The 140860-nt window shown below is 47.2% G+C and overlaps 5 protein-coding genes, 1 long non-coding RNA gene and 3 other non-coding genes across 12 annotated transcripts; 3 read left to right on the plus strand and 6 right to left on the minus strand.

Moving 5' to 3' along the window:
- Positions 1-1356: 1356 nt before the first annotated feature.
- On the plus strand, positions 1357-14504 carry PHKG1 (phosphorylase kinase catalytic subunit gamma 1). Of its 2 annotated transcripts, XM_012449123.3 has the most exons (10): positions 1357-1541; positions 4874-4990; positions 6918-7096; positions 7621-7675; positions 11448-11513; positions 11719-11882; positions 12558-12648; positions 12738-12891; positions 13004-13129; positions 13469-14504. In XM_012449123.3, the coding sequence occupies exons 2-10, from the start codon at positions 4908-4910 to the stop codon at positions 13712-13714; spliced, it is 1164 nt and encodes a 387-aa protein (XP_012304546.1). In that variant the 5' UTR covers positions 1357-1541; positions 4874-4907; the 3' UTR covers positions 13715-14504. The 2 variants fall into 2 exon arrangements, with proteins under 2 accessions (XP_012304546.1, XP_012304545.1); XM_012449122.3 differs by lacking the exons at positions 1357-1541; positions 4874-4990 and adding an exon at positions 4997-5198.
- Positions 14012-34569, minus strand: SUMF2 (sulfatase modifying factor 2). 2 transcript variants are annotated; one of them, XM_064375602.1, is made up of 10 exons: positions 34456-34569; positions 32070-32226; positions 20227-20341; positions 19162-19206; positions 18654-18804; positions 17950-18005; positions 16503-16587; positions 16196-16340; positions 15683-15800; positions 14012-15178 (listed from the first exon to the last, which is right to left on the minus strand). In XM_064375602.1, exons 1-10 carry the CDS (start codon positions 34517-34519, stop codon positions 14861-14863), a joined length of 1254 nt encoding a protein of 417 aa, XP_064231672.1. In that variant the 5' UTR covers positions 34520-34569; the 3' UTR covers positions 14012-14860. The 2 variants fall into 2 exon arrangements, with proteins under 2 accessions (XP_064231672.1, XP_012304547.2); XM_012449124.3 differs by lacking the exon at positions 15683-15800 and having other exon boundaries at positions 34456-34565.
- Positions 34570-34876: 307 nt separating this feature from the next.
- On the minus strand, positions 34877-48454 carry CCT6A (chaperonin containing TCP1 subunit 6A). Its single transcript, XM_012449117.3, has 14 exons — positions 48227-48454; positions 47748-47811; positions 44511-44645; positions 43528-43701; positions 42925-43028; positions 41760-41870; positions 40721-40880; positions 40542-40624; positions 39256-39352; positions 38530-38677; positions 37982-38115; positions 37077-37179; positions 36145-36217; positions 34877-35881 (listed from the first exon to the last, which is right to left on the minus strand). Exons 1-14 carry the CDS (start codon positions 48361-48363, stop codon positions 35809-35811), a joined length of 1596 nt encoding a protein of 531 aa, XP_012304540.2. The 5' UTR covers positions 48364-48454; the 3' UTR covers positions 34877-35808.
- Positions 38342-38476, minus strand: LOC135274684 (small nucleolar RNA SNORA15). The gene has a single exon (XR_010342467.1). It is a non-coding gene; the product is annotated as a small nucleolar RNA SNORA15 (small nucleolar RNA).
- On the minus strand, positions 43823-43956 carry LOC135274685 (small nucleolar RNA SNORA22). Its single transcript, XR_010342468.1, has one exon. It is a non-coding gene; the product is annotated as a small nucleolar RNA SNORA22 (small nucleolar RNA).
- A 2101-nt stretch (positions 48455-50555) lies between the features above and the next one.
- On the plus strand, positions 50556-50662 carry LOC135274740 (U6 spliceosomal RNA). The gene has a single exon (XR_010342504.1). It is a non-coding gene; the product is annotated as a U6 spliceosomal RNA (small nuclear RNA).
- A 10279-nt stretch (positions 50663-60941) lies between these two features.
- PSPH (phosphoserine phosphatase) lies at positions 60942-88968 on the plus strand. The gene is made up of 6 exons (XM_012449121.2): positions 60942-61111; positions 74108-74266; positions 75585-75719; positions 77949-78094; positions 81112-81260; positions 88539-88968. The coding sequence occupies exons 2-6, from the start codon at positions 74127-74129 to the stop codon at positions 88644-88646; spliced, it is 678 nt and encodes a 225-aa protein (XP_012304544.1). The 5' UTR covers positions 60942-61111; positions 74108-74126; the 3' UTR covers positions 88647-88968.
- LOC135274630 (uncharacterized) lies at positions 73832-94063 on the minus strand. Its single transcript, XR_010342424.1, has 4 exons — positions 89777-94063; positions 76299-76445; positions 74460-74570; positions 73832-74236 (listed from the first exon to the last, which is right to left on the minus strand). It is a non-coding gene; the product is annotated as an uncharacterized LOC135274630 (long non-coding RNA).
- Positions 94064-99850: 5787 nt separating this feature from the next.
- Positions 99851-138606, minus strand: NIPSNAP2 (nipsnap homolog 2). Of its 2 annotated transcripts, none has more exons than XM_064375604.1 (10): positions 138557-138606; positions 125479-125618; positions 125348-125393; positions 121897-121991; positions 121193-121263; positions 119657-119797; positions 118286-118317; positions 105540-105634; positions 102934-103017; positions 99851-101006 (listed from the first exon to the last, which is right to left on the minus strand). In XM_064375604.1, the coding sequence occupies exons 1-10, from the start codon at positions 138589-138591 to the stop codon at positions 100942-100944; spliced, it is 804 nt and encodes a 267-aa protein (XP_064231674.1). In that variant the 5' UTR covers positions 138592-138606; the 3' UTR covers positions 99851-100941. The 2 variants fall into 2 exon arrangements, with proteins under 2 accessions (XP_064231674.1, XP_064231673.1); XM_064375603.1 differs by lacking the exon at positions 138557-138606 and adding an exon at positions 138091-138207.
- Positions 138607-140860: the final 2254 nt, after the last annotated feature.

A 140860-nucleotide genomic window follows, 5' to 3' on the forward strand; every position in this document is an offset into this window, starting at 1 on the left:
CGAGGCGGGCGGATCATCTGAGGTCAGGAATTCAAGACCAGCCTGGCCAACATGGCAAAACCCTGTATCTAATAAAAAAACAAAAATTAGGTGGGTGTGGTGGCAGGCGCCTGTAATCCCAGCTACTAGGGAGGCTGAGGCAGGAGAATCACTTGAACCTGGGCATTGCACTCCAACCTGGGCAACAGAGCGAGACCCCGTTACAAAAAAATAATAAAATAGAATACATAAATATCTTTTTAAAACCCACACATCATGGGCCGGGCGCAGTGGCTCACACCTGTAATCCTAGCACTTTGGGAGGCCGAGGTGGGTGGATCACCTGAGGCCAGAAGTTCAAGACCAGCCTGGCCATCACGGTGAAACCCCATCTTAAAAAAAAAAAACCTCACACATCTGATGTAAGATTAAAGGAAGGTTTTTTAGATGAAATTATGGAGGTTAGATGAGAGGTAGATTCCTGAAGGGGAAGATCTCTTAATTTTTTTTTTATTTTGAGATGGAGTCTCTCTCTGTCACCCAGGCTGAAGTGCAATGCCCAGGTACAAGCTATTCTCCTGCCTCAGCCTCCCGAGTAGCTGGGATTACAGGCGCCCACTACCATGCCTGGCTAAAATTTTTAAGTATTTTTAGTACAGACAGGGTTTCACTGTGTTTGTCAGGCTGGTTTCGAACTCGTGACCTGATGATTCACCCACCTCGGCATCCCAAAATGCTGGAACTACAGACGTAAGCCAGCGTGCCCAGCCTTTTATTTATTTATTTTGAGACAGTCTCTGTTGCCCAGCATGGAGTGCAGTGGAATAATCATAGCTCACTGAAGCCTCAACCTCCCAGGCACAGCCATATCTGGCTAATTTTTAAATTTTTTGTAGAGCCAGGGTCTCACTTTGTTGCCCAGGCTGGTGTCAAACTCCTGGACTTAAACAGTCCTCCTGCCTCAGTCTCCCAAAGCACTGGGACTACAGGCATGAGCCACTGCGCCCGGCCTTCCTAACCTGTACGGGTCTGCATTATGTAGGGTAATCATGCACACCGTCCCTAAATGTCCCTTTGGCAGCCAGGGCAGTCAGCTGCTGCAGTCGTGCGCTGAGAAATCCTCCAGGGCCCTGCTCTCAGCAGACACGGAAATCGAAATCACTTCCAGAGGAGCAAGTGCATTCCCCACAAGGCTGGCTTTATGTTCTCTGGGCCTGGAAACCAAGGGAGCTCCAGAGGGAAAATTGATCACTGCATGCTGTGGGCCTGGTCTCAGGCCACCCGAGCTTCCCTCACCCTCCACCAGAGGTCCCCCCAGTGAGACTCAGCCCCACTCCCTGTCCCTGCAGAGCCTTGGCCTGCCTCCCGGGTTTGCAGTTGTGATTTATTTTTGGTACGTCAGCCTCCGGTCATCAAAGAGCAAAACCCAAAACAGCAGCACGATATCTTCCAAGTGTCTGCTCAGGACACGGCTTCAGCCCTCGGTGGTCCCCTCTCCCCAGGGGCCCTGAGGCCTTTGGGATTCTTGTCAAGCTCCTTCAAGAGCCTGCAAGGACTTAACGGTGAGTAGCTAGGCCGGTGATGGACAAAGGTCAGGTGACAGGGGCAGGGAGCGGAGAGGTCTGGGGATGAAGATAGAAAGCCCCACATCTGTTCCATCCATTTCTCCTTTCTGAAGGCAGACAGACCCAGGAGAGTGGCAGCATTGACCCCTGAAACCCCCATCTGGGGGACTTTCCTACAGAAAAAAGGTCCCTGGGGCCGATCTGGTTTTTGGACTTTCAGAGTTCAGGGGAGGGAAGTTATATACCAAAAAGAACCAAGCCAGCCGGGTGTGGGAGGGCGAGGCGGGATGGTCACTTAGTCAGGAGCTCAAGACCAGCCTGGCCAACATGGTGAAACCCCGCCTCTACTAAAAATACAAAAATTAGCTGGGTATGGTGACTCGTGCCTGTAGTCCCAGCTATGCAGGAGGCTGAGGCAGGAGAATGACTTGAACCTGGGAGGTGGAGGCTGCAGTGAGCTGAGATCTCACCACTGCACTCCAGCCTGGGTGACGGAGTGAGATTCTGTTTAAAAAAAAAAAAGGCCTGGGCCACCTACTCCCATGTGGGGACCCTGTCCACAGGGGTCTTGGGAAAGGTGTGAGGGGTGAGTGGGGCAGTAGAGAGGCACAAAATTGGCCCCAGTCAGAGCTGGGGGATGGGGCAAGATAAGCAGTTCCTCAGCCCCTCAAGAACAGCGAGTGCAGACACAGCTTGGCCAAGCAGGCTGTGCTGGCCTAGGCTGGCATCTCACAGGGGGCCAATGGACTTTCTGCTCATGGAGGCTTGGGGAGGAGGAGAGAGCTGGCACTACCCAGCTTTGGGAGGTAATGAGGCACAGATGCCCACTGTGAGGACTCAGACTTGCCAGCAAATGGGCTTGTTTTTATGGGAAACAGACACTCCCGGGCTCCATCGGGTTGCTGATAGGGCAGGCAGAGAAGGCCTGTGTGTGAGGCAGCCCAGATGCCTGGCACTGGGAGAGGGGACTTGTTATTCTAAACCTTCCTCTGGTAACCAGGCACCCAGTGGTGGGGCCACCAGGATTCCTGGAACAGCCCGCCCAATCCTGGAGGCAGCCAGAGCTGCTGCTTGGCTGGTCAGCAAATTGGCTCCTTTGAGAGGCCAGGCCTCCTTAGGCCCAGAAGCAGTGGGGGAAAGGGGACTGGAGGTAGCTTTGGCCCTGCTGAGCGGCAGGTTGGGCCTGTTTTCTACCTGCCCTTTTCCCTGTTGGTAGATGATTCTCCACATTCCTCAAATCCTGCATCTGATTTTGTTTTGTTTTTTTTTTGAGTCTCACTCTCTCACCCAGGCTGGAGTGCAGTGGTGCAATCTCAGTTCACTGCAACCTCCACCTCCTGGGTTCGAGCGATCCTCCTGCCTCAGCTTCCCACGTAGCTAGGACCACAGGTCCAAGAGCCATCATGCCTGACTAATTTTTCTACTTTTTGTTGAGATGGAGTTTCTCTTTGTAGCCCAGGCTGGTCTCGAACTCCTGACCTCAAGTGATCTGCCCACCTCAGCCTCCCAAAGTGCTGGGATGACAGGTGTGAGCCACCATGCCAGGCCCAAATCCTACATCTGAAGCAGGAGTTGAGTTCCCTGGTAGGAGCTTCCATGTTCCTGAAGCAAGGTGGGGTAGCTCAGTGCCTCTGTGTCCAAGCCGGAGTGTCCTGGCTCTGTACTGGCTCCACACCGCAGCAGGACCACTCAGGGCTCACTGTCCATTGTTAGGTAGGACACGGGGCATTCTGCTGGCAGGACCCTGAGCCAAAGGGTACCTGCCCAACCATTGACTCACATTCAAAAAATAGCACCAGCTGGACACCTGCACTGGACACGGGGAGCAGAGATGGCTAGGACATCCTAGAGATGACCATCTAGGTGACACACACTGACAAGTGACACCAGAGGCAGGGACCATGACGGACCCACCCAGCTCTCCATCCCTTAGAGCACCCGGCATGGTGGTTGGCAAAGAGTGGGTGTTAGCATCTGCAGAATGAAGATGGAATGAAGGAGTGATTATGATAAAGTCCCAGTTATGGACAGAATACATGAGAATGGGCCGGGTGCAGTGGTTCATGCCTGTAATCCCAGCACTTTGGGAAGCCAAGGTGGGCGGATCATTTGAGATCAGGAGTTTGAGACCAGCCTGGTCAACATGGTGAAACCCAGTCTCTACGAAAAATACAAAAATTAGCCAGGCATGGTTGTGCGTGCCTGTAGGCTGAGGCAGGAGAATTGCTTGAACGCGGGAGGCAGAGGTTGCAGTGAGCCGAGATCACTCCAGCCTGGAAATTGTGGCCAGGTGTAGTGGTGGCTCACACCTATAATCCCAGCTTTTTAGGAGGCTGAGGCGGGAAGACTGCTTGACGCCAGGAGTTTGAGACCAGCCTGGGCAACATAGGGAGACCCTGTCTCTACAAAAATCTTAAATATTAGGGCCGGGCATGGTGACTCACATCTGTAATCCCAACACTTTGGGAAACCGAGGCGGGCAGATCACCTGCGGTCAGGAGTTCAAGACCAGCCTGGTCAACAAGGTGAAACCCTGTCTCTACTAAAAATATAAAAAATTAGCCGGGTGTGGTGGCAGGTGCCTGTAATTCCAGCTACTGGGGAGGCTGACACAGGAGAGTCACTTGAACCTGGGAGACGGAGGTTGCAATGAGCCGAGATCACACCACTGCACTCCAGCCTGGGTGATTGATAGAGCAAGACTCTGTCTCTGGGGAAAAAAAAAAACTTAAATATTAGCTGCGTGTGTGCTGCACAACTTTAGTCCCAATTACTCAGGAGGCTAGGGTGAGGGGATCACTTGAGCCCAGGAGGTTGAGGCTGCAGTGAGCTATGATCCTGCCACTGCACTCCAGCCTGGGTAACAGAGACCCCATCTCTACAAAGAAGTTTGTTTGTTTGAGTTGGAGTCTCATTGTGTCGCCCAGGCTGGAGTGCAATGGTACAATCTCGGCTCACTGCAATCTCCGCCTCCCAGGTTCAAGCGATTCTCCTGCCTCAGCCTCCTGAGTAGCTGGGACTACAACCATGTGCCACCATGCCCAGCTAATCTTTGTATTTCTAGCAGAGACGGGGTTTCATCATGTTGGCCAGGCTGGTCTCGAACTCCTGGCCTCAAGTGCTCTGTCTGCCTCAGCCTCCTAAAGTGCTGAGATTACAGGCGTGAGCCACCGCACCCGACCTCAATTCACAAACATTTATTTGGAATATTCACTATAGGCCAGTCTGGTGCCAGGAGATGTAAGGATGAGTGAGAAACAGTTCCAGGCCCCAAGGAGAATGCCCCCTGGGTCAGGAGGGCTGACAGCTTCTTTCTGCTCCCCTCTCAGAGTCGCCCAGAGTCCCCCCACTGAGCATCTGAGCATGACCCGGGACGAGGCACTGCCAGACTCTCATTCTGCACAGGACTTCTATGAGAATTATGAGCCCAAAGAGATACTGGGCAGGTAAGGCCCACGCTTTCTCTATGAAGCGCTGTCCTAAACTCCAGCAGGCCCTGCGGGCTACAGCCACCTCTGCTCCACCACGAGGACTGGCCCCACTTGCATCCCCAAAGTGCTGTCCGCTTGGAGAAACCCTTGGTTTGGGGTCCTGCCCTCCTGAAGCCAGGACAGATGAGAGAAACCTCTCCCAGCAAAAAGTTCCCAGGGGCAGGTACAGTGGCTGACGCCTGTAATCCCAGCATTTTTGGAGGCTGAGGTGGGAGGATTGCTTGAGGCCAGGAGTTCAAGGTCAGCCTAGGCAACATAGCAAAACCCCATATCTTTTTTTTTTTTTTTAGACAAGGTCTTGCCCTGTCGTCCATGTTTAAAGTACAGTGGTATGATCTTGGCTGACTATAGTCTCTGCCTCCTAGGCTCAAGTGATCCTCCCACCTCCGCCTCCCTAGTAGCTGGGACCAGGTGTGTGCCACCATGTCTGGCTAACCATCTCTATTTAAAAAAAAAAAAAAAAAAACCCAGCCAGGGACAGTGGCTCATGCCTGTAATCCCAGCACTTTGGGAGGCCAAGGCAGGAGGATTGCTTGCATCCAGGAATTCAAGATCAGCCTGGGCAACATAGTGAGACCTCGTCTTTACAAAAAATCAAAAATTAGCCAGATATGGTGATGTGCACCTTTAGACCAGCTACTCGAGAGGCACAGGTGGGAGGACTGCTTGAGCCCTGGGGAGTTGAGGCTGCAGTGAGCCATGATCATGTCATTGCACTCAGCCTGTGCAACAGAGCGAGACCCTATCACACACACACACAAAGTTCTTAGGTGTTGTTAACAAGCACATCTAAACCCAGCTTTGACTAGAGTCAGGAATCAGGAATAGAGGGAAGATTATAGCGCTAAGAGTATAGGGCTTCTTTCTATATGTTGAGCAAGAGCACTGAACTAGGGCCGGACACAGTGGCTCACACTTGTAATCCCAGCACTTTGGGAGGCCAAGGTGGGCAGATCACCTGAGGTCAGGAGTTTGAGACCAGCCTGGACAACATGGTGAAACACCATCTCTACTAAAAATACAAAAATTAGCTGTGTATGATGGTGGGCACCTGTAGTCCCAGCTACTCGGGAGGCTGAGACAGGAGAATCACTTGAACTCAGGAGGTGGAGTTGCAGTGAGCCAGGATCGTGCCACTGCACTCCAGCCTGGGCGACAGAGCAAGACTCTCTCTCAAAAAAACAGAGCAGCCAGACACGGTGGTTCATCCCTGTAATCACAGCACTTTGGGAGGCCAAGGCAGGCAGATCACCCAAGGTTGGGAGTTTGAGACCAGACTGACAAACATGGTGAAACCCCATCTCTACTAAAAATACAAAAAAAAAAATATCAGCCGGGCGTAGTCGAGGGCACCTGTAATCCCAGCTACTCAGGAGGCTAAGGCAGGAGAATATCACTTGAACCTGGGAGGCGGAGGTTACAGTGAGCCAAGATCGCACCATTGCACTCCAGCCTCGGTGACACAGTGAGACACCATCTAAGAAAAAAAAAGGGGGGGGCCAGGTGTGGTGGCTCATGGCTGTAATCTCAGCTACTTGGAAGGCTGAGATAGATAATTTCTTGAACCCAGGGAAGTGGAGGTTGCAGTGAGCGAGATCGCACCACTTCACTCCAGCCTGGGCAACAAAGCAAGATTCTATCTCAAAAAAAAAAAAAAAAGCACTGAACTAGGAGTCAAATGGCCTGAGAGTAGGCTTGTTACGCATCAGCTCTGGGCAAATCACCGTCAGTGCCTGTATTTATTCATCCACCATCCCCAAAAGCTCAGAGGAAGTTGGGGGAAGTGTAAATCCATTGACAAGGGCAGGACATCTCGGCTGCGGCCTCAAATCTCCGGTGGGGTGAGGGGCCCCCCGAGGCCATCTGTCCTCTGCACTCCCAGGGGCATTAGCAGTGTGGTCAGGCGCTGCATCCACAAGCCCACGAGCCAGGAGTATGCTGTGAAGGTCATCGACGTCACCGGTGGAGGCAGCTTCAGCCCTGAGGAGGTGCGGGAGCTGCGAGAAGCCACGCTGAAGGAGGTGGACATCCTGCGGAAGGTCTCAGGGCACCCCAACATCAGTGAGTGATGGCCCCAAGCCACACAGCGGGGGTGCCCCCCTGTGATTCTGCCCTGACAGCCCAAGCCAGGGAGTGTGGCCCCACCGTACAGCCAGCTAGAACCACCCAGGCTCAAGGCTCCCAGTTGCACCCTCACTGCTGTGACAAAAGGGGTCCCAGGCAGGGATGGATGCAGGTGGGGGCAAGGGAGTTTAATGTCCCTGGGCTGAATTAGCCAGGCGTGGTGGTGCACACCTGTAATCCCAGCCACTTGGGAGGCTCAGGCAGGAGCATCACTTGAGCCCAGGAGTTTGAGGCTGCAGTGAGCTATGATTGCACCATTACACTCCAGCCTGGGTGAGGCCGTCTCTAAAAATAATAACAATGATAATAAAGTCCGTGGGCCTGCCCACACCCCGGTTGGCATCCTTTGAGCACCCTCCTGATTCCTGTCAGCTTCTGAAGTCAGCCCACAGCAGGCTTGGCCCCTCCCCCGTGCCTGGGCTCCCCTGCTACCTGAGACGAGCTAGCCATTTCCATTTCAGTACAGCTGAAGGACACTTATGAGACCAACACTTTCTTCTTCCTGGTGTTTGACCTGTAAGTACCCAGTCCCGGAGCCAACCACACCTGGGAGAACCTCCGACTGTTGTCCCCTCCCCCACCCCAGGGCTGCCTGGAGACCACAGCCAGTCCCCAAGCTGAGGATGCCAAATACATCAAGGTGTTTAGACAGATCAGCCCCTGGGGTGGGGCTTCTGGGTTTGAAAACGGGCTCACCACTTGTGGGCTGGATCATTTCTTTAAATCTTCGTTTTCTCATAATAATTATGGGAGTGATAACAGCACAGTGACTGGCATAGTGTGAATGCTAATAATTATTAGCTACAGGCCGGGCACAGTGGCTTATGCCTGTAATCCCAGCCTCCCACTGTGGGAGGCCGAGGCAGGCAGAACACCAAAGGTCAGGAGTTCGAGACCAGCCTGGCCAACATGGTGAAACCCTGTCTCTACTAAAAATACAAAAATTAGCCGGGCATGGTGGCACACACCTGTAATCCCAGCTACTTGAGACTGAGGCAGGAGACTCGCTTGAATGCAGGAGGCAGAGGTTGCAGTGAGCTGATATCGCACTGCTGCACTCCAGCCTGGGCGACAGAGTAAGACTCCGTCACACACACACACAAATAGTTATTATTAGCTACAGTGACAATGATGATGGTGGGTCACTGGTATTTATTATTCTAGGCATGGGGGATTCAGCAATGAACAACACAGACAGGGTCCCTGAGGTATAGTTATGCAAATGTACAGAAGTTCTGCAGTTTTACTTCCTGAAGTTTCAGTTACCTGTGGTCAACTGTGGTCCAAAATAGATGCATACAGTACACTACAAAACATGACAGAAAGACCACATTCACATAACTTTTATTATAGATTTGTGTGTGTATATATATGTGTGTCTGTGTCTATATATGTGTGTGTATATATGTGTATGTGTGTATATGTGTGCATTCCAGCCTGGGCAGCAAGAGCAAAACTCCATCTCAAGAAAACAAAAAAAAGCAATCCTCCCACCTCAGCCTCCCAAAAGTGCTGGGATTACAGTCATGAGCCACCGTGCCTGGCACAGTGTATTGATATAATTGTTCTATTTTATTATTGGTTGTTAATCTCTTACTATGCCTAATTTATAAACTTCATCTTAGGCATGTACATATAGGAAAAACAGTATGTATAGGCTTCAGCACTACCCATGGTTTTAGGCTCCACTAGGGGTTTCGGAACATATCCCCTGCAGATAGAGGGACAACTGTAGACATATATAAAGTAGAACAAGGGGTTAGTGAGAGACAGGGGCTTCTTAGACTGAGTGGTCAGGAAAGGGTGTCCAGGAAGTGACTCAAGCAGAGGGTGGCAGGATGCAAGGTCCGTCAGCACCGAAGACCAGATCCTGCAGGCACTGAGTGCGAGGGTGACAGGGTCTGATGTACTTTTTTTTTTTTTTTTAAGAGTTTTCCTCAGTCACCCAGGCTGGAGTGCAGTGGAGCAATCTTGGCTCACTGCAACCTCCATCTCACGGGTTAAAGCAATTCTCCTGCCTCAGCCTCCCAAGTAGCTGGGATTACAGGCGCCTGCCACCATGCCCAGCAAATTTTTTTGTGTGTAATTTTTTAGTACAGATGGGATTTCACCACATTGGGCAGGCTGGTCTGGAACTCCTGACCTCAAGTAATCCACCCACCTTGGCCTCCCAAAGTGTTAGGATTACAGGCATGAGCCACTGTGCCTGGCCTGACTTACTTTTGAAAAGCTCTCACTGGCTATCCAGGGATGGCTGTAATGAGGTGGGACTGGAAAGAGGGAGGCCAGCAGCATCAGGGAGAGAGGCAGGTGGCAGAGGTTGCACCTGGGGTGTGGTCAGATCAATATCATCATCATCATCATCGTCACCACCATCACCATGCCCCGACCTCTACATCAACATGATTAGTAAGACGAGCCCCTTATCACTAAGCATCAAATTCCAACAACACAAAGTGTTCTGTGAAATGTGGATTCAAGGCTTATTATTGGCCAGGCACGGTGGCTCACACCTGTAATCTCAGCACTTTGGGAGGCCGAGGTGGGAGGACTGCTTGAGGCCAGGAGTTTGAGACCAGCCTGAGCAACAAAGTGAGACCCCACTTCTACAAAAAAATTTATTTTTTTTAGTAGAGACGGGGTTTCACCATGTTGGCTAGGATGGTCTCGATCTCCTGACCTTGTGATCCACCCACCTCAGCCTCCCAAAGTGCTGGGATTACAGGCCTGAGTCACCGTGCCTGGCATACAAAAAATTTTAAAATTAGGGCCAGGCGTGGGGTTCATGTCTGTAGTCCCAGTACTTTGGGAGGCTGCAGTGGGCCAGGAATAGGAGACCAGCCTGGGCAACATGGCATAACCCTATCTCTACAAAAAATACAAAAATTAGTCCAGCATGGTGGCAGATATCTGTAATCCCAGCTACTCAGGAGGTCGAGGCACAAGAATGGCTTGAACTTGGGAAGCAGAGGATGCAGGTGGCTGAGATCATGCCACTGCACTCCAGCCTGGGCAGGAGGGAGACTTTCTCCAACCCCTCTAGACTCACCCGCTGCAGCTGTCTCAACTCTGCTCTATGGCACTGTCCTGTACAGCCCTTGGGGGCAGCTCAAATGTCTTTAACCTTTGAAGAAGTTGCTGGGGGAAGCTATTTTTAATGCTGCCCTGAGGAGCCCTCCAGCATATAACCAGATTGTTCAAGCAGAGACATCTTTCTAGATCACCCCAGGAGGTAAGAATATTGAACTGCAGTTCTTAATCCCATAATTGGCAAACTCTGTTACTGCAACTCTCGCACAGCTGATTCTTCCCATCTGTTTCCTGGGGGAAATCGGGATACTCAGCCAGGCGCGGTGGCTCTCGCTTGTAATCCCAGCACTTTGGGAGGCTGCCTGAGGTCAGGAGTTCGAGACTAGCCTGGAAACATGGAGAAACCCTGTCTCTACTAAAAATACAAAAAGTAGCCAGGTGTGGTGGGGGGGCGCCTGTAATCCCAGCTACTCAGGAGGCTGGGGCAGGACAATTGCTCAAATCTTGGAGGCGGAGGTTGCAGTGAGCCCAGATCATGCCATTGCACTCCAGCCTGGGCCACAAGAGCAAAAACTCCGTCTTGGGAAAAAAAAAAAAAAATCTGGATACTCACGTCCTTCTCATCTGGATCTGAGGTCCTGAGCCAGTGGTTCAGGGTCCCCTCTTTCAGCCTCCAGCCATGATTTAGGCCCCGATACATTCCAGTCCACGGTATCCCTTCCACAGATGGGAGGACCCTGACACTGATATAGTGGAGATGGGACAGAAATGGTGCTTGAGCTGGGACTCCCCGATTGTCCACCAGCTTCAGGGCCCAGGGTGGGGTACTGTTCACAGGGCCACCAGCTTGGGGCCCATTGCTTCCCTGGTTGCTTCCAGCCATCCTGGCCTGAAACCAGGGCAATGGGAACCTGGGAGAGGACTTACCTGGGAAATGCCTAGCCCATGAAATGGTGGGATTTTTATTCCAGGGGAAAAATTAAGTTACGGGAGAAACCCAGGTCACCTCTATTCCTCGGACGGTTGATGAGAGCCTGAGGCCCGGATGTGGGCCACCTCTCCAGCCTCCTTCGCTTTTCTCCCAGTTCTTCCCAAACCACTTCTCTCCTCGCTTCCCCAGCTCCTCCCCAGACTGTGGTTCTCCACGGGGAGTGGCCCACTTAGCTTGTAGAGGTGCCAGGTGGAAGGCAGCGCTCTGGGAGCAGGGGAAGGAGGCTCGTGGTCTTGGGGCCAATCCAATTACCAACCGTTTCCACAGAATGAAGAGAGGGGAGCTCTTTGACTACCTCACTGAGAAGGTCACCTTGAGTGAGAAGGAAACCAGGTGAGGGTCCCTTTGCCCTTCTGTCTGCTCCCCGCACTTGGCCTAGGGCCACGGGCACTGGGGTGTCAGGGGAGGCAGGGCGTGCGCGTCTGGGCTGGGCATGTGTGCCGCTCCCTTGCAGTGTGGCTGAAATGTGAGCTGTGTCTCCCTGCCTGTCGCCTGACCCTGCACAGGGGAAGAGTGACAAGTGTGTGCCCCACCCTAGAAAGATCATGCGAGCTCTGCTGGAGGTGATCTGCACCTTGCACAAACTCAACATTGTGCACCGGGACCTGAAGCCTGAGAACATCCTCTTGGATGACAACATGAACATCAAGCTCACAGACTTTGGCTTTTCTTGCCAGCTGGAGCCCGGAGAGAGGCTCCGAGGTCCGGTAACATGACCTTGGCCCACATCTTAGCCTCAGGCTCTCATCAACCCTCCGTGGAATAGAGGTGACCTGGGTTTCTCCCCTAACTTAATTGTTCCTCAGAATAAAAATCCCACCATTTCATGGGCTAGGCATTTCCCAGGTAAGTCCTCTCCCAGGCTCCCACTGCCCTAGTTTCAGACCAGGATGGCTGGAAGCAACCAGGGAAGCAATGGGCCCTGAGCTGGTAGCCCTGTGAACAGTACCCCACCCTGCCCTGGGCCCTGAAGCTGGTGAACACTGGGGGAGTCCCAGCCCAAGTGCCATTTCTGTTTCATCTCCGTTGTCACTTTGGACTTTCTCTTTTTTTTATTTTTGAGACGTGGGGCAATCTCGGCTCAATGCAACCTCTGCCTCCTGGGTTCAAGCTTCCTGAGTAGCTGAAACTGCCACAGCCTCCTGAGTAGCTGAAACTACAGGCACGTGCCACCACGCCCAGCTAATTTTTATATTTTTAGCAGAGGTGGGGTATCGCCATGTTGGCCAGGCTGGTCTCGAACTCCTGGCCTCAGGTCACCCACCTGCCTCGGCCTTCCAAAGTGCTAGGATTACAGACACGAAGTCACTGCACCCAGCCTGGACTTCCTATTCTGAGCGCCCTGCTGACCTGTCTTGATGGTGACTGTTCCTGCAGAGGTCTGTGGGACCCCCAGTTACCTGGCCCCTGAGATCATTGAGTGCTCCATGAATGACGACCATCCAGGCTACGGGAAGGAGGTGGACATGTGAGTGCGCTGGGGGAAAGGAGCACCCGGCTGGGCTGGGCCGGTGCCCCTGGCGCTGGGTAAGTGGCCCTAAGCCCTCACACATCCAGGTGGAGCACTGGAGTTATCATGTACACGCTGCTGGCCGGCTCCCCGCCCTTCTGGCACCGGAAGCAGATGCTGATGCTGAGGATGATCATGAGTGGCAACTACCAGTTTGGCTCACCCGAGTGGGATGATTACTCAGACACCGTGAAGGACCTGGTGAGAGGCCAGGCCTACAGTGCCAGGCGCCCCGTCTGAGGAGGCCCTGCATCTCCTGACATGCTGAGAGGACCTGCCTTGACATTCCGGTTCCCCTCTCGTCCCCTCCCAGGTCTCCCGCTTCCTGGTGGTGCAGCCCCAGAGCCGCTGCACAGCAGAAGAAGCCTTGGCACACCCCTTCTTCCAGCAGTACGTGGTGGAGGAAGTGCGGCACTTCAGCCCCCGGGGGAAGTTCAAGGTACGAAGCATCCCGACCCAGCCCCCGTGGCAGTTGCTGCCAGCACCCCAAGTCCAAACCTCTAAGCTCTCTCCTCTCCCAGGTGTCCTTACACCCCAAGGGTTTCCAGAGCACTTGCCCCTCCCCTCCTAGCCACCCTGTGACGGCTCCAGCTCCACTGCCAGCTTCAGAGATGATGGGTGTCAGCCCACTCCATCCCTGCAGATGCCAGTGAGGAGGAAGTGGGGGACACTAGGAGGGGCGCCAAGAAGCCACTCAAGGCTTCGTGGCAAACGAGCCCAGGGCGTCCCTGTGCTGGCTGGCGGGGGCTACAGCCCTGTTTCTCCGCCCGGCTGGCAGGTGATCGCTCTGACCGTGCTGGCTTCAGTGCGCATCTACTACCAGTACCGCCGCATGAAGCCCGTGACCCGGGAGATCGTCATCCGAGACCCCTACGCCCTCCGGCCTCTGCGCCGGCTCATTGACGCCTACGCCTTCCGAATCTACGGCCACTGGGTGAAGAAGGGGCAGCAGCAGAACCGAGCTGCCCTCTTCGAGAACACACCTAAGGCAGTGCTCCTCTCCCTGGCTGAGGAGGACTACTGAGGGGCTGGCCAGTCAGGGAGGGCGAGGGGGCAGGTGGGGAGGGGAAGCCAGGGAAATAAGAGTCAAAGGGGTGAGACGCACGCAGGCCTCTGCAGAAGGAGCACTTGGCCCTCACCAGAAACCCCTGGAGTTGAGGCCATGATCCCCTCTCAAAGGCTGTGCACAAAGGAAGCAGCTGTTCCCACCACACAGCAATACTTGCAGGCTGGGCCAGGCCCTGGGTGGGCAGAGATGACATGTGGCCTGAGAACCAGGAGCCCCCTGCTCCTCCACTTCCTAGATGAGCCACCATCTCAGTTTCTGTTTAGGGGATGCCCAGAGTTACTGATACTCGGGCCCTCTTTCCTTAGGGTCCTAGGGTGAGGATCAAAGACACAGAAACGAGGTTGTATTGACCCCGTGACATCTAGTGACAGCGCGGGAGCAGGCTACTCTCCAGGAACATGTTTTTGGAGGCATATGGAGAAGGGGATCCAGGCGCGGTGGCTTACACCTGTAATCCCAGCACTTTGGGAGGTCAAGGTGGGAGGACTGCTTGAGGCCAGGAGTTCAAGACAAACCTGGGCAACATAGTGAGATCCCATTACTATAAAAATTCAAAAAATTAGCCAGGCATGGTGGTGCACACTTGTAGTCCCAGCTACTTGGGAAGCTGAGGTGGGAGAATTGCTTGAGCCCAGGAGTTGAAGGCTGCAGTGAGCCGTGATCACCACTGTCCTCTAGTGTGGGCAACAAAGCAAGACCCTGTCTCAGAAAAATAAAAATAAAAAACAACAGAATGGGAAGCTTCTGCTATTTGTATTCCTGGAGTATTATTTGCTTTGCTTCACCTGGTACCTCATTTGGTTCTCCCAGGCCTGTGCTTTAAATAGCCACATGCCTGCCTGTTACACACTAGAAACTAGTTTCCTTCAGATGGACATGAAATGACAGATGAGGCCATGAAAAAAGCACTCTCCTTCCACAGCAATTGGCCAGGAAAACAAACAGAACCACGAAAATCCTGCCTTGAGGAAACAATGTCAGCTTCCTGAATCATCCAGGGAGAAAGTGGGAGAGAATGGATTTAAAATGTCTAACAAATGGCCTTCAGAGCCTTCTGTTCAACTGTTTGCCTGTTTGCCCCTGTGTCGATAATACTTGGCTTCAAAGAGAGCTCCCAGCCACCATCAACACATTAGGCCCCTCCTCCAAGACACAGCAGGCTGAATCCCCTCCTGCCCTGGTGAGATGCCTGCCACAGAGGGATGGGAGACAGGAAAGGGGAAGTTTCTTCCTGAGGCTGAAGCTCCTGAGCCTGGACCTGGGCTGTGTTTGCAACACAGCCAGGGAATGACAGTGACCCTGAAGGGCTTTTCTCCTTGTCACCGCCCGGCTGCTCACAGCTCCCCTGGTGGCCGGCCTGTGTCTGCTGCACAGCGGAAGCCCAGGTTGTCTGAGGCTGAATCTGGAGTATTGCCCATCCTGCCAGCAGAGAAGGGGAGAGAGGAGGGACATGTCCTGAGAAAGAGGCCTGGGGGCTTACCCATCTTGTCTGCCTCACCCACAGGGCCGGCTGTGGTCGGGGGTTCTGAGGGCTGGGGAGGGCATGGTCTGGAAATAAGCCTATTTTGAGGGCAGGTCCTGAGCTCGGACCAGTCCTGGGAGAAAGGGGGAAAGAAGGGGCTTTGCGACAAAAGAAGGGGCCTTGCAGGAGTGAGGGAAGGGACAGTGGCCCAGAGAGACAGCACTGGAGGGCAGAAAAGACAGTGACTACCTTCTACTGTTAGCAGCCGAGAACAATTTGGTAGAGAAAACCCGTCCTCAAGCGATGAGGAGATCGTGGCCGGGTGCAGTGGCTCATGCCTGCAATCCCAGCACTCTGGGAGGCCAAGGCGGGCTGACTGCTTGAGTCCAGGAGTTAGAGACAAACCTAGGCAGCATGGCAAACCTATCCCTACAAAAACCAGCTGGGCGTAGTGGTGCTGCCTGTCGTCCCAGAGACTTGAGGACCTGAGGTGGGAGAAACGCCAGAGCCTGGCAGTTTGAGGCTGCAGTGAGCCGAGACTGAACCACCGCTCTCCAGCATGGACAACAGAGCAAGACTTCGTCTCAAAAACAAAAACTGATTTTTTGTGTGCCCACCAGTTTGAAGAGTGAGTAACTCCAGGACCAGCAGCAATGACCTACTGATGTGGTCATTCCACTCCCCTCCCTTTGCCCACATAGCTGTGAGGACAAGAGGAGAAACCCCATAATTAAGATGCCACACACAGTCTCCCTGGGTACTGAGAGCTGGCAGAAAAGTCACAAGCTGTCCTGGGCCCCTTTGCTTTTCATGGCAAGTGCTGCTGGCTTTCTTTTCTGACCCACAACCGGGCGCGGGCTCAGGGAGGTGCTGGGACTGGCTCATTACACACAGACGGTTGTGGTGTGAAGGTGGGGGCATTCCAGACCGGGATCCAGACTACGCCGCGCGTTCCCTGGGACCAAGCCCCTTACCTGGTGGTGACCCGGGCCCGGTGATTGGCAGAGCCGTCAGCTGTGTCGATCCAGGATGCCCCCCGAAGGACGCGCATGTCCTGCTCAGCGGCCTGGTATGCAGATGCTGTCCACTCCCACACATTGCCCAGGAGGTCATAGAGCCCTGCGGCCCCACCAGTGGGTCAGGCCAGGCTGTGACCCGTGGACCACCCCATCTACCCTCTGAGGTCCTGGGGGCCAACTGGGGGAAGGGAGGTGCTTCCCTCTGCCTCCTCTCTCAGCAGCCAGTTTGAGAGCACAGCCGCCAGCCCAGGAGAGCTCTTACCGTAGTTGTTCTGGGCAGGGAAAGCATTCACTGGGGAGACTCCATGGAAGCCGTCCTCAGCTTTGTCCCCTTTGGGGAATTTTCCCTGATGGGAGAAAGGAAGGGTAAAGGATTTACCTCCTGCCTATCTAGAGGAAAACCATTCGAGGAAGGGGAAGGGCACAGGGCGGTGACCTAAGGTTTCTATACGGAGCTCCTAGTCCCGTCACCTCACACCTCCACAGTAGGCTCCCTGCTGGATTAGGAAGAGTGTTTACGCTGTGCCCACAGGGCTCCAGGTCAAGCCCAGTCTACACCTGTCCTCTCCACTCTCAGCAACTTCCTGCCCTCTGTGGAACCCGGCGTGCCACACAGCCTCCAGAAGACAGGTTTCTCCCAGCCTCCTCCGCACCTGCCCCCTCAACCCTACCCGAGCACTGCAGCCTACTCCTGCAAGCCTTCCCTAGACAGTGCTTTTCGCTTGCTTATTTTATTTGTACTTATTTATTTATTTATTTATTGAGGTAAGGTCTCATTCTGTCGCTCAGGCTGGAGTGCAGTGGAAGTGTGATTATAGCTCACTGCAACCTCTGCCTCCTGGGTTCAAGTGATTCTCCTGCCCAAGTCCCAAGCAGCTGGTATTACAGGTGCATGTTACCATGGCCAACTAATTTTTTATTATTTACTGATTTACTTACTTATTTTTTTGAGATAGAGTTCTGCTCTTTTTGCCCAGACTGGAGTGCAGTGGATTGATCTCAGCTGACCGCAACCTCTGTCTCCCGGGTTCAAGTGATTCTCCTGCCTCCGTGTCCCGAGTAGCTGGGACTGCAGGCATGTGCCACCATGCCCAGCTGATTTTGTATTTTTAGTAGAGATGGGGTTTCTCCATGTTGGTCAGGCTGGTCTTAAACTTCTGACCTCAGGTGATCCACCTGCCTCGGCCTCCTAAAGTGCTGGGATTACAGGTGTGAGCCACCACGCCTGGCCACCATAAGTACTTTCTATTAAAAATTTGTAGGACCGTGTATGGTGGCTCACGCCTGTAATCCCAGCAGTTTGGGTGGCTGAGGCAGGCAGATCACCTCAGGAGCTTAAGACCAGCCTGGTCAACATGGCAAACCCCCATCTCTACTAAAAATAGAAAAAAAAAAAGCCGGCCGTGGTGGGAGGCGCCTGTAATCCCAACTACTCAGGAGACTGAGGCAGGAAAATCGCTTAAACCACGGAGGTGGAGGTTGCAGTGAGCCGAGATCACACAACTGCACTCCAGCCTGAGTGACAGAGAGACTCTTGTCTCAAAAAAAGAAAGAAAGAAAAAGAAACTAAGTACTTATGCCCCGGTGCCTTTTGCTTTACCAGCTGTGAGTCATTAGTTCCAGCAGAACCCGAGCCCTCCGGATGCCGAGGCCTAACCTGGCCTGCAGGTCTCAGTGGTGCGTGGTGAAAGGAGGAACGCAGGTCTTACCTGCCACAGGTTGGTGCGGTTTGGCTGGAACCGGTTCCCCCATGGGTAAACCTGACCTGCCAGGAGAGCAAGGAGGCAGAAGAGGAGGGGGAAGTGAAGAATTAGGGAAGGAAAAAAAAACAGAGTGAGAGAACCAAAAGGAAGTTAGAGGGTTTTGAGAAAAAAGAGTGAAAGGACCTGCTTTTAATTCCCCACGCCCATCCTCTGCACTCACTGTACTGCACTGGGGGGCCCTGGCCTCCTCACGTGCTCCAGGGCAATGCAATCCTAAGCATGGTTCTAGGACCTGAGTCGGTTTACAAGTGTGAGCCACAGCACCTGGCCCAGTTATTAATTTTTTTTTTTGAGACGTAGTCTTGCTCTGCCACCCAGGCTGGAGTGCAGTGGCACAATCTCGGCTCACTGCAACCTCCACCTCCTGGGTTCAAGCGATTCTTCCGCCTCAGCCTCCCGAGTAGCTGGGACCACAGGTGCGTGCTACCATGCCTGGCTAATTTTAGTATTTTTAGTAGAGACGGGGTTTCACCATGTTGGCCAGGATGGTCTCAATCTCTTGACCTCGTGATCCACCCACCTTAGCCTCCCAAAGTGCTGGGATTACAGGCATGAGCCACCTCGCCCAGCCCCTTCCCACCCTTTAAAGCCCCCAATGCAAGGCAGGACAGGGAGAAGAATAAAGAAAAATCGCCTCATCATCTGGATACCCTTCAAGCCCCCTCGGGCAGCAAACTCCCACTCTTCCTCGGTGGGCAGCCGTTTTCCCCGCCAAGCACAGTAGGCACGGGCGTCATTCCAGCTCACGTGTAACACTGGGTGCTCCAGTCTCTCTCGGATGCCAGAGCCAGGACCTGCAGGCTGACAGCCAGGACGAAGTGAGACAGGCTTCCGGAGTGCATTAAGTACCAGGCAGGCTAGGTTTAGGGTGCTTGCATTCAGCTTTTACCAGCAGATGGAGTAGGGGAGCTGGAAGAGAGCCGGGCGAGTGAGGAGCATCCGGAGCCAGAAAAGAGAGACTACAGGAGACAGAAGGGAGAAATGGACGGGTAACAGGAAACAGGATTTGGGCAGGGAAACAGGACTGCCGAGCGATTTCCTGATATTCCCTGTCGTCCTTTGAAACTCAGTGTTCCTAGATGTACAAGATAGGAAGCTGGGCCTGGAGAATAAGAGTAAAGCAGGGGCAGGAAATGAGGTAGTGGAATCAGCCCTTACCTGCCTCCAAAATGCCTTTTCAACAGGAAGCCACCAGAGTACAGGCTGCAAAAAAAGAGACCGACTGCAGGATGCTCCGCCCAGCAAGGGCACCTTCCCAACCGAGCCACAGGACATAGAACAGACGTCAGGCTGAGACTCAGGTGCTCTAAGTCAGGTTGTGGCTGGAATTTTTTTTTTTTTTTGAGACAATGTCTTGCTCTGTCACTCAAGCTACAGTGCAGTGGCACCATCACAGCTCATTGCAGTCTCAACCTCCTGAGTAGCTGGGACTACAGGTGTATAAGACCATGCCCAGCTAATTTTCTTATTTTTTTGTAGATATGGGGTCTCACTATGTCGCCCAAGCTGGTCTTGAATTCCTGGGCTTAAGTGATTGTCCCACCTCAGCCTCCCGAAGTGCTAAGATGACAGGCGTTAGCCGCCATGCCCAGCTGAGACTGGAATCTTTACAGAGTCCCATCTTACCAACCACCCTTACTGGAGGTTGGCTTGCCAAGGTGACCTCTTTTTTTTTATTTTTTGAGACAGATCTCTTTTTTTTGTTGCCCAGGCTGGAGTGCAGCCGTGCGATCTCCGCTCACTGCAACCTCAGTCTCCCAGGTTCAAGCGGTTCTCTTGCCTTAGCCTCCCGAGTAGCTGGGATTATAGATGTGCATCACCACACCTGGCTAATTTTTGTATTTTTAGTAGAGATGGCGTTTTGTCATCTTGCCCAGGCTAGTCTCGAACTCCTGACCTTAGGTGATGCACCCACCTCAGCCTCCCAAAGTGCTGGGATTATAGGCATGAGCCACCGCGCCTGGCCCCTCAAGGTGATCTCTTGATTCAGGAAGTATCTTGAATCCTATCCTGACTTGGACCTTTAGGCAAGAGCTAACTTGGCTTCAGGGTTAACTTCCTGGGAGTGGGTACTGATCTGACATTCCAGGGTAGGTTTCTCTTGCTTTCCCTCTGCCTCCAGCTCTCAGGTCTGATTCTCCACTGTGTCCTAGGTGACCTCCCACAGGATTCTCTGTCTAGGTCCCACCCCTAGACTTCAGCTCTAAGTCCAGATTTTCTCACCTTCATTGGCCGGGTTGCTTTGTTTCTCAGCTCGTTGGAGACAAAGTCCTCAAAGACAAAGCTCCATCCAAACATCTCAGCCTCTGTCCGATACTTTTTCTCCCTGATAAAATCCCTGCAAAGACACAGTTCAGCTCGTTCAGCTTGTGAGGTTCTGTGCCTGCCCTACCCTCTCCTGCTCCACGAAACCTCAGACAACCTTGTCCTGTAGGTTACGCACCACAGTGTTCATGATTGTCAAAGAATTAACCTGAAGACTGAGCGATTCTCTTTTAAATTAGGATGCAACAAATTCACATACAGTAAAATTCACTCTCTTCAGTGTTTAGTTCTGTGAGGTTTATTTATTGTTTTTTACTTTATTTATCTTTTTGATACAGAGTCTTACTCTGTTGCCCAGGCTGGAGTGCCAGTGGCGCAATCTCGGCTAACTGCAACCTCTGCCTCCTAGGTTTAAGTGATTCTCCTGCCTCTGCCTCTCGAGTAGCTGGGATTTCAGGCACATAACACCACATGCAGCTAATTTTTGTATTTTTTGTAGAGACAGGGTTTCACAATGTTGGCCAGGCTGGTTTCAAACTCCTAAACTCAGGTAATTCACCCACCTTGGCCTCCCAAAGTGTTGGGATTACAGGTGTGAGGCACAACACCTGGCCAAATTTTTTTTTTTTTAGACAAGAGTTTTACTCTGTTGCTCAGATTGGACTGCAGTGGTGTGATCTCAGCTCACTGCAACCTCCACCTCCTGGGTTCAAGGGATTCTCCTGTCTCAGATTCCCCAGCAGCTGGGATTAGAGGCACACTACCACGCCCAGCTAATTTTTGTATTTCTAGTAGAGATGGGGTTTCACCATGTTGGCCAGGCTGGTCTCGATCTCCTGACCTCATGATCCGCCCTCCTTGACCTCCCAAAGTGCTGGGATTATAGGCGTGAGCCACTGTGCCTGGCCCCAAATAACTTCTTACTTATTTTAGTTATTTATTTTTTTAAGACCAGGTCTCACTCTGCTACCCAGGCTGGAATGCAGTAGCTCAATCATGGGTCACTGTAGCCTCAACCTCTTGGGTTCAAGCAATTTTCATACCTCAGCCTCCTGATTTATTTTAATTATTTGTATTCTGAGACTGGGTCTCACTCTGTCACCCAGGCTGGAGTAAAGTGGTGCAATCACAGCACACTGCAGCCTTGACTTCCTGGGCTCAAGTGATCTTCCCTCCTCAGCCTCCCAAGTAGCTGTGACTACAGGTGCATGCCACCATGCCCAGCTAATTTTGTAGCGATGGGGGTTCATCATGCTGACCAGGCTAGTCTAAAAATCCTGAGCTCGAGTGATCTGCCCACCTCAGGCTCCCAAAGTGTTGGGATTACAGGCATGAGCCACTGCGCCCAGCAGCTCTGTGAGTTTGACAAAGGATATAGTCACTATCATAAAATTAAGATACAGAGATGGAGGGATCCAAGATGGCCGATTAGGAGCAGCTCTGGATTGCAGCTCCCAATGAGAGCGTGGAGGGTGAGTGGACGTCGTATTTCCAGACGGATTTTTATTGCCCACAGACCAGGAGATTCCCGGGTGGAGGAGCACCATGGGTCGCCAGTGTGGCTGTTTTGGCTGGCGCAGCGGGTCTCCACACAAAACTCACACGTGCTGTTTCAGCTGGTGACTGGAGTGCCTGGGAGACAGAGTTGCCCATTCAACTGATAAAAAGGGGACTGAGGCTGGTCCGAAGGCAGTGAGTTATCTCGATTGTTCACAGTCACAGATCGAACTCCTTGTTCTACTGTTTCCCTCCTTCTCACTACTGCACTTGACTAGTCTTAAAAAAAAAAAAAGGGACCGAAACAGGGAGCGAGGCCAGGAGATTCCCAGGCGAAAAAGCGCCACAAATCTCCAGCGCGACTGTTTCAGCCAGTGCAGTGGGTCTCCGCACAGTAAACCACACAGATCCGGGCCCCTTTTCAACAGGCAACTGGAATGCCTGGGAGACAGTCACCCGTTCAACTGACAAAAAGGGCACTGAAACAGGGAACCAGGCCAGGAAATTCCCGGGCGGAAAAGTGCCACGAGTCTCCAGTGGCTGTTTCAGTTGGCGCAGCGGGTCTCCGTACAAGAAATCACACAAATCTGGCGCCATTTCAACTGGTGACTGGAATGCAAACTCCTGGGAGACAGAGTGGCCTCTTCAACTAAAAAAAAAAGGGGTCTGAGGCAGGGAGCCAGGTGATCAGGCTTGGCCGGTCCCACCCCCACAAAAACCAGCAATCTGAAACGCTCTGGATTGAGAGTTTCACAGCAAGCATGGCTGAACCTGAGACAGTCCAGCTCTGTGGGGGGACGGGTGTCTGCCATTACCGAGGCAGTCCAACACTGCCGAGGCGGCCTGCCATTGCCGAGGCAGTCCGCCATTACAGAGAGCGTCCGCCATTACAGAGGTGGGCTGCCATTGCCGAGGCAGTTCTAACTATACCCCTATAAACAGGACTGCAGGGAAGTTCACATGGCAGCTGGGTGGAGCCCATAGCACCTCAGCAAAGCCTCTGAAGGCAGACTGTGACTAGGCTGCCTCCTCGCTGGGCAGGGCAGTCCTGAAAAAAGGCAGCAGCACTACAGAAACTTATAAATAAAGCCCTAACTCCCTGGGACAGAGCACCTGGGGGAAAAAAAGGCATTTATGAGTTCTGATGCAGCAGACTTAAACGTACCTGTCCAAAAGCTCTAAATGAACAGAGCTCACAGCTCAGCACTTGAGCTCCTATAAAGGACAGACTGTCTCCTCAAGCACCTCCCTGACCCCATATATCCAAAGAGTCACCTTATAAAGGAGAACTCAGACTGACATCTGGAGGGTATCCTTCTGGAACAAAGATAACAGAAGAAGAAACTGGCAGCAACCCTTACTGTTCTGCAGCTGCTGCAGGTGATCCCCAGGCAAACAGGGCCTGGAGTGGACCTCAGCAGTCCTACAGCAGAGGGACCTGACTGTTAAAAGGAAAACTAAGAAACAGAAAGAAATAACTTTATCATCAACAAACTGGACATCCACTCAGAGATCCCATCTGAAAGTCAACTACAAAGACCACAGGTAAATAAACCCACAAACATGGGAAGAAACCAGCGCAAAAAGGATGAAAACACCCAAAACCAGAATGCCTCTCCTCCTACAAGGGATCACAACTCCTCACCAGCAAGGGATCAAGGCTGGATGGAGAATGAGTCTGATGAACTGACAGAAACAGGCTTCAGAAGGTGGGTAATAACAAACTTCTCTGAGCTAAAAGAACATGTTCTAACCCAATGCAAAGAAACTAAGAACCTTGAAAAAAGATTTGACGAAATGCTAACAAGAATAAACAGCTTAGAGAGGAATATAAATGAATTGATGAAGATGAAAAACACAACACGAGAACTTCGCAAAGCATACACAAGTTTAAATAGCTGAACTGACCAAGCAGAAGAAAGGATATCAGAGGTCGAAGATCAACTCAATGAAATAAAATGAGAAGGCCAGATTAGAGAAAAAAGAGTAAAAAGAAATGAACAAAGCCTCCAAAAAATATGGGACTATGTGAAAAGACCTAATCTACGTTTGATAGGTGTACCTGAATGTGATGGAGAAAATGAATCCAAGCGGGAAAACACTCTTCAGAATATTATACAGGAAAACTTGCCCAATCTAGCAAGGCAGGCCAATATTCAAGTCCAGAAAATACAGAAAACACCACAAAGATATTCCTCAAGAAGAGCAACCCCAAGGCACATAATCATCAGATTCACCAGGGTTGAAATGAAGGAGAAAAAGCTAAGGGCAGCCAGAGAGAAAGGTCGGACTACCCACAAAGGGAAGCCCATCAGACTCACAGCAGATCTCTCAGCAGAAACCCTACAAGCCAGAAAAGAGTGGGGACCAATATTCAACATCCTTAAAGAAAAGAACTTTCAACCCAGAATTTCATATCCAGCCAAACTAAGCTTCGTAAGTGAAGGAAAAATAAAATCCTTTATGAACTAGCAATTACTCAGAGATTTCATCACCACCAGGCCTGCTTTACAAGAGCTCCTGAAAGGAGCACCTAAACACAGAAAGAACAACCAGTACCAGCCACTCCAAAAACATACCAAATGGTAAAGAGCATCAACACAATGAAGAAACTGCATCAACTAACAGGCTAAACAGCCAGCTAGCATCAAAATGGCAGGATCAAATTCACACATAAGAATATTAACCCTAAATGTAAATGGGCTAAACGCCCCAATCAAAAGGCACAGACTGGCAAACTGGATAAAAAGCCAAAACCCATAGGTGTGCTGTATCCAGGAAACCCATCTCACATGCAAGGATACACACAGGCTCAAAATAAAGGGATCGAGGAAGATTTACCAAGCAAATGGAAAGCAAAAAAAAAAAAAGCAGGAGTTGCAATCCTAGTCTTTGATAAAATGGACTTTAAAGCAACAAAGATCAAAGGAGACCAAGAAGGACATTACATAATGGTAAAAGGATCAATGCAACAAGAAGAGCTAACGATCCTAAATCTATACGCACCCAATACAGGAGCACCCAGATACATAAAGCAAGTTCTTAATGACTTACAAAGAGACTTAGACTGCTACACAATAGTAGTGGGAGACTTTAACACTCCACTGTCAATATTACACAGATCAACGAGACAGAAAATTAACGAGGATATCCAGTACTTGAACTCAGACCTGGACCAAGCAAACCTAATAGACATTTACAGAACTCTCCACCCCAAATCCACAGAATATACATTCTTCTCAGCATCACATAACACCTACTCTAAAAATGACCACACAATAGCAAGTAAATCACTCCTCAGCAAATGCAAAAGAACAGAAATCATAACAAACAGTCTCTCAGACCACAGTGCAATCAAGTTAGAACTCAGAATTGAGAAACTAACTCAGAATTGCACAACGTCATGGAAACTGAACAATTGGCTCTTGAATGTTGACTGGATAAACAATGAAATGAATTCAGATATAAAGATATTCTTCGCAACCCACGAGAACGAGGACACAACATACCAGAATCTCTGGGACACATGTAAAGCAGTGTCTAGAGGAAAATATATAGCAATAAATGCCCACAAGAGAAGCGAGGAAAGATCTAAAATCAACACCCTATCATCAAAATTGAAAGAGCTAGCTGGACGTGGTGGCTCAAGCCTGTAATCCCAGCACTTTGGGAGGCTGAGGCGGGTGGATCACGAGGTCAAGAGATCGAGACCATCCTGGTCAACATGGGGAAACCCCGTCTCTACTAAAAATACAAAAAAAATTAGCTGGGCATAGTGGCGCATGCCTGTAATCCCAGCTACTCAGGAGGCTGAGGCAGGAGAATTGCCTGAACCCGGGAGGTGGAGGTTGCGGTGAGCCGAGATTGCGCCATTGCACTCCAGCCTGGGTAACAAGAGCGAAACTCTGTCTCAAAAAAAAAAAAAGAAAGAGCTAGAAGAGCAAGATCAAAAAAACTCAAAATCTAGCAGAAGACAGGAAATAAATATTAGAGCAGAACTGAAGGAGATAGAGACACAAAAAACCTTTCAAAAAAATCAGTAAATCCAGGAGCTGGTTTCTTGAAAAGATCAACAAAATAGACAGACCACTAGCCAGATTAATAAAAAAGAAAAGAGAGAAGAATCAAATAGATACAATAAAAAACAATAAAGGGGATATCACCACAGATTCCACAGAAATACAAACCACCATCAGAGATTACTATAAACAACTCTACGCACATAAACCAGTAAACCTGGAAGAAATAGATAATTTCCTGGACACTTGCATCCTCCCAAGCCTAAACCAGGAAGAAGTCAAAACCCTGAATAGACCAATAACAAGGGCTGAAGTTGAGGCAGCAATTAATAGCCTACCACCCAAAAAAAGCCCAGGTTCAGATGGTTTCAGAGCCGAATTCTACCAGACATACAAAGAGGAGCTGGTACCACTCCTTCTGAAACTATTCCAGATAATCCAAAAAGAAGGAATCCTTCCCAAATCATTTATGAGACCAACATCATCCTGATACCAAAACCCAGCAGAGACCCAGCAAGAAAAGAAAACTTCAGGCCAATATCCATGATGAACACAGATGCAAAAATCTTCATTAAATACAGGCAAACCGATTGCAACAGCACATCAAAAAGCTTATCCATCACGATCAAGTAGGCTTCATTCCGGGGATGCAAGGCTGGTTCAACATACCAAGTCTATAAAAGTAATCCACCACATAAACAGAACCAAAGACAAAAAACACATGATCATCTCAATAGATGCAGAGAAGGCTTTTGATAAAATTCAACAGTTCTTTATGCTAAAAACTCTCAATAAACTAGGTATTGACAGAACGTATCTCAAAATAATAAAAGTTATTTATGACAAACCCATAGCCAATATCATACTGAATGGGCAAAAAATGGAAGCAATCCCTTTGAAATCTGGCACTAGACAAGGATGGCCTCTCTCACCACTCCTATTCAATATAATATTGGAAATTCTAGCCAGAGCAATCAGGCAAGAATAAGAAATAAAGGGTATTCAATTAGGAAAGGAGGAAGTCAAATTGTCTCTATTTGCTGATGACATGATTGTATATTTAGTTAAGGTTGATGACCATTGGGTGGGTTTATTAACAGTCTGGCAACTTTTCCATAGGGCTTTAATATAAAAAAAAAAAAAGAAAAAATGAAAATAAAGATTAAAAAAAAGATTGTAGGCCGGGCGCGGTGGCTCACGCCTGTAATCCCAGCACTTTGGGAGGCCGAGGCGGGTGGATCACGAGGTCAGGAGATCGAGACCATCCTGGTCAACATGGTGAAACCCCATCTCTACTAAAAATACAAAAATTAGCTGGACATGGTGGCGCACGCCTGTGATCCCAGCTACTCGGGAGGCTGAGGCAGGAGAATTGCCTGAACCCAGGAGGCGGAGGTTGCGGTGAGCCGAGATTGCGCCATTGCACTCCAGCCTGGGTAACAAGAGCGAAAACTCCGTCTCAAAAAAAAAAAAGATTGTATATTGAGAAGATCCCATCGTATCAGCCCAACATCTCCTGAAACTGATAAGCAACTTTAGCAAAGTCTCAGTATACAAAATCAATGTGCAAAAATCACAAGCATTCCTATACACCAATAACAGACTTAAAGAGAGCCAGATAAAGAACGAAGTGCCATTAACAAGTGCTACAAAGAGAATAAAATACCTAGGAATACAACTAACAAAGAATGTAAAGAACCTCTTCAAGGAGAACTACAAACCACTGCTCAATGAAATAAGAGAGGACACAAACAGATAGAGAAACATTCCATGCTCATGGTTAGGAAGAATTAAAATTATGAAAATGGCCATACTGCCCAAAGTAATTTACAGATTCAACGCTATCCCCATGAAGCTACCAATGACCTTCTTCACAGAACTGGAAAAAAACCACTTTAAACTTCATATGGAACCAAAAGAGAGCCTGCATAGCCAAGTCAATTCTAAGCAAAAAGAACAAAGCTGGAGGCATCACCCTACCTGACTTCAAACCATAGTATAAGGCTACAGTAATCAAAACAGCATGGTACTGGTACCAAAACAGAGATATAGACCAATGGAACAGAACAGAGGCCTCAGAGGCAATGCCACACATCTACAACTATCAGATCTTTGACAAACCTGACAAAAACAAGCAATTGGGAAAGGATTCCCTGTTAAATAAATGGTGTTGGGAAAACTGGCTCGCAGTGTGCAGAAAGCAGAAACTAGACCCCTTCCTGACACCTTACACTAAAATTAACTCCAGATGGATTAAAGACTTAAACATAAGACCTAACACCATAAAAACCCTAGAAGAAAATCTAGGCAAAACCATTCAGGACATAGGCATAGGCAAGGACTTCATGACTAAAACACCAAAAGCATTGGCAACAAAAGCCAAAATAGACAAATGGGACCTAATCAAACTCCACAGCTTCTGCATAGCCAAAGAAATAGTCATTAGAGTGAATCAGCAACCAACAGAATGGGAAAAAATTTTTGCAATCTACCCATCTGATGAAGGGCTGATATCCAGAGTCTACAAAGAACTAAAACAGATTTACAAGAAAAAAAACAAACAAGCCCATTCAAAAGTGGGCGAAGGATAGGAACAGACACGTTACAAAAGAAGACATATGAGACCAACAAGCATAGGAAAAAATGGCCGGGCGCAGTGGCTTACACCTGGAATCCCAGCACTTTGGGAGGCCGAGGTAGGCACATCACCTAAGGTCAGAAGTTCAAGACCAGCCTGGCCAACACGGTGAAATCCCATCTCTACTAAAAATACAAAAAGTAGCTGGGCATTGTGGCGTGCACCTGTAATCTCAGCTATTCAGGAGGCTGAAGCAGGAGAACTGCTGGAACCCAGGAGGCAGAGGTTACAGTGAGCCAAGTTCATGCCACTGCACTCCAGCCTGGGTGACAGAGCAAGACTCCATCTCAAAAAACAAACAAAAATATGAAAAAATTCTCATCATCACTGGTCATTAGAGAAATGCAAATCAAGACTATATTGAGATACCATTTCATGCCAGTTAGAACGGCGATCATTAAAAAATCTAGAGACAACAGATGCTGGAGAGGATATGGAGAAATAGGAACACTTTTACACTGTTGGTAGGAGTGTAAATTAGTTCAACCATTGTGGAAGACTGTGGCGATTCCTCAAGGACCTAGAAATAGAAATTCCATTTGACCCACCAATCCCATTACTGGGTATATATCCAAAGGATTATAAATCGTTCTACTATAAGGACACATGCACACGAATGTTCATTGCAGCACTGTTTACAATAGCAAAGACCTGGAACCAACCCAAACGCCCATCGATGATAGACTGGACAGGGAAAATGTGGCACATATACACCATGGAATACTATGCAGCCATAAAAAACGATCAGTTCATGTCCTTTGTAGGGACATGGATGAATCTGGAAACCATCATTCTCAGCAAGCCAACACAAGAACAGAAAATCAAACACTGCATGTTCTCACTCATAGGAGGGTGATGAACAATGAGAACACATGGACACAGGGAGGGGAGCATCACACACTGGGGTCTGTTGCGGGGGAAATACGGGAGGGACAGCTGGGGGTGGGGAGTTGGGGAGGGATAACATGGGGACAAATGCCAGATATAGGTGATGGGGAGGAAGGCAGCAAACCACACTGTCATGTATGTATCTATGCAACAATCTTGCATGTTCTTCACATGTACCCCCAAACCAAAAATGCAATAAAATATATATTTTAAAAAAATAATAAAAATTTTTAAAAAATATTAAAAAGATACAGAACAGTTCCATCAGTCACCTCTAAAAAAATTTCCCTGCAACTCAGCAACCATTGGCCAGGTTTTCTTGTCCTTATAGTTTTGCCTTTCCCAAAACACCATATAACTTGAATCAAACAGTATATAGCCTTCCGGATCAGGGCTGGGGCTTCCTTCACTTAGCAAAATGCCTCTGAGATTCATCCATGTTGCTGCCATTAGTAGTCTGTCCCTTTTTATTGATAACTAGTATGTTATTGTATGGACATGCCGTATTTTGTTTATACACTTAGCAGCTGAAGGTCATGTGAGGTATCTCCTGTTTTTGGAGATCATGAATAAAGCCACTGAGCAGGAGATTTAAGGGTAGGGAATGGGTCTCTTTTCTGAAAGGTCTCTAGCACATATCTTTTTTTTCTTTTTCTGGAAAAAGGATGTCTCTCTGTTGCCCAGGCTGGAGTGCGGTGGTGCAGGTGAGGCTCACTAAAGCCTCAACCTTTCACACTACAGGCTCAGCCTCTCTACTAGCTGGAACTACAAATGAGTGCTGCCAGGAAGGGCTAATTTATTTTCATTTTTAGTAGAGATGGTATCTGTGTTGCCCAGGATAGTCTCGAACTCCTGGGATCAAGCGATCCTCCCACCTCAGCCTCCCAAATTGTTGGGATTACAGGCGTGAGTCACTGCACCCAGCCCTTCATCACATATCTAATCTCACAACAATCATCAGAGGTAGATGTAACAGGTGTTACTGTTATTAACTCCATTTAATAGATGAAAAACACTGAACCAAACAGAAGTGAAAAATTGGGTGTTTAAAATGGATTTTCAAGGCCAGGCGTGGTGGCTCACACCAATAATCCCAACACTTTGGGAGGCCAAGGCAGAAGGATCACTTGAGTCCAGGAGTTCAAGACCAGCCTGGGCAACAGGGCAAAACCTTGTCTCTACCAAAAATACAAAACAAAATAAGCTGGGCGTGGTAATGCACACCTGTAGCCCAGCTACTCAGGAGGCTGAGATGGGAGGATGATTTGAGCCCAGGAGGCAGAGGCTGCAGTGAGCTGAGATTGTACCACTGAACTTCAGCCTGGGGGACACAGCAAGAACCTGTCTCAAATAATAATAATAATAATAATAAAATGAGGCTGGGTGCAGTGGCTCATGCCTGTAATCCCAGCACTTGGGAGGCTGAGGGAGGCGGATCACCTGAGGTCAGGAGTTCAAGACCAGCCTAACCAAGATGGAGAAACCCTGTCTCTACCAAAAATACAAAATTAGCCAGGCATGGTGGCACATGCCTGTAATCCTAGCTACACGGGAGGCTGAGGCAGGAGAATCACTTGAATCCGGGAGGTGGAGGCTGCAGTGAGCAGAGATCACGTCATTGCACTCCAGCCTGGGTGACACAGCGAGACTCCATCTCAGAAATAAATAAATTAGTAATAAAATGAATTTTCATATAGTTTGGTATGGTTTAGTAAGTTTCAGCAGGCAGACTGTCAGGGTAAGATGGACTGTTTTTTATATACATATATCCATACATATATAAAAATATGTGTATTTAAGCTGGGTGCAGTGGCTCATGCCTGTAATCCCAGCACTTTGGGAGGCTGAGGTGTGTGGATCACCTGAGGTCAGAAGCTTGAGACCAGCCTGGCCAACATGGTGAAACCCCACCTCTATTAAAACAAAATGTGTATTTATATACTTTACTTATATATTTATTTATTTTAGCAGAGACAGGGTCTCCCTATGTTGCCAGACTAGTCTCAGACTCCTGAGCTCAAGCAATCCTCCCACCTCAGCCTCCCAAAGTGCTCACATTGCAGGTGTGAGCCACCACACCTGGTCTCATAAGGGGAATTAAAGGAACTCTCTACTATGATGTCCCTTTTCCCAATCCCTTTCCCCATGTAGAAGAGGGTTCTGTTGAGTGACTGGCATTTGCTTATATTCTCAGTGCTATGCCCAGTGTAATGGAAAATGCACTGGCTCAAGAGCCCAGGGATTTCCGTTCCAGGCCAAGCTCATCCACTAACTGAGAGTCAGTCAAACCTCTCTGGATTTCAGATTCTTCATCTGAATAATGTAGATAACACTTATCCCATAGTACACGGCAAAGATGATCCATGACAGTGAACAAGTTAGTTTCCCTTCAGATATTAAGAATGAGGGCCAGGCACAGTGGCTCATGCCTGTAATCCCAGCACTTTGAGAGGCCAAGGTGTGCAGATCACAAGGTCAGGACCAGCCTGGCTAAGAGACGAGCCTGGCTAATATGGTGAAACCCCATCTCTACTAAAAACACAAAAATGAGCCAGGTGTGGTGGCAAGCGCCTGTAATCCCAGCTACTCAGGATGCTGAGGCAGGATAATTGCTTAAACCCAGGAGGCAGAGGTTGCAGTGAGCCAAGATTTCGCCACTGCACTCTAGCCTGGGCGACAGAGCAAGACTCCAACTCAAAAAAAAAAAAAAAATGAATTAGAGAGGACCTTCGTTCCTTCTTGAAGAACACCTGATGTACCTGAACTCTTTGTTGGTGACAGGAAATATGTCAATGGCAAAGGGTTTCACTGTCACCTCCCGCACAGGCCCTTCACCATCTCTGCTGTCTGGAGAATTTGTCCCCATCAGGAATCTCCCACCTGGCAGTTGGACCATGCTAGTAGCCTGTCCATTTCCTGCAGAGAAAAAAGAGAGTTATTAGTAATACATGCACACATACAAAACAAGTGGTAATACTTGGATCGAATGCAATACTCATGATAGTATAACAAAACAAAACAAAAAAAGAAAACATGGAGGCCTAAAAAATCTAGCTTTAAATTCCTTTTGTGTTTTGTTTGTTTGGCTTCACATTCTTGTTCTGCCACTTAATTTGCTGGGAAATCTTAGGCAAATTACTTAATCTGAGATTCAATTTTTTTTTTTTTTTTGTGACAGGACCTCGCTCTGTCACCCAGGCTGGAGTTCACTGGTGCAATCTTGGCTCACTGCAACCTCTGCCCCTGCGGGCTGAAGCAATCTTCCCACCTCAGCCTCCCGAGTAGCTGGGACCACAAGTGTACACCACCATGCCTGGCTAATTTTTGTACTTTTTGTAGAGATGGGGTTTTGTTATGTTGCCCAGGCTGGTCTCAAACTCCTGAGCTCAAGTGATCCTTCCACCTCAGCCTCCCAAAGTGCTGGGATTACAGGTGTGAGCCACCACACCCAGCTGAGATTCAATTTCATCTGAAAAATGGGGATATCTATGTATGACTGTACTTCGTATGCAAAATGGGGATAATATCTCACTAATTCTTAGGTAGTAGCTCTATCAATTAAAATGACACAGAACTAGGTGCAGTGGCTCAGAGACAGGGTACAGAGGCTAAGGCAGGAAGACTGCTTGAGCCCAGGAGTTCGAGGTTGCAGTGAGCTTATGGTTGTGTCACTGCACTCCAGCCTGGGTGACAGAGCAAGACCCGGTCTCAAAAAATAAAAAATACTGGGAGGTCAAAGTGGGCAGATCACAAGGTCAAAAGATAGAGACCATCCTAGGTAACACAGTGAAACCTCGCCTCTACTAAAAATACAAAAAATTAGCCAGCCGTGGTGGCACCCACCTGCAGTCACAGCTACTTGGGAGGCTGAGGCATGAGGCAGGAGAATCGCTTGAACCTGGGAGACAGAGGTGGCAGTAAGCTGAGATTGCGCCACTGCACTCCACCCTGGGCGACAGAGTGAGACTCCGTCTCAAAAAAAAAAATTAAAAAATTAAAAGATAAAACTAAAATAGCATGGGTGAAATGTTGCGCACATGGTAGATTTTCACTTACCTCTTTCTTCCTCTACACAAGCCCTTGCCCCAGCTAGGCGAATTTAGACACTCCACCCTAAAATACATCTAGCACTTTCTACCCATCCTTCTGCTCATGCTGTTTCTCTGCCTCTTCCTCTCCACTTACTGAACTCTTATCAGTTCTTAGTGATTCTCACCACTATATGCTCCAGAAAGGAAACATATAATACATATATTTTTGCCAGTATATCTCTGGCCCCTCTAATCTTTGGCTCTCTTATTTTGACACACAGTGATTTAATCATTTTCAGTTTCTTCAACAAATATATTGCAAAGGGAAAAAAAGGAGCATCCTGGCGTGGTGGCTCACGCCTGTAATCCCTACACTTGGAGAAGCTGAGGCAGGAGACTGCTTGAGGCTGCAGTGAGCTATGATGGCACCACTGCACTCCAGCCTGGGCAACAGGGCGAGACCTTGTCCCCCGCCCCACCAAAAATAAATAAATAAATAAAAGGAGCAAGCAGGGAAATCTTAGATTGAATCAGAATTAAGAAACAACAAACAACATACAATCGCAATGTATGAGCTTTATTTTGACCGTAATTTAGCCAGCAAACGTTAAAACCCGTTTATGAGATAGATAATAGATGAATTTGAACAGACTGGATATATCATTAAGGAGCACTGCCAATTTTTTACGTGAGAAACGGTAATTATTTTTTCGTGACTTATTTTGAGTATCCGAGCTGAATGTTCAGAATAAAATGGGATAACGTCTGGACCCACTTTCAAATGGCTCCAAGAGAAGGGGAGAGTTCGACTCCGCAGGAGTAGGACTGGCCACAAACTGGCAGCTATTTAAGCTGGCCTACGAGTACGTGGGGTCGGGGTCGTTCCTCACTATTTTCTCCTTTTTTCCCTTTTCTAGGTAGAAAGGTCTCAGAGCAAGAAGTTTGAAAGCACAAGGCGGTGTGGCACCGGGCGCATCAAGAGCGGCCTACCCAGCCGGCGGCTGCGGACGCATCTCGGAAGCGAGCAGAAGGGCCTCGGGCTCTCTCCCCCAGGGCGCAGCGCTCCCTCCCCTTCCCAGCGCCCCCGGTACGGACGGACGGACGGCTCACTGACCTAGCCTGAGCCACGCGCTCACCAGGAGTGACAGCAGGAACACCAGCTGCGACGAACAACCCATGTTGGCATGAGGACTGGCGCGGTGCCGTACGCCGCGCACACCCACGGCCCCGCTGCGCATGCGCCCGTAGTCGCCGCGTACGTACGTATGCACGCACCACGTCGGTCGCCGCCCCCTACGCACGTATGCGCGCGGTTCCATCGCCCGCCCAGCACCCGACAGTTTAGCAGCGTGAATCCGACGGCCGCAAGGCGAGGACTGGCCACATCACCTGCAGGGCCGCCCAGGAAATGAAGAAAAAACGCACTGAGGGTCCCTGCCATCCCAGAAGCCGCTTCACTACTTTTTTGAACCTTTGGACGGTTTACATATTCCCTTTGAGATTGCTTTTGTGCGTCACACCATTGCAAGACCACAAAGGTTTCAACTTAACATTTATTGCACACTCACTGCAGGCCACTGCGGAGCCCTCAAAATACACAACCTAGTAACACAACTTCACCTTCAAGGACTGCAGAGGCAGACCGACTATATAAACAATCTCGTAGAAACGTAGTAATTTGGGTGAGAAAAATATGACGCTAGAGGTTTGGGGATGAGTATTTTGCATAAGCAAAATTTCAGAAGTTTGAAAATACAGCCTGCAAATCTCAAATTTCACCAATAACCGTAGCCCATAGTCACCATGCCTTCCACTATTTTTTTGCCTCTGCCTCTTCTGTTTTTGCCCCTTCACACTTGCAGCTCTCTCAACTCCCTTGCCTCTAGTTTACTCCTCTTCCCATTTCCTACAACTTAACTTGGTGGGGGGAGCATTTTAGCAAAGCCATTTCAAAAGCATGAAAAGTCCATCTGATTCAAAGAATTTACTCAGAAATTTATACTAACAGGGAGGCTTTCAAAATTTTAAATTACTTAAGCGTTATTTATATTAGCATAAAAATCTTAAAACCAAATGCTAATACCAATAGTGTACTGTTGGGTAATTTAACATACATCCACATGAAATTATTAAACCATTAAAATTTGTTTTTCAACGAATATTTAATAACAAGGTAGGCAACATATGCTTACTAACATGGAATTTTATGTCACTGCTGCTAAAGCAAAACATCCTGTTCACTGGGTGAAAGACCTGCTTTATGTGTGTACACTTCAGTGCAATTAAAAAAAAATACTGTAATTATAATTTCAAAGCTTCTGAATTTCAGCAGATGCCAGTGTTCTCTTTTTTCATACAGGAAAATTCCTTTGAAAATCATTTGAAGCTTGGACAAAAATTCCACAGCTGTATTCCGCAGGATCACTTTGCAGAGTCTTCAAGATCCAGATACAGAGGAAGCTTCAACTCAACCTTTCAGAGAAGACATTCCAGCTCGCATGATCTCATCAACCAAGAGAATGTTGGTGGCAATCACAGTGCTGAAAGGGTGACAAAAATTAGATGGCTTAGATGATTAGAAGCCCTAATTTGACTCAACTTCCCACTTCCAACTAAGCTGCACACATTACATCCAATTAAATTTCCCCCTTCCCTCTACACAACACAGCTCTGGCTAGTTTAGTTTCCAAACTTCCAGCTGATTACACTATTCGTGGAGGAAAAGAACAACTAAACAGAATACACCAAATGAAAAGCGTATGATGATTCTCCAACAGTTTAGTTTTCATTTTCCCAAACTTACCAGGAGTGAAGAAGCTGTTTCTTTACACAATAGTTATCCCATACGCCTACTTCTGCTGCTACCATTGGCTCACCTAAAAGGCAACCAAATCTTAGATCAGTCAGTAAGAACCAACAACATTGTGTGCAGCTTTGCTTATCACTGATGACTCATTTCCTCCAGTATTAACTATGAGAATTCAAACCTTCTCTGTTAGCCTAATTTTCTACTCTAAATCATGACCCCTATTCACAGTATTTGATGAGCATCTGACTTCTACTTAAAAGACCTGAACACCCCTCTCTTCTTCTGGATACATTTCTGTTTACCTATACTAAAGTAGAGTACTTCAACTATAATCTAACTAAAATGGACTATCATTTCCCTCATTCCAGAAACCTTTTCTATTAAATAATGTTGACAACAGGTCTTGCACATACTGCACGGATGTACCCGTTACCTGTCTCCTACTGTGTACTTGTATAATATGTGTTGTTTTGTTATAGGGACTTAAGATTAGGGCTGTCACCATTTCATTAGATTTCTAGATCCCCTTTTCTGGCATTATTTGCTATTTTTAGCTGTTTTTCATCCATGAATATAATCACCATATCTATTATCATAGTACTTGATTAAAGACTGAGTAAGGCAATACAGTATGAAAATCCTTCAACATTAATCTGAACCATCTACCACCATTCAACATCTCCAACAAAACTGTATCCCAAAAATATTCATGTCTACTCTATTCCCTTAATTATAGTAACTAGTCGTTCCATTTTTTATTAATATCCTAGTTTATCCCATTTTAGAGAACCCAGAGTTCCCTAATAGTACTGTTGTCAAATTGCAAAGCAAAAGATTTTTTTTTGGTCTCATTTTTAATCTTTCCTGGCTTCAACTCACATGTATTATATCTAGTTTTCCCTCTACAAGCAGTTGCATTCTCTTACCTGTGTTGAGGTCCACACCCACAAGCTGACCTGACTCTGAATGTTCTGCTTGAATTTTAACTAATGTTTCCTGAAGGTCAAAACCAGAGTTCTGAGCAAGAACCTAAAGTAAAGAAATTTAATTCTTGAGAAAACAGGAACTAAGAATTGATAGTAAAAAAAAAAAAAAAGAGAGATAAAGAAAACTCAACCAGGCGTGGTGGCTCGTAATCGTAATCGCAGCAGTTTGGGAGGCTGAAGCAGGTAGATCACCTGAGGTCAGGAGTTCGAGATCAGCCTGGCCAACAAGATGAAACCCCATCTCTACTAAAAATACAAAAAAAAAAAATTAGCCAGGTGTGGTGGCAGGCACCTGTAATCCCAGCTACTCAGGAGGCTGAGGTTGCAGTGAGCTGAGATCACACCACTGCACTCCAGCCTGGGCAACAAGAGTGAAACTCCGTTTCAAAAAAAAAAAGAAAAGAAAAGATAATCTCATTGCATGAAGACAGAACATTTATTTGTGTTTCCTTCAGGGAATAACCAGACACAAGTTGCTATCAACTCTTACCTACCCCAAACCCAGCAGCAATACACCAGCCATAAACTGTATCTCAAAATTAGTATATAATAGAAAACAATGTTACCAGTTTAAAACAAAAACAAAAAGCAACTCTGTACTCAAGTATAACCCCTAATATTGTAAATATTAAACTACAGGTTATATCTCGGATCTGAAAAGTCAGATATTCAGGCCTCCCAGAGAAACAAAATACATTTGGATGATGAGGAATACCTGTTCTAGAGTAAGGAAGAAAACTGATCAAACTTGCTTATCTAAAATCCACATTATGAATAAAGCCTACATTGTCAAAAAGCTTTGATCAGTTGTATATTTGAAGACTAACTGTTAAAAGTGTGCACACCTTGGGAATAATGAGCAATGCATCAGCAAATGCTTGGACGCCAAGCTGTGCCCTGCCCTTTACACTGGGCTTGTATTTCATCAGGGCTTCTGCCATTGCCACTTCCACGGCACCAGCACCTGGAACCACACAGCCTGTTGGATGGGGGAAAAAGAAAAATGCTAAGAAAACTGTAGAATTAATTATAAATAACCACATGAAAGCCATTATTTCTTACAAATTCACTATGACCACATCAGTTAAAGTACTGCATTTGAAAGTCACAATACAAGCCACTAATATATCAAAATAGAATGGTTCCACCAGAATGGCTTCACTAGCTGCTGGCAGCTCTTTCAACAGATTGGTATTAGTTCATTTATTTGTATTCACCTTTAATAATGATATGCCATCAAAAACCTTAGCATACCATCTGACATTCTCAAGGGAAGACTGCTTTTGCATGGTGTCTGGCTGTGTAAACTACTGATAAAAGAACACAGTATTCAGCCATGCCTTTCAGACCAGCAAAACAATGTAATACAATTGAAATATAGGGAGGATCTTACCATCATCGATAGCATTTTTGACAGCCCTCAAGCCATCCCTTACTGCATCTTTGATCTGAGTGAGTGTGTGCTTATTTGGTCCTTTGATCAATAATGTGACAGAACGAGGGTTGTTACATTTCTCAATAAAGGTGAATTTCTCTTCTCCCTATGGGTAGAAGAAATATGATTTTCAAAAACAGGATTTGTGCCATTACAGAGAATGACAAGTAGCATATTAATAAGGAACAAACTTGATCACATTAAAACAAATTAATCTCTTTTTGCAAAATCACATATGTGATTTTCCCCACCAATGACTTCCCATTACTACACATAAACCTTCAAAATGTATATAAACAAAAAACTTATCCTGAATTTCAATTAATTTTTCTGCTAAAAACTTCATGAACCAGGCATAGTGGCTCATGCCTATAATCTCAGCACTTTGGGAGGCTGAAGGTGAAGACCAGCCTGGGCAACACAGTATGACCTTGTTTCTACGAAAATTATTAAAAAAAAAATTAGCCAGGCATTGTAGCACACATCTGTGGTCCCATTTGCTCAGGAGCCTGAGGTGGGAGGATGGAAGACCACTTGAGCCCAGGAAGATAAGGCTGCAGTGACCTGTGATCACTCCACTGCACTCCAGTCCAAGTAGGAAGGAGACCCCACCTCAAATAAACAAAACAAAAATAATTCATGAGCTAAAAACTTATATTACCTTCAAGAAGAAACCACACTTACCAATGTATACTCATATACAAGGCCTGCATGTCCCAAGCAGTCAGGACTTAGGTCGTCAAAAGAATTCAGGGCTATCCCACCACAAGCAAGAGTCAACCTAAAATAGCATTTTTAAAAAGATGTTACCAGTGAAATTCAAAGAGAAGACCAGCAATTTTTAGAAAGAAATTTTTCAGAATTACACACAAAATTACATTTTAAAATGTACTGTAACCTAAGCCTTTCCATTTGCCATCAACCAGCTGAAAACTAGCCTTTTCTCTTAAACCTCCATTTAAACCACTCTCCCCAAGTCAGCAAATGAAATCAAAAGGTGGACAAGAGCTCCTTATTAGCCGGGCATGGTGGCTCATGCCTGTAATCCCAACACTTTGGGAGGTTGAGGTGGATCACTTGAGGCCAGGAGTTTGAGACCAGCCTAGCCAACATGGAAAAACCCCATCTCTACTGAAAAAACAAAACAAGGCCAGGTGTGGTGCCTCACACCTGTAATATCAGCACTTTGGGAGGCCAAGATAGGTGGATCACGAGGGCAGGAGTTTGAGACCAGCCTGACTAACATGGTGAAACCTCGTCTCTACTAAAAATACAATAATTAGCTGGATGTGGTGGTGTGCACCTGTAATCCCAGCTACTCGAGAGGATGAGGCAGGAGAACTGCATGAACCCGGGAGATGGAGGCTGCAGGGAACAGAGATCATGCCATTGCACTCCCGCCTGGGCAACAGAGCGAGACTCCGTCTCAAAAAAATAAATAAATAAAAATTCAGCAAGCATGGTGGCAGACACAAGTAATCCTAGTGACTTGCGAGGCTGAGGCATGAGAATCCTATGAACCCAGGAAGCCGAAGTTGCAATGAACCAAGATCATGCCACTGCACAACAGAGCAAGACTGTCTCAAAAAATAATAAATTTTTTTAGAAGTTTTTTATTGTGGTGAGCTGTTTGGGAGAAAGTATACCGAATTCAGAGACAAAAAGTAAAATAATAATAATATTTACAAGGGACAAGGGGGAGGGAGAAATTGTAACTTTTTTTTTTTTTTATCAGCAACTGCATCTGCAGGAAGTGACTATTTAATGGGTTTACAGTTTCAGTTTGTGATAATGAAAAAGTCCTACAGATGGGTAGTGCTGACGAGTGCACAATAATGTGAATATAGTTAATGCCAAGTAATTGTACAGTTGAAAAACATGAAAATAAAGTATAAGGAAAAAGAAATAATCCCAAATCACTTGCAAAATGAGTAAAAGTCAAATTATTCAGATAAATCTGCTACCCATACCTCTCCATATTTCTCCTTTTAGCTCTGCGCAGAGCGACTATGCCTTCTTTTGAAAGAGCATCTAAGGAAAAGGGGTCAATTCCCTATAACAAAAATAAATATTAGTTTCAGCATCTTTCACCTTAAAAGTAAAAAGGATGACATATACCACACTTAATACACTGGATTTTCATTCTCACCTTTTGATTAATAACAACAAATCCTTTATCTGAATCACCACAGACTTTCCTTTTCAGTTCTATTATTTTTTTAATTCTATCTTCGATGAATTTTCTTTCAGCTTTTACAAGTTTTTCTCTCTCTTCTGCACTCTTGTAAAAAAAGCCAGAATTCACTTCTCTATTAAGAAAAAAAAAAACAGTTACAGAAAACAGGGAAACTTTTGAGAAAAAAGTAGTTTCTGAAACTGGATTAGTCCTAAGATTTAACAAACAGTTCACTGAGCTCCAATCCTGCCCCTTGTTACAGCTTCAGAGGCTGTTTTCTGTAACTTTCACAAACCAATTTGAGGATTGTTGTCCTTACAGTGGGAAATGAAGTTTCACAAGAAAAGTAATTCACTTAAGCCAGGCGCCGTAGCTCACAGCACTTTGGGAGGCTGAGGTGGGCGGATCACCTGAGGTTGGGAGTTTGAGACCAGCCTGACCAACATAGAGAAACCAAGTCTCTACTAAAAATACAAAAGCAGCTAGGTGTGGTGGCGCATGCCTGTAATCCCAGACACTTGGGAGGCTGAGGCAGGAGAATCACTTGAACCTGGGAGGTGAAGGTTGCGGTGAGCCAAGATCATGCCATCGCACTCCAGCCTGGGCAAAAAGAGCGCAACTCCGCTCAAAAAAAAAAAATAGGCCGGGCGCGGTGGCTCAAGCCTGTAATCCCAGCACTTTGGGAGGCCGAGGCGGGTGGATCACGAGGTCAAGAGATCGAGACCATCCTGGTCAACACGGTGAAACCCCATCTCTACTAAAAATACAAAAAATTAGCTGGGCGTGGTGGCGCGCGCCTGTAATCCCAGCTACTCAAGAGGCTGAGGCAGGAGAATTGCCTGAACCCAGGAGGCGGAGGTTGCAGTGAGCCGAGATCGCGCCATTGCACTCCAGCCTGGGTAACGAGAGCAAAACTCCATCTCAAAAAAAATAAAAAATAAAAATAAAATAAAAGTAACTCACTTAAAATACGAAGTTCCTCCATTTCATTGTTAAGGGGCTATAAACTTACGTTTTTTCATATTCTAATGACACATTACATGTGAGGATGTATGCATCTTCCACCCTTTTCTTCATATCAGGATGCCGTGCTCCGTGGTCCAAAACAAGCCCTCTGATTAAGCTGTTCAAACATACACAAAATTATGGTTATGGATTTCCAGACAGTGTATAACATGTTAAACACTGAACTGAGAAAGTATTAATAATTTTCATGCGTTCAGCTTTATTTCTTGAATTACTTGAAGATCGTATGCTGTATAGAAAAGTCTACAGAGATAGTCTCAATAGAAGCTGTCAAACTGTGATGATGATGACTGATGATGTTCACTTTTCAGAATCATTCTAACCATAAATACAACATTCACCTTATTTCAGGAGAAAATATTGCTAAAAGTACGAACAATATTCACCTAGCAATTTATCCAACTTATATCTTCAGATAAATATATATTTTATATCCAAAGACATTAAAAAATTTGCCAACAATATATATTGTACAAAGCACCCCTAAAATTTTTTTTTTTGTTTTTTTGAGATGAAGTCTAGCTCTGTCACCCAGGCCACAGTGCAGCGGCACAATCTTGGCTCACTGCAAACTCTACCTCCCAGGTTCAAGCGATTCTCCTGCCTCCGCCTCCCAAGTAGTTGGGATTACAGGCACCCACCACCACGCCCCAGCTAATTTTCATAATTTTAGTAGAGATGGGGTTTCACTGTGTTGGCCAGGTTGGTCTCAAACTCCTGACCTTGTGATCTGCCTGCCTCGGCCCCTCAAAGTGCTGGGATTACAAGCATGAGCCACCACACCCAGCCAGCACCCCTAAATTTCTAAACACACTTTATTAGTATTTTTTTTTTTTTGAGATGGAGTTTCACTCTTATCACGCTGGCTGGAGTGCAATGGTGTAGTCTCAGTTCACTGCAACCTCTACCTCCCAGTTTCAAGCCATTCTCCTGCCTCAGCCACTCGAGTAGCTGGGATTACAGGCATCTGCCACCATGCCCAGCTAATTTTTGTAATTTTAGCAGAGACGGGGATTCCCCATGTTGGCCAGACTGGTCTTTTAACTCCTGGCCTCAGGTGATCTGCCAGCTTCAGCCTCCCAGAGCGCTGAGATTACAGGTGTGAGCCACCACACCCGACCATTAGTATTTCATAGTATTCTACTACCTACCTTGTATCAGTTTCAGATTTATGTTTCATCTCCATGATCTCAATCATGAAGAGATCAACAGGCTCATCTTGTTTTTTAATGGCCAAAATGGAGTCCACTACAGCCTACAATAGGAGGAGCATAACCATTAAGTACATTCAATGTGCAGCAGTAGAAACATGTTGCTTTTCAGAAGGCTAAAGTAGACAGTTTCTTCATTTTACAGTCTCTACACTGATTTAAGTCTTTTTCTATGAGCAGATAGAATACATTATATGTAAACAACTGAAGTCATTTACATTTCTGAAATCTCAATCTGTAATTCCCAAAGAATCATTAACATTCCTGTTTTATTAAAAATACTGGTAACTGGAAGCTTTCTAATAACAAAATCTCCACTTTATAAACCTTTTAATGAAAGCTCCAGTTTTACTTTTATAGTTTGGTATATTATTATTTGAATTTCCTCATTTTAGTTTTTTGAGACACAGATTAGGTATCATTGCCACAAAAATGAACCCACAAAACACCTTATAATTGAATTGGTAAGTATATTCATGCTTCTATTATCAGAGATTGTCTATAGGTGAACTATAACAGACACAGACAAAATTTCATACATACCTCTGTTAAGACATCTGCAAGTTCGGCATGAACTTTAGTACGAAGAGATGTTCTGGCCACATCTATAAGTGTTTCCCTGTCCATCTCTTTGCTTACTTTGACTTCTTCCAAAAACTGAAGGGCCTTTTCCTTTGCAGCTTCAAATCCTTCAGTAATTATTCTGGGATGAAGGCCCTATAATAAACATATAACAACACTTATATCTTCAATTAGATGCAACTATAGTTCACGATAAAGTTCAGATAATTTTTGAAGGGATACTCTGGATCACCATACCTTTGAACACGAGGTTCTATCATGTGCTGGCTTTCTGAATACATTTAAAAGGATAAATATTCCTTTCAATGCAGAGGAGAAGAACAGGCAATGCTCTAGCACAGGGTCAAAGCCAAGGGAACTATAAAGCACACTTGGGTGTTCACTGTGCAAACCACCCGAAACATGTCAAAACTGACACTGCGTCCCCAGCCACAGACGGCAGCATTACTCTACCTTTTCCATAAGTAATCTCGAACTAATTCACGTCATTTACTAATAAAAATACAGACTCTCTGCTCTCTTTTTCCAGGGAATTCTGACAGTAGATTCATACTCACTGAGGTTTGTTTTAACCTTGCAACTAGTCAGGGCTAAAAAAGTGGAATTTATCCAAATGTAAGCTTTTGGTTGGCTTTTTCATAACAAATAAATATGCATAGTCCTAAACATCCCACTTTTAGATCTCAATTATTAATTTACATTAAAGAAAGAAACAAATCACATAGGCAATGCAACTTGATTACAAAATTATTTTCAGGCCAAGAAAGGTTCCATAACCTGTCTAAGGTCGCATTTGTTTTAGACCAAGACAAAGGCCCAGATTTAAGTCCCCTAATTCTACTGTATGGCCTCAGCTACTATTAACAGCACATCAATTTGTATACATAAGTATCAGACACTTTCTATATACAATAAAATAATATAGAAACAAGAGTTGTGCATACTTCAGAAATGTAGAGATCCGCCTGTTTCAGCAGCTCTCCAATGATTAGGACATTGGAAGTCGTACCATCACCAGTTATATCATCTTGGGCTGTTGCTACCTTTGCTATTAAGGAAGCTGTTGGGTGCTGAATTTGCTGAAAGTAGAAAAAGAATGAATCACTTAAAACAATATGAAGCCGTCTAAATATACCACAAACAAAATGCATGAAGGGCCTCTTTAAGTATAATCTACATGAAAAAGCTACCCAAGCGTTTGGCTACAAATTACTTCAATTCAAAACTCACAATTGGCCGGGCGCGGTGGCTCACGCCTGTAATCCCAGCACTTTGGGAGACCAAGGCGGGTGGATCACGAGGTCAAGAGATCGAGACCATCCTGGTCAACATAGTGAAACCCCGTCTCTACTAATACAAAAAATTAGCTGGGCACGGTGGTGTGTGCCTGTAATCCCAGCTACTCAGGAGGCTGAGGCAGGAGAATTGCCTGAACCCAGGAGGCGGAGGTTGCGGTGAGCCGAGATCGCGCCATTGCACTCCAGCCTGGGTATCAAGAGCGAAACTCCGTCTCAAAAAAAAAAAAAAAAAAAAAAAAAAACTCACAATTAGTTATCATGCACATGCAGTTATGATGACTGAAACATTTTCATGTGTAATTTATTTCCCAGATTATTTCTACTTTACAGATGAGGAAGCTTGAGGCTCAGTAAAAGTTTACTCAAGATGACAGAGCTAACAGTTAACAGTAACACATTTTACATCCTTGCCTCTTCATGGCAAGTGCAGGGCTCTGGTGAGAATAAACCAAGTACCTCTAAAAATAAAAGCTCAGCAGCCTCCACTATTACTCTGTAATGACCAACTAATTTATTTTTCTTTTTTTTTTTTTTTTTGTTCTTTGTGACTAACGAATTTAAAAGGAAAGGTTAGTTGTAGTAGCTCACACCTGTAATCCCAGCACTTTGGGAGGCCAAGACAGATGGATCCCTTGAACTCAGGAATTGAAAACCAGCCTGGGTTACATGGCAAAACCCTGTTTCTTTAAAAAAAAAAAAAAAAAAAAAAAGCCAAAAAAACAGTATTCAGAGGTAAATGGCCTATCTGCAACTTACTTTCAAATGATTCAGGGGAAAAATAGAAAATAAATGGAGCAACATGTAAACAACTGGTCAACCTAGGTAAAGGGCACACACATTATAATTACTATTTTTGTAAGTTTGTCATTTTTTCAAAGAAAACTGAAAAACAGATTTCTGGAGACTGGAGAGAAGTGTCGTGGGAGGGGAATTCTGAGGTGACAGCAACAATTTATTTCTTAGCTACAGTGGTGGTTGCCTGTGTCCATTTTATAATTATTTCTTTTTTGTTTCTGAGAAGGACTTTTGCTCCTGTCGCCCAGGCTGGAGTGCAATGGTGTGCTCTTGGCTCACTGCAACTTCCGCCTCCCAGGTCCCAGCGATTCTCCTGCCTCAGCCTCCTGAGCAGCTGGGATTACAGGTGTGCGCCGCCACGCCCCAGCTAATTTTGTATTTTTAGCAGAGACGGCGTTTCTCCACATTGGTCAGGCTGGTCTTGAACTCCTGACCTCAGGTGATCCAGCTGCCTCGGCCTCCCAAAGTAGAATTACAGGCATGAGCCACCACGCTCAGCCTATAATTACTTGAATTGTGAATGTTCAATGTGCTTCTCTCTACTTATGCTGTATTTCTCACACTAAAACCCAAATTTAATATACATATATATATTTTTTGGAGGCAGTCTCACTGTCATTCTGTCACCTAGGCTGGAGTGCAGTGGCACAATCTCGACAGGATTTTGCCACGTAGTCCAGGCTGCTTTTGAATTTCTGAGTTCAAGGAATCTACCTGCCTTGGCCTCCCAAAGTGCTGGAATTACAGGAATGAGTTACCACACCTGACCTTTCCTTTTAAATTATTTGGTCACTGCAGAGTAACAGTGGAGGCTGCTGAGCTTTCATTTTAGGAGGTACCCAGTTGTAAAATCTGGGTAAAAAATGAAAAACAAACAAAAAAACAGAAACTACACCTCCTAGGTCAGCAAACCCTATCTGGATATTGGTGACATGGTATACTACTAGAAAAACCTTAAATATTACTCTGAACTCAAATCAGCAAGAAATAATTTCCTTTTCTTGGATTTGAATTGCTAAGTTCTGGGAATTTAGGGAAGAGTAAAATGCATACTCCCCTCAATAATCCATATTCTCCATCCCTAAGACTTTTAAAATGTTAAATCGAAGAGACAGATTTCTCTCCCTTCCAAAGTTGGAGATGGAGATGTAAAAGAGAAATTGGTGTTTTCATAAGAGAAAAAACGGCCAGGCATAGTGGCTCACACCTGGTAACCCCAGCACTCTGGGAGGCTGAGGCAGGTAGATCACCTGAAGTCAGGAGTTCAAGACCAGCCAGGCCAACATGGCAAAACCCTGTCTCTACTAAAAATACAAAAATGAGGCCGGGAGCGGTGGCTCAGGCCTGTAATCGCAGCACTTTGGGAGGCCAAGGCGGGCAGATAACAAGGTTACAAGTTCGAGACAAGCCTGGCCAACATGGTGAAACTTCATATCTACTAAAAATACAAAAATGTAGCTGGGCGTAGTGGCATGCGCCTGTAATCCCAAATACTCTGGAGGCTGAGGCAGGAGAATCGCTTGAACCCAGGAGTTGGAGGTTGTGGTGAAGGGAGATCACGCCATTGCACTCCAGCCCTGGGCGACAGAGCAAGACTCCGTCTCAAAAAATAAAAAATAAAAAAACAAAAATTAGCTAGGCATGCTGACACGAGCCTGTAATCCCAGCTACGTAGGAGGCTGAGACAAGAGGCTTGAACCCTTGAGGCGAACATTGCAGTGAGCCGAGATTGTGCCACTCCACTATATCTGGGCGACAGAGTGAGACTCCACCTTAAAAAAACGAAAAGAAAAACCACCCTTATGCATTTTGCCCATGTGATTGTGTCAACACCACTCTTAATTTTTCAAATTTTCTTATAATTAACTTGAACATACAATGACAGTCCTTTTACTCAGACTGTAAATGGCAAAAAAGTAGAGATTCAAATACAGGGCTGTCCGACTCCAGGCACTGTCAGCACTACTACTGATTACATGCCACTTCTGAATGTTCTCCTACCTTGAAAACGGACATTGCAAATCTTTCTACAAAGCAAACACTGTACGGAAAATCAAGACCTTTTTGACCTAGCAGAGCACCCCTCACCATTTCGTGAAGCAGCACGTTGCCGTCTTTAGTAAGCTTGATGTCTCCAGCGCCAGAAACGAGCCTGTTTAACGGGAAGAAATGAAACAGACAGACTTTTTCAACAAAAACTAAATTTAAAAGTCCCATTAGAAAACAGGCTTTTCCCAGATGTTAGGGAGCCGGGGATAGGGGGCTAGTTATCTCCCGCAGGCAGGAGGACAGTAGTGCCCACCCTGTCCCAGCAGAGATTGTGCCGAGTCCTCAGAGTGCCTGGAAGCCCGAGGGAGGGGAACGCCGCGCACTAGAGCCGCTTTGTTCTCCACGGAGACGACATCGACGCAGGGAGAAATGCCGGGACGGTGGGGCTTAGCAGGGAACAGGACCGACCAGGGAGGACGCACGAAAGGATGGCTGCGGAGCCCCGAGGCGGCGGGCTCCAGTTTGCGGTCCCGGGGCCGCACGGTGCCCGCTCGGCCCTCCCGCCCGCCGCGCCTTACATCTTCATGGTGCCCTTGGGCCCCAGGTTGGTCCTCAGCACGTCCTGCAGACCCCGCGCCGCGCTGATGTTGACCGCCAGCGCCGCCTGTGCTCGGGCCACCTCGGCCTTGGGGTTGAGGGTCTTCACCGCCGCCATACCTACTCCAGTGGAGGAAAAGTAAGCGACACGGCGAGCGGAAAGCTCAGAGCCGGCGCGGCGTGGCCGGGAGGCACTATCCGGGCCTTCTGGAAAAGTCGGCGCGCCCGGCCCGCCCCCAGCGTGCCCGCGCGCCGCCGCCGTTGGGCCGCGGGTCGTCCGGCGCCCGCTCATTGGTCCGTGGCTGCACAGCGGTTGAGGTCCCACCCCTCGCGCCGCAGTCCTGACGTCATTGCGCACGGGAGGAGCCCGGCAGTCCATGTTCCTGGGTTCCGGCGTCTCGCGGTTAAGTGGGGCCCAGCTTTGCGAACCCGGGAGCTCGGGACGCACGCTGGGCTTGTGCTCTGCTGGGGGCAGGGCGTAGGGTGGGACTCTTCCCGCCCCTACTCGCGCGGTCTGCCCCTCAGTCTCCTTCCCTTGCTGTTTCATTGGAGCTTTCTGGACCGTGCGCTTGACGGTGCCCTAGGTGCCATGGGGACACACAGACGGGATTGATAAGCACCATCCCCCGGGATCATGCGGCGCTGTAAGGCCCAGCGAAGATGACGATAGAAAGGTGGAAAGTGCTGGATGCCTTTAGAAAGCTGCACAACTGGTGCGATGGGTGTTGAGACCTCAGAACCTGTCCATCCGTTAGGGCTCAGGATGCTACTGAGATGCTGGCCCCTCATGGCAGATTTGAAAACACCCTTGTAGGGTCATGGTGTCCAGCCTTTGAGAGGTCTCGCTTTTCTTTTTTCTTTTCTTTTTTTTTTTTTGAGACGGAGTTTTGCTCTCGTTACCCAGGCTGGAGTGCAATGGTGCGATCTCGGCTCACCGCAACCTCCGCCTCCTGGGTTCAGGCAATTCTCCTGCCTCAGCCTCCTGAGTAGCTGGGATTACAGGCATGCGCCACCATGCCCAGCTAATTTTTTGTATTAGTAGAGACGGGGTTTCACCATGTTGACCAGTATGGTCTCGATCTCTTGACCTCGTGATCCACCCGCCTCTGCCTCCCAAAGTGCTGGGATTACAGGCTTGAGCCACCGCGCCCGGCCGAGGCCTCCCTTTTAAGGTAAATATCCAAAGAGCTCCACAGTTGTTCCCAGCATCCACTGTCCCGCCAAATACCAGGGATTCAGTAACACGTGATGTGTCATTTTTGTAAACACAGGGTCTCACTATGTTGCCCAGGGTGGTCTCAAACTCCTGAGCTCAAGTGATACTCCTTAGCTTCATTTATCTTCCCACCTCGGTCTCCCAAAATACTGGGATTACAGGCGTAAACCACCCCGGCCGGTATTTTATTTTTATTTTTATTTACGTATTTATTATTTTGAGATGGAGTCTTGCTCTGTCGCCAGGCTGGAGTGCAGTGGCGCGATCTTGGCTCACTGCAACCTCTGCCTCCCGGGTTTAAGCGATTCTCCTGCTTCCCAAGTAGCTGGGGCTACAGGCACACACCACCACACTCAGTTATTTTTTGTATTTTTAGTAGAGACAGGGTTTTACCGTGTTGGCCAGGATGGGCTCCATCTCTTGAACTCGTGATCCGCCCACCTCTGCCTCCCAAAGTGCTGGGATTACAGGCGTGAGCCACCGCTCCCGGCCTGTATTTTATTTTTAATAGATAATGGAAATTGTTCTGAATTCAAAAGGCACCAAAGGGGATGTGGTGAAAATTATATCTTCCTCCTGCCTCTAGTTCAACACTAGAGACAAGCACAGTTACTTCTGGATACTACGAATTTTCAGAATGCTTTCTGAATTTATAAACTTACGTATGAATATAATCATTTCCCCACACAAAGCACAATTCATAATGCACACTGTAGGGTGTGTTATACTTTTAAGTGTCTTGGAGATTGTGGCATAGCAAGACTAATGGGAAGTCCTTATTAATAGGTACGTGATGTTCTTTGGGGCCAGGGCGCAGTGGCTCACGTCTATAATCCCAGCACTTTGGGAGGCCGGGGCAGGCGGATCATTTGTGCCCTGGAGTTCGAGACTAGCCTGGGCAACATAACCAGACTCCATCTATACAAAGAATACAAAAATTAGCCAGGTGTGGTGGTCCGCACCTATGGTCCCAGCTACTCGGGAGACAGGTGGGAGGATGGCTGGAATCCTGCAGTCAGCTGTGATCTTGCCACTGCACCCCAGCCCGGGTGACAGAGCCGACCCCATCTCAAAAACAAAACAAAAAAACAACTGTGCTTGCTTCGGCAGCACATATACTAAAATTGGAACGATACAGAGAAGATTAGCATGGCCCCTGCGCAAGGATGACACGCAAATTCATGAAGCGTTCCATATTTTTTAGTGTCATAGTCTTAAGATTTGTTTTCTAAAGTTGATACTGTGGGTTATTTTTGTGAACAGCCTGATGTTTGGGACCATTTTTCTTCAAAATAAACAAGTCCTTATTAAACCAGGAATTTGGAGAAAGAAAAAAAACCACAACTGTCTGGTCACCTACTGACTGATGTTTAAGTTAAGTTGTTCCCAATTTGTTTTTTGGGCTGCAATGAGTATCTGGGTATATAATGCTTTTAGGTGGGTTTGTGTATGTGAGAATCACAAAAACATCTATATATGTGACTAGTAGCACTGCACAATAGAAGACTAGTTATTAGTTCCACAGGCATTAAATGGTATGCATGCAGATTTATTATAACTGCTGTTTAAAATGTTATGAGGAGGCCAGGCATGGTGGCACACGCTTGTAATCCCAGCACTTTGGGAGGCTGAGGTGGGTGGATCCCTTGAGGTCAGGAGTTCAAGACCATCCTGGCCAACATGGTGAAACCGTCTGTGTAAAAATACAAAAATTAGCCTGGCATGGTGGTGCACATCTGTGATCCAAGCTATTCGAGAGGCTGAGGCATGAGAATTGCTTGAACTCTGTAGACAGAGGTTGCATTGAGCCAAGATTGTGTCACTGCACTCCAGCCTGGGCAACAGAGTGAGACTCCTTAGGGAAAAAAAAAAAAGGCTGCGCACAGTGGTTCACACTTGTAATCCCAGCACTTTGGGAAGCCAAGGAGGGTGGATCATCTGAGGTCAGGAGTTGGAGACCAGCCTGGCCAATGTGGTGAAACCCTGTCTCTACTAAAAATACAAAAACTAAAGGGGCATGGTGGTGGGCACCTGTAATCCCAGCTACTCGGCAGGCTGAGGCGGGAGAATCACTGGAACTCAGGAGGCGGAGGTTTCAGTGAGCCGAGATCGCACCATTGCACTCCAGCCTAGGGGACAAGAGCAAGATTCTGTCTCCAAAAAAAAAAAAATGGTGATGGAAGCATATTAAATACATAAATAGGTGTTCTTGATAAGGGGAAAAAACATTTTAAATAGCATGTATAATAAGTTCTCACTTTTGAAACATTCCCCGTGGGTCTATACAAAAAAGGACAGAGAATATGCATCAAAAAAATTATGTTTTTGAGACAATGTCTTGTTCTGTTGCCCAGGCTGGAGGGCACTGGCACGATCTCAGCTCAACACAACCTCTGCCTTCTGGGCTCAAGTGATCCTCCTACCTCAGCCTCCCAAGTAGCCGGGACCACAGGTGTACACCACCATGCCAGCTAACTTTTGTATTTTTTTTCCCCCAGGCTGGTCTTGAGCTCCTGGGCTCAAGTGATCTGCCCGCCTCAGCCTCTCAAAGGCTGGGATTACAGGTGTGAGCCACTGTACCTAGGCTACATTAAAATACATTAACACAAACTATATTTTAAAAGGTTAGAATATTCTCATTTTTGCAAACTTCCCCAAATGTATATATTATAAAAGGAGAGTGAAGAAATATATACGTGAGCTAGGCACGGTGGCTCACACCTGTAATCCCAGCACTTTGGGAGGCTGAGGCGGGCAGAACACAAAGTCAGGAGTTCAAGACCAGCCTGACCAACATGGTGTACCCCTTCTACTAAAAATATAAAAATTACCTGTGCATGCTGGCTCGCACCTGTAATCCCAGCTACTCGGGAGGCTGAAGCAGGAGAATTGCTTGAACCAGGAGGTGAAGGTTGAAGTGAGCCGAGATCGTGCCATTGCACTCCAGCCTGGGTGACAGAGTGAGACTCCATCTCAAAAAAGAAATATGTACATGAAAATATCAAAAACGATGTCTGGTGTCTCATTTTATTAAAGATTTATGAAATCTTCCCAAATATATATTCGTCAATAAAGGACAGAAAGATATACATCAAAATGTTTTAACAGGGACTGTCTCTGGGTAATTTTTCATTTTCCTTTGTTTTTAAATTTTTCGTTTTAATCACGTGTGTATGGCTGGGTGCAGTGACTGATGGCTGTAATCCCAGCACTTTGGGAGCCTGAGTCAGGCGGATGACTTGAGGTCAGGAGTTCGAGACCAGCCTGACCAACATAGTGAAAGCCCGTCTCTATTAAAAATAAAAAATTAGCTGGACATGGTGGCAGGCACCTGTATTCCCCACTACTCAGGAGGCTGAGCCAGGAGAATCACTTAAACCCGGGAGGCAAAGGTTGCAGTAAGCCGAGATCACACCACTGACCTCCAACCTGGGAGGTTGCAGTGAGCTGAGATTGCGCCACTGCACTCCAGCCTGGGCGACAGGCGAGACTCTTTCTCAAAACAAACAAAACAAAACAATATAAAGTATAAAAATGAGAAAGCAGGGATTCTCCTGCCTCAGCCTCTCAAGTAGCTGGGGCTACAGGCACCCACCACTACACCCGGCTAATTTTTGTATTTTTAGTAAATACGGGGTTTCACCATATTGGCCAGGCTGCTCTCAAACTCCTGACCTTGTGATCGGCCCGACTCGGCTTCCCAAAGTGCTGGGATTACAGGCATGAGCCACCGCGCCTGGCCTATTTTTGCTCTTTTTAGCTTCATCTTCACGTCTGTGATGGTTATTTTACCTAATTATTGGAGACGGCGTCTCAATATATTTCCTAGGCTGGATTTGAACTCCTGGGCTCCAGTGATCCTCCTGCCTCAGCCTCCTGAGTAGTTGGCATTACAGGCAAGTGTCACCATGTCCAGCACGAATAGTTATGTTTTTCCCTTCTACTTCCTTTTGTTTTTTTTTCGTTTTTTGAGAAAGGGTCCCACTCTGTCGCCCAAGCTGGAGTGCAGTGGCACGAACATGTCTCACTGCAACCTCAACCTCCTGGGCTCAAGCTATCCTCCTGCCTCAGCCTCCCGTGTAGCTGGGACCACAGGCACTCCCCAACATGCCTGTCTAATTTTTTGATGTTTCATAGAGACAGGGTTTCACTTTGTTGCCTACACTGGTCTCGAACTCCTGGCCTCAAGCAATCCTGCTTTGGCCTCCCAAAGTGCTGAGATTACAAGCATGAGTGAGTCACTGTGCCTGGCCCCTTCATGGAAAGAAATCATGAACTTTTTCTCTCATTTTTTTTTTTTTTTTTGAGACAGAGTCTTGCTTTGTCACCCAGGCTGGAGTGCAGTGGTGGGATCTCATCTCACTGCAAACCCTGCCTCCTGGGTTCAAGCAGTTCTCCTGCCTCAGCCTCCCAAGTAGCTGAGATTACAGGTGCGCACCACCACACCTGGCTAATTTTATTTTTTTTTTGAGATGGAGTCTTGCTCTGTTGCCCAAGCTGGAGTGCAATGGCACGATCTTGGCTCACTGCAACCTCTGCCTCCCCAGTTCCGGTAATTCTACTGCCTCAGCCTCCTGAGTAGCTGGGATTACAGGTGTGCACCACCATGCCCAGCTAATTTTTGTATTTTTAGTAGAGACAGGGTCTTACCATGTTGATCAGGCTGTTCTCGACCTCCTAACCTCGTGATCTGCCCGCCTCAGCCTCCCAAAGTGCTGGGATTATAGGCGTGAGCCACCATGCCCAGTCCAGATCTTTTTTTTTTTTTTTTTTTTTAGACAGAGTGTCACTCTGTCACCCACACTGGAGTGCAGTGGCATAATCTCGGCTGACTGCAATCTCTGCCTCCCGGTTCAAGCAGTTCTCCTGCCTCAGCTTCACGAGTAGCTGGGATTACAGGCATGCACCACCACGCCCGACTAATTTTTGTAGTTTTAGTGATCCGCCCGCTTTGGCCTCCAAAAGTGCTGACATTACAGGCATGAGCCACTGTGCCCCGCGCGCTGACAAGTTTCTGATGTTTCTCCATGTGCAAATTTTCCCTTCTTACAAGGACACCAGTCAGGGCTCACTCTAAAGACCTCATGTTAACATAATCACATCTTTAAAGACCTTGTCTCCAGCCGGGTGTGGTGGCTCATGCCTGTAATCCCAGCACTTTGGGAGGCCGAGGCGGGCAAAGCACATGGTCAGTGTGGTGAAACCTCATCTGTACTAAAAAATATAAAAATTAGCTGGGTGGGGTGGTGCGCACCTATAATCCCCGCTACTCAGGAGGCTGAGGCAGGAGAATTGCTTGAATCCGGCAGACAGAGGTTGCAGTGAGCTGAGATTGCCCCATTGCACTTCAGCCCGGGTGACAGAGCGACATTCCGTCTCAAAAAAACGGAAAAAAAACCTTGTCTCCAAATATAGCCAAAGATAGTCACATTCTGAGGTACTAGGGAGTTAAGACTTCAACATATGGATTTTGGGGGAACACAGTTCAGCCCATAACAAAGATATCCCTTTCTTTAATCCATTATCGAATGAACTGTATTTTCCTGGACCGATCATTTGCAAGGAAGGGTCTTCTCTGAAGGAAAGGCAAGAAGGACCAGGGTAGTTTTCCAAGTTTCTCAGTGCAAGCGAAGGTTTTCGGCTGCCACAGTCAGACTGTGTCATTCAGTGTGGCTCTTTGTGGCTTTTGTGTAGCTCTGCCTCCTTTGCTGTGTTCTATTTTTTGTTTTATTTTTATTCTTGTTATTGTTTCTTTGCACTGCTGTAAACTATTCCTGTAGGGCTTCTCCTCCCAGCCCAGTCCCACCAATATCACTGCACCTAGGGTGCACAGCCACTGCATTTCTGGTTAGTTCTTCATCTACTTTCTTTTTTTTTTTTTTGAGACAGAGTCTCACTCTTATCGCCCAGGCTGGAGTGCAGTGGCGCGATCTCAGCTCATTGCAACCTCCACCTCCGGGTTCAGACGATTCTTGTGCCTCATTGATTCTCATACCTCAAATCCCAAGTAGCTGGGATCACAAGCGTGAGCCACCGTGCTTGGATTTTTTTGTAGAGATGGGGTTCGGCCATGCCACCCAGGCCAGTCTCGAATTCCTGGACTCAAGCAATCTGCCTGCCTTGGCCTCCCAAAGTGCTGGGATTACAGACGTGAGTGGCTCACTCTCTCTCTCTCTCTCTCTCTCTCTCTGTCTCTCTCTCTCTCTCTTTCTCTGTTTCTTTCTTTTAACAGATAGATTCTTGGCCGGCCACAGTGGCTCACACCTATAATCCCAGCACCTTGGGAGGCCGAGGTGGGCGGATCATGAGGTCAAGAGCTCCAGACCATCCTAGCCAACGTGGTGAAACCCCATCTCTACTAAAAATAAAAAAATTAGCTGGGTGTGGTGGTGCACGTAGTCCCAGCTACTGGGGAGGCTGAGGCAGGAGAATCGCTTGAACCTGGGAGGTGGAGGTTGCAGTGAGCCGAGATCGCGCCACTGCACTCTAGCCTGCCAACACAGCAAGACTTTGTCTAAAAAAAAAAAGAGAGATCGAGAGAGAAATAGAGTCTTGCTATGATGACGAGGCTAGTGTTGAATTCCTGGGCTCAAGCAATCCTCTCACCTTGGCCTCCCAAAGTGTTTGGATCATAGGCATGAACCACCATGCTGGCCAAAATAGATTGTTTGACATACACCTTAACTTGAATTCAGCTGGAAAGCTGATTCTTTTCCCATGTCCTCCCTAGGAGAGCAAGCTGGGTTTCAGGACCTTAACTCTGCGCATGAGATGCTCAGTCCAGGGGGAGATGCCCTTCACCCCTTGGGCTGCAAGGGTGTCAACTCCCTTTCTGCTTGATTGAGACTCACCCTTAGTTCTTTTTATCCCTGCTCTGCTCTGCTTGTTTCAAACAACACATTTTCGCACTGTGGCACGAGCGGCTCATCTTCAGAGTATGTTTTTGCTGGTGTTTTCTGGGATCTCCATCTGCCTCTTCCTGTGTAACTTCTGTAGCCCTCGTGCAGGTCTTGGAGTCTCTAGTGACTTTTTGTCTTCTAGTTTGGCTGAATATGGGATTTCTGCCTCATTCTCCCCCATCATATCTCCCTATCGCTTTGCATAATTTCTAGGAGGAGAAAGGAGAAGATTCGATCAAATATGCTGCAGTTTTTTTTTGTTTGTTGTTTTTTTTTTTTTTTCAGATGGAGTCTAGCTCTGTTGCCCAGGCTGGAGTGGAGTGGCATGATCTCTGCTCACTGCAATGTCCACCTCCCAGGTTCGATTGATTCTCCTGTCTTAGCCTCCTGTGTAGCTGGGACTACAGGTGCATGTCACCATGCCCGGCTATTTTTTGTATTTTTAGTGGAGATGGGGTTTCACTGTGTTGTTCAGGCTGGTCTCGAACTCCTGACCTCAGGTGATACACCCACCTCGGCCTCCCAAAGGGCTGGGATTATAGGCGTGAGCCACCGCGCCCGGCCATATTTTTTGTATTTTTAGTTGAGATGGGGTTCTGCCATGTTGGTCAGGCTGGTCTCGAACTCCTGACCTCAGGTGATACACCCACCTCGGCCTCCCAAAGGGCTGGGATTACAGGCATGAGCCACAGAGCCCTGCCCTGCAGTTCTTATACTGTAATCATACCACTTTGTAATATACATCTTGCCCACCTTTTCCATTATAAGGATAGCCGTAGGCTGGGTGTCGTGGCTCATGCTTGTAGTCCCAGCGCTTGAACCAGGAAGGCGGAGATTGCAGTGAGCTGAGATGGCACCGCTGCACTCCAGCCTGCACAATGACAGAGCCAGACCCTGTCTAATAAATAAATAAATAAAGTTTCCTCTTTTATATGGATATATAGACATATAGACATATACCACACCTGTATGTAGACATACATAGAGATTTCTTTGTTCAAAAATGGGGGCTCTAATTATATATATGTTCTGCAACTTCTTTTATTCATGTGACATATCATGGTCATATTTCTATGACATGACTTATTTTGAATGCCAATGTTTATATTAAATCACATTTCAAACTGTGTTCACTGTGTTCGTTTAAGACATTTATGCTTTTTTTTTTTTTGAGACGGAGTCTCGCTCTGTTGCCCATGCTGCAGTGCTGTGGCATGGTCTCAGCTCACTGCAACCTCCGCCTCCCGGGTTCAAACAATTCTACTGCCTCAGCATCTTGAGTAGCTGGGATTACAGGCACGTGCCACCACACCTGGCTAACTTTTTGAATTTTTAATAGAGATGGGGTTTCACCATATTGGCCAGGCTGGTGTCAAACTTGTGACCTCATGATCCGCCCACCTTGGCCTCCCAAAGTGCTGAGATTATAGGCGTGAGCAACCGCACCCAGACCATTTATGCTATTTTCTTTTTAAATAAGGGCCGGGGTCTCGATGTGTTGCCCAGGCTGGAGTGCAGTGGCTATTCACAGGCGAGATCCCACTGCTGATCAGCACAGGAGTTTTGACCTGCTCCGTTTCCGACCTGGGCTGGTTCACCCCTCCTTAGGCAACCTGGTGGTCCCCCGCTCCCGGGAGGTCACCATATTGATGCTGAATTTAGCGCAGACACCCGATTGGCATAGCACACTACAGCACAGAACTCCTGGGCTCAAGCGATCCTCCAGCCTCAGCCTCCAGAGTAGCTGGGACTACAGGCACACGCCACTGTGCCTAGCTATGCTATTTTAATGTATTGGTATTTAATGTATTGATATGAAATATTACATGTGTTAGCAAATATTTTATACACAGATACAAAAAGCATCTGTATACCTACTATCCTTGAACTCCTGGGCTCAAATGATCCTCCTGCCTCAGCCTCCCGAGTAGCTGGGACTACAGGTATGCACCACCACACCCAGCCAGATTTTAGTAAATATAAATATTTTATCCGAAATCTATTTAATATTAAACATTTATGAAATACGAATGAGTTAACTCTTCTAGCCATCCACATTTACTTACCTGAGTTCCTTTTACCCTTGAAATACATTCTCAGTTACCACTTACACTTAGATTCAAACATTTGGTGTTTAGCATTTTGTTTCCTGTATTATGCTATAAACAAAAAACAAAACAAAAAACTACTGCAGGCCAGGTTCAGTGGCTCACACCTGTAATCCCAGCACTTTGGGCGGCTGAGATGGGTGGATCACTTGAAGTCAGGAGTTCGGGACCAGCCTGGCCAAACATGGTGAAACCCCGTCTCTACTAAAAACACAATAATTAGCCTGGCGTGGTGGTGAACGTCCGTAATCCCAGCTACTTGGGAGGCTGAGACAGGAGAATTGCTTGAACCTGAGAGGCAGAGGTTGCAAGATTGTGCCACTATACTCTAGCCTGGGTGACAGAGAGCAAGAGAAAAATATATACAAGTTATTGATTTGACTTATTTCAGACCACTGTTAGGCAATTCCCCATGAATTCTATAATTTTTCTATCTCATTATTTCAAAATATCAGAATGAATCCCTGAATTCTTTATCAGAACCACCTCCCATAGACCTGGCAGATGTTACACTGGATGTCCCTAGAAACCTGCAACCATTTTCTTACTAATAAAATCTGGAAATTTTATTTATTTAGTTAGTTCTATAATAAAGACAGGGTCTTGCTTGTTGCCCAGGCTGGCCTCAGATTCCTGGACTCAGGTGATTCTCCTGCCTTGATCTCCCAAAGTGCTGGGATTACAGGCGTGAGCACGGTGCTTGGCCTCACAATCTGGAAATATTGAATTTAGGGCACATCCAATCCAAGAGCATCAGGCCTCTTGTTACTGGATAGAGTTGTGTTTTGTAGCCGGCGCACCAGGTAATTCCAGTGTTTGGGGGAAACACCCCTTATTTGTTGTAGTTAACATACAAGGAGCTGGGCAAGTGACACATTGAAGAATTTTTTTTTCTTTTTTTTTTTTTGAGATGAAGTCTTGCTCTGTGGCCTGGGCTGGAGTGCAGTGGCGTGATCTCAGCTCACTGCAACCTCCATCTCCTAGGTTCAAGTGACTCTCCTGCCTCAAGCTCCTGAGAAGCTGGGATGACAGGTGCATGCCTCCATGCCTGGCCAATTTTTGTATTTTTAGTAGAGCTATTTCATCATGTTGGTTTGTATTTTTAGTAGAGACATTTAGTAGAGACATTTCACCATGTTGGTCAGACTGGTCTCGAACTCTTGACCTCAGGTGATTCTGCCTCTGCCTCCCAAAATGCTTGGGGTTACAGGTGTGAACTACCATGCCTGACCAGAGATTTTTTTTTTTTTTTTTTGAGTCAGTCTTACACTGTCACCTGGGCTGGAGTGCAATGGTGCAATCGATGCTCACTGCAACCTCCACTGCCCAGGTTCAAGCGATTCTCCTGCCTCAGCCTCATGAGTATCTGGAATTACAGGCGCCCGCCACTATGCCTGGCTAATTTTTTGCATTTTTTAGTAGAAACAGGGTTTCACTATGTTGGCCAGGCTCGTTTCGAACTCCTGACCTCGTGATCTGCCCGCCAAGTCCTCCCAAAGTGCTGGGATGACAGGTCTGAGCCACTGCTCCCGGTATCAGAAATTGTTGTGTTTTTTTTTGAGAGGGAGTCTCACTCTGTTGCCCAGGCTGGAGTGTAGTGGTGCAATCCCGGCTCACTACAACCTCCTCCTTCCAGGTTCTAGCGATTCTCCTGCCTCAGCCTCCCAAGTAGCTGGGACTACAGGCACGCACCACCACGCCCCGCTAATTTTTGTATTTTTGGTAGAGACGGAGTTTTGCCATGTTAGCCAGGCTGGTCTGGAACTCTCGACCTCAGGTGATCCGCCGTTCCTTAACCTCCCAAAGGGCTGGGATTACAGGCTTGAGCCACCTCTCCCGGCCAGAAATTTTTTTAAAAGAAAGAAATAGGCCGGTCGCGGTGGCTCACACCCGTAATCCCAACACTTTGGGAGGCCGAGGACGGAGGATAGGTTGAGCCCAGGAGTTCGAGCCCCCTCATCTCTATTTAAAAACATAAACAAAAATTTAAAATAAAATAAAAACAAGGTGCAAAGACTCCTTTTGTTACTCATGGTTGAATTTTAATTAAGAATATAAGTAGTCTTTGAAGTTCTTTTGGGACCTACACTGCCACAAGCTCATAATGCCAAACATGGAATTCAAGAGGCCCCCTCAAGGGGATTTCATTAATTGCAAAATCAGTGCAGGGGATCTCTTGCTTCCCTCACCTACCCTCATCCAAGTGGTGGCGGCGGCAGCGCGGAGCGGCTTCTGAAGGTCCGGGAGCTCTTTTGTTCCTGTTTAGCAAAGCGAAGGTGCCACAGGCCTCGGCTTTGCGGGAAAGCACGCTCGGCCCCAAGCACCTCTCGGTCTGCAGGCACTGAGCCCCCGGACGAGGAGGGGCGGGCTCGGGGAGCCCCTCCCCTGGGGCGGGGTCGAGGCGTCCTCCCAGCCGTGCGCTGCAGAACCGAGATCTGCTGTCTCCAGTTTGCAAAAGCACTTGCAGAACTGACTGGAAGCCGCCCCGCTTATCAGCGGATCTCTGGAGAGCGTTCGGTGGAGGCCCTGCCGGCCTGCACAGCTCACCTCCCTGGGAGCCGTTTGCTGAGCGTTGGAGCCGGCGCTGGGCCCCTGCAGCCGGAAGGTTGCAGCCGCCGGAGCCCCGGAGGCCCAGGACGCAGGGTGAGTCCCGGCATGTGCCTTCCCTGCGCCCAACTCTCTGATTTCGCCGACTTTCTTTTTCCTCTTCCAGGCTTCCTCTCTGAGTTTACATTTATTTTTCTTAATCGCGCAGGCAGATCGTTTCCTACAATCTCCAGGCTTTCTTTTATTGATTTATTTTTTGGGTAGCTTCGCTTGTCTAATCTCACAGCAGCTGCCTGTTGCCAAACAGCATGAATGAGTGATGCAATCCTGCACAGGAGCACCCTCAGTGCAAGACTGGGGCAATCCCCCAAACTCAGACGGAGTCGAAGTTTCCCACTCTGTCGTCTTCTTTCCCATTTAGAATTAGAATTTTAAAATAATACTTACCAGGTACATTGTTACACCGATACAGCTTCAAGTTGAGAATTAAGTAAATCATGCTTTCATTCATTAAGTGTATTTACTATATTTTCGTTTCTTTTGTTTGTATGTATGTTTGTTTCTGAGACTGTCTCGCTCTGTCGCCCAGGCTGGACTGCAGTGGCGCGATCTGGGCTCATTGCAACCTCTGGGCACTGAGTTCAACGGATTCTCCTGCCTCAGCCTTCCAAGTAGCTGGCGCTACTACGCCAAGCTAATTTTTGTATTTTTAGTAGAGACAGGGTTTCACCATGTTAGTTAGCCAGGCTGGTCTCAAACTCCTGGCCTCAAGCAATCCACCCGCCTCAGCCTCCCAAAGTGCTGGGATTACAGGTATTACCCACGTGCCTGGCCACTATATTTTCTTTGTGTGTAATTTGCATATCATCTCTTTTTAAATATTTGATGACAGATCTTGGAGTGAGGATCAGGGTGGAAAATAATAAAATCCAAGATTGCTGTGTTACAGTATCAGGGAGGTTTTCAATATCATGACCATAATCCTGTCACTTTCATGTCAGTGAAACAAAGTCAGGACTTTTAACATTTTTCAGATGATTTAATATATGCCTGATACCTACCTTTCTTCTTTTCTTCTTTTTTTTTTTAAAGATAGGGTTTCACCATATTGGTCAGGCTGGCCTCAAACTCCTGACCTCAGGTGATCCGCCCACCTCAGCCTCCCAAAGTGCTGGGATTACAGGCGTGAGCCACCGCGCCCAGCTCTTCTTTTTTTTTTAAGAGACAGGGTCTCACTTGGTCACCCAGGCTGGAGTGCGGTGGTGTAATCATAGCTCATTGCAGTCCCAAACTCCTGAGCTCAAGTAATCCTCCTGCCTCAGACTTGTAGCCTGGGACTACAAGTATGCACCACCATGCCATTTATTTTATTTTTTGTAGAGATGGCTTTGGCATCTCATTATGTTGCCCAGGCTGGTCTTGAACTTCTGGGCTCAAGCAATCCTCCCGCCTCGGCCTCCCAAAGTGCTGGGATTACAAGTGTGAGCCCCCATGCCCGGCCTTTTTTTATTTTATATTTTAGAAAATACTTGGACTAGAAGTAGGGTGAAAGGCATCCTCAAGGTTGCCTAGACCAGCCTCCCATCAGAGACTTTTTTTTTAAGCCAGTGTTTTACTGATATACAATTCAATGCAATAAAATGTACTCTTTAACCAATTTGGCCAACATGGTGAAACTCGTCTCTGCTAAAAATACAAAAATTAGCCAGACATGGTGGTGCATACCTGTAATGCCAGCTACTCAGGAGGCTGAGGCAGGAAAATTGCTTGAACCCAGGAGATGGAGGTTGCAGTGAGCTGAGATCGTGCCACTGCACTCCAGCCTGGGCGACAGAGTGAGACTCCGTCTCAACAAAAAAAATAAAAATTAGGGCTGGGCATGGTGGCTCACGCCTGTAATCCAGGCACTTTGGAGGCCAAGGCAGGCGGATCACCTGAGGTAGGGAGTTCAAGACCAGCCTGACCAACATGGTGAAACCCCATCTTGTAAAAATAAATAAATAAATAAATAAATAAAATGCACTCTTTAAGTGCACATTCTGATGAGTTTTGACAAATTTATTCATACTTGGAATCATCACCACAGTAACATTTTCATCCCCATAAAAGTTTCCTATGGCCTGTTTCCAGTCAGCCCCCTGTCCTAGCCCTTAGCCCTACTTACCTGATCTTTGTCATTATAGCATTTGTGTTTTCTAGTGTTTCATAAAACTGAAATCATACAGCACGTGCTCATGTGTCTGGCTCCTTTCCATCCGTATAATTTTTTTTTTTTTTTTTTTGAGATGTAGTTTCACTCTTGTTGCCCAGGCTGGAGTGCAGTGGCACAATCTTGGCTCACTGCAACCTCTGTCTCCCCAGTTCAAGAGATTGTCCTGCCTCAGCCTCCCGAGTAGGTGGGATTACAGGCATGCACCACCACACCTGGCTAATTTTGTATTTTTAGTAGAGACCGGGTGTGGGAAGTAGAAAAGTTCCTTTTTATAAAGTTTCCTTTCTTGTTAAAGAATAAGTGTGGTAATAACTTTGTTAAGCCCTATCCTCTGTAGCTGTTAGACATGCCATGCTTACGGGCACATAGTACATTCTATGTCCTTGTACTTTAACCAAGCTATCTGTGCTGGACGTGCTCACAGGAGGTCCCAGCTCGCCACTGCTTTTACCTGTTTAGAAAAGTTTTAAGTTGTTAGCCAATCGGGTTTTAGTTTAGATTGTGAGGTCTGGCTCCAGCCAACGGAGATCAGACACAGCCATAAGGACGACCCCAAATGCGTAAGGGATAAATTTGTGTGTTTTCCTTTGTTCATTGTACTCTCATGGCAGGATGGCTAGCGAGAGTGCCCTTCCTGCAGTCCAGGAAGTAAAAATTGTGTTGTTGAAAGATCCCTTGTCTCAGTGCTAATTTTTCTCTGTGGCACCGAGCATCTATTTCCAACACAGGGTTTCACCATGTTGGTCAGGCTGGTCACTCCTGGCCTCAGGTGATCTGCCTGCCTTGGCCTCCCAAAGTGCTGGTATTACAGGTGTAAGCCACCACTCCTGGCCTTCCATTGGTATAATTTTTTAAATATTTACCCATGTTGTAGCATGTATCAGTAATTCATTTCTTTTTATTACTGAGTAGTGTTCCATTGTAGGGATATACCACAATTTGTTTAGCTATTTATCTGTTGATGAACATTTGGTTTTTTTCTAGTGTTGGGCAGTCACAAATAAAGCTCCTATGGATATGTTTTCATTTCTCTTGGATAAAACTTCAAGATTGGGATTGCTGGGTCTTTTTTTTTTTTTTTTGAAACGGAATTTCACTCTTGTTGCCCAGCTTGGAGTGCAATGGCATGATCTCAGCTCACTGCAACCTCCACCTCCCAGGTTCAAGTGATTCTTTTCCCCCAGCCTCCCTAGTAGCTGGCATTACAGGCATGTGCCACCATGCCCAGCTAATTTTGGTTAGGCTGGTTTCGAACCATCTAACCATGGTCCATGGTTGGTCAGGCTGATTTCGAGCTCCTGACGTCACCATGTTGGACAGGCTGGTTTCGAACTCCTGACTCAGGTGATCTGCCCTCCTTGGCCTCCCAAAGTGCTGGGATGACAGGCATGAGCCACTACACCCGGCTTTGCTGGATCTTACGGCAAGTATATATTTAACTTTATAAGAAACTGCAGGCCCAGTATGGTGGCTCACAGCTATCATCTCAACACTTTGGGAGGCCGATGTGGGAGGATCCCTTGAGGCAATGACTTCAAGATCAACCTGGGCAACATAGCAAGACCTCATTTCTACAAAAAATAAAAAGTTAGCCGGGTGCGGTGGCTCACGCCTGTAATCCCAGCACTTTGGGAGGCCAAGGTGGGCAGATCATGAGATTAGGAGTTCAAGACCAGCCTGACCAACATGGTGAAACCGGCTCTACTAAAAATACAAAAATTAGCTAGGCATGGTGGCGGGCACCTGTAATCCCAGCTACTCAGAAGACTGAAGCAGGAGAATCGCTTGAACCTGAGAGGCGGAGGTTGCATTGAGTGGAGATCATGCCACTGCACTCCAGCTTGGCGACAGAGCAAGACTGTGTCGCAAAAAAAAAAAAAAAAAAAAAAAAAAGGTTAGCTGGGCATCGTGGTATGCATCCATAGTCCCCGCTACTCAGGTGGCTGAGGCAGGAAGATTGCTTAAGCCAAGGAGTTTTAGGCTGCAGTGAGCTATGATTGCACTACTGCACTCTAGCCTGGGAGACAGAGCAAGACACTGTCTCAGACACACACACACACACACACACCACAGAGCTGTTGTGTTTGCTCCCTTGTAATTGGGCAGCACATCCTTTCTCTGATTCATCTTGGAATGCTGTTGTCTCTGTCCCCTCGTTTTATTTATTTTTAATTTTTTAATTTTTTTGAGATGGAATCTCGCTCTGTCACCCAGGCTGGAGTGCAGAAGTGTGATCCCAGTTCACTGCAAACGCCGCCTGAGGGGTTCAAGCAATTCTCCTGCTTCAGCCTCTGGAGTAGCTGGGACTACAGGCATGTGCCACCACACCCAGCTAATTTTTTTCTTTTTTGAGTCAGAGTCTCCCTCTGTTGCCCAGGCTAGAGTGCAATGGCGTGATCTCGGCTCACTGCAACCTCTGCCTCCTGGGTTCAAGTGATTCTCCTGCCTCAGCCTCCCAAATAGCTGAGATTACAGGCACCCACCACTACCACCTGGCTAATTTTTGTATTTTTAGTAGAGATGGGCTTTTACCATGTTGGCCAGGCTGGTCTCGAACTCCTGACCTCAAGTGATCCGCCCACCTTGGCCTCCCAAAGTGCTGGGATTACAGGCGTGAGCCACCGCGCCCGGCCTAAGCATACATGATTTTCTGTCAGACTTGAACCTTGCAGAATTGAAGCCACAGAAAAGAGTATGTTGACTCTGCAGCGCTTGAAGTGTGTAGGAGTAAAGCATTTCCTAGAGGAGGCATTGTTAGGACATTTTGCCTCTAACCCGTTTTTGTGTCAGTCCTACCAGGAGAGAGAGTGAAGCCAGACAGTCTCCATCTCCCCTGTTTTCTGTCTGGACTTCAGTGTTCACTGCCTCATTCTCTCTTTCTAGGCTCAGGCTCTTGCAGAATCCACAGGTCTTTCTTGAAGAAATCTGTAGTCAGAACTCTGGGCTGCATTTTTATCGAGGGAAGGAACAGGAAGAGTGTTGTCTCCTAGAAATCTAGCACTGGAGAAATGTGAGCCCGATTTGTCCTTTTTTGGTTTAGTTTTGGTTTGTTGCTGTCATTATAATGTTTTTACCGCACTGGACTGTTATATGTTTGTCTACCTGCTAGCAGTTGACTCTTTTTTTTTTTTTTGGAGACAGTCTTGCTCTGTCAGCTAGGCTGGGGTGCAGTGCTGAGATCTTGCCTCACTGCAACCACCACCTCCTGGGTTCAAGCGATTCTCCTTTCTCAGCCTCCTGAGTAGCTGGGATTACAGGCGCATGCTTGTAACCACACTTGGCCAATTTTTATATTTTTAGTAGAGACAGGGTTTCACCATGTTGGCCAGGCTGGTCTTGAACTCCCAACCTCAGGTAATCCACCCGTCTCAGCCTCCCAAAGTGTTGGGATTACAGGCGTGAGCTACCGCGCCTGGCCAGCAGTTTAATCCTCACCTGAATTTAAAAAATCGTTGTCAACTATGTGGCATGCAGAAGATGTCAGCTTCCCAGAATAGCTGGTTACAGTCTGTATCATTTCAACTGTTATTTTAGCTTCAAGGAGCATATGTCCAGGTTTGTTACATGGGTATATCACATGATGCTGAGGTTTGGGGCACGACTGATCCCATCACCCAGGGAATGAGCACAGTACACAGTAGGTATTCTCAGTCCTTGCCCTCCTTCCCCGACCTTCTTGTAGTAGTCTTCAGTATCTGTGTGTCTGTGTGTGTGTGTGTGTGTGTGTGTGTGTGTGTTTTAGACGGAGTCTCACTCTGTCACCCAGGCTGGAGTGTAGTGGCGTGATCTCAGCTCACTGCAATCTCCACCTCCTGGGTTCAAGTGATTGTCCTGCCTCAACCTCCTGAGTAGTTGGGACTACAGGGTATGCCACCACACCCGGCTAATTTTTGTATTTTTAGTAGAGACGGGGTTTCACCATGTTGGCCAGGCTGGTCTTGAACTTCTGATCTTAGGTGATTCACCCGCTTCGGCCTCCCTGAGTGCTGGGATTACAGGTGTGAGCCACTGCGCCTGGCCATCAGTGTGTGTTTTTCCCGTCTTTGTACCACGTGTACTCAGTGTTTAGCTCCCACTCATAAGTGAGAACATGCGGTATTTGGTTTTCTGTTCCTGCGCTAATTCACTTAGCACAGCTGCATCCAAGTTGCAGCAAAGGATGTGATTTCAGTTTTTTTTTTATGGCTGTGCTGGCTTTTTTTTTTTTTCAATCATAAAACATAGCATAAGTCCAGGTGTGGTGGCTCACACTTGTAATCCTGGCACTTTGGGAGGCCAAGATGGGCAGATCACCTTAGGTCAGGAGTACAAGACCAGCCTGGCCAACATGGAGAAACCCTGTCTCTACTAAAAATACAAAAATTAGGCTGGGCACAGTGGCTTATGCCTGTAATCTTAGCCACTTTGGCAGGCTGAGGTGGGTTGATCACGAGGTCAGGAGTTTGAGACCAGCCTGGCCAAGATGGTAAAACCCCGTCTCTATTAAAATTAGCCAGGTGTGGTGGTGAGCATCTGTAATCCCAGCTACTTGGGAGGCTGAGGCAGGAGAATCGCTTGAACTGGGGAGGCAGAGGTTGCAGTGAGTCGAGATCATGCCACTGCACTCTAGCCTGGGTGACAGAGCAAGACTCCGTCTCAAAAAAAAAAAAAAATTAGCTGAGCATGATGGTGCACGCTTGTGATCTTAGCTACCTGGAAGGCTCTGGCACGAGAATCGCTTGAACCCAGGAGGCAGAGATTGCACTGAGCCAAGATCGTACAACTGTACTCCAGCCTGGGTGACAGAGCAAGACTCCATCTCAAAAAATAGATAAAATAAAATATAGTGTAAGTGGATGGGGTGGGGACCCTGGCCCTTATTACAGAGAGCTTCTTTGACTCTCTGATTCAGAACCTTTTCAGAATCTACTGTGTACTCTTCCAATGCCTGGGGGCCTGAACAAATTTATCCCTACTACCAAAGCAAGTAAGCTTGGTTCTCACAACTCTGCGTGACCTTCACAACCTCTGTACTAGCTTTTATTTTTTCTCACACAGGTGAAGATAAGAGGTCAGTCCTAATAAAAGGTGAAAGAAGTAAGGTGATCTTAGGAGCCTCTTGAAAAAAGAAACAGAGATTGAGAAGTTGGGAAAGCATTTGTTTGGGCAAGGAAGTTATTTCCACTTATCCAAAATCAGGCCTCCAAAGCCTGGCCCTGCAGGAAAACTTGCTTTTGTACTTTGGAACTAGGGGTGAGAAGGCCTTGTCAGCAGTGGCTTTTTTTTTTTCTTTTTTTTTTTTTAAATCTGTTGGCCCTTTGCTTGCCCCCAGGTAAACCAGCTGGGGCCGGCCAGGCAGTTCTGAGGCCTGGTGCGGTGGCTCACACCTGTAATCCCAGGACTTTGGGAGGCCAAGGCAGGCGGATCACGAGATCAGGAGATCGAGACCTTCCTGGCTAACATGGTGAAACCCCGTCTCTACTAAAATACAAAAAAAATTAGCCGTGCATGGTGGTGTGCGTCTGTAGTCCCAGCTACTCAGGAGACTGAGGCAGAGGAAGAGCTTGAATCCAGGTGGTGGAGGTTGCAATAAGCCGAGATTGCACCACTGCACTCCAGCTTAGCGACAGAGCAAGATTCCATCAAAAAAAAAAAAAAAAAAGTTCTGTTCTGAGCTGTGTTCAGGATGGGGCTGGGGAGCTGCTGTGTCTCAGAATTTGAGAACAGTCCTTCCTGCTGCGATGTCTTCTACCCCTGGTCCTGCCCTCTGCCTCCCTGTTAGAACCAAATGTGAAAAATCCAGAGGCCATACTCCAGCAACGATTTTTCTGTGTGTGGAATTCTAATGTACACAATTTACTTGGAAGCAACTGAACTTACTCAGCAGATTTTTTTCCTCTGTAGCTATGAGAATTTTAATTATGCATGGATTGTAAGTCACTCCTAGTAGAGACAATGAAAAGAGGAGGAAATTGGCCGGGCGTAGTGGCTCACACCTGTCATCCCAGCACTTTGGGAGGCCGAGGCAGGTGGATCACTTGAGGTCAGGAGTTTGAGACCAGCCTGGCCAACATGGTGAAACCCTGTCTCTACTAAAAATACCAAAAAAAAATTAGCCAAGCATGGTGGCAGGCGCCTGTAATCCCAGCTACTCAGGAGGCAGGAGAATCGCTTGAACCCAGGAGGAGAAGGTTGCAGTGAGCTGAGATCACATCACTGCACTGTAGCCTCAGCGACAGAGTAAGACCCAATCTCAAAACTAAAAATAAAAATAAAAAAGGAGGAAATTGGCTGGGTGCGGCGGCTCGTGTCTATAATTCCAGCAGTTTGGGAGGCCGAGGTGGGCAGATCACAGGGTTAGGAGTTCAAGACCAGCCTGGCCAACATAGCAAAGCCTTGACTCTACTAAAAATACAAAAATTAGCTGAGCGTGGTGGCGGGCACCTGTACTCCCAGCTACTCGGGAGGCTGAGGCAGAATCGCTTGAGCCTGGGAGGAGGAGGCTGCAGTGTGCTGAGATCTCGTCACTGCACTCCAACCTGGGCAACAGAGCAAGACTCCACCTCAAAAATAAAAAAAGGAGGAAATCAGAAGTGTACAAGGAGGTACAGCATTTTGCAGAGCAGTCTGAGAAGAGTCTGTCAAGCTGGGAGTGAGTTGACAGTCTTGTAACCAAAAGGGTGAAGGCTATCTCCCCTGGCCTGACCATTTCATGGGCAGAGTTAAGGTCCTAAAATCCAGCTCACTCTCCTAGGGAGGGTGTGTCAATGTGAAGTATGTCTCTAACATTCTATTTTGGCTCATGCTTATAATCCCAGCACTTTGGGAGACTGAGATGGGAGGATCGTTTGAGGCCAGGAATTTGAGACCAGCCTGGGTAACATAGCGAGACCTTATCTTACAATAATAATAATAATAACTTAGCTGGGTGTGGTGGGTGCCTGTAGTCCCAGCTACTCAGGAGGCTGAGACAGGAGGATCGCTTGAACCTGGGAGGTGGAAGTTGCAGTGAGCCAAGATTGTGCTAATGCAGTCCAGCCTGGGTGACAGGCTTCTCAAAAAAAAAAAAAAAAAGATTTATTAATAGACACTGAAGGCTGGGCTCAGTGGCTCACACCTGTCATCCCAGTACTTTGGGAGGCCAAGGTAGGTGGATTGCCTGAGGTCAGAAGTTCAAGATCAGTCTGACCAACATGGTGAAACCCCATCTCTACTAAAAATACAAAAAAATTTAGCTGGGCGTGGTGGCACGTGCCTGTAATCCCAGCTACTTGGGAGGCTGAGGCAGGGGAATTGCTTGAACCAGGGAAGTGGAGGTTGCAGTGAACCAAGATTGCGCACTGCACTCCAGCCTGGGCAACAGAGTGAGACTCTGTCTCAAAAAAAAAAAAAAAAAAAAAGACACTGAAAATTGCATTTTATTTTTATTATTATTATTACTTTTGAGACAGGATCTCACTGTCACCCAGGCTGGAGTGCAGTGTCATGGTCATACCTGCCTGTACTCGAGCAATCCTTCTGCCTCAGCCTCCTGAGCAGCTAGGTCTGTAGGCATGTGCCACCACACCTGGCTAATTTTAAAAGTACTTTTTAGAGATGAGGTCTTGGCATGTTGCTGAGGTTGGTGTCAAACTCCTGGCTTCAAGTAATCCTCCCTCCTCAGGCTCCCAGAGTGCTAGGATTACAGGCGTGGGTTACTGCAGCCAGCCTGAAATTTGCATTTTATTAATTTTTACATGTCAAAAAAATTCTTCTATTGATTTTTTTTTCAACTGTTTAAAATGTAAAAATCAGCCGTGCATGGTGGCTCACACCTGTAGTCTCAGCTACTCAAGAGACCAAGATGGAAGGATCACTTGAGCCGAGGAGTTTGAGGCTACAGTGAGCTGTGATGGCACCACTGCACTCCAGCCTGGGTGCCAGAATGGGATCCTGTCTCAAAACAAATAAAGTAAAATAAAATGTGAAAATCACTCTTACTTGTGAGCCATACAAAACCAGGCGACAGGCTGGATTTGGCCTACAGGTTGTAGCTTGCCAACCCCTGACTTAAAAGACTTTTTTTCCAGGTCAACTTTGTTTTTGTTGTTTGTTTCTTTGTCGTTGCTGTTTTGTTTTGTTTTGTTGTTTTGTTTTGTTTTTGAGATGGAGTCTCACTCTGTCACCAGGCTGGAGTGCAGTGGCACAATCTTAGCTCACTGCAACCTCCGCCTCCTGGGTTCGAGTGACTCTCCTGCCTCAGCCTCCCGAGTTGCTGGGATTATAGGTGCCTGCCACCACGCCCAGCTAGTTTTTATGTTTTTAGTAGAGACGGGGTTTCACCATGTTGGTCAGGATGGTCACAATCCTGTAATCTGCCCACCTCCACCTCCCAAAGCGCTGGGATTACAGGCGTGAGCCGCCAAGCCTGGCCTGGTGTTTTTTGCTGTTGTTGTTGTTTCGGTTTTTTGGGTGTTTTTTTTTGAGACAGAGTTTCAATCTTGTTGCCCAGGCTGGAGTGCAATGGCGCGATCTTGGCTCACCTCAACCTCCGCCTCCTGGGTTCACGCAATTCTCCTGCCTCAGCCTCCCAAGTAGCTGGGACTACAGGCACGCGCCACCACACCCAGCTAATTTTTTGTATTTTAGTAGAGACGGGGTTTCTCCGTGTTGGTCAGGCTGGTTTTGGTCAGGCATGCACCACTATGCTCGGCCTCCCAAAGTGCTGGGATTACAGGCATGAGCCACCGTGCTCAGCCTTTTTCCTTTTCTTTTTGTAGACAGAGTTTTGCTTTTGTTGCCCAAGCTGGAGTGCAATGGCATGATCTCGGCTCACTGCAACTTCCACTTCCCGACTTCAAGCGATTCTCCTGCCTCAGCCTCCCAAGTAGCTGGGACTACAGGTGCCTGCCACTCTGCCTGGCTAAGTTTTGTATTTTTAGTAGAGACAGGGGTTTTGCCATGTTGGCCAGGCTGGTCTTGAACTCCTGGCCTCAAGTGACCTGCCCGCCTCAGCCTCCCAGAGTGCTGGGATTACAGGCGTGAGCCACCGTGCCTGGCCTCTCCCTGGACTTTAATTAAACCATGTCTTCAACTACCACCTTTATATTGGCATATGTTTAGCCCTTATATTTAGCTCTGACCTTTCTTCTGAGGCTTTAAAGCCTTTTCTGTACCTGGAAGTTAAAGTTTAAACTTCTGAGTGTGGCCCTAGGCCCCTCTTAGTCTGGACTCCCGATGCACTGCCAGGCCTCTGTGCCAAGCCCTGGGGTATCTTCTGGTAGGTTATGTGCTGCTTCCGCCTCCTTGTCTTCGCTCCCGCTCCTCCCTCTGCATCACGAACCTCTCTCCTTGTCGCCACCTCCCCCCGCTCCTCCCAGCACACGCCAAATCGATGCCCTGCCCTTCGACAACCCCCTTAGAGGGCCATTTACCTGTCAGAGTCAGCTCAAATACCTATACTTCCTTGAAGCCTTCTTTCTTTTCTTTTCTTTTTAGTTAGAGTCATTCAAGGTCTTGCTCTGTCACCCAGGCTGGAGTGCAGTGGCACAATCTTGGCTCACTGCAGCCTCCACCTCCTGAATTCAAGCAATTCTCCTGCCTCAGCCTCCTGAGTAGCTGGGACTAATGGCATGCACCGCCAGGCCCAGCTAATTTTTTCTATTATTATTTTTAGTAGAGATTCGGTCTCTCTCTGTTGCCCAGGCTGGTCTCAAACTCCTGGCCTCAAGCAATCCTCCTGCCTTAGCCTCCCAAAGTGCTGGGATTACAGTCACGAGCCACTGCGCCCAGCCTGAAGCCCTGTTTCACAGACAAGGCTAAACGTTTTTCCTGTGTGCCTTCTGCACATCTCCACTTCAAACCTTGCTTCCTTGCTACAGTTATTAGGTGAAAAATAATTGAATATTGGTTCAACATCAATGTTATATATACATATATATATGTGTGTGTGTGTGTGTTTTGAGATGCAGTCTTGCTCTGCCGCCCAGGCCGGAGTGCAGTGGGGTGATCTTGGCTCACTGCAGCCTGTGCCTCCTGGGTTCCAGCGATTCTCCAGCCTCAGCCTCTCAAGTAACTGGGATTACAGGCACCCGGCCTCAACATGAAATATATTTATTTATTTATTTATTTATTTATTTTTTGAGACGGAGTTTCACTCATTACCCAGGCTGGAGTGCAATGGCGCGATCTCGGCTCACCGCAACCTCCGCCTCCTGGGTTCAGGCAATTCTCTTGCCTCAGCCTCCTGAGTAGCTGGGATTACAGGCACGCGCCACCATGCCCAGCTAATTTTTTGTATTTTTTGAGACGGGGTTTCACCATGTTGACCAGGATGGTCTCGATCTCTTGACCTCGTGATCCGCCTGCCTCGGCCTCCCAAAGTGCTGGGATTACAGGCCTGAGCCACCGCGCCCGGCCCAACATCAAATATATTTAAAAGTTGGTACTAGCCAGGCGCGATGTCTCATGCCTCTAATCCCAACACTTTGGGAGGCTAAGGTGGATAGATTACCTGGGGTCAGGAGTTCAAGACCAGCCTGGCCAACATGGTGAAATCCCATCTCTACTAAAAATTTTTTTTAAATGAGCTGGGCATGGTGGCAGGTGCCTATAATCCCAGCTACTCAGGAGACGGAGGCACGAGAATCACTTGGACCCGGGAGGTGGACGTTGCAGTAAACCAAGATCGTACCACTGCCCTCCAGCCTGGGCAACAGAGTAAGACTGCATCTAAAAAAGAAAAAGAAAAAAGAAATTGGTGTAGTGTGGGAAGTTAAAAAAAAAAAGGAAAGAAAAAAAGAAAAATGAATGAATCCATGAGTACACTCTTATATGGGCTACACTGGCTTAGGACAGCAAGATGGGCTCTTTTCATAATTTCATTTAATGTCTTTAAATACATTTATCTTTTTTTCTTGTAGGAGGAAAATTCTTCCAAGGATGGTCTCCCACTCAGAGCTGAGGAAGCTTTTCTACTCAGCAGATGCAGTGTGTTTTGATGTCGACAGCACGGTCATCAGAGAAGAAGGAATTGATGAGCTGGCCAAAATCTGTGGCGTTGAGGACAAGGTGTCAGAAATGTAGGGACAGCATTTCTTCACTTTATAAAATGACAGAGACTGTCTAAAGAGTGGTTCTTTTGCATGAAGTGTTAGACCCTGGCTATGGAACGTGAGCACTAGGCGTTTTCTTTCGTCCCTTAGCGATTTTCATATAGTCATTCGTTTATATAAATATTTATGGTAAACAATTATGAATAAGACACGTTCCTACCTTGATCAGGAGGCTGACAACAGTCACTAACCAAAGAAGATGGCCTGTGGGGCGAGGCCCAAGTGTCCAGCGGATTCGTGTCACAGTTGGAAGAGTGGCCTCAGCAGTTCCCTGGAAAGGTTTACCGTCTCTTGGTGGACCCTGGGTCAGAGCCCCTTACTCCCTCTGCCCTCCCACCCTGCAGCTGGGCACCTGCTTCGTAGCCCCAGACCCCCAGTCATGCACCATGTCATTTTCTTTTTTTTTTCTCTTGAGACAGAGTCTTGCTCTGTCACCCAGGCTGGAGTGCAGTGGCACGATCTCAGCTCACTGCAACCGCTGCCTCCTGGATTCAAACAATTCTCCTGTCTCAGCCTCCTGAGTAGCTGGGACTACAGGCGTGCACTACCACGCCTGGCTAATTTTTGTACTTTTAGTAGAGACAGGGTTTCACCATGTTGGCCAGTCTGGTCTTGAATTCCTGACCTCATGATCCCCCTGCCTTGGCCTCCCACAGTGCTAAGATTACAAGCGGGAGCCACCGCGCCCAACCACCATTTCATTTTTAACTGCCTTTCATGCAAGAACATTTAGCCTTTGGTTTCTTTCTTGATTTATGACAGCTCACGGCTTTCAAGAAAATTACCTATGGATAGGCTGTGTGGTTTTTGTTTTGTTTTAGACGGAGTTCACTCTGTCATCCAGGCTGGGTTGCAGTGGCACGATCTCAGCTCCCTGCAACCTCCACCTCCCAGGTTCAAGCAATTCTCCTACCTCAGGCTCTTGAGTAGCTGGGATTACAGGCATGCACCACCATGCCCAACTAATATTTGCATTTTTAAGTAGAGATGGGGTTTTGCCACGTTGGCCAGGCTGGTCTCGAACTCCTGGCTTCAGGTGATCTGCCCGCCTCAGCTTCCCCAAGTGCTGGGATTATAGGTATGAGTCACTGCATCCGGCCTGTTATTGTTATTTTCAAGCAAACCTTCAAAAGTTTATTCCAAGGCCTTGCTCTCGTGACAGCAAAGGATATCTGTGGCACGTGGGGCTCTTGGTAGCATCTTGTTGTGCAGACCTGGGCAGTTAGGCGTGTCAACCTTGAGGAAGGCAGACCTGGCTGGCCTGACTGTTGGGTCTCCCTCCTAGGACGCGGCGAGCCATGGGCGGGGCAGTGCCTTTCAAAGATGCTCTCACGGAGCGCTTAGCCCTCATCCAGCCCTCCAGGGAGCAGGTGCAGAGACTCATAGCAGAGCAACCCCCACACCTGACCCCAGGCATAAGGTAAGAGGAGCCCTGGCTCCAGGTGTATTTCAGCATCAGTGTGGGGGGACATCCTCCCGAGGGCATCTGACTGTCGCTTTAGAGTTCCGTCTGGGTGTGTTATTTTCATTTTTATTATTTTTGTTTATTTTTAATTATTTATTTATAGATTACTCAGTCTCGGGTATGTTATTTTATTTAATTATTTCAGACAAAATCTTGCTCTGCTGCCCAGGCTGGAGTGCAGTGGTGTGACCTCAGCTCACTGCAACTTCTGCCTCCCAGGTTCACACAATTCTCCTGCCTCAGCCTCCCAAGTAGCTGGGATTACAGGCACCTACCACCACACCCTGCTAATTTTTGTATTTTTAGTAGAGACGGGTTTTACCATGTTGGCTAGGCTGGTCTTGAACTCTTGACCTCAAGTGATCCACCTGCCTCGGCCTCCAAAAGTACTGGGATTATAGGTGTGAGCCACCGCGCCTGGCCTATTATTTTTTTTTTAGAGTCAGAGTCTCATTCTTTGCCCAGGTTGGAGTACAGTGGTATAATGATGGCTCACTGCAGCCCCAAACGCCTGGGGTCAAGTGGCCCTCCTACCTTTGAGAGATGGGGTCTTGCTTTGTCACCCAGGCTGGAGTGCAGTGGCATGAACACAGCTCGCCGCAGCATCAACCTTCTAGGCTCAAGGGATCCTCCTGCCTCAGCTTCCTAAGTAGCTGGGACTACAGACATAGGCCACCATGCCTAATTAAAAAAAAAAAACGTATAGAGACAGCGTCTTACTGTGTTGCCCAGGCTGGTCTTGAATTTGTGGGCTCAAGTGATCAATTTTCTCACCTCAGCCTTCCAAAGTATTGACACTTTTTTTGGGGGGTAGGTGGAGTCTCACTCTGACACCCTGGCTGGAGTGCAGTGGCGAGATCTCAGCTCACTTCCAAGTAGCTGGGATTACAGGAGCCCACAACGACACCTGGCTAATTTTGTATTTTTAGTAGAGACGGGGTTTCTCCACATTGGTCAGGCTGGTCTCGAACTCCCAACCTCAGGTGATCCACTCACCTTGGCATCCCAAAGTTCTGGGATTACAGGCATGAGCCACCGTGCCCAGCCAAGTATTGAAATTATAGGTTTGAGCCACTATATCCAGCCTTTAAAATTTTTTTTGCAGAGATGAAGTCTTTTTTTTTTTTTTTTTTTGAGACAGAGTTTCACTCTTGTTACCCAGGCTGGAGTGCAATGGCGCGATCTCGGCTCACCGCAACCTCCGCCTCCTGGGTTCAGGCAACTCTCCTGTTTCAGCCTCCTAAGTAGCTGGGATTACAGGCACGTGCCACCATGCCCAGCTAATTTCTTGTATTTTTAGTAGACACGGGGTTTCACCATGTTGACCGGGATGGTCTCGATCTCTTGACCTCGTGATCCACCCGCCTTGGCCTCCCAAAGTGCTGGGATTACAGGCACGAGCCACCGCGCCTGGCCCCTTTTTTTTATTTATTTGAAACAGAGTCTTGCTCTGTCGTCCAGGCTGAACTGCAATGGCGCGATCTTGGCTCACTGAAACCTCTGCCTCCCGGGTTCAAGCAATTCTCCTGCCTCAGCCTCCCGAGTAGCTGGGATTACAGGCATGCACCACCACACCCAACTAATTTTTTTTGTATTTTTAGTAGAGACAGGGTTTCACCGTGTTAGCCAGGATGGTCTCGAACTCCTGACCTCGTGATCTGCCCACCTCAGCCTCCCAAAGTGCTGAGATTACAGGCGTGAGCCACTGTGGCCGGCCGAGATGAAGTCTTGCTGTTTTGCCTAGGTTGTTCTCAAGCTCCTGGCCTCAAGTGACTTTCTACCTTGGCCTCCCAAAGTGCTGGAATTAAAGGTGTGGCCATGTGGTCCTTCTGGCTCTTACACGTGGTCTTGTCTGTCGGGTTGTCTGGTTCTGTCCGTTTCTGCGTTTCCTCTTTCTCCTGGAAAAACCTAAGCTTTCCCTGTTTGTCTTCATGTTGTGTTTTTCTGGGTCCATGGGCAGAGCAGGGTTCTGGAGTAGTTTCCTAAAGCAGCCAAGCCCTACCCACTGATTTCTAAGTGCATTTAGAAAAACATATATAAAACATTAACTCACTAGGCAGCATACCTTGTCAGATACACCTCAGGCAAATGCGTCAGGAGAAGAAAATATATCCTAGTTTCATGTTTCCTTTTTTTCCCTTTTGTATTACTCAATGTTTGGTGTTTTGTATTTTATTTTTGCAGGGAGCTGGTAAGTCGCCTACAGGAGCGAAATGTTCAGGTTTTCCTAATATCTGGTGGCTTTAGGAGCATTGTAGAGCATGTTGCTTCAAAGCTCAGTATCCCAGCAACCAATGTGTTTGCCAATAGGCTGAAATTCTACTTCAACGGTAAGACTTTAAAGGTAACATCTGCCCTTTCTTACCAGTTCTATTATGCAGTATTCTGGGTAATGCCTGTTGGAATGCACTTAAATAGTCACATCAGAGCTACATATTGGGATGAACGGTTCTCTTAACCGATGTCTTTTGCCCTTTGGTGCCCTTTGCTCAGCAAAATAGACTTAGGCCATCATCTGTCCTAGCTTCAGTATCTATAACATCACTCGTCTGTATATAAATCCTGCATTTAGTAAGACATTAATTCCTACATAGCCTCTATGACTTACTTTGTTATATGTTATATTTCAACTTTATGGGAGCTCCTATGCATTTGAAGCAATTTAGACTCAAGAAGGAGACTTTTGTCTGCATGGTGGCTCATGCCTGTAATCCCAGCACTTTGGGAGGCTGAGGCAGGCGGATCACCTGAAGTCAGGAGTTCAAGACCAGCCTGGCCAACATGGTGAAACCCTGCCTCTACTAAAAATACAAAAATTAGGCCAGGTGCAGTGCTCACGCCTGTAATCCCAGTACTTTGGGAAACCAAGGTGGGCAGATCATGAGGTTAGGAGTTTGAGACCAGCCTGGCCAACATGGTGAAACCTTGTCTCTACTAAAAATACAAAAATGCAGTAGCTTTGAAGGTAAAAGAAAAAAAAAAGAAAAAAAAATACAAAAATGTGTTGGTGGGAGCCTGTAATCCCAGCTACTCAAGAGGCTGATGCAGGAGAATTGCTTGAACCTGGCAGGCGGAGGTTGCAGTGAGCCGAGATCGCGTCATTGCACTCCAGCCTGGGCAACAGAGAGAAATTCTGACTCAAAAAAAAAAAAATTAGCTGGGCATGGTGGCGTATGCCTGTAGTCTCAGCTACTTGGGAGTCTGGGGCTGAAGAATCACTTGAAGCCAGGAGGTAGGGGCTGCAGTGAGCCGAGATCACACCACTGCACTTCCAGCCTGGGTGGCAGAGGGAGACCCTGTCTTTAAAAAAAAAAAGGGAGATTTCAGAAGGAAGACTTTTGTTAACGGATTACTGAACTACAGCTGCCCTTGGGGAAGCCTGTCTCCTCTCTGGTCCGTAACAGTGCCACAGCTGTGATATCATCTCAGGTCTCCACTTATATCAAGGAGTGACAGATAGTGTTCTTCTTTTGTTTTCTTTTGTTTTGTTTGAGACAGGGTCTCAGTTCGTTGCTCCAGCTAGAGTTCGTGGCCTGATCTTGGCTCACTGCAGCCCCTACCTCCTGGCTTCAAGCGATTCTCCTGCCTCAGCCTCCCGAGTAGCTCGGATTACAGGCACCTGCCACTACGCCTGGCTAATCTTTTAATTTTTTTTAGTAGAGTCTGAGTTTTACCACATTGGTCAGGCTGTTCTCAAAGTTGTGACCTCAGGTGATCCACCTGCCTTGGCCTCCCAGAGTGCTGGGATTACAGGTGTGAGCCACTGCACCCAGCCAAGGGGGTTGATATACTAAAAACCAATTTTTTTTTTTTTTTTGAGATGGAGTTTTGCTCTTGTTGCCCCGGCTGCAGTGCAGTGGCACAATCTCAACGCAACCTCCACCTCCCAGGTTCAAGCAATTCCCAAGTGGCTGGGATTATAGGCATATGCCACCACACCTGCCTAATTTTTTTTGTATTTTCAGTAGAGACGGGGTTTCTCCATGTTGGTCAGGCTGGTCTCCGACTCCCAACCTCAGGTGATCTGCCCCCTCAGCCTCCCAAAGTACTGGGATTACAGGTGTGAGCTACTGCGCCTGGCCCAAATCTTTTAAAAATGTACATATATTAATAGAGCATTCTTGAATGGTCTAGAGATAGAGATCATTGGAAAAGAAGTCAAGAATGAGTGTGTGAGCATGAATTTCTGATGTTACAGAAAAATAAAAAAAATAAAAAATAAACAAAAAAAGAATGAATGTGGTAATTACTGTAAGAATAGAAATAATTGATCAAAAATAAGCTGGAATTTCCTCTTGGGTGACATTATATAGTAACATTTTAAATTTAACATATTAAGGTCACTCAAGGTGGCTTAGGAGTTTGACACCAGCCTAGCCAACGTGGCAAAACCCCGTCTTCAATAAAAATACAAAACACAGACAGCGTGGTGGCACGTGCCTGTAATCCCATCAACTCGGGAGGCTGAGACACAAGAATGTCTTGCACCCAGGAGGCAGAGGTTGCAGTGAGCCAGGATCACACCATTGCACTCCAGCCTGGGCGACATAGCAAGACCCCATTCCTTTTTTTTTGAGACAGAGTCTTGCTCTGTCACCCAGGCTGGAGTGCAATGGTGAGATCTCGGCTCACTGTAATTTCTGCCTCCTGGGTTCAAGCAATTCTCCTTCCTCAGCCTCCCAAGTAGCTGGGATTATAGGTGCCTGCCACCATGCCCGGCTAATTTGTGTATTTTTTTAGTAGAGATGGGGTTTCACCATGTTGGCCAGGCTGGTTTTGAACTCCTGACCTCAGGTGACCCGCCTGCCTTGACCTTCCAAAGTACAGGGATTACAGGTGTGAGCCACTGTGCCCAGCTAGCAAGACCCCATTTCTATAATCATAATCATAAAAGGAAATTTTAGGCCGGGCTCGGTGATCACAAGATCAGGAGATTGAGACCATCCTGACCAATGTGGTGAAACCCTGTCTCTACTAAAATACAAGAAACTAGCCGGGCGTGGTGGCACACGCCTATAGTCCCAGCTACTCAGGAGGCTGAGGCAGGGGAATTGCTCGAACCCAGGAAGAGGAGGTTGCAGTGAGCCTAGATCACGCCACTGCATTCCAACTTGGGCCACAGAGCAGCACTCTGTCTCAAAAAAAAAAAAAAAAAAAGGAAATTTTTAAAAAAGCAAAGCTTGTTTATTCCCAGGAACAGATGTGGCGCTCCAGGCTGTGTGACTGTACCGAGGGCCATTTTTTGCCTTCTCAGTGACATTTAAGTGAAGAAATCATCTATGCAGAAAGCTGTCACTGGTAAGACACTTTTGTGAGTCTTTAACCCTGTTTCTACTGCTCTTTTAAGGTGAATATGCAGGTTTTGATGAGACGCAGCCAACAGCCGAGTCTGGTGGAAAAGGAAAAGTGATTAAACTTTTAAAGGAAAGGTTTCATTTTAAGAAAATCATCATGGTTGGAGATGGAGCCACGGACATGGAAGCCTGTCCTCCTGCTGTATGTATTAAGGGTGCTAATTTTTTTTTTTCAGGTATTAAGGGTGCTAATTTTTTTTTTTTCAGGTATTAAGGGTGCTAATTTTTTTTTTTTCAGGTATTAAGGGTGCTAATTTTTTTTTTTCAGGTTGTACTTTTATCTCTCTATCTATCTATCTATTTTGAGATGGAGTTTTGCTCTTGTTGCTCAGGCTGAAGTGCAATGGTGCCATCTTGGCTCATGGCAACCTCCGCCTCCTGAGTTTTCAAGCAATTCTTGTGCCTCAGCCTCCCAAATAGTTTGGATTACAGGCACCCACCACCACGCCCAGCTAATTTTTGGATTTTTAGTAGAGACGGGGTTTCACCATGTTGGCCACGCTGCTCTCCAACTCTTGACCTCAGGCGATCCGCCCACCTCGGCCTCCCAAAGTGCTGGGATCACAGGCGTGAGCCGCCGCAGCCAACGTGCTTTTGTTTTAGACAGCTCATTTATCCTGTCATCCCAGCACTTCGGGAGGCCAAGGCAGGAAGATTGCTTGAACACAGAAGTTTGAGACCAACCTAGGCAACACAGTGAGACCCCATCTCCATAAAATAAATAAAGAAGATAAACTAAAAGAGCAGATTTAGAACTACATAAGATTTAAAACAGGAGTTAAAAACAACTCTCTTTACAAGATAAGAAATAATAAAAACAAATTCAGTCTTGTCACGTCAGCTGACTTTGTACAAACCCAAGAAAAGTTATGAATAAGGAACTAAAATCTTTTAAAACTTGTAACAATGCCTTATCCCTGCAGTATGACGACCACCTTTTAGCCTAGGTGTGTGCTCGATAGTTGGTTTCATTTCCCCAAATAATACCATCAACAACTCTTTTTTAAATTTTTTTTTTTTTGAGACGGAGTTTCGCTCTGGTTACCCAGGCTGGAGTGCAATGGCGCGATCTCGGCTCACCGCAACCTCCGCCTCCTGGGTTCAGGCAATTCTCCTGCCTCAGCCTCCTGAGTAGCTGGGATTATAGGCACGCGCCACCATGCCCAGCTAATTTTTTGTATTTTTAGTAGAGATGGGGTTTCACCATGTTGACCAGGATGGTCTCAATTTCTTGACCTCGTGATCCACCCGCCTCTGTCTCCCAAAGTGCTGGGATTACAGGCGTGAGCCACCGCGCCCGGCCCTCTTTTTTTAAAATTTAAGATGGAGTCTTGCTCTGTCACCCAGGCTGGAGTGTAGTGGTGTGATCTCAGCTCACTGCAACCTCTGTCACCTGGGTTCAAGTGATTCTTCTGCCTCAGCCTCCTGAGTAGCTGGGACTACAGGCACGTGCCACCATGCCTGGCTAATTTTTGTATTTTTAGTAGAGACAGGGTTTCACCATATTGGCCACGCTGCTCTCCAACTCCTGACCTCATGATCCGCCCGCCTCGGTCTCTCAAAGTGCTGGGATTACAGGTGTGAGTCACTGCACCCGGCCCTAACAACACTTATAACCAAGATTTTAATATCATTTTATACTTTATGTACTAGCTCCTCATACATTACCTCATTTAATCCTCAGAACAGCCCTTCGAAGTCAAATACTATGTTTTGTTTTGTTTTAGACAGAGTCTCACTCAGTCACCCAGGCTGAAGGGCAGTGGTGTGCTGTCAGCTCACTGCAACCTCCACCCCAGGTTCAAGTGATTCTCCCACCTTAGCCCCCCAAACAGCTGGGACCACAGACATGTGCCACCACACCCAGCTAAGACTTTGTATTTTTGGTAGAGACAGGGTTTCACCATGTTGCCCAGGCTGAGCTCAAGCAATCTGCCCCGCCTCAGCCTCCCGAAATGATGCTATCACAGGCGTGAACCACCTTCTTCTTCTGATAGGGGAACTGAGGCTTGCAGAGATTATATAATTTACTTGTAATGTATCAAGTCATTTTATTTTTATTTATTTATTTATTTATTTTTATTTTCTGGAGATAGGGTCTTGCTATGTTGCCCAGGCTGGAGTGCAGTGGTGTGATCATAGCTTATCACAGCCCTGAACTTCTGGGGTGAAACGATCCTCCCACCTCAGCCTCCTGGGTAGCTGGGATTACAGGTATGCGCCACTGCATCCGACAGCGTCACAGCATTTTATTCCTCTGCATCAACATCATTTTCTGAAACTAGTGGAGGTTTTATTTATTTATTTATTTTTTGAGACAGGGTCTCACTCTATCACCCAGGCGGGAGTACAGTGGCACAATCTCCGCTCATAGCAGCCCTGACCTCCCAGATGCACGTGATCTTCCCATCTCAGCCTCATTAGTAGCTGGGACCGCAGGCACATGCCACCACGCCCATTGTTTATTTTTTATAGAAATGAGGTCTCACTATATTGCCCAGGCTAATCTTGAACTCCTGATTCAAGTGATCCTCCTGCCTTGGCCTGCCAGAGTACTGGGATTATAAGTGTGAGCCAACATGCCTGGCCAGGGATTTTATTTCTAAGCATTTTAAAATCAATGCCGGAAGCAAATGCTATATAGCAAGTGTTGTAAATATCATATGTGTCAATTTCACAGAGCTTCGCCTTTATCATGTCATTCTAATGTAAGAAAAACCACACCAAAAATATAGTGTGGCCGGGCGTGGTGCTCACACCTGCAATCCCAGCACTTTGGGAGGCCGAGGCAGGCAAAGCACCTGAGGCCAGGAGTTTGACACCCACCTAGGCAACATGGTGAAACCCTGTCTCTACAAAAAATACTATATATGTATATATGCACAGAGAGAGGAGAGAGAGAGAGAGTTCAAGCAATTCTCATGCCTCAGCCTCCCGAGTAGCTGGGACCACAGGCGCCCACCATCACATCTGGCTAAAATTTTGTATTTTGTGTGTATATATATATATATAGAAAGAGAGAGAGAGAGAGAGAGAGAGAGAGAGAGAGAGAGAGAGAGAGGAGAGAGAGAGAGAGAGAGCCCGGTGAAGTTTTTACCGCCTGGTTTTCTGAGATCTAAAACTAGGGATTATCTAAAAAAAAAAAAAAAAAAGATAGGCTGGGCATAGTGGCTTACGCCTATAATCCTAGTACTTTGGGAGGCCAAGGCAGGTGGATCATGAGTTCAGGAGTTTGAGATTAGCCTGCCTGGCCAAGATGGTGAAACCCTGTCTCTACTAAAAATACAAAAATTAGCTGAGTGCGGTGGTGGGCACCTGTAATCCCAGCTACCAGGGAGGTTGAGGCAGGAGAATCGCTTGAACCTGGGAAGCAAAGGTTGCAGTGAGCCAAGATCGTGCCACTGCAGTCTAGGCTGGGTGACAGCAAGACTGCATCTCAAAAGAAAAATAAAAAACAAAAAAATAAAAAATAAATAAAAATGATAGTCTTTGTGAATGATGAATGAAAAAGGGTTAAAAGGAACCTTTTGGCTGGGCACGAAGGTGACTCATGCCTGTAATCCCAGCAGTTTGGGAGGCAGAGACAGGTGGATCACTTAAGGTCAGGAGTTCGAGACCAGCCTGGCCAACATGGTAAAACCCCATCTCTACTAAAAATACAAAAATTAGCCAGGTGTGGTGGTGGGTGCCTATAATCCCAGCTACTTGGGAGGCTGAGACAGGAGAATCCCTTGAACCTAGGAGGAGGGAGGCTGCAGTAAGCCGAGATCACACCACTATATTCCAGCCTGAACATGACAGAGCAAGACTCCATCTCAAAAAAAAAAAAAAAGGTTCCAGCCAGGTTGGTCTCAAACTCACTCCTGACCTCAGGTGATCTGCCCACCTCGGCCTCCCAAAATGCATGAGCCATTGAGCCCAGCCTTTGAATCTTTTTTTTTTGAGAGTCTCACTCTGTCAACCAGCTAGAGTAGACCAACTGCAACTTTCACTTCCTGGGTTTGAGCAATTCTCCTGCCTCAGCTTCCCAAGTAGCTGGGATTGCAGACACCTGCCACCACACCCAGCTAATTTTTTTTCTATTTTTAGTAGAGATGGGGTTTCACCATGTTGGCCAGGCTAGTATCAAACTCCCGACCTCTGGTGATCCACCTGCCTTGGCCTCCCAAAGTGTTGGGATTATAGGCATGAATCTTTTTATTGTTATCTTAGATAATTTGTAACCAATGTTGGGGTTGGCTAAGCAATGAACACTGGGCTAGTTTAATGAGGAATACATAAAAGTAAAATGAAGAATTTTCTCAGGGAGCTCCCAATCTACTAAAAATACAAAATTAGCCAGGCGTGGTGGCATATGCCTGTAATCCCAGCTACTCCAGAGGCCGAGGCAGGAGAATTGCTTAAACCCTCCGGGCGCAGTGGCTCACGCCTGTAATCCCAGCAGTTTGGGAGGCTGAGGCGGGCAGATCACCTGAAGTTAGGAGTTTGAGACCAGCCTGACCAATATGGTGAAACTCCATCTTTAATTTAAAATATATATATAAAAGAATTGCTTAAACCCAGGAGGCAGAGGTTGCAGTGAGCTGAGATTGCACCACTGCCCTCCAGCCTGGGCAACAAGAGTCAAACTCCATCTCAAAAAAAGAAAAAAAAGAAAGTACAAAATTCTGTTACTTGCTTTCCCTTCACTTTTTTTTTTTGAGATGGAGTCTCACTCTGTCGCCAGGCGCCAGGCTGGAGTGCAGTGGCGCAATCTCGGCTCACTGCAACCTCCGCCTCCCAGGTTCAAGCAATTCTCCTGCCTCAGCCTCCCGAGTAGCTGGGACTACAGGTGCACGCCACCACGCCCAGCTAATTTTTGTATTTTTAGTAGAGACGGGGTTTCACCATGTTGGCCAGGATGGCCTCGATCTCTTTACTTCGTGATCCACCCGCCTCGGCCTCCCAAAGTGCTGGGATTACAGGCGTGAGCCACTGCGCCCAGCTAATTGTTGTATTTTTAGTAGAGACGGGGTTTCACCATGTTGGCCAGGATGGCCTCGATCTCTTTACTTCGTGATCCACCTGCCTCGGCCTCCCAAAGTGCTGGGATTACAGGCGTGAGCCACCGCCCCCGGCCTGTACTTTCAAATGAGTAAGTGCTGTTTGTGTCCATATCCTGGCAGAAAAAAATAAAATACTATTTTGAAATATCATTCACAAAAAGAGGGTATCAGTTAGTACAACTGATGAAATAATAACGATAACCAGTTTTTATTTGTTCTTGTTGTTTTTCCCCTTTTTCTTTTTTTTGAGATGGAATCTCGCTCTGTCACCAGGCTGGACTGCAGTGGGGCGATCTCAGCTCACTACAACCTCCGCCTCCCGGGTTCAAGTGATTCTCCTGCCTCAGCCTCCCCAGTAGGTGGGATTACAGGCGCGCACCACCATGTCCAGCTAATTTTTGTACTTTTAGTAGAGACGCCTTGGCCTCTCAAAGTGCTGGGATTGTAGGCGTGAGCTGAGATCACACCACTGCACTCCAGCCTGGGCAACAGAGCAAGACCCTATCTCTAAAAAAAAGTTAGAGCACTGCAGACAGTTCTCCCTCACCCCAGAAGAGAAAATCCACCGCCATTTCTTGTGCACACCCTGCCACTCTTACATCTCGCTGGCAGGGTGGTGCCTGGTCTGGACCAGATCCCAGGTCCAGGGGATTTCCTCTACACCGCAGGCTTCTCTTTGACCTTCCCTTCTTTGAAATTACAGGGCATGGGTGTGATTATCATCCACTTTATTTTTATTTATTTATTTATTTTTGAGATGGGGTATTGCTCTGTTGCCCAGGCTGGAGTGCACTGGTGTGATCTCCACTCACCGCAACCTCTACCTCCCGGGTTCAAGCAATTCTCTTGCCTCAGCCTCCCGAGTAGCTGGGACCACAGGCACCCACCATCACACCTGGCTAAATTTTGTATTTTTAGTAGACACGGGTTTTCACCATGTTGGCCAGGCTGGTCTCGAACTCCTGAGCTCAGGTGATCCACCCACCTCGGCCTCCCAAAGTACTGGGATTACAGGCATGAACCTCTGCGCCTGGCCTGCCATCTAGTTTATTTATTTATTTATTTAATTTTTTTCAGACAGAATCTCATTCTGTCACGCAGGCTGGAGTGCAGTGGGGCGATCTCGGTTCACTGCAACTTCCACCTCCCAGGTTCAAGCGATTCTCCTACCTCAGCCACTTGAGTAGTGGGGATTACAGGCAGTTGCCACCACGCCCGGCTGTTTTTTGTATTTTTAGTAGAGACAGGGTTTCATCATGTTGGCCGGGCTGGTCTGGAACTCCTGACCTCAGAGGATCCTCCCACTTCAGCCTCCCAAAGCGCTGGTAATACAGGCATGAGCCACCACACCTGGCTCCTGCTATCTAGTTTAGAACTCAAACATTTACCTACCTATGTGATTTTTATTTTTTAATTTTTATTATTATTTTTTTTTTGAGGAAGACTTTCACTCTGTCTCCCAGACCGGAGTGTAGTGGCACGATCTCAGCTCATTGCAACCTCCGCCTCCCGTGTTCAAGTGATTTTTCTCCCCTAGCCTCCTGAGTAGCTGGGACTACAAGCATGCACCATGACGCCTGGCTAATTTTTGTATTTTTAGTAGAGATGGGGGTTCACCATATTGGCCAGGCTGGTCTCGAACTCCTCACCTCGTGATTTGCCTGCCTCAGCCTCTCAAAGTGCTGGGATTACAGGCGTGAGCCACTGCGCCTGGCCGATTTTTATTTTTGCAGGCATTTGTCTTGGTTATAAGAGGGCAGAGACCACATCTTATCATTCTCCCAAAGCCTCGACATTGTCCAGCTGAATGGGTCCCCTGCAGTGGTGCATGTGCTGATGCAGGAGAGTGCAGTGAGGGGTGAGAGGCAGCCAGGAGCCAAAGACGGGAGGAGGTGAGGAGGAAGGTGCTGGGCGCCCGGTGGAGGCACCATGGGGGCGGCCAGGCTGACCTCTCTGCAGGAACAGTTTACATTTGAAACACTTACTGGTCTCGATTGCTGCTTGCAACCTCGGTTTTCTGGTTTTCTAAAAATCATTTCTCTGCCCAGAACCGTGGCTCACCCCTGTAATCCCAGCACTTTGGGAGCCCAGAGTGGCCAAATCACCTGGTCAGGAGTTCAATACCAGCCTGGCCGACATGGTGAAACTCTGTCTCTACTAAAAACACAAAAATTAGCCAGGCATGGTGGCAGGCACCTGTCAGCTCAGCTACTTGGGAGGCTGAGGCAGGAGAATCGCTTGAACCCGGGAGGCGGCGGTTTCAGAGAGCAGAGATCATGCCACTGCACTCCAGCCTGGTCGACAGAGCAAGACTCAAACAAACAAACAAATAAATAAATACAAAAATCGTTTCTCTCTTTTTTCTTCTTCCTTAGGATGCCTTCATTGGGTTTGGAGGAAATGTGATCAGGCAGCACGTCAAGGAGAACGCCAAATGGTACATCACTGATTTTGCAGAGCTGCTGGGAGAACTGGAGGAATAACTTCCGCTGTTGTGCAGCTCCGAACAGCTTCAGACGGATTTTCAAACGCTATGCAGATTGATGCTGTTTGCTTACAACTGCCCGTTACAACTTGTTACAGAAGGTTGCTACGATGATCTGTACTTTCAAGTAAACTACAGTTAGGACTCCCAGAAGGCTGCTTTTTTTTTTTTTAACTGTAGTTCCAGTATTATATGATGATTATTACTTTCCTGGAGAGTTTTGTAATCCGAATTGTTTATGTGTGTTCCTAGCTATATTTCATACAAAGTGTTTTAAAGGTGGAGAGTCCATTAAACATCTTTACTCTGAGAAATACGGATTCGGCAGCCCTCAGTGAACACTGGTTTTCCCTCTAGTGTATCAGTAAGTTTCTCCACGTGTCAGAATGGATTTGTGGAATTCGCGGTTCTGCCTCTTGCGTATTGGAATTTCCAATATTTCAGGTACTGTGTTGAAGCATAAACAGTCCCCAGGCAAGACACAGGCTTAAGACCCCACTTTGCTTAGCGCTGGGCGCACTCTCCTCACCCCGTGAGCCCACTGTTGTTTCCTGAAGCCCTGGGACCTGGCGAACCCTGTTTTATCTGTTGGGATTTGTCATATATGAAATGTTACAAAGGTTTGCTTTTTTTCCTTCCTCCAATGTAACAGTGGAGTCTTAAACAAAAGTACCGATTATGATTAAAAAATGGATATTTGGGGGCCGGGCGCGGTGGCTCACGCCTGTAATCCCAGCACTTTGGGAGGCCGAGGCGGGTGGATCACGAGGTCAAGAGATTGAGACCATCCTGGTCAACATGGTGAAACCCCATCTCTACTAAAAATACAAAAAATTAGCTGGGCATGGTGGTGCGTGCCTGTAATCCCAGCTACTCAGGAGGCTGAGGCAGGAGAATTACTTGAACCCAGGAGGCGGAGGTTGTGGTGAGCCCAGATTGCACCATTGCACTCCAGCCTGGGTAACAAGAGCAAAACTCCGTCTCAAAAAAAAAAAAAAAATGGATATTTGGCCTCACTGGTAGGACAGTGTAAGAGGATCACTTGAGGCCAGGAGTTCAACCCTGTGCAGCACAACAAGACCCTGTCTCTACAAAAAATAAAACATTAGCTGGTGTGGTGGCACATACCTGTAGTCCCGGCTACTGGTGGGCTGAGATGAGAGGACCCCTTGAACTCAGAAGTTTGAGGCTGCAGTGAGCTGTGACTGCGATACTGCACTGCAGCCTGGGTGACAGAGTGAGACCCCGTCTCTTAAAAAAAAAAAAAAGGATATTTGAAAATTACATAAAGTAAAATAAAAACAAGTTTTACTAATCTAATCACAAAGAAAGGCCAGCATTTTCCCCTAAATGAATTAAATATTAATAACTCCTAACAGCCTACATAAACCATTTCTTTTTTACAGGTGACTTGGAAATACTTGAAAGCCAGGTTTATGTTTGTTTTGAGCAGAGCTAAGCAAGGGAAATTTCAGAACAGGCTTTGAATGTGTGAGATTTTTTACCCTCCCTGGAGGAAAAACAGGGCAGGAGCCGGGGAGCCATGGGGTTAGGAAGTAGACACTGTTGGATAATTCAGTAGAAAAAGCAGTAAGGTTTTAATATTGAAAATTAGTTGAAAAACTTATCATTTAACCAAATTTGGCCAAATAATCAAATAATTATTCGGCCACAGAAGCAAATCAGATGAATCAAATTTCCTTCCGAATCAGAGTTTCCGAAGGAGAGACATGAAATAGGTTTGGCAACATTTAAATGAGATCCCAAACAATGCAGCGTTGTTCCCCAGCTGTGAATAGCTCCTGGCCGCTCTCCTAGAAACTGTTTGGCGGTGTCTGCTCTTTTTGGTAGTGCCAAGCTCTGGGCAGGACCAGACATGCCAGCGCCTTGCAACGTGCTGCAAAGGGCCTCAGCCGGTGCACCGCCTGGTGCACGAGGCAGGAGCAGGCCGTAGGTGGGCGGGTGGGAGGACCGAGCCCCCAGTGGTTTTCACGGTCTGACCCTCACCGCTGCTACTGCCCCACGGGTTCATTCTTGCTCGGGACCCAGATAGAGCCGATTTCTCAAGACAGGAAAATTGCAATAGAGACAGAGCTTAATTCACGCAGAGCAGGCGGAACAGGAGGCCACAGCTTAATTCTTACATCAATCTCCCCAAAAATTTGGAGGCCAGACTTTTTCAAGGATGGTTTGGCAGTCCAGGGGATTTGCTTCTGGGTGGGGCCACAGAACTGTCCATGGGGTGCTCCAGGGGTGGGGGGCAGGTAGGTCATTCGGTCCAGGCGAAGCCACTGAGTGCCAGAAATGCAAACACCTGGGCTGGTTCGATGCTCGCACCTGTGATCCCAGCACTTTGGGAGGACGAGGCAGGCGGATCACCCGAGGTCAGGAGTTGGAGACCAGCCTGGCCAACATGGTGAAACCCCATCTCTACTAAAAATGCAAAACTTAGCCGGGCATGGTGGGGCACACCTGTAATCTCAGCTACTTGGATGGCTGAGGCAAGAGAATCGCTTGAATCCAGGAGGCAGAGGCTGCAGTGAGTGGAGATTACACTCCACTCACTCCATTACACTCCAGCCTGAGTGATAGAGTGAAACCCTGTCTCCAATAAAAAAAAAAAAAAAAAGGAAAAGAAACACAAAAACCCGAAAACACATCTCAAAAGGCCAGTCTTAGTTCTACAATTGTGATGTTACCTAAAGGAGGAACTGGAGGCGCTGCGAACCTTGTGCCAGCACTCCGGAACGGCGTTCATGGCTACCCCTTGGCAGAACTCGGGCTTCGTTCGTCCTCCTAGCCTGGTGGTCTCTCATTAGCTTTATGAAGGCCATTGAGTTTTGAAGAAGGGCTATTATCAGTTTGTTTGTTTTTGGGTTTTTTTTTTTTTGAGACCAAGTCTCACTCTGTTGCCCGGGCTGGAGTGCAGTGGCGCAATCTCGGCTCACTGCAACCTCTGCCTCCCGGGTTCAAGAGTCTCCTGCCTCAGCCTCCTGACTAGCTGGGATTATAGGCATGTGACACCACGCCTGGCTAATTTTTTTTGTATTTTTAGTAGAGACGGGGTTTCACCATGTCGGTCAGGCTTATCTCAAACTCCTAACCTCGTGATTCGCCCGCCTCAGCCTCCCAAAGTTGTGAGATTACAGGCGTGAGCCAACGTGCCTGGCCAGGTGACTGTCATTTAAACTATAAAGTCCCAGTTTAGCTTGGCCCAAACCCAGCTATGACTAAGGGCAATTTGAAGGCTAAAGGCAAGATGGGGGTGGTTAAATTACATCTCACTTGTATAATTTTTGCAAAGGTGGTTTCATTTTGTGTGTGTGCATGTGTGCTTTGGAGAGTTTTCTTTGAGACAGGGTCTCACTCTGTCACTCAGGCTGAAGTGCAGTGGCACAATCTCAGCTCACTGTAACCTCTACCTCCTGGGTTCCAACTTTTCTGTTCTGGTCCATCTTTCATAAGCATGCAAAGGTGGTTTCAGAGCCCATCCACGGGGCTGTGGCCTGAACACAAAGTGGACATGAATTTGGCTTAGAGGAATCTGATCCACTGAGAAATACTGATGCCCGCATGGAATCCTGTATAGGAGAAGCTGGGCCCACAGCCTGCCCAGCTCCCAGCAAACCGCCCAAAAGCTGCCCAGACAATCCCTGCTTTGTTGTGTTGGAGGAGTCAGTTTGAAATAAGGCAAGAATTGCCCCAACCCCTTCCACATTTTTTGAATTCTGCACTCTCTGGAAATAGCTATGGAAGAATTCTCCAGGAGTTACCCACATGCCCACACTTGGAGGGGTACAGAAAGGCCTGGCTGATGGTCCGGGCGACGCCATTGTTCATTCTGATTATGAACACTGCTTATGTCAACAGAAAGAGTTAAGAACTGGGATCATGAGGTCCCTTGGTGGTTCACGTCTCTAATCCCAGCACTCTGGGAGGCTGAGGCCGGCAGATCACCTGAGGTCGGGAGTTTGAGACCAGCCTGACCAACATGGAGAAACCCCGTCTCTACTAAAAATACAAAATTAGCTGGGCGTGGTGGCACGTGCCTGTAATCCCAGCTAATCGGGCGGCTGAGGCGGGAGAATTGCTTGAACCTGGGAGGTGGAGGTTGCGGTGAGCCGAGATTGCACTCTAGCCTGGGCAACAAGAGCGAAACTCCTCCGACTCAAAAAAAAAAAAAAAAAAGAATTGAGATCATGAAGCCAAGAGCAGAAATTTGTAAGGGTATTAAGTTGAAACAATAAAACTCCTTTAAAGCTTTTATATGCTTTAAAAAAAAAAGGCCTTATGCCCCCGCCCACTCCATTTTCTCCTGGTTTAACTGCTGCTTATTTTTACTTTAATTTTTTTGTAGAGACAGGGTCTCGTTCTGTCGCCCAGGCAGGAGTGCAGTGCCACCGTCATAGGTCACTGCAGCCTGGCACTCCTGAGCTCAGGTGGTCCTCCTGCTGTGGCCTCCTGAATAAGTGAGACCACAAGTGCACACCACCACACCTGGCTAATAATTCATTTTTTTCTGGAGATGGGGGTCTTGCTATGTTGTCCAGGCTGGTCTTGAACTCCTGGCCTCAAGCGATCCTCTGTTCTCAGTCTCCAAAAGTGTTGGAATTGTAAATGTGAGGCCAGGCCTAACTGCTGGTTTAATATTCTTCTTTCATTTCTCTCTCTTCTACCAGAGACAAGTGTGTTTCCATAGGACCTATGGAGGGCTGCTGGGGCTGCTGCTCCCAAGGGTGAGGGCAGGAGACGGCAGCAGATTCCAGACACTGGCCTCAGGAAGCGGTAACAGTGACCTGATGGCTTTTGCCTCTACAACCCTCAGAATCTTTATGAGCAGCTTCAGAAAATCTAACCATAATCAGAAGTCACACTGCTTATTTCCCCATTTTGCAAGGTGTTTTCACCTCTCCTCATGTGATTCTCACAGTCCTAAGGTCAGCAGTACAGAAACTGCTGTCCTTGGCTGGGCACGGTGGCTCACCCCTGTAATCCCAGGACTTTGGGAGGCCGAGGCGGACGGATCAGATATCAGGTGGTGAAGAGTGTCCTGGCCAACATGGTGAAACCTCGTCTCTACTAAAAATACAAAAAATATTAGCTGGGCGTTGTGGCAGGTGCCTGTAATCCCAGCTACTTGGGAGGCTAAGGCAGTAGAATTGCTTGAACCTGGGAGGTGGAGGTTGCAGTGAGCCGAGATTGTGCCACTGCACTCCGGCCATGGCCACAGTGTGAGACTGTCTAAAAAAAGAAAAGAAAATTAGCTGGGCATGGTGGCGGGCGCCTGTAGTCCCAGCTACTCGGGAGCCTGAGGCAGGAGAATCGTTTGAATCCAGGAGGCAGAGGTTGCCGTGAGCCGAGATTGTGCCACTGCACTCCAGCCTGGCAATAGAGTGAGACTCCATCTCAAAAAGAAAGAAAAGAAAAGAAAAGAAAAAAAAAAAACTGCTGTCCTCTCTTTTTTTGAGATGTAATCTTGCTCTGTTGCTCAGGCTGGAGTGCAATGGCATGATCTCGGCTCACTGCAACCTCTGCCTCGCAGGTTCAAGCAATTCTGCCTCAGCCTCCTGAACAGCTGGGATTACAGGCACCTGCCCCCACGCCTGGCTAATTTTTGTATTTTTTTGCAGAGACTGGGTTTCAGTATGTTGGCCAGGCTGGTCTCAAACTTCTGGCCTCAGGTGATCGGTCCGCCTTGGCCTCCCAGTGTGCTGGTATTATAGGTGTGAGCCACCTTGCCCGGCCCTGCTGTCTTCTTTAACAACTGGGAAACAGCCCCACCAGAGTTAATGACTGCTCTGAGATCATGTTCAGAGCTGGAACCCAAGGCAATGGTTTCCACATCATTTTTTTTTTGAGACAGAGTTTCACTCTTGTTGCCCAGTCTCGCGTACAATGGCTTGATCTCAGCTCACTGCATCCTCCACCTCCCAGGTTCAAGCCATTCTCCTGCCTCAGCCTCCCAAGTAGCTGGGATTACAGGCATGTGCCACCATGCCCAGCTAATTTTTTAATATTTTTAGTAGAGACGGGGTTTCTCCATGTTGGTCAGGCTGGTTTCGAATTCCTGACCTCAGGTGATCCGCCGACCTCGGCCTCCCAAAGTGCTGGGATTACAGGCGTGAGCCATCGCGCCCCGCCTAAGTTTTTTGTATTTTTAGTAGAAACGGGGTTTCACCATGTTGGCCAGACTGGTCTCAAACTCCTGACCTCAGGCGATCAGCCTGCCTTGGCCTCCCAATGCACTGGGATCACAGGCATGAGTCACTGCACCCAGCCAGCTCAGTCACTTGACACGGTTTCCAGTTCTATTCCCTGACCCCGCGGTTCCTCAGTGTGGGGGTCCAGAAGTCTGCCTTACACAACTGACCCCTGGTGGCCACCTTCCCGTGGGACAGTTTATGCAGCCTGTTCAGCTGGCCCCGCTGACCCTCACACCCCACACAGACTGTACTGTGCAATATGCTGCAGTGACCGCCATTCAGTTGCTGCGTGACCTCCTGGAATGCATGACTGCTTGCTTTATTTTTTGCTTATTTTTTGAGACAAGGTCTCACTCTCTTGCCCAGGCTGGGGTGCAGAGGTGCAGTCTCAGCATACCACAGCCTCGATCTCCCAGGATCAAGTGATTTTCCTACCTCAGCCTCTCAAGTAGCTGGGACTACAGGCGACCACCACCACATCTGGCTAATTTTTGTATTTTTAGTGGAGATGGGGGTTTCACCATGTTTGTCATGCTGCTTTCAAACTCCTGACTTCAGGTGATCCACCTGCCTCGGCCTCCCAAAGTGTTGTAATTGCAGTCGTGAGCCACCACACCCACCAGTTAAAATCTCCACGTGGAAACCTGCGCTGGGTAATGCCCAGGATCCCACTAAAGGCACTGGCCCCCAAGTCTCTTTCTGATCTCTTGTGTATGACCTCCAGGAGTGTTGTGTACCCCTAGGATCTTTAAGTGATAAACTTTTTTTTTTTTTTTTTGAAACAGGCTCTCACTTTGTCACCCAGGCTGGAGTGCAGTGGAATGAACACAGCCCATTGCAGCCTTGATGTCCCAGGCTCAAGTGATCCTCTTGCCTCAGCCTCTCAGGTAGCTGGGATCACAGACACACTCCATCAAACCTGGCTAATTTTAAAATTTTTTGTAGACACAGAGTCTACAGAAATTGCCCAGGGTGGTCTTGAACTCCTGGACTCAAGCGATCCTCCCACCTCAGCCTCCCAAAATGCTGGGACAGGCAGCAGCCACCATGTCCAGCCAAGTGGTAAACTCTTTATTTCCATCTTGGGCGTCTCCTAATCATTGGAGAGGTGCTGTCCATCTTAAAGACCCTAAATTAAAGCAATGGGTGGCCAAGTGCAGTGGCTAATGCCTATAATTTCAGCTCTTTGGGAGGCCCAGGCAGGAGGATTGCTTGAGCCCAGGAGTTTGAGACCAGCTTGGGAAACATAGCGAAACCCTGTGTCTACGGAAAATTTAAAAATTAGCTGGGCATGGTGCATACGCTGCAGTCCCAGCTACGTGAGAGGCTGAGGAGGGAGGGTCGCTGAGCCTAGGAGGTGGAGGCTGCAGTGAGCTGAGGTCATGCCATTGCACTCCAGTCTGAGTGACAAAGCAAGACCCTGTCTCAAAAACAAAATAGAACAACTACTTGGTATCAGCGGAAGCTGTCAGGTAAATGTCCAAAGAAAGGGAAGAAAAAATATATATACCTATAGTTTTGGTCACCTAGAAACACAAGCCATTCTGAAGATTTTACTTACAGAAAACTAAAAGGAGGGAAAGTAACTGATTGTGATTGTCGTGCAGTGTGGGCTGTCCCAGAGGGAGGCTGCTTCCCAGGGACACCGAGTGAAAAATCTTCCTCCTCTTTCTCTTTTCTTCTTCTTTTTTTTTTTTTGATATGGAATCTTACTCTGTCTCCAGGCTGGAGTGCAGTGGTGTGATCTCAGCTCACTGCAACTTCTGCCTCCCGGGTTCAAGCGATTCCCCCACTCAGCCTCCCAAGTAGCTGGGGTTATAGGCGTGTGCCACCATGCCCGGCTAATAGAGATGGGGTTTCACCATGTTAGCCAGGCTGGTTTTAAACTCCCGACCTCAAGTGATCCACCCACCTCGGCCTCCCAAAGTGTTTGGATTACAGGGTGAGCCATCACACACGGCCGACTGTTGGTCTTACTCCTACAGGCATGGGTGCTGCTGCTACTGGTTTACGGTTGGAGGCCCAAACCCTCCAATAGACCAGTGCTTCAACCAATGATAAATCCTGAGGCCACATCCGCTCGAGTGGGTGCCCACTTGATAAGGGTACTCCAGGCCGGGTGTGGTCACTGATGCCTGCAATCCCAGCACTCTGGGAGGCCATGGCAGGCAGATCACCTGAAGTCAGGAGTTCGAGTCCAGTCTGACCAACATGGTGAAACTTAGCTAGGCGTGGTGGTGCATGCCTGTAATCCCAGCTTCTCAGGAGGCTGAGACAGGAGAAACGCTTGAACCTGGAGGGCGGAGGTTGCAGTGAGCCAAGATCGTGCCACTGCACTGCAACCTGGGCAACAAAGAGCAAAACTTCATCTAAGAAAAGAAAAGAAGAGAAAAGAAAAGAAAAGAAAGGGGTGCTCCAGCCTCACATCCCAGATGACACCGCCCTGGCCCCAAATCTCACCACTGGAGATGACATCAACCTCAGACAGCATCACCCCAACCTAAGATCTTGACGTTGGTGATGACCTCACCCCTTACACTAACCCTCCAGCCACGGAGGTTTCCCCATGGATGGATGAGCCCACGGACCCTCTGTCCTAAGACACAAACAGACACAGAACATTATTAGCGTTTCTTCCTGAACTCACTGCTTAGCCTGTGATCCTGGTATTCTTCTGCTCTCTGCTTAGATACACACCCTACACTCCCATACCTACAGGGAACTCTGATACAGGTTACTAAAATTCGTGGTTACTTCTCCCGGGAGGCACCGACTCTGCATCATTCATCCCCTGAACCCGCTGACGAGAGGACCATCCACTCCCCCATGTTTTTCCTGTTACCACCCACTGGCTTTCCGCCACAATCTGTCCCCACGCAGTTCTGATTGTAATCATCACAGCCTCGTTCCCTTTGCTGACAATAGATCTCCACCACTTGAACTACTGCCGCTTTAGGTTCAAAGTATGATGCCAAGGCACCAAGGGGCGGCCTGTAGTTAATTCTTTTAGAGACAGGGTCTCACGCTGTCTCCAGGGCTGGAGTGCAGTGGTGCAATCATAGCTCACTGCAGGCGCCAACTCCTGGCCTTAAGTGATCCTTCTGCCTCAGCTTCTCAAGTAGCTGGGACTACAGGCAAGCGCCACCATATCCAGCTAATTTTTGTATTTTTTGTAGAGACGGGGGTCTTGCTATCATGCCCAGGCTGATCTTGAACTCCTGGCCTCAAGCAATCCTCCCACCTCAGCCTCTGAAAGCAGTGAATTCTTATAACTTTACATCACCTTGACATCCCTTAGACATTGGGATTCCTTTGAAGTTGGACCTTCTCCTATCAGAAGCAGGGCTCACTCACCTTTTTTTTTTTTTTTTTTTGAGACAGAGTCTTGCTCTGTCACCCAGCCTGGAGTGTAGTGGCATTATCTCGGCTCACTGCAACCTCCACCTCCCTGGCTCAAGCGATTCTCCTGCCTCAGCTTCCTGAGTAGCTGGGATTACAGGTGCCCGCCACCATGCCCAGCTAATTTTTTTGTGTTTTTAGTAGAGATGGGTTTTCACCATGTTGGTCAGGCTATTTTTAAACTCCTGACCTCAAGTGATCCTCCCACCTTGGCCTCCCAAAGTGCTGGGATTACAGGCGTGAGCCACCGCGCCCAGCTGCCTCAATTTAACTTATGTGGACAATTTGCAAATGTGTATATCCAGGCCAGAAGGCTATCTTAATTCCAGACTCATAACCGAGACCCACCTGACATCTCCACCTGGCTCTGTGCAGAGACATCGTAACTCCACGAGCAGAACAGAATCTCTGATCTTCACTCCCTCAGATCTGTTCCACCTTCCCCAGCCTTCCAGGTGCTCAGGCCAAAACTGAAGTCACTTTTTCTCTTCCACTCATACTCCACAATCACGTGTTCAGGGATTCACGTTAGCTCTGCAATCAAAACATATTTAGAATCTGGCCATCCTGCCTACTTTTACTGGTACGCCTTATCCAAGTTACTGTTGAAAATGTAAGTCAGATCGTGCCTGTCCTCTGCTTTCAAACCTCCTGCGGATCTCATCTCTCATCTCCCCGCTTAGAGTAAAAGCCAAGGTCTTTCATTATTTTTTGTTTGCAGACAGAGTCTCACTCTGTCGCCCAGGCTGGAGTGCAGTGGCACATTCTTGGGTCCCTGCAACTTCTGCCTCCCAGGTTTAGCAACTCTCCTGCCTCACCCTCCGGAGTAGCTGGGATTACAGACGTGTGCCACACCCGGCTAATTTCTGTGTTTTTAGCAGAGACTGCGTTTTGCCATGTTGGCTATGCTGGTCTGAAACTTCTGGCCTCAAGTGATCTGCCTGTCTTGGTCTCCCAAAGTGCTGGGATTACAGGTGCGAGCCACTGTGCCCGGCCTTATTATTATTTTTTGAGACAGGGTCTAGCTCTGTTGCCCAAACTGTAGTGCGATGGCGCGATCACAGCTCATTATAGCCTCAACCTCCTGGGCTCAAGCAGTCCTCCTCCCTCAGCCTCCTGAGTAGCTGGGACTACAGGCACATGCTACCATGCCCAGCTAATTTTTCCATTTTTTGTAGAGATGAGTTTCACTCATGTTGCCCAGGTTGGTCTCGAACTCCTGCGCTCGAGGGACCCTCTGGCCTCGGCCTCCCAAAGTGTTGGAATTACCAGTGTGAGCCACTGGGCCCAGCCACTAGGATCTAATGGCCTCCAACACTCAATGGATCCAGCCCTGTGACCTCTGAGCTGGCGTCCCAGCACGGTCTCCCTTGTGTCTGCTTCCGCCATGGTGCCTTCTGCTATCCTCAGCACACACCAGGCATGACCTTGCCCAGGGCCTGGTAATTTGTTCCTATGGAGGATTTTCCCCAGAAGCCAGCTGACTTCCTCACTTCCTTCAATCCTTTGTTACAAGCTCTTTTGCAAGAGTGACAGGATCATTCACAGCACATGTTTGTCATTCTCAGCACAAATTTAAAAAAAGAGTCCAAACATGTGATATGTGAAAATTAAGAGGATTTTATTGACTTTTCTATGTTCTTGGAGAAAATCATTCACATGTAAAAGTCTGACACTGGATATGAGATTTATTCACACTTTACATGTACATTCTTGATTGTGGAGCAGATGTAATTGTTCATTTCAGCAGGACTTTCACATGATAACAGTCACAAAATTGGCACACTATATTAAAAAATGAAATCAAACAGCTAGACAAAAAGTATGCAGCTTTATGCCAATTTGAGTCTCAACATGCACCACCCCTCATCCATGATCTTGAAGTATCTGCTGTGAGCTTATTAAAATATTAAACAGAGAGTGTCTGAGGTCACAAATGACCATTTACAAAATAAAGCCTCTTTTCCTAGTGCTACTTGTTTTGTTATAGAAAAATATCACAAATAAAAATTAGTGCTATTCAAGGTGTTCATTTCAAAATCACGTTATACACAAGTTTCAAGCCATTGTTTTTGTCTCTCACATAGAAACATCACAGTACACGATGTGAAACTGATTTACTGATTAAATGTACCTTGCCCAGCTTGGGAAACACACTGTCTACTACGTGGACTGATTACAAATGCGAGTGAATTAACACATTTTCAGTTATTGGGTACACTTTTAAGTTGTTCCTCCTCAGAGACTCGGAAAAACTGCTCAAGAAACATGACAAAATTTGTATTTCTTCCTGATACAAGAAATTTGTGTAAAAATCTGTAATTATAAAGCAGATTTTTTTTTTTAGTAAAGAAATGGCTAATTTTTTTCATAGTTGGAATCTTATTTTAGAGATGATTCAGATCTCAATCTGGACCCGTTCTGGAGGGTGGGAACAGTGGTAAGTGTTACAAGGTATACTGCACAACACGGGGAGGTTTCAAAGAGGCCGACAGGGCAGTCACATCAGTCCAACTGTAATTGTTGCCTTTCTGGTGATTATGTAAATTTTAAAGAAAAGAGGTCTCTCACAAGTTATAGATGGCAGCTTAAACCTCGGTGTTTCTTTTTTCACTTGATAAACAATTAAAATTAATTTATGACAAATACTTGTCACAGAAATGTATGTAGGCACATATAAACTCTACAGCTTTACTGGAGGGGCGAGGTCTTCAGTGGGATCATGATTCTGGATTCCATTTCCTGAATAAGTGGGACTGAAAACAGGATGAGGGTTACTGTGCTTGTTCTTTTCTAAACATTACAGTAAATGACACTAACAGACAGATAGCTGAGAATGTTCACAGATGTGCTGCTTGAAAACAAGAGGATATCAGAACATGCGGGACTGATCTCAAGGGCAGAAATACACAAACGAACGCTGTATCCGCTGGCATCCTACAAGACGCTATTAAAATCACAACACATCCTACCTGGAGATTTATTTTATTTGTGGGAGGTGGGGAAAGTCCGTATTGTGAGGAAAAATAGTGATTTCTCAAATGTTCTTTGGGTAAGCAGCAATATCACATACAATTGTATAATTTTAACATGTAATTATATGTTATATAATCTCTTGAACTGAAAGACAAGATGACACCTACTTCCTAGGACAAATGACTCTTATTTTCTTTCTTGGTAGTATATGGGCTGAAATATACTTTTTTTTTTTTTTTGAGATAGAGTCTCGCTCTGTCGCCCAGGCTGGAATGCAGTGGTACAATCTCCACCTCCAAGGTTCAAGCTATTCTCTTGCTTCAGCCTCCAGAGTGGAGACAGGTTTCATCATGTTGGCTAGGCTGATCTTGAACTCCTGACCTCAGAAGATCTGCCCGCCTCGGCCTGCCAAAGTGCTAGGATTACAGGCATGAGCCACTGCACCAGCCTGAAATATACTTGCCATGCAACATGGCTGGTACTGATTACCTCTACCGACATCACTGGGTTATATTCAGCCCAACTGTCTTCTTATGAAAATCAAGCAAACAGGGTTTTATAATATGTATATATTTATGCATGTGCACATGCATATCTATGTACCCATGTATACGAACTGTACATACAGTTTAACAGGAAGTTTAATTTATATAATTTCAAAATCACTCTTTAATTCATGTATTAAGTTCTGGTTTGGGGTACTAACAATTCTGATGGAAAAGGAAAGCTTAGAAAAAAATTGTATTTGTGTAATAAGTTTCCAGAGAATACAGAAATCTACAAAAAAAGGTACTTAGGTAATATTTACAACATCCCAGGGTCTAAAAACTGTATCAGACGATATACACATTTGAAAGAATGAGCTGTGGGGCACGCCTGTAATCCCAGCACTCTCTGAGGCCGAGGCGTGTGGATCACAAGGTCAGGAGTTTGAGACCAGCCTGGCCAATATAGTGAAATTCTGGCTCTACTAAAAATACAAAAATTAGCCGGGGGCGGTGGCAGGCGCCTGTAGTCCCAGCTACTCGGGAGGCTGAGGCAGGAGAGTTGCTTGAACTCGGAAGGTGGAGGTTGTAGTGAGCTCAGGTCGTGCCACTGCACTCCAGCCTGGGCAACAGAGTAAGACTCTATCTCCCCGACCCCATCAAAAAAGGAAAAGAAAAAACGAGTTCTGTCTCAAAAAAAATTAGAAAAAGAAAAAAGAAAAAAAAAAGAATATTCTGCTGTGTTGAAAAAAAGTCTTGTAAGTATTAGAGAAAAATTTACTATCTCCCATCCCCACAACCTGATGGTTCCCTATCCTAGCAACATACTATTTAAAAAGCCACCCAGGGCTGGGCATGGTGGCTCACGCCTGTAATCCCAGCACTTTGGGAGGCTTAGGCGGGCAGATCGCGAAGTCAGGAGTTTGAGACCAGCCTGACCAACATGGTGAAACCCCATCTTTACTAAAAATACAAAAATCAGCCGGGAGTGGTGGCATGTGCCTGTAATTCTAGCTACTCAGGAGGCTGAGGCAGGAGAACCACTTGAACCTGGGAGGTGGAGGTTGCAGTGAGCCAAGTTCATGCCATTGCACTCCAGCCTGGGTGACAGAGCCAGACTCTATCCCCCACCCCCGGAAAAAGCCACCTATCAGTGTCAGGGTTAAAGAACATGACTAAACAGGAAGACAAAAAGAATATTTGGTGGCCATTAGGAGATTACCTGTGTAATACACCAATTCCTCCCAGCCATGTTTGTGCCATGCCGCATTCCGTATGTCTTCCCTGGTCTGAAGATCCCTGTAAGCTTAAGAATAACCACACAGAGAAGTAAGACTTCAAATATACACCCCACATTCCACCTGTACATCTGTTAAGGTCTTGCTTTACCTGGGAATCTAGTTTTCTCAGGGACTACTTCAGGTGTGTACTACTGAGCTGGGAAAATTGTGAGCTGGTTATTCTGAGCCAAATTATATTAGGCCATGTGGGAAAAGCAAAATTTCAGTCTTTTTTTTTTTTTTTGAGACAGGGTTACTCTGTCACCTAGGCTGGAGTGCAGTGGCACGATGCTGGCTCACTGCGGCCTTGACCTTCCAGGTTCAAGTGACCCTCCCACCTCAGCCTCCCAAACAGCTGGGACCACAGGCACGTGCTACCATATTGGCTGATTTGTGTCTTTTTTCGTGCCCAGGCAGGTGTCAAACTCCTGGGCTCAAGTCATCAGACTGCCTTGGCCTCCCAAAGTGCTAGGATTACAGGTATGGGCCACCACACCTGACCCATTCTTTTTTTAAGTTAAAAAAATTATTTATTTATTTGTTTGTTTGAGATGGGGTCTCACTATGTTGCCCAGGCTGGTCTCATACTCCTGGACTCAAGTGATCCTCCTGAATCAGCCTCCCAAACTGCTGGGATTTGAGGTGTGAGCCACCACATCTGGCCACAATCCCCTCTAAAGCTTTACAATCTAGTGAATCCAAGATATGCCTCTATAAACCAAGTGAACTTCTCTAACAACACGTTAAATTCATGACCAGAAACTCAGACCACAGATAAGCAATGTCAGATTCAATTCTACTCAACATTTAGCTTGCACGACACTGATCTGGGCAGGGGCTGTGTTCCATGCGGTGAAGCCCCAGGATATGAGGCAGGCAAGGTCAGCTGTGGAGAGTACCGGGGCCCATGCAAGGACATGGCGCACAGGGGAGCATGGCGGGGAATGAGAGAGCTTCTGGAAATGTGCGAGCTGACCAGGTGGGTGTTGAAGTTGAAAAGGAATCACTGACGTAGGAATGAGAAGAAAGGTCCCTCGGGTGAAGGAGGATCACCTGGGTCATGGTACAATTCACAGGTATCTCATCCAGATGGCTTGGTTCGTTTTTGTTTTTTTTTTTTGAGATGGCGCCTCCCTCTGTCGCCCAGGCTGGAGTGCAGTGGCTCGATCTCGGCTCACTGCAACCTCCGCCTCCTGGGTTCAAGCGATTCTCCTGCCTCAGCCTCCTGTGTAGCCAGGACTACAGGTGCCCACCACACCTGGCTAATTGTTTTGTATATATTTTTAGTGGAGACAGCGTTTCACCATATTAGCCAGGATGATCTCAATCTCCTGACCTCGAGATCTGCCTGCCTTGGCCTCCCAAAGTGCTGGAATTACAGGTGTGAACCACCACACCTGGCCTAAATTTTTGTATTTTTAGTAGAGATGAGGTTTCACTATGTTGGCCAGGCTGGTCTCTAATTCCTGACCTCAGGTGATCCGCCCACCTCGGCCTTCCAAAGTGGTGGGATTACATGTGTGAGCCACTGTGCCCAGCCAATATCTTAATTATATATATATATATATATTTTGAGACAGAGTCATGCTCTGTTGCCCAGGCTGGAGTGGCACAGTCATAGTTCACTGCAGCCTCAAACTCCTGGCCTGAAGCAATCCTCCTCCCCATCTTGCTGTTGCTCTGTGAAGCCTGAGTCCTCCCCACAGGGCAAAGACAAGGGGTCTGCCCTGTGTTTCCCACAACTGTGAGAGCCCCGCCATTCACATTCTGGTGCCTGCCTGTTTGCCATTCCAGGCTCCTGCATCTGGGAGGCCCTCTCTGGGCAGCGTGAATGGAGCATGCACCTGGCTTGACCTCTGCCCAACAGCCAAAGGGATGGAAGCTTCCTCTATCCAATCCGGCCCATGTAGCATCTGCCCTTATTAAGAGGCAGGGAGGCCTGGGAGGGTCGCATACTGCACAAGCTACAACAGTAGTGAGTTCCACTCAGGGCTCTGGGGGCTCAGGAGGAGTGACGAGGTTCATCAGCAGGGAGAGGGTGACATCTGGGGCAGGCCTGGAAATACACCAAAGACCGTAGCAAACAAAAGTGGGTGGGGATGGAAAAGGTGAGGGGGTCTGTGTCCTAAGACAGTGGAACCACGTTACAAAAGCAGGCAGTGAATGTGCAGGGAGCTGCCGTTCTGGGGAGAATGCAGGCCTATCTCTGCTGAGGCAGTAGCAAGTCAGTCTACACAGAAAGGCTGGGCCCGCTCTGCGGAAGGCACTCGGACCTCCCTGGCCTCCTTCTCCCGTGGCTGCCTGCTTCACCCCTTATTCCCTTCACCATCATCCCAATCATTTTCAGCTCACTAACGCCATGTATCTGTGGACTTTCACTGTTGGCCTTGCTAGTTCCAGACAGCCTCATACATACTGTCCCTCTGTGACGTCTGGATTTGCTGCAGGGGTTAAGGTTACTGACTCGAGATGTGCTCTACTGCCCAGTACAACTTAGTAATGAACTCTTAAATCTGAGCAACTTGAAAAGAAAGAAAAAAACAGATACCCCAAAGATGGTGGACCATGTACAGCTGCCCAATCTGAGAGAAGAATCCTCCCACGGCTTCGTTACCATCCTGTCTGAAGCGGATCGCGCGAGCCCTGTAAGAGTGAGGCGATGTTTAAGACAATGAATTAGATATACTAGCGAGAAACAGTAGACTAAGTTTCCCCGTACTCAGGGCAGGCTATTCAAAATGAGGACTAATTGTTTATCAAATTGTTATCAAGTTATCTAATGCAAATAAGAAGTTACTTTATTATTTTTGAGATGGAGTCTCATTCTGTCATCCAGGCTGGAGTGGAGTGGCACAATCTTAGCTCACTGCAACCTCCACCTCCTGGGTTCAAACAATTCTCTTGCCTCAGCCTCCTGAGAAGCTGGGATTACAGGTGCCCGCCACCAGGCCTGGCTTTTTTTTTTTTTTTTAAATGGAGTTTCGCCCTTGTTACCCAGGCTGGAGTGCAATGGCTCAATCTTGGCTCACCACAACCTCTGCCTCCCAGGTTCAAGCAATTCTCCTGTCTCAGCTTCCCGAGTAGCTGCAACCACAGGCATGCGCCACCATGACTGGCTAATTTTGTATTTTTAGTAGAAACGGGGTTTCTCCAAGCTGGTCAGGCTGGTCTCGAACTCCTGACCTCAGGTGATCCACCTGCCTTGGCCTCCCAAAGTTCTTGGATTACAAGAGTGAGCCACCGTGCCCAGCCATAATTTTTGTACTTTTAGTAGAGATGGGGTTTCACCATGTTGGTCAGGCTGAACTCCTGACCTCAGGTGATCCGTCCACCTCGGCCTCCCAAAGGATTACAGGCATGAGCCACCATGCCTGGCCTATTTTATTTTTGAGACTGTCTCACTGTGTCGCCTACGCTGGAGTGCAGCGGTGGCATCTCAGCTCACTGCAACCTCTGCCTCCCGGGTTCAAGTCATTCTTCTGCCTCAACCTCCTGAGTAGCTGGGATTACAGGCACCCGCCAACTCGCTTGGCTAATTTTTCCACTTTTAGTAGAGACGGAGTTTCACCATGTTGGCCGGAGTGGTCTCAAACTCCTGACCTCAAGTAATCTGCCCACCTCAGCCTCCCAAAGCGCTGGGATTATAGGTGTGAGCCACCACACCCGACCTAAAAGTCATTTTAATGTATATGAAATGTAAGCATACTTTTATATAGCTATAATAATTTTTGTGAGAAAATGTACAGTATTTAATAATTATTAAAAATAAAAACCTCAGGATGTATATAGTTGCACTGTTGATTCTTGAAATAAAGTCTAGAAAACTGGCAGAGGATGGGACCCATCAACTTAAAAAGCATTGCTTCTGGCACGGTGGCTCACGCCTGTAATCCCAGCACTTTGGGAGGCCGAGGCAGGCCGACGTGGTGAAACCCTGTCTCTACTAAAAATTACAAAAATTAGCTGGGCATGGTGGTTCGTGCCCATTCCAGCTACTTGGGAGGCTGAGGTAGGAGAACTGCTTGAACCGGGACCCGGGAGGCAGAGGTTGCAGTGAATTGAGGTTGCGCCACTACACTCCAGCCTGCGCTACGAAGCAAGACTCCATCTCAAAAAAAAAAAAAAAAGAAAGAAAAGAAAAGCATTCCTTCTCCAGAACACCCCTGGAGGGAAGCAAGGCAAACCTGGAACTAGAACACCCAAGGTGCCACAAGGCACGGCACCCAAGGGAGACAGGGACTACTGTTGGGGCTGGGCGTTCAAACACAAGTGAAGAAAGCACACCTTCAAAGCAGCTGATCACTCTGAAATCCCGAGAAACATCCCTGCTCTCTGCACTACAGAAGGGACTCCGCAGCTTCTCAGATGCCATGGAGATACCATGGGAGTGAAGCTTCTCGGCTGCACAGCCTTGCTACCATCGCTAGCGCAGGCAAAGCTGCCTGTTGCTTTCTTCTTTCTCACCAGAGCAGACCATTCAGAAAATGAGTACCAAAGGCATTCATCAGGTACTAAATATGGAAGTACTCATACACACTGTGCCTCTGTGGACATCACATTGTGATTAGTTAAAAACTGGCACCTAGCCGGGCGCGGTGGCTCACGCCTGTAATCCCAGCACTTTGGGAGGGCGAGGCGGGTGGATCACGAGGTCAAGAGATCGAGACCATACTGGTCAACATGGTGAAACCCCGTCTCTACTAAAAATACAAAAAATTAGCTGGGCATGGCGGCGCGTGCCTGTAATCCCAGCTACTCAGGAGGCTGAGGCAGGAGAATTGCCTGAACCCAGGAGGCGGAGGTTGCGGTGAGCCGAGATCGCGCCATTGCACTCCAGCCTGGGTAACAAGAGCGAAACTCCGTCTCAAAAAAAAAAAAACTGGCACTTGGCTTAAAACTCTCCTTTTTAAGAATTTCCCTGGGCCGGGCGCGGTGGCTCACGCCTATAATCCCAGCACTTTGGGAGGCCGAGACAGGTGGATCACGAGGTCAAGAGATCGAGACCGTCCTGGTCAACATGGCGAAACCCCGTCTCTACTAAAAATACAAAAAAATTAGCTGGGCATGGTGGCGCGTGCCTGTAATCCCAGTTATTCAGGAGGCTGAGGCAGGAGAATTGCCTGAACCCAGGAGGCGGAGGTTGCAGTGAGCCGAGATCGCGCCATTGCACTCCAGCCTGGGTAACAAGAGCGAAACTCTTGTCTCAAAAAAAGAAAAAAAAAAAAAAAGAATTTCCCACTGCAAAAAGTATCAGCTCTTTAAATTTTTTTTGAAATGGAGACCTCCTCCATCTCCCAGGCTGGTGTGCAGAGGGTCGATCTCAGCTCACTGCAACCTCCATCTCCTGGGTACAAGCTATTCTCATGCCTCAGCCTCCTGAGTAGCTGGAATTACAGGCATGTGCCACCACACCTGGCTAATTTTTTTTTTGAGACGGAGTTTCACTCTTGTTGCCCAGGCTGGAGTGCAGTGCCACGATTTCGGCTCACTGCAACCTCCATCTCCTGGGTTTAAGCTATTCTCATGCCTCAGGCCAGGCTGATCTCAATCTGCTCCACTTCGGCCTCCCAAAGTGCCAGGATTATAGGCACGAGCCACCAGAGCAGCCTACAGTCCTTTATTTTTTTTTTTAAGACGGAGTCTTGCTCTGTCGCCCAGGCTGGAGTGCAGTGGCAGGATCTTGGCTCACTGTAACCTCTGCCTCCCAGGTTCAAGAGATTCTCCTGCCTCAGCCTCCTGTGTAACTGAAATTACAGGTGTGCACTAACATGCCTGGCTAATTTTTGTATTTTTAGTAGAGACGGGGTTTCACAACATTGGCCAGGCTGGTCTTGTACTCCTGACCTCAAGCGATCTGTCCACCTCGGCCTGCCTAAGTGCTGGGATAACAAGCGTGAGCTGCTGTGCCCAGTTCAGAGCCCTTTAATGTAAACACCTTTCACACTTGCATCAGATACTTAAAAATATATATATTTGGCCAGGTACGGTGGCTCACGCCTGTAATCCCAGCACTTTGGGAGGCAGAGGTGGGTGGATCACTTGAGGTCAGAGGTTCGAAACCAGTCTGTCCAGCATGGCGAAACCCTGTCTCTACTAAAAATACAAAATTAGCTGAGCATGGTGGTGGGCGCCTGTAATCCCAGCTACTCGGGAGGCTGAGGCAGAAGACTCGCTTGAACCTGGGAGGCGGAGGTTGTAGTGAGCCAAGATTGTGCCATTGCACTCCAGCCTGGGTAATAAGAGCAAAACTCCATCTCAAAAAAAAAAAAATGTATGTATGTATGTGTGTGTGTGTGTGTATTTAGTGATGCATCTAAATTCCTAAAAATGTTTTTTTTTTTTGGTTTTTTTTTTTGAGGCGGAGTTTCGCTCTTGTTACCCAGGCTGGAGTGCAATGGCGCGATCTCGGCTCACCGCAACCTCCGCCTCCTGGGTTCAAGCAATTCTCCTGCCTCAGCCTCCCGAGTAGCTGGGACTACAGGTGTGCGCCATCATGCCCGGCTAATTTTTGTATTTTTTAGTAGAGACGGGGTTTCACCTTGTTGACCAGGATGGTCTCGATCTCTTGACCTCGTGATCCACCCGCCTCGGCCTCCCAAAGTGCTGGGATTATAGGCGTGAGCCACCGCGCCCGGCCCCCTAAAAATGTTTTTAAAATGTACCTATTTTTTCAAAAGCAGTTTTTTAGATCAAAGGTGAAAAGGAAGGGGGTTCAAATGACGTAGGGAGGTCACCAGAAGATACACAGCTAAGTTCTATCAGATTACACAACATGTGTTACCCAGTCAATCCATACCACTCTGCCCAGGCTCTGGTCTGAAGTCTCAGTCACATCAGGGTCCCACAGTTGACAAGACTTGGGAAGACAGATTCATTCTAATTCATTCAAAAGAGCTGGCAGCATATAAACAAGGATAGCAAGCTACTAATACTGATGGTGAAAGACGCCACTCTCAAGGCACAAGATGCTTGAGTTGCCTCTTCCTGGAGGCAAACCTCATATGTACTGAATGACAACATCTCCAAACGGGGAAAAAAATCCAAGCAAGAGTGATTTCCTGTGAGTGATGAAGTCTTTCTACAGGCAGGGTCTCACTCTGTCACCCAGACTGGAGTACAGTGGCATGATCTCAGCTGACTGCAGCCTGGAATGCTTGGGCTCGAGGGAGCCTCCTGCCTTGGCCTCCTGACTAGTTGGAACTATAGCCCTGCGCCACTAAGCACAGCCAATTCTTTATTTTTTTCTTTTTTTTAGAGACAGGGCCTTGCTATGTTGCCCGGGTTGGTCTTGAACTCCTGGGCTCAAGTGATCCAGTCTCCTTAAAATCACTCTACATCTCTGCTCTAATCCACCATGGGCTGAATGCCACAATGGGGACCTTACCCAAGCACTCCGGTTCCTTTAGGGTAAAAAGGGACTTCTTGCTATTGTCCCCATAGATTTTTATACACAAATAAGATGACATCTTTAATCTTAACATTGAGAATTAAGTGATCAATATCTTCACACAAATTACAAATCTGATTATTGAAATTAAGCAAATCACTTTAAGGTGCATTCTAATTATTCAGAAGAACAAAACCTGGCTTTCATTAATAGTAATAAATATTCCAGATTATTCATTTCATTCTGAATTTTTGTAGTTTAGTTGTGGTAGGCAAAGAAAACATACTTGCCTTAGCCTGGTAACAATCAGAAGCCTGTATAGACGAGGTGGTCACCATCTTAAATAGTTACCTATGTGCCAAAATATAAGTTGAATGCTGAACCGGCTTTATAAATAACTTTTTTTTTTTTTGAGACAGACTTTTGCTCCTGTTGCTGGGGCTGGAGTGCAGTGGTGCAATCTTGGCTCACTGCAACCTCCGCCTCCCGGGTTCCAGTGATTCTCCCGCCTCAGCCTCCTGAGGAGCTGAGATTACAGGCATGCATCACCATGCCCAGCTAATTCTGTATTTTTAGTAAAGATGGGGTTTCTACATGTTGGTCAAGCTGGTCTCGAACTCCCGACCTCAGGTGAGCCGCCTACCTCGGCCACCCAAAGTGCTGGTATTACAGGTGTGAGCCACTGCACCTGGACAAATAATTTTAAAAGTCACTGAATAACCTAAGTATGTCCCTGTGGATTCCACGAGGATCGAGTCTTGATCAGCAATGTGCAAAAACTGAACCCGTGAGTGATCCTATTCTGTCAACAGCTCAATGATGAACACCAGTAGTTCAAAAACAAAAGCCAAAAATTGTATATAATAGTTGCATATAATCAAACATGTATTTCTTAGTTTCCAAATAAGAAATTCTAACTTGCATTATTTAGCCTCTGATGATCTAAGGAGGAAAGATTCATTAGAAATAAAGATGACAGAACTATTTGTTGGAGGTAGAAGGGATCTCAGGAATTATTTAATGCACAGCAGGAAATTTCATAACCAAAACAAGAGAAAAACAGGGGCCGGGCACAGTGGCTCATGCCTGTAATCCCGGCACTTTGGGAGGCCAGGGCAGGCAGGTCACTTGAAGTAGGGGTTCGAGAACAGCCTGGCCAACATGGCAAAACCCTGTCTCTACTAAAAATACAAAAAATTAGCCAGCTGTGGTGGTGCATGCCTGTAATCCCAATTACTTGGGAAGCCAAGGCAGGTGAATCACTTGAACCCAGGAGGGAGAGGCTGCAGTGAGCCAAGATCACGGTACTGCACTCCAGCCTGGGTGACAGAGCGAGACTCTATCTCAAAAAAAAAAAAAAAAAAAAAAAAAGATGCAAGTTGAATATCAGAAAAAGGCACAAGGATACAAGTTCTCATTTAAAGGTAAAGAAGCCAAGAGTAGCTGCGTGCAGTGGCTCACGCCTGCAATCCCAGCACTTGGGGAGGCCAAGGCGGGGGGATCACAACGTCTGGAGCTCGAGACCAGCCTGACCAACATGGTGAAACCCGTCTCTACTAAAAATACAAAACTTAGCTGGGCGTGATGGTGGGTACCTGCAATCCCAGCTACCTGGGAGGCCAAGGCAGGAGAATTGCTTGAACCTGAAAGGTGGAGGTTGCAGTGAGCTGAGATCACGCCACTGCACTCCAGCCCGGGCAACAGAATGAGACCCTGTCTCAAAAAGAGAACGGAAGCCAAGAGTGAGAGCTGTCAAGTAACTCACACCCAGGGCTTTTTCTCAGCACCATGTGGCCTCCCTCTTTGTGGTGAATAATGTTATGAAATGCCTGTAGGAAACAGAAATAGCACGCTTCCAAAGAAAAGTAAGTTAACGTAACTACTTCAAAGGAACACAGACTCCCCCAACAAAAGAAAAACAAAACAGGTACAGAAATGTCAAGTTTCAAAGAAAAAAATGCTCAAAATCTTTTGCTGAATTCGACATACATGTATGCTTACTTCAGATTCTTTTAGGAAACTACCCCAGTGTTTCAAAATTAATATATATAGTTTGAGATGGAGTCTTGCTCTGTCACCCAGGCTGGAGTACGGTGGCGCCATCTCGGCTCACTGCAGCCTCACTGCTGGGACTACAGATGTGGCCACCATGCCCAGCTATTTTTTTTTTTTTTCATCTTTAGTAGAGACGGGGTTTTACCATGTTGGCCAGTCTGGTCTCAAACTCCTGACCACAAGTGATCTGTCTGCCTCGGCCTCCCAAAGTGCTGGATTACAGGCTTGAGCCACCAGGCCCGGCCAATAGTTTAAGCTTCCAAAGAAATCTCATAATGAAGTATGGAGGCTGGTAAAAAGAAAACACCAACAATCTCACCATCACAGAACCCTACACGTCACCAGTGTTTTTCTTCCCATTTCCTGTCCCAGGAACTGACTTCAGCTAATCAATGGCCAATAGCTTATTCCTGCATCCCTCTTAGTCATTGAGGCTTTTTTTTTTTTTTTTTTTGAGACAGGTCTTGCTCTGTTGCCCAGGTTGGAGTGTAGTGGCATGATCATGGCTCACTGCAGCCTCAACCTCCTGGGCTCAGGTGATCTTCCTGTTCAGCCTTCTGTGACTACAGGCATGCACCGCCGCACCTGGCTAATTTTCCATTTTTTGTAGCGATGAGGTTTCATTATGTTGCCAAGGCTGGTCTTGAACTCCTGGGCTCAAAGGACCTTCCCACCTTGGCCACCCAGTATTGAGATTAAAGGCGTAAGCCATAGCACCCAGCCTACTGAGGATTTACATGTCTTCTCTGTCTTTTCTCTTAATAGCCAGGATATCCCAAAACAGTGTTGTATCATAATGGTGAAAGCTGGTATTTTGTTACAATTGTATCAGTGTGCTTCTTGTGTTTCACCATTCAGTTTAAGGTAGCTGCTGGGAGGACAAGAACAGCTTTATGATTTAAATCAGGGATGGTAAACTGGCCCTCTGGCTAAACCGCACCGTCCTGTTGATGGGCATTTGGGTTCTTTCTATCTGTTGGCTATTATAAAACATGCTTCTAGCTTTCTAATTTGCACTATTTAGCCTTTGATGACCCAAGAAGTAAAGATTTTCACTTACACACATAAATATCCATGTGGATGGTATCTTTTGGATAGACACCCAGGAGTGGAACTGCTGGGTCACATGTATATTTTTTGTTTGTTTGTTTGAGATGGAGTCTTGCTCTGTTGCCCAGGCTGGAGTGCAGAGGCACGATCTCCGCTCACTGCAACCTCCACCTCCTGGGTTCAAGCGATTCTCGTGCTTCAGACTCCTGGGTAGCTAGGATTGCAGGTGCCCACTCCCACACCTGGCTAAGTTTTTGATATATATATGTATTTTTAGTACAGACAGGGTCTTGCCATGTTGGCCTGGCTGGTCTCAAATTCCTGACCTCAGGTGATCCTGAGTGTTGGGATTACAGGCGTGAGTCACTGCATCTGGCCTCCATGTAATTTCATGTTTCCTATTGTGAGGGACTACGAGACTGTTTTCCAAAGTGGCTGCACCATTTTACATTCCCATCGGCAATACAGGAAGAGTCCACTTCCTCCTCACCTCACCAACACGTTATTATCCATCTCTTTTTAGTCACAGCCCTCCCAGGCCAGGAACTGGTATCTCGTTGCAGTTTCACTTTGCATTTCCATGACTAAGGATGCTGGGTCCCTTTTCATAAGCTTATGAGGCATTCATGTATTTTCTTCGGTGAAATGCCTATTCAAATCCTTTGCTGGTTAAAAAGAAGTTTTACAATTTATTTTATTAATTTTTTATTTAATTTTTAAAATTTTATTTTATTTTAATTTATAATTATTTAATTTTTGTTTTGAGACAGGGTCTGTATGTGCAGTGGCATGATCTCAGCTCACTGCAACCTCTGCCTTCCAGGTTCAAGTAGTTCTTGTGCCTCAGACTCCCGAGTAGCCGAGATTACAGGCATGTGCCACCACACCTGGTTAATTTTTTTTTTTTTTTTGAGATGGAGTCTCGCTCTGTTGCCAGGCTGGAGTGCAGTGGCACGATCTTGGGTCACTGCAACCTCCACCTCCCGGATTGAAGCGATTCTCCTGCCTCAGTCTCCTGAGCAGCTGAGACCACAGGCGCCTGCCACCATGCCCAGCTAATGTTTGTATTTTTAGTAGACACACAGTTTCAGCATGTTGGCCAGGATGATCTAGATCTCTTGACCTTGTAATCGGCCCACCTCAGCCTCCCAAAGTGCTGGGATGACAGGCATGAGCCACCGCGCCTGGCCTAAAAATTTTTTAAATGTATTTTTTATTTTGGTAAAAAACACCTAAAATTGAATTTACCATCTTACCCATTTTTATGTTTACAGTTCAGTAGTGTCAAGTATATTTATGCTGTTGTGCCCCAGATCTCCAAAACATTTTCATTTTGTAAAACTGAAACCCTATATTCATTAAATTCAAACTCTGTATTCTCTTCTCTGCCCAGCCCCTGACAACCATTTTTCCACTTCTGTTTCTTTTTTTTTTTTTTTTTTAGACAATCTCTCCATCACTAGGCTGGAGCACGTGGCACAATCTCGGCTCACTGCAACCTCCGCTTCCTGGGTTCAAGCGATTGTCCTGCCTCAGCCTCCCAAGTAGCTGGGATTACAGGCATGCACCACCACACCCAGCTAATTCTTAAATTTTTAGTAGAGATGGGGTTTGGCCATGTTGGCCAGGCTGGTCTCAAATTCCTGAGCTCAGGTGATCCACCCACCTTAGCCTTCCAAAGTGCTGGGATTACAGGTGTGCCCCACAATACCCAGCCCACAATTTCTTTATCCATATATCTATTGATGGATGTGTGGGTTGCTTCTACCTCTTGGCTACCACAAATAAAGCTATGATAAACATGGCTACGCAAATATCTTTGAGATGTGCTTTGAATTCTTTTGGATATATACCCAGAAGTGGAACTGGTAACTCACACTGAATTCCATTTTCAATGTATGTATCTAGTCATTTCTGAGACAGTTTCGCTCGTTACCCAGGCTGAAGTGCAATGGTGTGATCTTGGCTCACTGCAACCTCTGCCTACCAGGTTCAAGTGATTCTCCTGCCTCAGCCTCCCAAGTAGCTGGGATTACAGGCATGCACCACCACGCCCAGCTAACTTTTTATTTTTAGTAGACAACAGGGTTTATCCAAGTTGGTCAGGCTGGACTCGAACTCCTGACCTCAGGCGATTGATCCGTCTTGGCCTCCAAAAGTGCTGGGATTACAATTACAGGTGTGAGCCACCGCACCCAGCCTATTTATGTATTAATTAATTTATTTTTGTGAGACAAGGTCTCACTCTATCCCATAGGTGGGAGTATAGTGGCATGATCATGATACACTGCAGTCTCCATCTCCCCAGGCTCCAGCCATCCTGCCACCTCAGCCTCCTGAGTAGCTGAGACTACAGGCACGTGCCAAAACCAAGCCTGGCTAGTTTTTTTTGTTTGTTTTTTTTTTGTAGAGACAGGGTTTTGCCATGTTGCCCAGGCTGGTCACCAACTCCCAGGATCAAGGGATCCTCCCGCCTTGGCCTCCTAAAATCCTGGGATTACAGGTATAAGCTGCCATGCCTGGCTCCTATCATTTAAAGTTCTTTACCCATTTTTCCATTGAGTTATCTGTATTCTTATTATTGAGTTGTAAGAATTCTTTGTATATTCTGAATTCAATTTGCTTATCAGATAATACGATTTGCAAATATTTTATTCCAGTATATGAATTGTCTTTTTAATTAAAAAACATTTTTTTTAGCATCACTGAGAGTAAGGTATTATTTTTGGTTTCAAGACAGTCTTGCCGTCACCCAGGCTGTAGTGCAATGGGGTGATCTCGGCTCACTACAAACTCTGTCTCTCAGGTTCAAGTGATTCTCCTGCCTCAGCCTCCTCAGGAGCTGGAACTACAGGCACATAGCACCCCAACAGACTAATTTTTGTATTTTTAGTAGAGATAGGGTTTCACCATGTTGTCCAGGCTGGTCTCAAACTCCTGACCTCAGGCGATCTTTCCACCTTGGCCTCCCAAAGTGCTGGGATTACAGGTGTGGGCCACCGTGCTCGGACTAATTTTTTATTTTTTGAGACAGGGTCTTATTCTGCCACCCAGGCTGGAGAGTAGTGGCACCATCATGGCTCACTGCAGCCTTGACCTTTCAGGTTCAGGCGATCCTCCCACCTCTCAGCCACTCGAGAGCTAGGACTACAAGTACATTCCACCATGCCTGGTTAATTTTTGTATTTTTTTTGTAGAGTTGGGGTTTTGTCATGTTGCCCAGGCTGGGAAAGTCTCAGACGTCTGGGTTCAAGGAATCCTCCTGCCTCAGCCTCCCAAAAGTGCTTGAATTACAGGCATGAGTCATGCCTGGCCTTTATTTTTAATTTGTTTTATTTGAGACAGAGTCTCGCTGTGTCATCTAGGCTGAAGCGCAGTGGCGTGATCTTGGCTCACTGCAACCTCTGCCTCCTAGGTTCAAGCAATTCTTCTGCCTTAGCCTCCCAAGTAGCTAGGATTACAGGCATGCACCACCAAACTCAGCTAATTTTTATATTTTTAGTAGAGACAGGGTTTTGCCATGTGTGCCAGGCTAGTCTGGAACTCCTGACCTCAGGTGATTCACCCACATTAGCCTCCCAAAGTGCTGGGATTACAGGCGTGAGCCACCGCGTCCAGACTATTTTTATTTATTATTTTTGAGACAGTCTTGCACTGTCACCCAGGCTGTAGTGCAGTGGCGCGATCTTGGCTCACTGCAATCTCTGCCTCCTGGGTTCAAGCAATTCTCCTGCCTCAGCCTCCCGAATAGCTGGGACTACAGGCATGCAACACCAGGCCCAGCTAATTTTTTTTTGTATTTTTAGTAGAGACAGGGTTTCACCATGTTGGCCAGGATGGTATCGATCTACTGACCTTGTGATCCTCCTGCCTTGGCCTCCCAAAGTGCTGGAATAACAGGCATAAGCCACCACACCCAGCCAACTAATTTTATTTTTGAGACAGTGTCTCACTCTGTTGCCCAGGCTGGAATGTAGTGGTGTGATCTTGGCTCACTGCAACCTCTGTCTTCTGGGCTTAAGCAAGTCTCCAACTCAGCTTCACAAATAGCTGGGACCTCAGACATGTCACATCACGGCTCGCTAGTTTATTTATTTATTTTGGTAGAGATAGGGGTCTTGCTATGTTGCCCAGACTGGTCTTGAACTCCTGGGCTCAAGTGATTCCCCTGCCTTGGCCTCTCAAAGCGCTGGGATTAGAGGCATGAGCCACACTGCACCTGGCCAGTCTTTCCCATTTCTAAAGCCTACTGGGACTGATAGGGATTCTGTTGAATCTACAGATCAACTTGTAGAAAAATTGGTATTTTTCTATTCAAACTAGCAGGAAAAAAAAGAAGAAACTATTATTGATGTGCTCTGTATATGTGACAAAAGTAATGTTTCAGAAAAGATGATATCCAAGAAGTATGTAAACTAACCTTCTGCAATATTGGTGTTTCCTTAAAAAAAAAAAAAGGTGCTTATCTTTTAAAAATATACACAGTACTGAACTATTTATGAATGAAACAGAATGTTACCTGGGATTTAATTCCAAACAACCTGGGTTGAAGGAGTTAAACCTAAACGAGATTGGCCACGTGTTATTATTGAAGCAAAGGGATGGATGTGGCCGGGGTGCCTCATTATTCGCTCCAGTTTGGTATGTTTGAAAAATCTCATAAGAAGAACATCAAACAAAACATTAGTCTAGTGTCAAGCCACGGTAGTATCCTCAGGTTTTTTTTTCCCTAGAATTAACACTATGGCCTAAACTAATCTATCAACAAGACTTAAAAACTCACCGTTCAGTAATATACTCACCAGTAATTGCCCCATTCAATCATGGTTCCTGGCTGAAAACAGATTTGGATTTGGTTTGTTAGTTCTTCTGTGAGAAAATACAGAAACAGCAAACAGCAGCATAAAAAAAATTACGTGACAAAACTAACTTTGAAAAGTTTCTTTTTTTTTTTTTTTTGAGACGGAGTTTCGCTCTTGTTACCCAGGCTGGAGTGCAATGGCGCGATCTCAGCTCACCGCAACCTCCGCCTCCTGGGTTCAAGCAATTCTCCTGCCTCAGCCTCCTGAGTAGCTGGGACTACAGGCGCGTGCCACCATGCCCAGCTAATTTTTGTATTTTTAGTAGAGACAGGTTTCACCTTGCTGACCAGAACGGTCTCGATCTCTTGACCTCGTGATCCACCCGCCTCGGCCTCCCAAAGTGCTGGGATTATAGGTGTGAGCCACCACGCCCAGCCTTTTTTTTTTTTTTTTTTGAGACAAAGTCTCGCTCTGTTGCCCAGGCTGGAGTGCAGTGGCTCAATCTCAGCTACTGTAACCTCTGCTTCTTGAGTTCAATTGATTCACCTGCCTCAGCTTCCCGAGTAGCTGGTATTACAGGCGGCTGCTACCACGTCTGGCTAAGTTTTTGTATTTTTAGTAGAGACAGAGTTTCACCATGTTGGCAAGGCTAGTCTCAAACTCCTGGCCTCAAGTGATCCACCCATCTTGGCCTCCCAAAGTGCTGGGATTATAGGAGTGAGCCATTGCACCCAGCCAAAACTTTATTTTTTTAATTAATAGAGACAGGGTCTCACTATGTTGTTCAGGCTGGTAAACTTCCAGGCTCAAGCAATCCTTTAATCTTGGCCTCCCAAAGTGTTGGGATTACAGGCGTTAGCCACTGCACTTGGCCTGTATCCCTTTAATGATGCTGCTACGTGGGGCTTTCTTTCTAGTCTTCAGCAGGAAAATGTCTAGAAAGTGTTATAAAATATTATTGCCCTTTATTCTTATCACACTGTATAATTTTTCAACAGTTACAATATTTATTAGCTGCTCTCGTTTAAGCACAATAGATGGTACATATTGTACTTCGTCCTGCACTTTAGGTCTTTCTTCTTAAAAACAGAAATGCTGTTTGGAAAAATATCAAATAATAAGCATTACGTGTAAGGCCACAAAACGCAAAAGAGCTTAGCCTGGTGACACTGTGAGACCCAGTCTTAAAATATACATACATATTTATATATATATATGTGTGTGCGTGTGTGTGTGTGTGTATATATATATATATATAGAATGCTAAACGCACATCACAGAATGTACACACAAGTTCTGTTGTCAGCCTTACAAAGTGCTTGTGCTTATTCACAGAGCAGCAAAAGGAATAACTCATATTTCTGTACTTACTCGGAGTTGGTAAGACCTGAGTTCATATATATTAGGTCCTGATCGTGGGACAGGTTCATTCCAGAAACTGAACTCCAATAGGAGCTGATTCTTCCTAGAGAGAAGCATGTCACTTCTTGCCTTACGGAATTCCAAAAAGTCCTTTGAGTAAAAAAAATGTGTCATGAAATCTTCTAATACTTACATATAAGCCCATTTCGGTAACATTTATGTTCCTACAGAATACTGTAATAATCAACAGGTCCCAGTTGGCCTGAGACAGACCCAGTTTACATCTGTTGAGCTGGTGTAATCATTAATAGCATTCCTTTTCAGTCTCGAAAGTGTCCAGGTTTAGATGACAAATTACGTAGTGATCCTAATTATTTAGATGGCAATGTAAACCAATTTAATTTTCTTTATTTTTAGATTCTTCTAAGTGTTTGATGGCATATCAATAGAAGTGGCATGCAGACTACAAAACAGCAGATAATTCAAAAGCTATTTATATTTGTCTGGAAATCTATACAAAAGATTTTCTTTCCTAATGATGTGTAGCTGTTAAATTTCTCCCTACTGCTGAGCACCTGCTAGTGAAGAGAGGGTGGAAAGCAAAGTCAGCCCAAGATAAAGTATATGTGTTTGGAAGACAGTTCCTGAAGTAGACAGATTTAGGTCATCCAGGGCTAACTGTGTCTACCATGCTGATTGATACTCCAGTCACCAATTTTTTTTTTTTTTTGAGACAGTCTCACTCTGTTGCCCAGGCTGGAGTACAGTGGTATGATCTTGGCTCACTGCAACCTCTGTCTCTCAGGTTCAAGTGATTCTCATGCCTCAGCCTCCCACATAGCTGGGATTACAGGTGTGCACCAACACGCCTGGCTAATTTTTGCATTTTTAGTAGAGATGAGGTTTCACCATGTTGGCCAGGCTGATCTCAAACTCCTGGCCTCAACTGATATGTCTGCCTTGACCTCCCAAAGTGCTGGGATTATAGGCGTGAGCCACTACGCCCGGCCCAGTCATCAGTTTCAAGGTACCACCTTATCAGTTTCAAAGTACAATTGACTTTTTTTGAGATGGAGTCTTACTCTTTTGCCAGGCTGGCGTGCAGTGGCACGATCTCAGCTCACTGCAACCTCTGCTTCCCAGGTTCAAGCTATTCCCCTACGTCAGCCTCCTGAGTGGCTGGGACTACAGGCACACACCACCATGCCCAGCTAATTTTTTATATTTTAGCAGAGACAGGGTTTCACCATCGCCAGGATGGTCTAAATCTCCTGACCTCGTGATCCACTCGCCTCGGCCTCCCAAAGTCCTGGGATTACAGGTGTGAGCCACAGCGCCCAGCCTACAATTGACTTTTACAGTAAGAACTATTATTTTAATAGTATTACAACTGTTTATGTTTAAATACAACTTCAGGAGTCCAAACAATAAAATCTGTGACAAAAATGAAGTTTATTAACAAAAACTGAAGACAGAAAAGTCATTTAATTCTGTACTAATATCTATGTATCATTAGTCTAAGTAAACATTTTTCAAAATCATTACCTTATTTTCTCTGAGTTTATTCATGACTTCTGTGAGGGCTGGATAGCCTCCTTCATACCTCCAGAGGTGGACTGAAATGCATTTTAAAAAATAATATACATTTAGAATTTCATGATATTACTACTTGAAAATGTTCTAGATAGGTATAATGTTATCACAACACAAAAATGGAGACGGGGTGTGGTGGCTTGAGTCTGTAATCCCAGCACTGTGGGAGGCTGACGCAGGAGGATCACTTGAGGTCAGGAGTTCCAGACCAGACTGGCCAACATGGTGAAACCCCATCTCTACTAAAAATACAAAAATTAGCTGGGTGTGGTGGTGGGCGCCTGTAATCCCAGCTACTTGGGAGGCCGAGGCAGGAGAATCGCTGGAACCCGGGAGGCAGAGGTTGCAGTGAGCCGAGATACCACGCACTCCAGCCTGGGTGACACGGCGAGACTCCGTCTCAAAAAACAAAACAACTGTAACGCACCATGTGTTGGCCTATGAGTTACATCATAAAGTTTCAATAATAGATTCAAACATTAAAAACTATTTTAAAACTTTTTTTTTGCATGAATTGTTGAAGAAACTACTTTAATCATAAAATTAGACTGAGACTTGGAAAGCTTTGATAAGAACAAGCATTAAATTAGAAAATTACTAAAGTGTTACGTAAGGCTTAAGGAAACGGTGTTTATTCCAAAGACTTCGCTTCCTACCAGCTTGGTCCTGCTCGCCATACCACGTGTTCCAAGTCCCCACCAAAGTACAAGGGTAGTGTTTATCTTCGTGAATCTTTGGCAACACCTCTTGACTTAAAGAGAAGAAACAGCAACACTAATTAAACAATCAGTAAAATTTGACCAGGTGGACAGCACCTGATCAGTAACAGGAGAAAGACTACCTACTAGTGTTCTAACAACCAACCTTAGAACATCCTCATGACAAAACGACATGTGGAATTAACCTTCTGGATGAATTCTGTTGAACTCCAACACCCTGCTGTTCAGAAGCTCAGGTTTCTGATACCCCAACTATCTAGAAGAGCTGTTGAACCAGTATAAAGATGGTACAGAGAAACCCAAGGTTCCAGGATTTCAGGAGTCTACTATTTTCCATTTGAGGGAAAAAAAATACCACCAAAAAATGTTCTGTTGGTTCCAAAGACAGGAAGAATGAGAGACAAGGGAATAGAAGAAAAGAACACAGAAGAAATAAGGAAGATGGAAAGGGAAGAAAGTCATGTTCAAGACAGAGGCAGACAACACAAGCAACAGCAGCAGGCAGAGGAAACAGGAGCGGAGAACAAGCTGGCCATCAGGAAGGAGGAAGAACACAGAGCTGGAACACAACACAGTCTGGAAGCGACCCCAACCTCCAACAGTCCCCAAGGGCATCAACGTGGCAGAAGAATCAAAATTAAAGATACAACATGAAGCATAAATTACGTTCTACTCAATTCAACGGGTGGAGGGGATGGGAGGAGTGTCACGTAGTCTTGTACCAAACACACCAAGCAATTCATTCCCGCTCATTGTGCAGGGACAGGGGCAAAGCCATGACAGGTCATGGCAGTGTATGAATTTAACAGGGGTGTCAGAGTGCAGCTTGGTTCCATGGAAGCCTTCCTATGGTCTAGAATCTAACGTACAGGGAAAGGCAAAGGGAAAAGTGCAACTGTTTTATACCAAGAGAAAAGCTAAAGCCTGCACACTTTTCGAATAGAAAAATGATGATGAAAAAGTATCACACAGATTCAACAGTGGATGCAAAAGGGGATCAAGGGCAAGAAATGGAACCTGTTCACATTACTTGCTGACGCTGAGTGATACTTAGCTAGTGATTACCACCAGATGCTGGGGCTACAGGAGCGGGGTATTTAAGTACCATGCGCTAACCAATTGTGCCACTGGAGCTCCGTAGGACCGGGGATGTCTACATGATGAACAGAGAAAAGTTCCAAACGGCCCACGTTTAACTAACTGAAAACCCATACACCTTTATGACCCAGTATAGTGACCACATCCTATGTACTTTAGGAAGAGTAGCATTTACCTTTTAAATTCAGATCTGATAACAAATGTATCTGATGTGTAACTCATAAACGTTCAGAGTAACATGGGATGCGTGAGAACCGAGGACGGAGAAAGAGGAATTATGCTAGGAAAATGTCAGTCAAATGTTTCCTTTTGGTCGCATGACATGAGCAGGAATAAACGACCCTGCATTGGAGGCAGCCCAGGAAGGAAGCCCAGTACCCATGACCCAGGTGGGATCCAGAGAGGGGCCTGGAGACAGGGCCTAGGTTCTTCACCAACACAAAGTCACACATGGATTTGTAGCCACTCCTTCTTGCTGGGGACCCCAAACCTGCTCTGGGGAGCCCTGGCCTTACCTGAATGGAGGTTGTAAGGCAGGCAGTACTTGTACCCAGAACTGGATGGGTTGGGCAGAATCCCATTATTAGGACCCCTAAAAACCAGGCAGGAGTTAAGTCTTTATGTTCTGGAAACAGGGAGCTGCTGAAAGTTTCAGAGAAAAGAAAAAACGTGATGAAAAAAGAAAACAGAACTCAAGCAGATCAATCTGACAAACTTTGGAGTCATGTATCACAGGGCAGGGAGGAGACACAGGTATATCTGGAGACCGAAAGGTAGTCAGTAAAAAGGATACTTGGGAATGGGGCTCAAGAGGCTTGGAGAGCGAGATACAGAAGGAAACAAGAATGCAAATACATGTCTGATGAAGAACGCATGGCTCTAGGTGAGAGACTCGTCACAGAGAACTAAGGAACGGGCTGAGTAAAATAAGGTGAGCTGCACAGACACAGAAGTTGGAAGAGCAAGGTGATTCTACATGCCGAGTTTGAAGTGAGAACACGACATCAAATAGAAATATGAACAGACAGTCAGAAATCTGAGACAGGAGATGAAGTGACACGACAGGACAGAAAAGGTAATCCAGGAAAACATCCGTATAGGGGAAAATTCCATCTTATGAGAAAAGACTTAGAAATAAACATCTGCTTTGTTTTAGGGCATTTTTAAATAAAGAGAAATGTGCTGAAATGAGCAAGAAATTCAATGCTAGTATTACATTTCATGAACTATCTTCAAAAATAAAACATAATAAAAGATTTTTCTTCTAAAACGTATGCTGATTATAGGGACAAAATTGTTTGCTTTCTTTTTTTTTTTTTTTTTTTTTTTGAGGCGGAGTTTCGCTCTTGTTACCCAGGCAGGAGTGCAATGGCGCGATCTCGGCTCACTGCAACCTCCGCCTCCTGGGTTCAGGCAATTCTCCTGCCTCAGCCTCCTGAGTAGCTGGGATTACAGGCACGCGCCACCATGCCCAGCTAATTTTTTGTATTAGTAGAGACGGGGTTTCACCATGTTGACCAGGATGGTCTCGATCTCTTGACCTTGTGATCCACCCGCCTCGGCCTCCCAAAGTGCTGGGATTACAGGCTTGAGCCACCGTGCCCGGCCTGCTTTCTTATCAAAGTAGTAGATATTAAAGGTTAAAAAAAAAAAAAAACATTTTCTTAACATTTGCTCACAATGGATCATTAAAATACCATCTCTTTTGAGAGCCAATAAGCTTAGCTCTCCCTTTTGTCTTAAAGTTTACAAATTCTGTAAGAGGGCTTGGATCTCAAATCTTAGGAGAATCAGTGGAAGGGACTTGGGTCCTGGAGAACAGAGGAGTTGGGAAGAAATGGCAGTTATGTTCAAATATATACAGGACTCTCACGGGGCAGTTTCACTTAGGGGAATCAATAAAGGATTCAGAGATGTTAATTCTTATTCCTAGCAATCAGAGCTGTCCAGAGACGGAACTTACTTCACGACAGGCAGTCAGGAAGGTCTGCCGAAAGGACTCCAGCATTGGATAAGCAGATGGGTTAGACAGCCTTGCAAAGTTCCTCCAAACCTGAGTCTGGTGACATTCTAAAGTCTGACAGCCTATGCGATGATTTAGCTGTGTGACTGCCTAAAATCAAAATGCCTTTGGCAATCCTAGGTAAAGCTCAGTTTAAGAGCCTCTGAACATTCAGGTTCAAAGGACAGGGATGAAAGATCTCTCTCTATGCTACCAAGTGTTAGTGGAATTAACTAACAAATAACGTCATTCTTTTTCCCCAAGTAAAGGATAGTTTGGTATACACACCAAATTTTGTTGTATGCTTCTAGGCATTCCGGTTTAACATTGTGAACTGAAACAAAAGAAAATTCAACGATAAACTTAGGAACAAACGGGAAAAGAAAGTCAACTATGAAGATAGCAAACCTGTCACTCACACTGTAATTTGTAGAGACTGCTTGTTTCCTTTTTGGCTAGGAGATTGGAGTGAGCATCTTTTCTTGGATCAACTTTCCGGACAAATAAGGATTTAAGCCAGCTGTCTTCTCGAGATCTGCTGCTGGAGGATGTCCATGTCCTATGGAATAACAATGCCAACTTTATTAACACATAATTTACTAATTTTCATCTTATAATTAAATTTCTACCATGAATGCTGTCAGAAAGTGAGGACAAATTTGACTGAAGTCACAAACTATACTTTACTCATGAATTTTTTCATTTTTTTGAGATTGGGTCTTGCCCCGTCACCCAGGCTGAAGTGTGGTGGTGCGATAGCTCACTGTGGCCTCAAATTCCTGGGATCAAGTGATCCTCCCACCTCAGCCTCCTGAGAAGCTGGGACTAGAGACATGCGTCATCTTGTGTGGTTAATTTTTTAAAAACTTTTTTGTAGGGGTGGGGCCTTGCTATGTTGCCCAAGCTGGTCTCAACTCCTGGCCTCAAGCAATGCTCCCACTTCAACCTCTCAAAGTGCTGGGATTACAGGTGTAAGACACTGCGACCAGCCCTACTCACAAATTTCTATGTGCATGTTTAATACCGATACACCAACTAACAGGAATACAAGTTTGTCGACCTCCCTAGAGGGCAGCGTGGCATCATCCATATCAGAGTGGAAATCGTGTACGACTGTGGCCCAATGACACTTGTGACTGTGTGCTATAGCCACAGCTACATTCAGCCAAAGCTGAACACACGTCAACATTCGCTGCTGTCTTGTTTCCAGCTCTTTCCTGGCACAGGCCATTTCAATAGCCATTCACACAGACTGGTCAAAAGAATCAGGAAATATTCCAGTCAGAAAACATGCACCCAATAAAACAATGAGGTACATTTACATATACTGATGTGCTGACATTTCCAAGACAAATTACGTAAAAAACCAGGCACAGAACAGCACTATATATACACCTGCAAAGTGAGCTGTTAAAGAGGGATTACTTTCTTTTCTTTTTTTTTTTTTTTTTTTTTTTTTTTGAGATGGAGTTTCGCTCGTTACCCAGGCTGGAGTGCAATGGGGCGATCTCGGCTCACCGCAACCTCCGCCTCCTGGGTTCAGGCAATTCTCCTGCCTCAGCCTCCTGAGTAGCTGGGATTACAGGCAGGCACCACCATGCCCAGCTAATTTTTTGTATTTTTAGTAGAGACGGGGTTTCACCATGTTGGCCAGGCTGGTCTTGAACTCCTGACCTCAGGTCATCCACCCACCTCGGCCTCCCAAAGTGCTGGGATTACAGGCATGAGCCACCACGCCTGGCCAAGAGTGATTACTTTCATGAAGGTGCAGAGGATTAAAAAAAAAAAAAAAAAAACAGTGATTACATCTGGGGAACATGACGGGGCCTGGGGTCAGAGTAAAGATTTTTTTCTTTTCTGTATAACCTTCTGGACTGTCTGAACAAATTCTACACCTACACACACACACACACACACACACACACACACACACACTTGAACAACTTCTACACCTACACACACACACACATTTGAGATAGAGTCTCACTTTGTCGCCCAGGCTAGAGTGCAGTGGCATAATCTCGGCTCCCTGCAACCTCTACCTCCCAGGTTCAAGTGATTCTCCTCCTGCCTCAGCCTCCTGAGTAGTTGGGAGTACCGGCGCATGCCACCATGCCCGGCTAATTTTTATATTTTTAGTAGACGTGGGTTTTCATCATGTTGGCCAGCCTGGTCTTGAACTCCTGACCTCAGGTGATCCACCCGCCTCAGCATCCCAAAGTGCTGGGGTTATAGGTGGGAGCCACCGCACCCAGCCAATTCCCATGTTTATTTTACATTTTAAGTTCATTAAACAGAAATTGTGTCTACAATTTTTCTGTTAAATAAATTGTAAAAGCTTAGGAATAACAATTATGAACAATTAAAAAAGGATACAATAAAAGTTTCTAAAAATATTGACTAGAAAGTTTCATTAAAATAAGAAATACAAGGCAATGACTAACAGTTTTAAGTATACCTTTCCAGAAATACAGAGGTAAACAAATATTATGTATATTTACAGATAGGTAACATTTTCACTAATAAAGAATGCCTTTGAAACAGAAATCTCACTACTATAAAAACAAAAAAATAAAATTAAAAAAAAAAACAGAATTAAACAAAAGAAACAGAAATCTCCCCAGCTGAGCATTTATTTCATATTTCAGTAATACCAAAGTCAGCCTGGGAAGCATAGCAAAACCCAGTCTCTATTAAAAAAAAAAAAGTAGCTGGGCATGGTGGCTCATGCCTGTGGTCCTAGCTGCTTAGGAGCCTGAGGCAGGAGGATCACTGGAGCCTGAAAGTTCAATGGTGCAGTGAGCTATGATCATGCACTGCACTCTAGCCTGGGCAACAGAGCAAGGCCTGCCTCTAAAACAAACAAATAATGCCAAAGGGATTCCCCTTAGGGTGGGTACAATGAGGTAAGGGACATGAAAATGCTTTGTAATCTAAAAATGCAGAGCAGGGGGTGAGACTAAAACAATCAACAGCGCACACACGAGAACCTCTGAGTGGCATTTCCTTATGAACTTGGGTAGCAACCATCTTGACAAATGAAAAACAAGCTGGCCCAGTATTACCTCCAACCGTCACACTGAAATCTCTGAGTGCCAGGTGACTAAAGTTGACTAATATGCCCAGCCCGTCTAGTCATTCCAGTTGCAGCTATGCCAATGGCTGCCAGAGTGGAAGATCTGGCTTGGGTTCTTAACTGACAGTGACAAGCGCCAAGATGTCAGGGGGCACTTTCCAGAGGGTAAGGAAGGACGCGCTATACAAAACACTAGACTTAAAATGGAGTCAGCATTCTATGCTGGGCTCTATGGATACAAAGATGAACCAGACACCAAGCCTGTTCAGTCTCACAGAAAAAAACCTACTGGTAAACAGCCAGAGTGGCCACGGACACTGTCAACTTACACATATGCTGGGGAGCTCAAGTGAACCCACCATCAGCTTGGCCTGGGAGGCACAGGAGGGACTCCAATAGGGACATTCTGGCTCTGTTTTGGAGGGCAAGCAAGACAGGTGGACAAGGCAGGTGCTAATTCCAGTCAAAGGCAACAACATGTACAGGGACATGGTGTCATGACACTGAATGGTGTATTTCTGGAATGGCAAGTTGTTTAGCAAGGCAGAAGGGCGTGCAGGAGAATGGCAAGGTACAACCAGAGGGCTAGGCGAGGGCGACTTTATCCTATGCAGAGTGCGATGCTGGCAAGTTTTCAAAAAAGATCTAAGTGTTGGCCGGGTACAGTGGCTCATGCCTGTAATCCGAGCACTTTGGCAGGCTAATGCGGGCAGATCATCTGAGGTCAGGAGTTCGAGACCAGCCTGGGCAACATGGCGAAATCCTGTATCTACTAAAAAATTTTTAAAAAATTGTCCAGGTATGGTGTTGGGTGCCTGTAGTCCCAGCTACTCCAGGGGTTGAGGCAGGAAAATCACTTGAACCAGGAAGGTGAAGGCTGCAGTGAGCTAAGATTACTTCACTGCATTCCAGCCCAGGTGAGACAGCCAGACTCTGTCTAGGAAAAAAAAAAATATCTAAGTGTCAAAAGCAGCCTGGCAGGGGCATCATGCATGGCTGCAGCAACAAAAGCCAGAAGCATGCTTCTCGGGCATCCTGGCTGTCCAGCCCAGCAGCGCCAGGTATGTAGAAGGTACTCAATAAATACTCACTGGATGGTGTGGGGTTAAGATGGCACTGGGGATGAAGAGAAAGGAGTGCATTCAAAAGAAGCTCTTGGGTGCTGATCAGGTGGGGAAGAGGAAACTGAAGAAGGGAAAGGACTGAACTCTGAGGCCACAGGATGAGGCAGCAGGAGTGCAGTGTGCTTCATGCATCTGAGGACTGTTATTTACTGACTGGGCACTGCACCAGCCAGCCACTGGGCCAGGCTGACAATGCACAGACGAACCTGGCCCTGACCTCGTGGGAGCTCAGTGTGCCGGGGAGGGCAGACCAACACAATCACAACCCAAACAGAGACAAGCTCTTCAATGGTGACACAAAGTAGTGGCTGTTGTGGCTAGGGTGGGGGCAGCCTGGGGACCAGCTCTAAAGAAGTACTTGTTGAGTGGAAGACTGGAAAGAAGAGGAGCAGATGGTCAGGGGGACACCCATGGAAGAAAGGAGATTCTAAGCAGAACCAGTAACCGCCGAAGACACGAGTGTGCAAACAGCACAGGGTTCGGAAGCACGGGCCAGGGGAGAGGAGGCTGGCAGACCAGTGCCAAGCAGAGTCCTGCCTTAAAGCAGCGACTCCTTGACTTCCCTACCTACCACCCCATTCTCTCCAGCCCCCGCACCGTACCCCCGTCTTCTACACTGCTGCTGCAGAGACCTGTTCCCACACCTTTCATTTCGAGAAACTTCAAACCCAGAGGAGTTAAAACACGACAATGAAGACTTTTCTGCATCTAGATTTTAAAAACGAACATTTTACCATGAAAAATTTTCCTCTCTATATGTACATTTGCTTTTATTTATTTATTTTTTTCTGAGACAGGGCTGTGTTCTGTTGCGTCAGCTGCAGTACAGTGGCACGATCTCAGCTCACGGCAACCTCGGCCTCCTGGGCTCAAGCAATTATCTTGCTTCAGTAACCCATGGAGCTGGGACTACAGGCATGCGCCATCATGCCCAGCTAATTTTGTATTTTTAGTAGAGACAGGATCTCACCATGTTGACCAGGCCGGTCTTGAACTTCTGGCCTCATGTGATCCATCTGCCTTGGCCTCCCAAAGTACTGGGATTACAAGCATAAGCCACTGCACCTGGCCCTATATTTGCTTTTTAATTTCTTCTTCTTCTTCTCCTTTTTTTGAGACGGAGTCTCATTCAATCGCCAGCCTAAAGGGCAGTGGTGCAATCTCGGCTCACTGCAACTTCTGCCTCCCGGGTTCAAACGATTCTCCTGCCTCAGCCTCCTGAGTAGCTGGGACTATAGGTGCATGCCACCATGCCCAGCTAATTTTTGTATTTTTGGTGGAGATGGGGTTTCACCATGTTGGCCAGGACGGTCTCGATCTCCTGACCTCATGATCCACTGCTTCAGCCTCCCAAAGTGCTGGGATTACAGGTGTGAGCCACTGCACCTGGCCTTAAGAATTCTTTAGATGTGTGGCTGGGCACAGTAGCTCACACCTATAATCCCAGCACTTTCAGAGGTAGAGAGTAGGAGGACTGCTTGAGGCAGGAGTTCAAGACTAGTCTGGGCAACATAGCAAGACCCTCCTCTCTACAAAAAATTTAAAAATTAGCGGGCAGCCGGGTGCGGTGATTCATCCCTGTAATACCAGCACTTTGGGAGGCTGAGGTGGATGGATCACTTGAGGTCAGGGGCCTTGAGATTAGCCCGGGCAACGTGGCGAAATACTGTCTCTACCAAAAATACAAAAATTAGCCAGGCATGGTGGTGCATGCCTGTAGTCCCAGCTGCTCGGGAGGCTGAGGCAGGAGAATTGCTTGAACTCAGGAGGTGGAGGTTGCAGTGAGCCAAGACCACGCCACTACACTCCAGCCTGGGCGACAGAGTGAGACTCCACCTCAAAAAAATAAATAAATAAGAAAATAAAAATTAGCTGGGCTGGTGGTGTGGGCCTGTAGTCCCAGCTACTTGGGAGGCTGAGGGAGGAGGATCCCTTAAGCCCAGTAAGCCAAGGCTGCAGTGAGCCAAGGCTGCAGTGAGCCATGGTAATGCCATTACACTCAAGCCAGGGCAACAGAGCAAGATCATATCTATAAGGAGAAAAAAAGAATTCTTTAGTTGTCCCATCCACTGACAGGTTCGAGCCCATACTCTTCGTATGAATCCAGACAAGCGGTGCTGAGGGTTGAGCTAGGGCAGTGGCAGTGGAGAGGGTGGATTCAAAGCATACTAGAGGCAGAACTGACACACTTGGTAAATGATAGATGGGGGAAAAGAAGAGGGCTGAGCTTGGGGAAAACTGTCTGGTTTCTGTCCTGGGCCACCACATGGAAGAGGTTTCATTACTGGAGAACGAGAACCCAAGAAAAGCAGGCCTCGTGGAAGGAAGAGGAGTTAACATCCTGGGTACAGCGGCATTTCGAGCACCTGTGGGACACTTGTGCAATGTCCAGGAAGCGGCTGGGAATTCCTAACTTGCTGATGAGCAGCGCTAAGGGACATGTGCTGGCTGATATACATACAGGGATGAGGCTCCCAGGAGGACTTCCTTCTTCCTTTCTGAAACCGATCCAGCAAGGTCACCCACAACACCCCCGTTGGCAAATCCTGTCTTCTTCTGTCATTTTACCTAACCCTCTGGCAGCAGATGGCACTCCCTCCCTCCTCCTGGCCGCTGTCACATAACAATGACCTTGCCAGTTCCCCTCCTACACATCCAGCCTGTACAGGCTGCACGTCCCAGGGCTTGTTTCGCAGCCCTCTTCTCTCTCCACACTCTATCTCACGCAATCTCATACATTCTTACAGTTTTTCTTTTCTTTTTTGGAGACAGGGTCTGGCTCTGTCACCCAGGCTGGAATGCAGTGGTATGATCCTGGCTCAATGCAACCTCTGCCTCCCAGGTTCAAGCTATACTTCCACCTCAGCCTCCCAAGTAGCTGGGACTACAGGTGCGTGCCACCGCGCCGGGCTAATTTTTATATTTTTTGGAGAGACATGTTTTGCCGTGTTGCCCAGGATGGTCTGTAACTCCTGAGCTCAAGCGATCATCCCACCTTAGCCTCCCAAAGTGCTGGGATTACGGCCTGAGCCACTGTGCCCAGCTTCCTATGGTTTAAAAAAAAGTTTCATTATAAAAATTTTTATTTATGTGCTTATTTGTTATTAGGGACGGAGTTCCGCTATGTTGCCCAGGCTGGTCTCAAACTTCTGGGCTCAAGCAATAATACTCCTGCCTCAGCCTTCCAAAGCGCTGGGATTACAAGTGTGAGTCACCACACCCAGCCTTTATGATGAAAGATTTAAGTCAAATACGAAACAGTTTAATGCAATCCATGTGTCTATTAACATTTAGCATTCCTATATACTGACAACTCCCAAATGTTACCTGTAGCCCAGACACCTCCTTTGAGGAGTCACACGGCTAAACGTGTACTTGCTTTTCCACTTGACTAGCACACAGCCTTCTCAAACTTTACCAGGTCCTAAACTGCTCTGAATTCTTCCTCCCCAGCTCTCCTGAGTTACTGGTAAGCTCTTGGGTGGCCCTGGGTGCCTTATTCACTGATGTCTCTCAAGAGTCAGCAGTACCTGGCATGTGGTAAGCACTCGTATGTTTGCAGAACAAACAACTCTCAGCAAACTCTCAACTCTCAGTGCCAGCATCCACTTAGCTGGCTGCCACCCTTAATTCTGCCCCTCTCCCAAGTCAGAGTGATTTTTAAAAAAAATGATCAGGCCGGGTGTGGTGGCTCACAACTGTAATCCCAGAACTTTAGGAGGGCGCAGCAGGTGGATCACCTGAGGTCAGAAGTTCGAGACCAGTCTGACCAACATGGTGAAAGCTGCTCGCTACAAAAATACAAAAATTAGCTGGGCATCGTGCTGCATGCCTGTAATCCCAGCTACTCGGGAGGCTGAGGCAGGAGAATCAACTTGAACCCCGGAGGCAGAAGTTTCAGTGCGCCAAGATCGCACTATTGCACTCCAGCCTGGGCAATAAGAGCGAAACTCCGTCTCAAAAAAAAAAAAAGAGATCAGGCTGGGCATGGTGACTCATGACTGTAAACCAAGCACTTTGGGAGGCCAAGACAGGTGGATCACTTGAGGCCAGGAGTTCAAGTCCAGCCTGGCCAATGTGGTAAAACCCTGTCTGTGGGTAACACCTCCCACGGGCACCATGGAAGGAGAACTATCCAGACCCCAGGCACAATTAGTGCCTGAAGAATATCTTAGTTTATAGTGTTATTACTCAGCTATTTCCTTTATATAATCCTTTATATATAATCATATATTAGTTTATAGAATTAGTGCCTGAAGTATAACTTACTGCTTACATATAATCTAGCTTATATAATCATATTTAGTACTTATATCTAGCATACTTAGTTCTATATAATCTTTCTATATAATCATATAGGTATTGTAGTCAGAGCTGTACCGACACATTTAGTGCTGATTTATAGAATCCTTCCATATAACCATATAGTAGTTTGTAGTAGCAGGAATGCCTAGAGCAGTCACAGAACAGAAGCAGTACATGGGAAAACAGCCAGACCAGGACGAGAATCAAAGACCCAGGTGGTGGCATCCCTGCCTGAAAGGGCACACGCTGTATGGCAGGCTTGGAGTAAAAGCCTCTCCTCCTGATAAAGGAGTTGTAGTACCCTTGCATCCAGTTCCTGTGGAAAGTAGGACTCAGGCCTGAGATCCTGGAAGTAACCGAGGGAGAAGAACCCCTCTGGTGTGACCAGTCACGGCGGCTGTACATCCTGTCTTTTCTCGCTTCTGTGCTAGCTCAAATCATCCTCCCATAAATTTCTTAAGAGAAGAGCACAAGTCTGTCAGTTCCCACTGCATTGGCTTACAGTATCCTTCTGTTAGAAATCCTTTGAAGTCTCCAGCCCCCAGATAAGAAGTGTTTCGCACAACACCTGCTGCACACAGCCCACCTCCTTGCCTCGGTGAGCTAATGTGGGTGGACCCCTTTTCTGTACACGACCCTCTACTACTGCACACGGCACGGCCCCATCCCCTACTGCGCATGGTCCACCTCTCTGCCCAGGTGACATAATGGGGTGGCCCCCTCGCTTGTGACTCACATGATTATGTATGCCCTATTACTAAGCCTATAGATGATGACCTCACTCACGACCCTGCCCCCTGCTTGTACCTAATAAATACAGACGCTTCATGGCATTTGGGGCTCTCGCCAATCTCCCCTCACAGGTGGCATGGCCCCTGGAGTCCAGCTGCTCTTCACCAGTTCTTCAGTGTCCTGTCTCTACTTCTCGGATCCTGCACCTCAGCACAGCATAAGGGACACCCCACGACCCTGCGGGGCCCTACAGCCCTACACCTGCCTATACAAAAAACACAAAAAATTAGCTGCACACGGTGATACGTGTCTGTAGTCCCAGCTAGCTATTCAGGAGGCTGAGGCACGAGAATTACTTGAATCTGGGAGGCAGAGGTTGCAGTGAGCCAAGATCACAGCACTGCACTGCAGCCTGGGTGGCACAGTGAGACCCTGTCTCAAAAACACAAAAAGATCAGCTCGATCATGTCACACTACAGCTTATACCTTTAAATGTCTTCCATGGCTCTTAGAATAAAGTCCAAGCTCTCTTGGCCGGCCTGCGAGGCCTGGAGTTATAGGACCCTGTTCCCGCCACCTCTCCTCTAGCTGCTCCTCCCTTCCCTCTTGCACTCCAGCCTACTAGACCAGTCTCGGTCTTGGGTTTCCAGTACACCTGGCCTCTTCCCACTCAAGGCTTTTTCACATACTGACCCTTCAGGTCTCAGCTTAATACCTTCTTCTTTGAGATGCCTTCCATGAACGCATGTGGTGGCTGCCTGATTTTCTCAGCCCCTATGTCAACCTGTGAGTCTGTGTTCTGACCGCTGTCGTGGCTCCCTGGGGACAGTGACCATGGCTATTATGCCCAATCCCACATGGCTTCAGCCATATCATACACACTAATATCTGGTAGGACTTGTAGATGAACTAAGTCTACCTAGGTTGAGTCCTAGACAATGTCTGTAGTTCAGAAGAAGCCGAGAACCAGTTATCAAAAGGTACAGGAGGACCTAAGAGAGTAACCAACCACCACAGGTCAGATGGAGGCGGACTCCAAGGTCTACGCATCCGGCCGCAGGGGGAGATGGGGTACTGGGCATACTCAGGTCCAACGCTCACGGTGACTAGCTTTGTGACCCTGGGCATGTTAGGCTAACATGTTGGGTATACAACTTCAATGTCATCTCTTTTGGAAAGAAAAAAAATACAAATATCATGGGTTCATATTGCCTGTGTGAAAAAAAATGACTTGTGGCCAGGCATGGTGGCTCACGCCTATAATCCCAGCACTTTGGGAGGCTGAGGTGGGTGGAGCACCTGAGGCAAGGAGTTAGAGACCATCCTGGCCAACGTCGTGAAACCCCATCGCTACAAAAATACAAAAAAAAAAAAAAAAAATTAGCGGGCACCTGTAATCCTAGCTACTTGGGAAGCTGAGGCAGGAGAATCGCTTGAACCCGGGAGGCGGAGGCTGCAGTGAGCAGAGATCACCCCACTGCACTCCAGCCTGGGTGACAGAGTGAGATTCCATCTCAAATTAAAAAAGAAAAAATAAGACAAGCCATAGATGCTCAGTAACAATAAAAATAAAAGGATGTTGATTTGTTAATCAATTTGGAGACACAAATATCGAATTAAAATAATTTAAACATCCAAGTCAAGCATCAGTGTTACGAAAGGGCCTTCCTTGCAGCCTGACAAACTTGAGTTCAAATACCTTGCCTAGGCCAGGCCTGATGGCTCACACCTGTAATCCCAGCACTCTGAAAGGCCGAGACAGGAGGATCATTTGAGCCCATCTCAGACCAGCCTGGGCAACATGGTGAAACCTGTCTGTACAAAAAAATTAAAAAATTAGCTGGACATGGTGGTGTGTGACTGTAGTCCCAGCTACTCAGGAAGCTGAGGTGGGAGATCACCTGAGTCTGGGAAGTCAAGACTGAAGTGAGCCATGTTTGCGTCACTGCACACCACCTTGGGGGACAGAGCAAGACCTTGTCTCAAAAACAAAAACCTTTTCTAGGCTCAGTGGGGAGGCTCACACCTGTAATCCCAGCACTCTGGGAGGCAGAGGCAGGCAAATCACCTGAGGTTGGGAGTTCAAGACCAGCCTGACCAACATGGAGAAACTCTGTCACTACTGAAATTACAAGATTAGCCAGGCGTGGTGACACATGCCTGTAATCCTAGCTACTGGGGAGGCTGAGGCAGGAGAATTGCTTGAACCTGGGAAATGGAGGTTTGGTGACCCAAGATCGCACCATTGCACTCCAAGATCGAGACTCCATCTCAAAAAAAAAAACAAAAAAAAACCTACAACCACCACCAAAAGACCGTTTTCTAGTTATGTATCTCTTTCCCTTATCTCTAAAATGCAGATGCTGCTACTTATTCTTCAAACTACTACTGAGATTAAATTAAATAAGCCATGTTATGGCCAGGCATGGTTACTCACACATCTGTAATGTCAGCACTTTGGGAGGCTGAGGCGGGAGAGTCACCTGTGTCAGGAGTTCGAGACCAGCCTGGCCAATATGGTGAAACCCCGTCCCTACTAAAAATAAAAAAATTGGCTGCGTGTGTTGGTGAGCACATGTAGTAGTCTAGAGGCTACAAGAATCGCTTGAACTTGGGAACCAGAGGCTGCAGTGAGCGGAGATGGTGTTACTGCACTTCAACGGGAGCGAAAGTGAGACTGAGTCTCAAAATACAAAAATAAAAATAAACCATGTTATTGAAAGCTCCCTGGCCTATGGAGAGTTTAATACACAGTTCCTTTTGTAATTTTTTTTTGAGACGGAAGTTTCTCTCTTGTCGCCCAGGCTGGAGTGCAATGGCGCAGTCTTGGCTCACGGCAACCTGCGCCTTCCCGGGTCAAGCGATTCTCCTGCCTCAGGCTCTGAGTAGCTGGGATCACAGGCATGCGCCACCACGTCCAGCTAATTTTTTATTTTTAGTAGAGACGGGGTTTCTCCATGTTGACCAGGCTGGTCTCTAACTCCCAACCTCAGGCAATCCGCCCCCTCGGCCTCCCAAAGTGCTGAGATTACAGATGTGAGCTCCTTTGGTAATTTAAACTACCCAAAGCAATGATAGGTTTTGCTGTCTGGATGTGGAAAATAACACATGGAAATGTCAAGATGATGAATCTGGACAAACAATCCACTGAAGTTAGAAAAACAAAAGTTTAAACAAGAGCCCCGCGGCTGAACACTTGGTGCTGATAACGCTAAGTACTTTTAGATCCACGGCCGGCTTTAAATTCCAAGTCAAAGACGTGAATGCTTTGACCTCCTCCCAGAGCCGACTTCCCCACCCTCCGCGGAGGGCTGCCCGGGAGGATCCGTTACGCGTCGTCTTATTTCCCACTCACAGCACCTCAGAGGCCGGGGTCGCCAACGCCCTCTGCAGACGCGGCCACCCAGGCTTGGAGCAGCCTCTGGTGGGGACCCAGCAGGCGGCGTCCCGGGCCTGCGGCCTCAGGCGCGCGCGGTCCCCGCCCCCGGCCCCGGGTCGCGCCGGTCAGGGCCCCGCAGGCCGGGCTGGCGCCGCGGGGAGGATGCGGCCTCCGCCCCAAGCCTCGGGCGCCTTCCCGGGCGAGGGCGGAGTCGCAGCGCGGCCCGTCCCCGCCGTGACCTTGAGCCCGAGGGCGCCCCCACCCCGCCCCCGCTCCGTCCCCCGCCGTCCCGAAGCCGGGCGGCCCCCTGCGGTGGGAACGGGGCCGGGACGGAGATCCGCGACGGGGAACCCCGCGCCCTCCGCCCCGCGGCGGCCCCTCCCCGGCCGCTCCCGGAAAGGGCGGTGCTGCTCACCGGAGCCCCGGCGGGAGGCTGCAGGGGGCCGCCCGCCGCAGGAGACCGCTGGCCCAGGCCGCTCCGCCGGCGCGCAGCACCCGCACCGCCATCTTGCTCGGCTCCCCGGCTCCCACCGCCTGGGCGCCGCCGCTGACGCCGCCGCCGCGCGACCCCTCCCCCGGCCGGGCCGGACGCGGCCGCTGCAGTGCAGGGCACGGCCGCCAGGGGGAACAGGGCGCGGCCGCGGGGGTTGGCGGGGTCCAGGCACCCAGGCCCAGCAGCTGCCCGAGGGCGCAAAGCCCGAGCGCGGCCACTTCCAGCGAGAGGAGCTCGGTGCCCAGGAGCGCGGGTGCAGAAGGACGAAGGCATAGCTTCAGCGAGCAAGGAAAGCTCCACAAGGATCGAGTAACACTGTCGCTAGGGGAATCCAGGGCCTGGGCGGGGCAGTGGCAGCGGGGTTCCCCCCACCCGACCCCGCCAATACCTTGTAAATTTTGCAGTATGTGAATATATTGCCATTTCTAAAAACGCCGCAACGCTTTAACAGATGTATTCTGCTGCTGGACGCAATGGCTCATGCCTATCATCCCAGCATTTTGGGAGGCTGAGGCCAGAGAATCTTTTGAGACCAGGAGTTCGAGACCAACCTAGCGAGCCCCGACTCTGCAAATAATTTTATAATTAGCCAGGCATGGAGGAGCGCGCCTGTGGTGTCAGCCACACTGGAGACTGAGGTGGAAGGATCGCTTGAGTCCAGGAAGTGGAGGCTGCATTGAGCTATGATCTTGCCACTGCACTCCAACCTAGGCAACACAGCGACATCCTGTCTCAAATAAAATAAAATAAAGAGAAAGAACTGTGAAAGTCTTTTTTTTTCTGCGCCCCCCCCCCCCCCCCGAACTGTGAAGGTCTTGGGACGGCATAGTTCCCATTCATTTCAGCACCGGTGGTCACTGGCTATGGGGAATCCTTGGTACCCACCCTCAAGCCGTCCAGTTCTAGTGGGGACAGAATGTGCAATGATGATTGGACCGAGTGTGACAAGTGTCAAAATGGACAGGCTCTCGAGACGCAAAAGAGGCACAGAAAAAAGCATGTAATCGAGGGTGGCTGTGAATTGGAGTATACATGGGGAAAAAGGTCCCCAAGGAGCTGGCAGGACAGCTCAGTCCTAGAGGAAGAAGGGAGGCCATCCCTGGCTCAAGAAATAAGCAAAGGCGTGGGTCTGGCAGGCTGGTGCTGTAGAGGGAAAAATGCATCCTCCAGGAAGATAAGCCACAAATGTAGCTGGGTGCGCTGGTTCACGCCTGTAATCCCAGCACTTTGGGAGGCCAAGGCGGGTGGATCACCTGCAGTCAGGAGTTTGATACCAGTCTGGCCAACATGGTGAAACCCTGTCTCTATAAAAATACAGAAATTAGCCAGGCGTGATGGTGGGTGCCTATATAATCCCAGTGACTCGGGAGGCTGAGGTGGGAGAATCGGTTGAACCTGGGAGGTGGAGGTTGCAGTGAGCCGAGATCGAACTATTGCACTCCAGCCTGAGCAACGAGCGAGACTCTGTCTCAAAAAAAAAAAAAAAAAAAAAAGCCATAAACGTAACCATGAAAACTGCAACCAAGACAAGGGCAGCAGGAAGGGAGCCGGACCCTGGGGGTGGGGGAGAACCCGGGAGGAGTAGGGGCTCCAGCGGCCAAAGGGAGCATTTCCAGGCTAGTATGGGGCTGCAGAGGCGGAGAGGAAAGTGCCCTCAGGACTGGGCTGCTTGGAGGTCATAAGGTGGGCAGGAACTGGGAGGTTCCCTGAAGCTGGTAATCTTGGGAGCCAAGGCAGCATCAGGGCTCAAGGGGTGCGGTTTTCTGACTGGGGTAGAATTTGAACACGTTATTATGGCAAGGAGTCTCAAAAAAAAAAAAAGTCTCACTTTCACTGTTCTTCGTGCCTGTACGTCCACTCTTTATGTCTGGACGGGTGAGTGTTTCTCACAACCCAGAGAGAGGCAGAAGTGAGCTCTCTCCACGGTATCAAGGACCCGGCCCAGCCCTGCAGAGCAGGAGGCGGGGCCTCTTCGAGGCCGGATGAGCTCCTGTGACTGTCACACACGTCTCCGCTTCCTCAGCTCTGTTTCATGAGACACGTGCTTTGAAATCTATTCTGAAATACAGACTGTAGCTAGACGCTGCTTTGCTGGCCCTGCTTTGGTGTTTTGTATTAGCCTGCTTCTCCTGCATTGTTTTCCTCCACTATCATTTTGCTGTGGAGTTCCATTCACCCAGGCTTTTTACTGGGGAAAAAGGGGGTATTCCGATTTCACAGCTGTGTGGCTTCAGATATTTGAAGCCACAGAATAAACATAGCAAATCTTCCTGGAGCATAAGTTTTAAACAAAGACTCTCAGGAAAAATTATGTGTTAAAATATAAACAAGTATCATTTATATGTTAACACTTCAATGGTACTTAGGTATCATTTACATTTTAATACTTCAGTGATACTTAAGTCTCATTTCTATTTTAATACCTCAATGACACTTAGGTACCATTTATATTTTGAATATTTCAATGGTGCTTGAGTATCATTTCTGTTTTAATACTTCAATGAGACTTAGGTGTCATTTATCTTTTTAATGCTTTGATGGTGCTTAAGTATCCTATTTTAATACTTCAGTGATACTTAGGTATCACATATTTTAATGCTTCAATGGTACTTAGGTGTCATTCATATTTTCATACTTCAATGGTGTTTATATATCATTTATATTTTAATAATTTGATGGTACTTAGGTACTA

This window comes from Aotus nancymaae, unplaced genomic scaffold (genome assembly GCF_030222135.1).
Source record: "Aotus nancymaae isolate 86718 unplaced genomic scaffold, 86718_ANA_hifiasm-v0.15.2.pri h1tg000012l, whole genome shotgun sequence".
NCBI classification, from domain to species: domain Eukaryota; kingdom Metazoa; phylum Chordata; class Mammalia; order Primates; family Aotidae; genus Aotus; species Aotus nancymaae.

Excerpts from the sequence above, each read along its gene's own strand:
- PHKG1 (XM_012449122.3), top strand. The coding sequence starts at position 5,011 with ATGAAGCGCTGTCCTAAACTCCAGCAGGCCCTGCGGGCTACAGCCACC. Across the intron at positions 7,676-11,447 it reads TTCTTCCTGGTGTTTGACCT|AATGAAGAGAGGGGAGCTCT; the intron begins GTAAGTACCCAG and ends CCGTTTCCACAG. Across the intron at positions 13,130-13,468 it reads GCCCCCGGGGGAAGTTCAAG|GTGATCGCTCTGACCGTGCT; the intron begins GTACGAAGCATC and ends CCCGGCTGGCAG.
- SUMF2 (XM_064375602.1), bottom strand. The coding sequence starts at position 34,519 with ATGGGTTGTTCGTCGCAGCTGGTGTTCCTGCTGTCACTCCTGGTGAGC. Across the intron at positions 20,342-32,069 it reads GTCACCAACAAAGAGTTCAG|GGATTTTATCAGGGAGAAAA; the intron begins GTACATCAGGTG and ends GTGTCTTTGCAG. Across the intron at positions 15,801-16,195 it reads CGGGCCCGGGTCACCACCAG|AGTCTTGCTCTGTTGTCCAT; the intron begins GTAAGGGGCTTG and ends TTTTTGAGACGA.
- CCT6A (XM_012449117.3), bottom strand. The coding sequence starts at position 48,363 with ATGGCGGCGGTGAAGACCCTCAACCCCAAGGCCGAGGTGGCCCGAGCA. Across the intron at positions 38,116-38,529 it reads CAAAAATGCTATCGATGATG|GCTGTGTGGTTCCAGGTGCT; the intron begins GTAAGATCCTCC and ends CCCATCCAACAG. Across the intron at positions 37,180-37,981 it reads CATTGCTCATTATTCCCAAG|GTTCTTGCTCAGAACTCTGG; the intron begins GTGTGCACACTT and ends TCTTTACTTTAG.
- PSPH (XM_012449121.2), top strand. The coding sequence starts at position 74,127 with ATGGTCTCCCACTCAGAGCTGAGGAAGCTTTTCTACTCAGCAGATGCA. Across the intron at positions 78,095-81,111 it reads GCTGAAATTCTACTTCAACG|GTGAATATGCAGGTTTTGAT; the intron begins GTAAGACTTTAA and ends TGCTCTTTTAAG. Across the intron at positions 81,261-88,538 it reads TGGAAGCCTGTCCTCCTGCT|GATGCCTTCATTGGGTTTGG; the intron begins GTATGTATTAAG and ends CTTCTTCCTTAG.
- NIPSNAP2 (XM_064375603.1), bottom strand. The coding sequence starts at position 138,182 with ATGGCGGTGCGGGTGCTGCGCGCCGGCGGAGCGGCCTGGGCCAGCGGT. Across the intron at positions 103,018-105,539 it reads CATGGTCCACCATCTTTGGG|CTTACAGGGATCTTCAGACC; the intron begins GTATCTGTTTTT and ends GTTATTCTTAAG. Across the intron at positions 101,007-102,933 it reads GGAATTGGTGTATTACACAG|TCCCACTTATTCAGGAAATG; the intron begins GTAATCTCCTAA and ends TCCTGTTTTCAG.